Source organism: Bombina bombina, chromosome 3 (genome assembly GCF_027579735.1).
Source record: "Bombina bombina isolate aBomBom1 chromosome 3, aBomBom1.pri, whole genome shotgun sequence".
NCBI lineage: Eukaryota > Metazoa > Chordata > Amphibia > Anura > Bombinatoridae > Bombina > Bombina bombina.
In genome coordinates, this window is record NC_069501.1 from 293,869,814 (window position 1) to 294,013,992 (window position 144,179).

A 144,179-nucleotide genomic window follows, 5' to 3' on the forward strand; every position below is an offset into this window, starting at 1 on the left:
AAACAAATTTCCTACTTTCGTCACGGACGATAAAACATTTATTGAACAGTGGAACAATCACCTAACACAATGCTCACTCAAATTGATGAAACTAATCTGTGAATATAAATTAAAAACAATTGAAGACCTAGCTGTTAAAATAAAAGAACTACAAGACGAATTGAATAAAAGGAGTGAGGAACCTAACTTTCTAAAATTTGACACCACCCTACAAAAGGTATTGGCAGAAGCAAAGACACTACTATTGGAGACAAAGCGCACAAAATATCTAAGAGACTTACAAGATTATAATTTAAACAGAGTATATATCTGGAACAGACGGAATCGTTTTGCCCTGAGGAAAGAACAAAATAAATCTGTCCCTTTTTACAACAGAAGAAGGGGTGGCAACAGATTTAGAGGCAATAGAGGCAGACGTGTGAGTTTTCAGGAGAGTGAAGGGGAATCTTGGGGTTCGTCCTCTGGAGGTGAGGAATTTGGGGCTCACAAAACTACAGTGAGACCAAAAGAATGACCAAATAGGTTACCCCCAATTCTGAAGAACAGAGATCCCGATACTCTACCTTCCACGTCACATTACAGAGAAGAGACCTCCCAGGGAGGAGGGGCACTTAGATATACAGGAGAGTCCGAAAAATCTCAATTAGAACAGGTTTTTCAGGTACCCCCAAGAGCACCAGAAGGGGGGGGGGAAGAGGAAACCCAGAACAACAGCAGCAACCGAGAGAACAGAGAAGATACCCACAAAGGAGAGGCCAGAGGAGGGGCCATTACAGGGACTGAATGTTTTGAACTTATCAAGCCACACTTAAAACAAATCTGAACTTGAGGTGCTAAGTTTGGGACTTACATTTGTTCCGTCTACAGATTTCAACTTATTCAAGACCTTGTTAGACGTCAACAGAATGATTCGAAAACTGACGCTCAGGAAATTCTTCAGGACCCAAGATTCAAGTAGAAATGATGAGAGTCCACAATCTGTTGATGGCTCCGAATTAGAGCCTAATTACATCACTGATCTAAATTTCCAGGAATTGTGTGATGTGAGAGTTCTGGAATCTCTCCAAGGAGAGGAAGAATTGTCAGATGGAAGAAGCATTAAAACACCATCACTTAAGAACAATTCTCTCTTTTATCCCATTCAAAGTAGGGGTCCTCTTTTGGAGAAATTCCAGAAACGTGTGGAGAATGATTTGATCAAACTTCAGTACACTACACAGAGGGGTCTTAACTCAAATATCACAAGAAAACAGAAAACAGCTTTGGAAAATTTAAGGAATAATAAAAACCTTGTAATTAGAACTGCTGATAAGGGCGGAGCTATAGTGGTCCTAGATAGGGAGGATTTCATTAAAGAGGCCCTTAGGCAATTAAGTATAGAACAGGATTACATAATATTGTCACAAGATCCTACACGCCAATTCCAGCGACAATTGGTCTCCCTTGTGGACGATGGGGTAGAGATGGGTTATATGGATCAGGAAACTAAGAATTATCTTCTGATACAAAATCCTAGCATTCCTGTGTTTAATCACCTACCCAAGATTCACAAGTCTATAGAGAATGTCCAAGGGAGACCAATTGTAAGCGGAATTGGTTCTCTCCTAGAGCACTTGTCAGAATGGCTGGATGGTATCCTACAACCCATGGTAAGCACCCTTTGGAGTTACCTGTCAGATACGAAGCATGTACTAAACTTACTCTCAGAAATCACTTGGCAGAGTAACTTCAAATGGTTGACAGTGGATGTGAGATCCCTGTACTCTACCATACCCCATGAGAAAGGCCTTGAGGCCCTGGAATTTTTTCTATCTAGAAAATATACACATGATCAGGACTTTATAGATTACTTACTGAGGGTAACCAAATTCCTCCTGACTCACAATTATTTCCTGTTTGAGGGGAAATTCTTTCTCCAGAGGCGTGGGACGGCAATGGGGGCCAAGTTTGCCCCCTCCTATGCCAACCTCTTTATGGGGTGGTGGGAGCTCTCCCACATCTTTGGAGAGGGGAATCCCTTCAGGCAGGGGATAGTGTGGTACAGGCGCTTTATAGATGACCTTCTTTTCATCTGGCAAGGTCCCCTTCAGGATTTGGAGGAATTTGTGAAGGGATTAAATAACAATACTGTGGGAATCAGCTTTACCTCGGAGATTCAACAACACAAGGTAAATTTTCTAGATATTACGCTCAAAGGAGTAGCAGGCCACAAGATAATTACAGAGACCTATCGAAAACCAATCACAGGGAACTCTCTATTGCATGCCTCAAGTTGCCACCCCAGGAGAGTGTTCAGGGGTGTAGCAAGAGGGCAGTTCATCCGCTTAAAAAGAAATTGTACGAGTTACAGTACATATGAGCAACAAGCGGATGAACTGTCGGACAGACTGTTAGAAAGAGGATACCCCAGGTCAATTATTTCGAAAGAGAGGAATTCTGTCACCAAGATCAGTAGAACTGACCTTCTAAAACAGAATAGGAAAGAGACCGAAAGGAAAATTGAGAAGAAAATCACATTCTCGACGGATTACTCTCAGCAGTATACTCAGATATGCCAGATCATTAAGAACAATTATCAGCTATTGCTAGCTGATGATGCTCTTAAGGAAACTGTGTCAGAGGGTATCAGATGCACCTACAGAAGAAACAAGACTATAGGCAACATGGTTGCACCTATGAGATTAAAACAAGAACAGACGGATGGGTCTTCTTGGTTAAGACTCAATGGCACCTTTAGGTGCAACCATCTTACCTGCAAGGCCTGTGAAAGGGTTATTACAGGGGATACTTTTTGTTCCCTGGTCACAGCTGAGTATTTTCAAAAGAAGCTATGCCTGAATTGCAGGTCAACCTTCGTGGTGTATCTGATCTCATGTACACATTGTGCGCTCCAATATGTAGGACTCACAACGAGGGAAGCTAGAGTCAGGATTAAAGAACACTTGCTGGATATAAAAGAAGGTGTTCTCACTACTCCATTAATCAATCACTTTTCGAATGTTCACAATAAAGATAAGAGATTCTTTACGTGGACAATCATAGAGAGAGTACCTATCCAGACCAAAGGGGGAGATAGGACTCGTAAATTGGGTGAAAGAGAGGCCTTCTGGATATTTCGTTTAAAAACGAGAGTTCCAGAAGGCCTCAACTCAGAATTTGATTTAATTAATTTTTGGTAACCTAGGCTAGTTCACACCACACAAAGCAATTCAATAAATGCCATACCTGGTATCTTTTGATTTCCCTAGTTTAATTGTTCCTTTTTAGCATCATTCCTTAATTGAACCACTGCACAATGCAGTTTATTCTTCCATTTTATATTCAAATTAGAATTTAGGTCTAATATCTTTATTTGGTAACTATCTTTCCTTGAATAATAGGCTCACTGAATGGGGGCCACTCACTACACTACAAGCTAGATATTACACTATAAGCTATTTACAATATACCAGTAAGATTCATTATATGGATCAATATCCCCCTAAACTGGCAGCATTATCTTGTATTAGGAATCTGTAGATCCGAGACTTTGTTCTCTATCTATTCATTGTTTGTGACAGACTCTAAAATTTTTATTATAGGCTTAGGTTTTCATGATAGTAATCTGTATACAATAGTTTCCCTATTTTCCTAAATATTTTCACCCCATTAAACTTATTTTTCAATATGGAACGAAAGGCTAATTACAGATTTTACCTACAGTCGGTTGCTAACAACATGCATATGTCACGAATAGGAGGACACTGCAAGCGTAGGGACCCAATAGAATTCAGTGTTTCTCCGTTCCAGACTTGTGCAGTGAGACTTGCAGGGTGATTGGCCAAATCTTACGATTTTCAACCTATCGGAATGTTTTGAACAATGACATGGGCGGCCACCTTTTGCAAGCCACACAGCAGTGAGCGGACATTACTAAGCGAGGCTAAATGCTTAAATTTTAAGGTAAACTTTAAAAAATCTATTATTCACTAATGCATATTATACGGACTAAAGTGTCCCTCCTAAATGAATAAAATATTAAGTATTTTCACACACAGCCGGAGCGATCGGCAAGTTTAGCAACTACTTGAACACAGGTATACGTTATAGCATGCACACAATCACAGCATGTATAAATTCATATTCAGACACAACATCAGAACAAAGATCAACATTATTAGAAACTCTAAGAGTGTTAAGGTGCATTTGTTTGGTTTTGTATATTTGCATGCTTTTTTTCAGAACTATGTACCGTAGAGATTCAGGTGTCATTTAATGATTATTTAATTGAATGAAGCTGAAAATTTTGGGGCGTGTGCCCCTGAACCAATGGTAACTCAGATGAGGGTTTTTAAGGCAGTAACTGTCAATCTGTTTTAAGCAGGCTAGGAGTAAGGCAACAGCCGAAACCGGTCAGCCATTGTTCATCTGTTTGTTACTTTTTTCCTTTTTTTTGTGTGTTCTTACCCGGGGTATATACCCTTTTGCATTTAATAAAATTTATATTTTTATCACTTCACCTGGTGCTCCTGTTACACATTTTTTCTGCAGTTCTCAAAAAGGCCAGACAGTGAGCACAGGTAAGGATAAATACTGTGAGAGGTCAGCTAGAAGCTTGCTGCTTTAGACTGCAACATTAAAGGGACAGCTGGGAAACCACGGATGCTGTAAAGAAGAAATACTTCATATGTCCAGCTAAAGCATTTTGCTATATCATTGCTAAAAGCCGGAGGCGAGCAGAATAGGACGGACATCCCCAACATAGGGGATACAGCATCAAAGAACAAGGCTGCCCCTTTTCTAAGGAGGCAGTGAGTGGTGAGTCACCTTCATTACAAAATTTTATCTACAGTGGATTGTTACTGCCTCATTGGAATCTGAATGGTGGGAGGTGTTTGGGGGGAAACACCGCCATCCTAGTGTATGTACATATATACACCTTATACAGTCTATTTGCACAGCAGCTTTTAAACAACATACTATTGAACTGAATCTTCTGTCCTTACAGATTTTTTCATCTATTTAGATAATACACACACCCTACCTATTTCCCCCCACTCTTTTCATGTTAATCTTAAACTTTACACTCCTTCTAAAAAGCTTAGTGGCTTAATTATAGGCCCCTATGAAATAATTAAAATAGTGAACAAAAATGTTGTTACTCTTCGTCTTCCAGCCTCTTTCCGTATGTATCCCACATTTCATGTTTCTCTATTTAAACCTTATAGAAACCTCAGAAACCCCCTGTAAGCACTCCTCCACTAACTATAGATACCGAACAGGAATATGAAGTTTAAGACATACTGGAATCTACAAGACTTCATGGCACTTTTCAGTACCTCGTTCATTGAAAAGGCTACCCTCATGACGAGGACTCTTGGGAACCCGCAACTAATTTGTCTGCCCCTTGCCTTTTCTCACTTTTCCATAGAAGACATCTTGACAGGCCTAGTCCTTGAACCCATGGGGCGTTCCTTTGGGAGGGGGTTTCAATACTGAATAGTTGAAAGAGAGCTTAAACAGATATGGTACTGCAGTAACATATGAGGTTATGGAAACACATGTGCAGAGGAAAGATCTGAGCGGAATTAATCGCTACACACTGTACAGATATGAGACTAAAACATTTGTTTAAAGGTACAGTCTAGGCCAAAAAAAACTTTCATGATTCAGATAGAGCATGTAATTTTAAACAATTTTCCAATTTACTTTTATCACCAATTTTGCTTTGTTCTCTTGGTATTCTTTGTTGAAAGCTTAACCTAGGAGGTTCATATGCTAATTTCTTAGACCTTGAAGGCCACCTTTTTTCAGAATGCATTTTAACAGTTTCTCACCACTAGAGGGTGTTAGTTCATGTATTTCAAATAGATAACACTGTGCTTGTGCACGTGAAGTTATCTGGGAGCAGGCACTGATTGGCTAAACTGCAAGTCTGTGAAAAGTTTGCAGAGGCTTAGATACAAGGTAATCACAGAGGTTAAAAGTATATTAATATAACTGTGTTGGTTATGCAAAACTGGGGAATGGGTAATAAAGGGATTATCTATCTTTTTAAAATAATAAAAATTCTGGTGTAGACTGTCCCTTTAAGTGAAGAAGTTGTAAATGTTAAGCTTAAAATACTAACAAGATGTGAGTTGCAGGAACGAACGTATCTGGTTTGACAGCGTAGTGGGAAGTCACAGGAGAAGGTTTGACTGCGAAGACTGAACACTGAGGAGGCGGTCTAATTTCTGTTATGCAGTAGCCAAAGTAACGGCTGGTTGTTGTGGTTCAGAAGCACAGGGCAAAAGGAGCCAGAATACAGGTTCACAGCTGTGAACTTAGGATATCCGAATTGTAGAATCCTAAGGAAGGCTTGGCAATGCATAACGTCCTAAGAGGAAGGTACTATCATAAATGAACAAGCAATGAATGGTTGTAAGAAAGGTGGATATAAAGGAGATAAAGCCAACCCCTAATTAAAGGGATAGTTACAGACAGGACCAAAACATGACAGGTCCCCCCACCAAGAAAAACCTCCAGGTTTTCAAGGAGAGGGCCTGTCGGGATGGCGTCGAAGGAATATGGAGACCAAACGTGGAGCTGATAGGATGGAAGCTGGCTCCCAGGAATCTTCATCATGGGAAAAACCTTTCCAGTGAACCAGGTACTGAAGATTACTCCTGAAATATCTAGAATCCAGTATGTTAGAAACCTTGTATTCCTGATCTGACTGTGGACGAAGAGGAGGTACTTGAGTTATAAGTGGAGAACCAGTAGATTTATAAGGTATTAGTAAGGACACATGAAAAGTGGAGTGGATACGGTAGGTATCAGGAAGTTGAATAGCAACAGCGTTGAGGTTATTGACTTTAGTAATCGGGAAGGGTCCTTTGAACATTTGAGAGAATTTACGACATGGTGTGTGTAATTTCAAATTGGGGGTAGAAAGCCAGACCATGTCCCCCACCTTATAATTCAGAGAGGGTCTGCAACGAAGGTTATAAAAATATTTCTGTCGGTTTTGTGTAATGTTATCTTGCAATGTCTTAAAATGTTGGGAAAGTGTATTCACAATATCATTGACCAAGGTACAGGGAGTCTGTATGTTAGGGAGGAGGTGCAAATCAGGGTGGAAGCCATAATTTGCAAAAAACGGGGAAGTTTGCGTGGAATTATTGTTAGAATTGTTATAGGCAGACTCCGCAGTAGCTAGATAATCGGCCCATTTATCCTATTGTGAGCAGTAAATTCTTAAATACTGTTTGAGACATTAATTTGTCCTTTCACATTGGCCGTTTGTCTGTGGGTGATATGATGTAGTAAGTTTTCTGTCGATGTTCAATCTATTACAGAGAGAAGACCAAAATTTTGAGGTGAACTGACTACCTCTGTCAGTGAGAATAGAGGATGGTAATCCAGGCAACTTGACGATATTAGCTAGAAAAAGTTCTGCAGTTTGAGAAGCAGTGGGAAAAGTTTGAGTAGGCAAAAAATGGGCCATCTTAGTGAATAAGTCTATTACAACTAATATAGTAGTAAAAGAGAAGGACTTACGCAGATCTACTATGAAGTCAATTGCAATTTCCTACCATGAACGATTCGGCACAGGTAATGACATCAGAAAACCATATGGCTTTTGGTGATCTTTCTTCATTTGGATATAAGTGGTTCAAGCTTGGATGTAGGTTTTAACTGAGTCTAACATCCTTGGCCACCAGAAGGATCTTTTGAGAAGGTTTAGAGTGTTATGTATCCCTGGATGTCCGTTTAGTAAAAAAAATCATGTGTGATACAGAGAATCATATGGTGAACTGGAGGTGGTATATACAATAAATTTCCCTAATAGTAGAGGCCATACTGATGTTTCTTTAGGTTATAATTTGGTAAAGTAGAGTCTTGTTCTTAAAGGGACACTGTACTCAAAAAAATTATTTCGTGATTCACATAGAGCATGCATTTTTAAGCAACTTTCTAATTTACTCCTATTATCAAATTTTCTTCATTCTCTTGGTATGTTTATTTGAAAAGCAAGAATGTAAGTTTAGATGCTGGCCCATTTGTTGTGAACAACCTGGGTTGTCCTTGCTGATTGGTCAGCACCAATAAACAAGTGCTGTCCATGGTCCTGAAGCAAACATTTGCTGGCTCCTTAGCTAAGATGCTTTATTTTTCAAATAAAGATAGCAAGAGAACGAATTAAAATTGATAATAGAAGTAAATTAGAAAGTTGCTTAAAATTGTATGCTCTATCTGAATCATGAAAGAAAAAATTTGGATTCAGTGTCCCTTTAAGCCTGTTGAATAACTTGGAGTAAATTTGTTGTAAGAGCAATAAAATGGTCAGGCAAAATGACTGTAGAAAAAGTTTTAGTGATAGTGGTAGGAATTTCTTTTCTTGATAAAGCATCCACTTTACCATTTTTTGAACCAGGGCTATATAGAATGTGGAAGTGGAACCTAGAAAAATATAGGCTGACTTGTCTGGCAGATAAGGTTCGGTTGGTTTGCAAATATTCCAAGTTCTTGTGGTCCATGTAGATGAGGATGGGAGATGTAATACCTTCGAGCAAATGCCTCCAGTGTTCAAGAGATGATTTGATTGATAGGAGTTCCTTTTCTCCAATTGGATAGTTTAACCCAGAAACAGACAAGGAACGTGAATAATAGGCGACTGGGTGGACTTGATCTGTCAATGATTTGTGTTGTGATAAAATAGCTCCAATGGCGAAGTCGGATGCGTTGACTTCCAAAATGTATTTGAGAGCAGGGTCGGGAAAGCGTAGTATAGGAGCTGATGTGAACATGTTCTTCAGTAGATCAAAAGCACGTTGAGCCTCGGGGGTCCATTTGAAATGTGTATTTTTTCCTTTGAGGCTAGTGAGAGGTTTTACAATAGCTGAAAAATTCCTAATAAACTTTCGATAAAAGTTAGAGAAGCCCAAAAAACTTTGGCGTTGCTTCTTATCATTTGGCAGAGGCCAATTAATGATGGCAGAGACTTTGTTATTGTCCTTGTGTACTCCTTCAGGGGTAATTCTGTAACCCAGAGGGTACAGGTAAATGACATATATATATATATATATATATATATATATATATATATATATATATATATATATATATATGTCAATAGGACAGGGGAATGTATTTATGTATGAAACCATATTTTTTATCAGATATTACTGAAATTGGTTTGAAACTCTGATGTCAGGATTTGATTCAAAACCCCCATGGTTTGAATACACATCTCAAGACTAAATTGCAGACAGGATGTCTCCAGAAACTTTAACACTAAAACATTTGCTCTTTAATTGGAAGTGCAAAATTCAGAGCACTCTTTGCCCCATGCAGTGAGTGAAGACGAGGTGTCTGGAATATCCTTTTGAGGCCTGATGAGATGGAGATTAGAATGCTGGAATCTCAAAGGTACATACCCATATATGGGCTTCCTGCCTGCTGGAGAGTTTCTGCCTGGGCAAGGGGTCTGAGAACACAGGCATATTAAGGAAATTATGGCTTTTGACAGCTGCCTACTAAGTGACCCCTGTGAACTAAAGACACATGTTAAGATGTAACTTTGAAATACAGCAAATAAACATATTTGAATATACCTCAGAATGTATTGAATATAGAAATTTGGGAGATTGTCTAATTTTCAAATATTACATGAGTATGTGCTAAGCTTGATAAGTGACTATTTTAGTCGGTCTAAAATGTTTAACTGTGTCAGATTAACAACCTCTGTATTGTTTTTATTTTTCAGACATATAATTTCAGATCTGCATAGACAGGATTCATACATCCAGGATTTATTAGAAACATGAAATATGGTATATTCATGTTGGAATACAATGCAGGACTGAATATAAAATAGGCTGTTATTTGTATATAAATGCCAGGATACTGATAAAATTGTAATGGATTTTAAGCTAATAATTAGCAGTATAATTATTTTAATGTAAAGTAATATTAAAAAGAATTTGATGTTTCATATTAAAATAATCAGGAAAATTATGTGATACTACCCCATCTACAATTAATATTGTAATTTATTAATAAAATAAATTACAATATGTTTCATAGGGAGAATTTAATTAACAGTGTACTTATTTTAATATAATATAATGGTGTTTGGTATAGAAATAATCAGAATTCGGATTGTAAACTGACTGAAACTGTTGCGTGGCATACAGTCAAACTATGAGCAAAGTGGGCCATAATTTCTCTGATCAATTGCTATTACACTTATTGTTATATGAGGTGGGACAAGTTTTGAAGCTGAATATCATCTGATAAAGTATTGAAATTACGTGTGATGTTTTAAAATAGTATATAGGCATAGACAATACAGTTAAATTACAGTTGATAGATTTAAAGAACAGTTTATATTTTAGTTTATATTCAGTCTGTATATTATTAAACATATATCCTTAATGCTAAGTTGTTTTTATCTGTGCAAATATAGAGTTATAACTCAGAGTTTGATTGTGGGCACAAATAATATATATAACTTTTAGTGTATAGACTGTCCTATTGTTTAAATAAGCATTGTTAGAATTGTATTGCTTGAATGTTTAGCAGTTAAAGATCTTGGAATCTTATTGTGTTAATTGAATGATAGGCTGCTGTGAATAAGACTATTTTTATGAATAGACTTTTATAAAGTTTGTATAGCATATTTGAATAGTTTTAAACGTGTATAATATTGACTCATATTTTGATTCTTACAAATATATATATATATATATATATATATATATATATATATATATATCAATGTGTTCATAGATATTTACTAATAATAAAGAATTCAGATATTTATATTAATTTTATTGTCTTAGTTTATGCATATTTGATGGTGGGTTTAGTTTAAAGAAAGATAGTTAGATATATTCAGTTATAACCCTGCCATATACTCACATATTATTTGGAGAGTACTGCTAAGATTCTTATAAATATACTGACATATTATATGGAGGCATTGCGTGAGATATTATAAATATTTATCATACTGACATAGTATATTTGTAGTAAATAGAAATTATTATAAAAGAGAGAGAGGAATTTCATATTTTGAATTGATATTTTGAAAATATAGAAGTTTTTTTTTGAAAATTGAAATATTGATTTTCATGTTCAAGATTAATATTAATATTTTGAAATGTTATTAAAAATAAATTTTTGAAAAATTAGTAAAAATATTGAATATTCATATTTCAAAATTCATAAAAATATACATTTTTCATATTTCAAAATTAATAAAAAATAATTTTTTTCATATTTCAAGATTCATAAAAATATAGATTTTTCATATTTCAAAATTAATAAAAATATTAATTTTGTCATATTTCAAAATCGATATTGATATTTTGAAAATATAATTTTTTTTCCCCTCTCTATTAGTGGTCAAAATTGTATTAGCGTTTTTTTCTTGTTTTTTCTTATTAAGTACAACACTAAAATAACGATGTCTTCAGCCAAAAGTAATGCTAGCGTTTCTGTACAAGATGAAATTGTGCCATCCTCTGTCCATGTAGTGGTTCAGGAAAAAACTCTCAAATTAGAAGCCATGAACCACATCATGTCTAGACTTGATATTGGGGACAATATCTCCATGTATATTAAGGTGTGTAAAGCTAAGGCCAAAGATTTAGTTAGAGATATGTGGTTTGAAGATGGGGAATTATACCAAATGTTACTGCAACTTAATGAATGCACAGAATTTAGAGGGCGTTATGAATTAATTTTCAAAACTTGGCCGATACTAATGTATTTGAGCTGTGAAATGTCTAACCAAATGGCAGGACAGGACAGACAATTAGGACGGCTAAGGGTTGAAAATAATTCATTAAAAGAGTTTGAAGAAGCTTTTATTCAAGCAAAGGTAGAGGTTTTTGAAGCTAGCCAAAATGTTTCTGACTTAAATAAATATAATCAGGAATTAGTGGCTGATTTTAAAGCTTTTGAAGAAGAATATAAAAAATGCCAAGATGAAAATAAAACTTTAAGAGCTAGATATTGTGAGGCTGAAAAAGGGTATGAACAGGAAATAGATAAATTAAAGAGACAAATTAGCAGTAATAAGGACTGGGACAGAAATGAGTTTCAAGATACCAGGTGGGAGGATAGACAAAGATACCCAAACTATAGCCCTAATTCAGGCCCAGAGGTAACTTTTCCCCTAGGCAATTACCTAACTCTGGGGCACCAGAAGATTATTACGCCGCAGATGAAAGGCACCCTAACTCAAACAATAAGTCCCCAATGAGAACCAGTAATGTACCAAATAAGCTGTATGACACCCCCACAATAATTAAATTCCTAAAGAATGCAGTACGCCCATTTTCCAAAGGCGGGTCCACTTCCATAATTGACCACTTAGAGGCTTTTGAAAATGCTTTATCTATAATGAGTGTTACAAGTGAGCAGTTAAAAATTGAATTTCTACCCTGGGTATTTGAAAGTAAACATCACAAATTCTTTGCTTCACTAAAGGATATGAATATTCATTCCTGGAGTGAAACTAAACGACAGTGCAAAAAGGAATTCGGGCAACATTGCACTAAAACGGCAGCAAGAATAGCTGTATATGGTTTAAAATGTAGTGCGAATCAAAGTCCCATAGAGTTCCTTTCTATATTGAAAAATGCGTACAGTATGGCTGAAGATGATCCCATATTTGAAGGCTCAGAGTTTGTGAATCTATTTTTTGAAGCACTGCCCGCACCCATCAAAATTAACTTAGCTAGAGATTTTGGTGAGAACTGTTCATTTGAATGGCTGATCAAAGAGAGTACAAAGTTATACTCTATTCAGCAGTCCAGTGAACAGGGGGATAAAAGGGAGAAAAAGGCCAGTCCTAAAATAGTGGCTGAAACTAGGGTGTCACCTAGCCCCCTAAATTTGGAGTCTAAGAAGAAAACCTACGCAGAAGTGGCTAGAGAAAACAGGCCATCTCCACAGATGTTTAACTCTACCCCTCCCCCAACAGGGCTGAGGTGCAGAGAGACTATAGCCAAAGCGGGGGACATACTCAGGCGAATAATTACGCCCAAAGAGAATACCCACAGAATAATTGGTACCCATGCAAAGGTAGATACAATAGATGGCGAAGATATTCTCAGGATTACCAGACACCCCAAGTAAATAATGCTCCCCAAAATAATAATGCTGAACAAATTGAACCCCAGGGGCAACCACGCCAGGATAGAAATAGCGGCTCTGATTCTGAGGGGAACCAATGGTCCAGGAATCATTATTATGGGGCATCAAGGGATAGGCCCAGGATTAGGGGTAACTTGTACAATCAAGTAGATCAGCTTAGTACCCAGCTAACTCGGTTGAGCGAACAAGTCGCTAATATGAGTCAAAAACTTACGGCTCAGCAACCGAACAATACTTTTTTAGGGGTACAGCCAGTGGCCAGCAGTGGGCCACAGCCACAGTCATAGACACTGCAGTATCACGTGAAAGGGAGGGGAGAGATATACAAAATAAAATGATAACTGTCAAAAATGGTACTAATCATGTTCTCCCCCCACAGACCGGAAATGGTCGATTTAGCTGTGATGACGAGCAACCTCAGCCGGGAAAAAAAGAACCAATTTCTTCCATTGCAGCGTTCTCTTAACCTTATTTCCACAGATGCAATACACAAGAATCCAGCCGACCCTATCATAGAGGGAATCGGTAGGTATGAAGTTTCTTCTGCATCGGAAAACATGGCGGATTCAGGTAACACGTGGCGAAGTCCACAAGTGTGCAATCACGCCAATTTTATGTGTGAAATGGTAGAAACTGCAGGGAGATATTATGTATTAGCTGAGCTGCAAGATTCAGTCTCCAACCCTATCATGGGATTAATTGATACTGGATCTCAGGCAACTATTTTATCCCACAGGTACTACACACAGCTAAATGAGCTAACACCCCACAAACCTAAAATAAAATAATTTGATGGTTCTCTAATAGGAGTTGGGGTGACTCCCTAAAAGTTTACGGTACTGCATGGTTAAAATTTAAATTGGGGAACAGGGTCATAAGACACCCTGTCATTATAGTGGATCTGCCAACTAATCGTTTAATTATTGGTAGTGATCTCCTGAAGCCACTAAGCACCATAATTGATTGCATAAATAATGTAATTTGGTCACAAGTTAAAAGGCCTATCAGTTATGAGAAATCTGGTATATCTCGCCCCCGACATAACTGTCACGTGGTGGAAGAGAAACCAGATGCTGTGGAGATTCATTTCAGGAATAACTCTATACTTGAAATCACTATTTTACAAATAGATGATCAGAATCCTTTAAGTGGCTCTGATGGTAATACTTTTAAGATTTCGCCTGGAAAGATAGCGAATATTTCCTTAGACGGCGATGTATTAACCATATCTCTCCACAAGGGGGATCATAAAATCCCTAAGGGGGGAGGCCACGCTCAATACCTCACAGGGATTGAGAGAGTTAAAGAGGATCTATTTATCCCTATACAAGAGCATGACCTTGGTAAAACCAAGTTTGCTAAATTAAACTTAAAACAGGAAACTAGCTATATAAGCGAAGGCTTATTAGCGCAGATAGCTGAACCTAAAGTGATTAAATATCTTTCTCCCCAAGACCACTGTGTCAACGGCCTGGATGACAGGTTTGAAAGCTATAACATCACAGCTAAGTGCTTATTATCTGTCTCTATAGGTAATAAGTCAGTGAAGCACCTGTTTTTAGTTTTAAATATTCCCCATAATCAAATTTACATTGGCAATGATATATTACATAGATATGCCATACAAATAGATTTGATTAACTCTTGCCTCTGGAGCAGGTTAAAGGGGGACCCTGAAGTATTTCAGGATGAAAATGCAGCCCTGAAATTACACCAGCAATTGCCATATGCTGTGAATATGCAGGTGTCTAGCGATGTTATAATTCCTGCTGGGGCTGATAAATTTCTTTTACCATTACAGGTAAAGAGAGGCCAGAAATTAAAAACTTCTGAAACACTAATTTGCCTCTCCCATGGAATACAAAATCTGGGTGTCACAATGGCCCACACTCCTTTGGAAAATATTGGAACTATTCCAATACATGTTATTGTGCATAACATGACCCCACAGGATATAAACTTATCCAAGGGGACTACCATAGGATATGCGCTGGAATCAAGTTATTACACTTTTGGATTCCAGAATAATGTAATTGGGCTAATACCTGAAGGATACTTAACTGAAGAACAATTAATAGAACAATCCTTTACATCTATGCCAGAGGGTCTATTTAATATTCAGTCTATTTATCCCTTCAGCTCAGAGGAAGGCATCTGTAAAATTGAAGAAGCCTCTCTAGTGTTTGATCAGCCGATCAAACAGCAAGATTACCCCAATACCCAGAGTCATGGGGGCAATGTAAATTATAATCAAGGGGATCTCACCTCTAGGGCTGAAAGAAGCCTATGAAATAGGACAGCCTGAAATCTTTCCAGGATTTCAGCAAATAGTCGAAGAGCAAATATCCTTAGCTAATGGCTGTTCCAGCGATGATGAACGCCAACTGCTGCGAGAACTCCTGATGGAGTACAAGGATATTTTTGCTAGGGATTCTTATGACTGTGGTATTACAGACTTGCACATTGCAAGAATACAAACAGATCCCAATGCACCACCTGTATTTGTTAAACAATACAGACGTCCTTTAGCCTCATATGATTCTCTTGCAGAAATCATAAGGAACTTGGAAGAAAGAGGTATTATCAGACAGGTGTACAGTTCTTACAACAATCCTATTCTAGGTGTTCTTAAGCCCAATGGACAATGGCATTTGTGTGCTGACTTAAGGCAGCTAAACAAACGAGTGTACATGTCTGGCTGGCCTGTACCCTACATTGACCAATGCCTAGCACAGATGCATGGATCCAAAATATTCACTGCCATTGATTGCGCACAGGGATATTGGACCATCAAGGTACATGAGGAGGACCAGTATAAGCTGGCATTCTCCTTCCAAAATGTCCAGTATGCATTTCAGAGACTTCCTTTTGGATACATAAATTCTGGACATGAATTTGCTGTATTCATGCATAAGGCTATGCCTGACGCACTGGAAAGGGGGACCTTATCTTATGTTGATGATGTTTTAATCAAAAGCACAGACTTTGAAAAACACATCGCAGAGCTTAAACACGTCCTCAGTCAACTTAAAAGGGCAAGTGTCAAATTATCCCTACAAAAAGCTCAATGGTGCCGCACTCGTGTAAACTTCTTAGGACATGAAGTTACTTCTGAAGGGCTAAATCCTCAGAAGAAAAAGGTGGAAGCTATAGTAAATTCTAAAAACCCAACTAACTTAAAGGCATTGAGATCCTTCCTGGGTATGACAAATTATTCTCGCAAATTCATTGATAATTATGCAGAGTTAGCTAAACCACTACTACTTCTTCTAAAGAAGGATGTGAAATGGCACTGGAATGAGTCTCAAGAGACAGCCATCAAAGAGCTGAAGAGAAAACTCACTCAAGCACCTTGCTTAGCGTACCCTGAAGGTGGAAAACCTTTCTTCTTAGAGACAGGTTACACAAATGTAAGCATGAGCGCTGTTTTATACCAAAAGCATGATAATTTAAGCAAAGCCATTGCTTATGCGAGCAAAACTCTATCCCCAGTAGAAATAAAATTTAGCAATTGCGAAAAAGCCCTCTTATCTACTGTATGGGCTCTACAAAATTTCCGCAGCTATATACAGGGCGAGAAAATTATTGTAGAAACGGCCCACCAACCTGTGCTATATTTGCAAAGTGAGAGAATAAGAGATGGGAATTTGTCAAATAGCCGCATAACAGCGTGGACTCTTTCCTTACAAGGCTGGCCCTTAGAAATTCGCTATAAGCAGAATAAAAAGAATCCAGTCGCACAGGGGCTCGCTGAGCTCCACAACTGTACCGCTAAGGTTACTGGGGAAGAATTATCAGAAGATGATTTCCTGGAGGAACAATTGCTTTCCCCATATAAAATGTACAATGAGGACCATTGTCAAACATTACCTTGGGTATATGTTGATGGTTGTTCTTACCATGCCACTATTGATAATGAGTGCAGACTAGTCGCTGGCATTGGTATAACTTGGGCAAATGGATTCTCAAATATATCTATAGGTTTTAACATTGGACCAAGATCCAGTCAAGTTGCAGAACTCACTGCTATTCTAAAAACCATTGAAATGGCTATTGAACATGGTATTCATGAATTTGTAATCATAACTGACTCAAATTATGTGCGTGACAGTTTTGTTGAATACCTGCCAACTTGGAAAAGAAATGGCATGCAGAAAAGCAATAAAAAACCAGTCAAGCATGGCAAGTTGTTCTGCGAGATTGATAATCTGGTGGTATCCAATTATTTAACCATACACTGGAAAAAGACCAAGGGTCATTCCAGGGTTCTAGGTCCTGATAAGGAAGGCAATTACCTTGCGGATTCATTAGCCAAACAAGGAGCCATAACTGGAGAACTCCTAAATATTGACCACTTAATGGGTGCAATTCAGGTAGAAGCCATTACCAGAAACCAGGCAAAACAGAGTGAGCCTAACTTGGTACAATGGAGTCAGAATTCTCCTAGTGAGGACCTGAACACTAGTCAAAAAGAAGACCCCATTGTAGGCATCTTCTATAAACATATAGAAGATCCTGAGAGCAACCCCATCTCAAAAGATGATTGTATTGGCAAAGAAGATCTTAGAATCTTAACGAAGTCCAGATCACAATTCAAGTTACAGGATGGTTTGTTAATTAGAACCTCCAAAACTGGCATCCAGCAGTGGGTAGTACCCACTAAATTCAGAGGTCTAATGCTTCAACATGCCCATGATGCTCCCACATCTGGTCATCGTGGTGCCAAACTCACGTATGAAATATTGCGTGATTATGCTTTTTGGCCACACATGTTGAAAGATGTTCAAACCTACTGTCAAGTGTGTTTAATCTGTCCACAGTTCCAACCCACTGCGCCAACGCATAGAGCACCATTGCAGAAAAGGGGGATGGTAATGCCATGGTCAGATATACAAATTGATTTTATTGGTCCAGTAACTAGGTCATCAAGAGGTAACAAATACATGTTAACAGTGACATGCCTGTTCACTAAATGGGTAGAGTGCATCAGTGCACCTAACAATAGTGCTGAAACATGTGCAGCATTGCTCATCAACCACGTGTTTTCCAGATTTGGTTTACCCCAAAGAATCGAATCCGATCAGGGAACCCACTTCACTAGCGAAGTGATGACCAAAATGTGGAAAATACTAAGGGTCAAAAGAAAGCTCCATATTGCTTATAGAGCTGCCTCTAGTGGTGGTGTAGAGCGTTACAACCAGTCCATTGTGAAAATCCTCAAAAGTTTGTGAATGAAACGGGTAAAGACTGGGATGTAAAATTACCTCTAGTACTAAAGGCATTAAGATCAACTCCAAGTAGTGCTACTAAGATGAAGATGGATCCGGAAGAAAGAAGATTGAAGATGCCGCTTGATAGAAGACTTCAGCCGGATGATGGATCTCTTCAGCCCCCACTTGGATCAAGACTTCAGCCAGATGATGGATCTCTTCAGCGCCCGCTTGGATCAAGACTTCAGCCCGATGATGGACCTCTTCAGCCCCCGCTTGGGCTTGGATGAAGATTTTGGAGCCTCTTCTGGACGGATTTTTTTATTTTGGGGGGCTTTGTTATTTTATTAGGGGGCTTAGAGTAGGTGTAATTAGCTTAAAATTGTTGTAATATTTTTATAATGTTTGTAAATTATTTTTTTATTTTTTGTAACTTAGTTCTTTTTTTATTTTTTGTACTTTAGTTAGTTTATTTAATTGTATTTATTTGTAGGTATTTGTATGTATTTAATTTATTTATTGATAGTGTAGTGTTAGGTTTAATTGTAACTTAGGTTAGGATTTATTTTACAGGTAATGTTGTAATTATTTTAACTAGGTAACTATTAAATAGTTATTAACTATTTAATAGCTATTGTACCTGGTTAAAATAAATACAAAGTTGCCTGTAAAATAAATATTAATCCTAAAATAGCTACAATATAATTATAATTTATATTGTAGCTATATTAGGGTTTATTTTACAGGTAAGTATTTAGCTTTAAATAGGAATACTTTATTTAATAAGAGTTAATTTATTTCGTTAGAATAAAATTATATTTAACTTAGGGGGGTGTTAGGGTTAGACTTAGCTTTAGGGGTTAATAAATGTAATAGAGTAGCGGTGAGGTCCGGTCGGCAGATTAAGGGTTAATAATTGTAGGTAGGTGGCGGCGACGTTGGGAGCGGCAGATTAGGGGTTAATAAATATAATATAGGGGTCGGCGGTGTTAGGGGCAGCAGATTAGGGGTACATAGGGATAATGTAGGTTGCGGCGGTGTACGGAGCGGCAGATTAGGGGTTAATAATAATATGCAGGGGTCAGCGATAGCGGGGGCAGCAGATTAGGGGTTAATAAGTGTAAGGTTAGGGGTGTTTAGACTCGGGGTACATGTTAGGGTGTTAGGTGCAGACTTAGGAAGTGTTTCCTCATAGGAAACAATCGGGCTGCGTTAGGAGCTGAACGCTGCTTTTTTGCAGGTGTTAGGTTTTTTGTCAGCTCAAACTGCCCCATTGTTTCCTATCGGGGAATCGTGCACGAGCACGTCTTTTAAGCTGGCCGCGTCCGTAAGCACCGCTGGTATTTAGAGTTTCAGTGGCGGTAAATTATGCTCTACGCTCCCTTTTTGGAGCCTAACGCAGCCTTTCTGTCAACTCTAAATACCAGTGGTATTTAAAAGGTGCGGGGAAAAAAAGCATGCGTAGCTAACGCACCCCTTTGGCCGCAGAACTCTAAATATAGCGGATACTTTATACCTCTATGATTATATTATATCTAAACCTCTGAAGACTGCCCCCTTATTTCAGTTCTTTTGACAGACTTGCATTTTAGCCAATCAGTGCTGACTCATTAATAACGTCACAGGAGTGAGCACAATGTTGTCTATATGGCACACATGAACTGGTGCTAATTGTGAAAAACTGTCAAAATGCACTGAGATAAGAGGCGGACTTCAAGAGTGTAGAAATTAGCATATGAGTCTACCCAGGTTTTGATTTAAACAAAAAATACCAAGAAAACATAGCAAATTTGATTGTAAAAGTAAATTGGAAAGTTGTGTAAAATTGCATTCCCTATCTGAATCAGGAAAGTTTAATTGACTAGACTGTTCTTTTAACATTATATGTTCAGTCTGAATCATAAACCAAAAGATATGTGTTTTATGTCCCTTTAAATGTTAAAGGATAATATAGTAATTTCAAGTATATAGTATAAATAATCTTATACTATATACTTGAAATATTAATTTGATCATATTTTAAAACAGTTTGAACTATCATACGTTTTTATTAAAAGTGCTGCTTCAATGTATATTGATTTTAAAACTAAAGTATTGGATTATTTATTTATTTTTCCATATATGTTTCTGAACTCATACCATGTTCTGTTGCCCTGTTTCTGTTTATCCTATGTAAGGCTTTGTTTTTGGTACCACAAAGACCAGATCTGTGACACTTGTGTATACTTTTGATACCTTTTGATACCTATTAATCACTACTTTGATGTGTCACCTTTTTAATTTTGCTAATTGTCAATGATCTTTAGAAATGTCAGCCATTACAAAACAACTAAATCTTTCATGGAGGCCACAAGCAGAAATGCCTCTGTTTAAAGTCTTTGTGTTCTTTCAAGCATTTGCCTGCCAGATCAATATGGCAGTGTTTCTCAACTCCAGTCCTTTAAGTACCCTTAACAGGCCAGATTTTCATGATATCTTCACTAGAGCACAGGTGAAATAATTTGCTGATGATTAAGAGCAGGTTAATAACCATGGTTACTGAGCAACTGATTATTTCAAATGTGTTCTAGCTCAGATATCATGAAAATCTGGCCTGTTAGGGGTACTTGAGGACTGGATTTGTGACTCACCGGGAGCTCTGGTCTCGGCAAACACAGAGAGTAACCACTTTCATCTCAGCGACCCACGTGGAGAGACACCAAGACTCAAATCCTCCTGCTACTGCCTGCAGCTTCCCCAAGGTGCACACATCTGCAAGCTGCCAGGATTTAAAGGGACCGTGTCCTAATTACCGGAACTACCACCTGGAGGATTTAGGTGTGGGAGTTCCTATAAAAGCTCACTCTGACCTTCACTCTTATTGCCTTTCAACCAGTAATCCCCTTGAGAAAAATTGTGGCTTTTGCATTCTACTGACTTAATGGAAAATAGGGTTGGTCTTCAATTTTTTCCAGGGATCCCCTCCAGCCATGATCTGTTCTTGAAAATACTGATCTTGAACCTCGATAACTGGGTCCTGAATGAAACATATGCCAGATAAGTGCATTCTATCCCATTCTACTCTGTAGTGAAGAAAACCACAGACTGAGACACTTGACTTCAAGTCTATTGCAACTATGTTGGTTATTTCAACCGGCCAAATGCAGGGAACTGTTCCACTTGCAATAACCTACTGGTGGAAACCAGTTGATCAGCCTTCTACATCTGTTACTGAAAATACATTTTAAAACCAACATGTCCAGAGGACTGGTCCTTCAACTGCAACCTATTATGGGAAAATATTGAACAGTCTTCTGCTCTTTTTCTTAATGATAGATGTTATCTGTCCTAGCAAACAACCAATGACGTCTCAAGCTATGTATAGTTGGTTATAAGTAGGTTGCAGTGTCCATTAATCTAATCTGTGGATTTAGTTGAAAATATAAAAGTAGCACAATGTCTCCACTTGTATCATAATTTTGACATTTACCTATTTATTAACATACTAGTCCTAAAGCCCGTGTACACGGGCCATTTTTTGCAGTACAGCGGTTCCACCCCTTGCTCTCTCTCTATCCCACCTCTATTTTGCTCTCTCTGTCCCCTCTCTTTTGCTCTCTCTCTCCCCCCTCTCTTTTGCTCTCTCCCCCTCTTTTTTTCTCCCTCTCTTTTGCTCTCACCCCCTCTCTTTTGCTCTCTCCCCCTCTCTTTTGCTCTCTCTAACCCCCCTCTTTTACTCTCTTTCCCCCGTTTTTTGGCTCTCTTCCCCTTCTCTTTTGCTGTCTCTCCCCCTCTCTTTTGCTCTCTCTATCCCTCCTCTCTTTTGCTCTCTCTCTCTCCCTCTCTTTTGCTCTCTCTCTCTCCTCTCTTTTGTTCTCTCTATCCCCATCTTTTGCTCTCTCTATCCCCCCATCTTTTGCTCTCTCTCTCCCCCTCTTTTTCTCTCTCTATCCCCCCTCTTTTGCTCTCTCTATCGCCCCTCTTTTGCTCTCTCTCTCCCCCCTTTCTTTTGCTCTCTCCCCCTCTCTTTTGCCGTCTCTCCCCCTCTTTTGCTCTCTCTATCCCCCCTCTTTTGCTCTCTCTCTCCCCTTTATTTTGCTGTTTCTCTCCCTCTCTTTTGCTGTCTCTCTCCTGCTCTCTTTTGCTCTCTCTAACCCCCCTCTTTTACTCTCTCTCTCACCTTTTTTTGCTCTCTCCCCTTTATTTTGTTGTCTCTCTCCCTCTCTTTTGCTCTCTATCCCCCTCTTTTGCTCTCTCTATCCCCCGTCTTTTGCTCTCTCTCTATCCCCCCTCTTTGAGCTCTCTCTTTCCTGGCCACATGGCCCCGCCCACATCACACCCGCCCCCGCCCTGTCATGCCTGGTCCCGCCCCCTGCCATGCCCGGTCGGCCCCAGATGCCAGGAGGTTAGTCTGTTGAAGGACAGGTGTGTTTGTCCTCTCGCAGTCTGTACTGCGCATGCCAGCTTCGGACAAACACACTTGGCCTTTTTATATTATAGGACTAGTCCTAAAGCCGGTTCACATGGGCCATTCCCCCCCCCCCTCTTTTGCTCTCTCTCTCTCCCCCTCTCTTTTGTTCCTTTCTCTCTATCCCCCATCTTTTGCTCTCTCTATCCCCCATCTTTTGCTCTCTCTCCCCCCTCTTTTTCACTCTCTATCCCCCCTCTTTTTCTCTCTCTATCCCCCCTCTTTTGCTCGTTCTATCCCCCCTATTTAGCTTCTTCTCTCCCCCCTTTCTTTTGCTCTCTCCCCCTCTCTTTTGCCGTCTCTCTTCCTCTCTTTGGCTCTCTCTATCCCCCTCTTTTGCTCTCTCTCTCTCCCCTTTATTTTGCTATTTCTCTCCCTCTCTTTTGCTGTCTCTTTCCCCCTCTCTTTTGTTCTATCTCTCCCCCTCTCTTTTGCTCTCTAACCCCCCTCTTTTACTCTCTCTCTCCCCTCTTTTTTGCTCTCTCTCTCCCCCTCTCTTTTGCTCTCTCCCCCCTCTCTTTTGTTCTCTCTATCCCCCCTTTTTTGCTCTCTCTATCCCCCATATTTTGCTCTCTCTCTCCCCCTCTCTTTTGCTCTCTCTCCCCCTCTCTTTTGTTCTCTCTACCCCCCTTTTTTGCTCTCTCTATCCCCCATCTTTTGCTCTCTCTCAACCCCCTCTCTTTTGCTCTCTCCCCCTCTTTTGCTATCTCTCTCTCCCTTTTGCTTTCTCTCCCCCCCCTCTCTTTTGCACTCTCCCCCTCTCTTTTGCTCTCTATCTCCCCTCTTTTGCTCTCTCTCTCTCCCCTTTCATTTGCTCTCCCCCTCTCTTTCTGACTCTATCCCCCTCTTTTGCTCTCTCTATCCCCCCTCTTTTGAGCTCTCTCTTTCCTGGCCACACGTCCCCGCCTACATCACATCCGGCCCCGCCCTGTCATGCATGGCCCCGCCCCTGTCACGCCCGGTCGGCCCCAGATGCCAGGAGGTTAGTCTGTTGAAGGACAGGTGTGTTTGTCCTTGCACAGTCTGTACTGTGCATGACAGCTTCGGACAAACACATTTGGCCTTTTATATTATAGGACTAGTCCTAAAGGCCATTCACACGGGCCATTTTTTGCAGTACAGTGGTCCTACCCCTTGCTCTCTCCCCCTGTCTTTTGTGCTCTCTCCCCCTCTCTTTTGCGCTCTCTCTCGCTCCACCTCTCTTTTGCTCTCTCTCTCCCCCTCTCTTTTGCTCTCTCCCCCCCCTCTTTTGCTCTCTCCCCCCCCTCTTTTTTGCTCTCTCTCCCCCTCTCTTTTGTGCTCTCTCCCCCTCTCTTTTGTGCTCTCTCCCCCTCTCTTTTGCGCTCTCTCCCCCTCTCTTTTGCGCTCTATACCCCTCTCTTTTGCGTTCTCTCTCACTCCACCTCTCTTTTGCTCTCTCTCCCCCCTCTCTTTTGCCCCCTCTCTCCCCCTCTTTTGCTCCCTCTCTCCCCCTATCTTTTGCTTTCTCTCCCCCTCTCTTTTGCTCTCTCTCATCCTCTCTTTTGTGCTCTCCCCCTCTTTTACGCTCTCTCTCACCCCTCTCTTTTGCATTCTCTCTTTTGCGCTCTCTTCCCCCCCTCTTTTGCACGCTCTCTCTCCCCCTCTCTTTTGCGCTCTCTCTCCCCCTCTCTTTTGCGCTCTCTCTCCCCCTCTCTTTTGCGCTCTCTCTCTCCCCCCCTCTCTTTTGCGCTCTCTCCCCCCCCCTCTCTTTTGTGTTCTCTCCCCCTCTCTTGTTTTCTTCCCCCCTCTTTTTTGCTCTCTCTCCCCCTCTCTTTTGCACTCTCTTTCCCCGCTTTATTTTACGCTCTCTCTCTCCCCACTCTCTTTTGCATTATCTCTATCTTTTGCGCGCTCTCTCTCCCTCTCTCTTTTGCGTGCTCTGTCTCCCCCTCTCTTTTGCGCTCTCTCTCCCCCTCTCTTTTGCGCTCTCTCTCCCCCTCTCTTTTGCGTCTCTCTCTCCCCCCCTTTTGTTTGTGCTCTCTCTCTCCCCCCTCTCTTTTGCTCTCTCTCCTTTTTTTTGCTCTCTCTCTCCCCCTCTCTTTTGCTCTGTCTCTCTCCCCTCTCTTTTGCTCTCTCTCCATCCCTCTCTTTTGCTCTCTCTTCTCCCTCTTTATTGCTCTCTCTCCCCCCCCTCTCTTTTGCTCTCTCTCACCCCTCTCTTTTGCTCTCTCTCCCCCCTCTCTTTTTCTCTCCTCTCCCCCCCTCTCTTTTTGTCTCTCTTCCCTCTATTTTGCTCTTTCCCCTCTCTTTTGCTCATTCCCCTCTATTTTGCTTTTTCTCCCCCCTCTCTTCTGCACTTTCCCCTCTCTTCTGATCTTCCCCCTCTCTTTAGCTCTTTCCTATCTCTTTTTGTCTCTCTTTCTATTTCTCTCCCCTCTCTTGCGCCAACCGTGCCCCGTCACGCCCTGACCACGCCCGCACTCCTACCCGGCCACGCCCACTCTCCTGCCCGGCCATGCTCCCACCCGGCCACGCCTACTTTTGCCACAACAGCATGTCAGGTGAGGCCAAGTGCATTTGTCTTCATGCTGTCTCTACTGCGCATGACAGCTTCGGACAAACACACTTGGCCTTTTATATAATAGGATAGTAAGATAATTTTACATTCAGCGAAATAACTATAGAATCTGTTTACAGTAATAAAGTTGTGTGGCTTGGGAGGCATTCAATTGTTAAATTAAATATCTGTGAAATGATTGGTTGCTGCAATGTATAAATATATTGACTCTTATTTTGCAACATATTCTGTGAGTAAGCTTGAAACGTATATGAATTGATTATTTGTTTTATCCCTCTATGTGATTTATGCATTCTGCAACAAAATGTATGATTGTAAAACAAGAATGAAGGTGTTTGTTGTGTGTTGTTGTATGTCTGAAAAGCAAACACAGTGGAAGTATATAATGTTTCTAAGGAAAAAGAAGATAAAGAATTTATTTTATGTATTAATTAAAGGAACAGTAAAGTCAGAATTAAACTTTAATGATTGGGCATGTAATTTTGAACAACTTTACAATTTACAATTTGCTTTGTTCTCTTGGTATTCTTAGTTGAAAGCTAAACCTAGGTAGGCTCATATGCTAATTTCTAAGTCCTTGAAGGCCGCCTCTTATCTGAATGCATTTGACAGTTTTTTTCCAGCTAGAGGGCTTTAGTTAATGTGTGCCATATAGATAACATTGTGCTCACTCCCATGAAGTTATTTAAAGGGACAGTCTTGTCAAAATCAGACTTTCATGATTCAGATAGGGGATGCAATTTTAAACAACTTACCAATTCACTTTTATCATCAAATTTGCTTTGCTCTCTTGGTATTCTTTGTTGAAAGCTAAACCTAGCTAGGCTCATATGCTAATTTCTAAGCCCCTTTTCCATCTAAAGGAGAGGTGAGTCCATGGCTTCATTCATTACTAGTGGGAATTAAGAACCTGGCCACCAGGAGGAGGCAAAGACACCCCAGCCAAAGGCTTAAATACCTCCCCAACTCCCCTCATCCCCCAGTCATCCTTTGCCTTTTGTCACAGGAGGTGGCAGAGAGGTGCCGGAATATCGGAGGTCTCTTATGAGGAGTTCTACCCTTCGCTATGGGATAGGAGTTTAAGTAGCCCTTTAAGTTTCTCAACTTGAGGGCCTGGGTGAACGTTAGAGTCCGGAGATGCAGGGGGAGCTTCCCTTTGCGACACCATCCCGACTCATATTAACAGATCCTTTAGCAATCGGCTTTGACGAGTTTCGCAGATTGCATTCTTCTCTCAAGTCCATGTCAAGAGCGCCTGCAATGATACATTTTGCCCATAAAATACAGTGTAATGGGTAACCTTATCTAAAACTGTACCTAGGGTTGCCAGCTGGGCTCCATAAAAATACCGTACATAGCTGGGTTCACAATATGTCCCTCCAAAAGCGCAACCTTAGTCCCCACCCTTGATCCCACCACATATGTTTTTCACAACTAAACAGTTATGTTATCTCCTTGGTTGCAAGTAACACATGTACGTAGTAGTGATGTGACCCTAATGCATAAAGGCCCAGAAGGCCCTTTACATGTAGGTGACAGGGGTATTTAAGTGTCCAGTATTTTAGTACAGATTGTACTGGACAGCCTGCTAAAATACTGGACACCCTGGGCACGATCAAATATACAGAGCAGGTTTCGGCGCAAGCGTGGGAACCTGCGCCGCCCGTAATTTCACCTCGCACATCGGGGTATTACATATACCCCGCCGGCAGTTCATAAAAGTGCCGTAAGTCAGATAAACTAGCAATGTCCAGAAATTAGCGTAGTGAGTTACGGCACTTTAGAAACTGCCGGCGCCTAAGAAAAGTAAAGAAAATAACAAATCTCCCGTAAAAGTCTAACATGCCTCTCAAAAATAAGCCCGACACGTAAAACCCATATATCCGCAATCCCCCCTCTCATTACTAATATTAAATGTATTAACCCCTAGACCGACAACCCCCCACAACGCAATATGCCTATTTAAAATATTAACCCCTATATCCGCCATCAAACCCACACCGCAAGTAATAACTCAATTATTAACCCCTAAACCGCCATAGCCCACAACGCAATAAACCTATTCTAGTATTAACCCCTAAACCGCCATAGCCCACAACGCAATAAACCTATTCTAGTATTAACCCCTAAACCGCCATAGCCCACATAGCCTATTAAATGTATTAACCCCTAATCTGCCGCCGCCAACGTCGCCGCCACTATAATAAAGTTATTAACCCCTAAACCTAAGTCTAACCCTAACACCCCCCTAACTTAAATATTATTTAAATAAATCTAAATAAATTTACTATTATTAACTAAATTATTCCTATTTAAAACTAAATACTTACCTATAAAATAAACCCTAAGATAGCTACAATATAATAAATAATTACATTGTAGCTATTTTAAGATTTATTTTTATTTTACAGACAAGTTTGTATTTATTTTAACTAGGTAGAATAGTTATTAAATAGTTATTAACTATTTAATAGCTACCTAGTTAAAATAAATACAAATTTACCTGTAAAATAAATACTAACCTAAGTTACAATTACACCTAACACTACACTATCATTAAATAAATTAAATTAATTAACTACAATTACCTAAAATTAAATACGATTAAATAAAATAAAGTACAAAAACAAACACTAAATTACAGAAAATAAAAAAAATGACAAGAAGTTTATAAACTAATTACACCTAATCTAAGCCCCCTAATAAAATAAAAACAAAAACAAAATAATAAAATGCCCTACCCTATACTAAATTACAAATAGCCCTTAAAAGGGCTTTTTGCGGGGCATTGCCCCAAAGTAATCAGCTCTTTTACCTGTAAAAAAAGAAATACAACCCCCCAACATTAAAACCCACCACCCACACCCCCAACCTTACTCTAAAACCCACCCAATCCCCCCTTAAAAAAAACTAACACTAACCCCTTGAAGATCACCCTACCTTGAGCGGTCTTCACCCAGCCGGGCAGAAGTCTTCATCGAATCCGGGCAGAAGAGGTCCTCCAGACGGGCAGAAGTCTTCATCCAAGCGGCATCTTCTATCTTCTTCCATCCGACGAGGAGCGGCTCCATCTTGAAGACATCCGGCGCAGAGCATCCTCTTCTTTGGCATTTTCAGGAGTTACGGTTCTCCCATACTCAGCGCAAGGCCTGCTACGGCTGCCTTTTATGGCGAGGTAAAAATGGAGTAAGATTTCTCCATTTTGCCACGTAAGGCCTTGCGCTGGATATTGGATACCGATTTACGACGCGGTCCCATGTTAGCCTATGGGAGTAATAATTGCGAGCGATGAGTTAAATATATACGCGTGTAACTTGTATGCTACGCCGTATATGTAATACCAAAATCGGGTAAAATCTGGCGCCGGAGGATTTTGCGGGCGACACTGCATATGTAATGGAGGCCCCTATTTGTATGGTTCAGATTAACTATAATTAATATAAAATTGATACAGACATAAAAGCTTCTAAATGTGGGGAATCTACTATTAAAGAGACACTAGACACTTATACACTAGATTTGTCTTTGCAAATGTATAATTTTGCTTATTTTTAAATAACATTGCGCTGATTTTTAGACTCCTAACCAAGCCCCAAAGTTTTAGTAGTATACTGATGTATACCTCTTCCAGTCTGCTCCTGTTTGTGTAAAGGGTCTTTCTTCTACAAGATACGACGAGTCCACGGATTCATCCTTACTTGTGGGATATTATCCTCCTGCTAACATGAAGTGGCAAAGAGCACCACAGCAGAGCTGTATATATAGCTCTTCCCTTCCCTCCACCCCCAGTCATTCTCTTTGCCTATGCTAGTATTAGGAAGGGTAAAGTGAAAGAGGTGTTAAAATGATAGTTTTTAGTTTCTTCAATTAAGAAGTTTTTTATTTTAAAATGGTACTGGAGTACTATTTTTCTCAGGCAGGATATAGAAGAAGATTTCTGCTTTGAGGTTGATGATCTTAGCAAATGTCACTAAGATCCATGTTGGTTCCCACAGAGTTGCTGAGGAGTACAAGAGGAATCTTCAGTGTGGGGAACGTTTTCATGCTACAAGCAGCATTGAGGTATGTGCAGTCATTTATTTCTGAAGAGATTATGGTATATCAGAATTGGCTGACATAGTTCCCAGGTTGGGAAGGGGTAAGCAGTAGACCTATATATCAGGGTGGTACTGAAATCCTGTGTAAATTATCGTTGTTATAAATGCATCAAAGAAGATTCAGGGCTAATTGCAGCAGCATGGTTAAGACACTGGGGCAGCCTAACGTTTTTTATTATATAAAAGAGTTTTTATGGCTGGTTATGTTGCGTTGTACTGGGGGTTCACATGGCTATATTTTTAATGTTTTAAGTATATAACTCACATGGCTGGTTAAACCGCTTTCCATGCGGTTGTTGAGGCTGTTAGCACATCGTTCATGATGGGCGGGGTCTCATTTTCGTGCTTCAAATGCGCAGTTAGTTTCTGGAGAGAAAGCAGCAGCCATCAGCTCCGGTTGGGCCCAGACTTAGGGGTTATTTTCCGGAGCGATATCGGATCGTTTGTCAATTCCCTGGGGGCAGGTAGGCACCACAGCAGAGCTGTGGCGAGGTGCAGGGGCATTTTTTTAATATTTTTGTCCATAACGTTTTTGCCTTCATTTAACCTGTACTAGAGGTTTCATTTGCCCTTTTTACTTGTGGTGCAATATCTGACTGCAATATAGGATACATGCAATTTAAATTGAGCAGTTTAATAACTTATTAAGCAAATTTGGAAAAAAGTGTGCGCTTTTTTATTTCTTAAAGGCGCAGTACCCGTTTTTGCTGAAGTTGTTTTCATCAACATAATAAAGTGTTTAACAACTTGTGTGGTTATTACTAGCCTGTTCAACATGTTTGACATTGAAGAAAGTCAGTGTTCTATGTGTTTAGCAGCCATTGTGGAACCCCCCTCTTACATTGTGTCCTTCTTGTACTGAAAGGGCCTTACACTGTAAAGAACATATTTTAGGGTGTCTAAGGATGATTCTCAGTCTGAAGAGAATCAGGATATGCCATCCAATTCTCCCCAAGTGTCAAAACCTTTAACGCCCACTCAAGCGACGCCAAGTACTTTTAGTGCATCTAATTCTTTTATTCTGCAAGATATGGCTGCAGTTATGTCAACTACCCTTACAGAGGTATTATCTAAACTGCCAGTTTTGCAGGGTAAACGCAGTAGGCCAGGTATTAATGTAAATACTGAATCCTCTGATGCCTTATTGGCCATTTCCGATGTGCCCTCTCAGTGCTCTGATTTGGGGGTTAAGGAATTGCTGTCTGAGGGAGAACTTTCAGAATCAGGAAATGTGTTGCCTCAGACAGATTCGGACGTCACGTCATTTAAATTTAAACTTGAACACCTCCGTCTGTTGCTCAGGGAGGTTTTAGCGATGCTGGATGATTGTGACCCTATTACAATTCCTTCAGAAAAATTGTGTAATATGGACAAATATCTAGAGGTGCCTACTTACACTGATGTTTTTCCGGTTACTAAAAGAATTTTGGAAATTGTTAAAAAGGAATGGGATAGGCCAGGTATACCGTTTTCTCCCCCTCCTAACTTTAAGAGAATGTTTCCTATATCAGACACCATGCGGGACTCTTGGCAAATGATCCCTAAGGTGGAGGGAGCAATATCTACTCTAGCTAAGCGTACAACTATACGTATTGAGGACAGTTGTGCTTTCATAGACCCTATGGATAAAAAATTAGAAGGCTTTCTAAAGAAGTTATTTGTTCACCAGGGTTTTTTTTACAGCCTACAGCCTGCATTGTTCCAGTAACTACTGCAGCTGCTTTCTGGTTTGACGCCCTGGAAGAGTCTCTGAAGGTCGAGACGCCTTTAGAGGACATTTTAGATAGAATTAACCCCTTAAGGACCAGCGACGTACCCTGTATGTCACTGGCCTTTTTTTGGGACTCGATTGTTTTATAGCGCGGTCTTGCCACCAGCGTTGAGACTGCTCTATTCCACAAAGCCTGCTGGAGGGAGGGCATTAATAGCATGTTTTTGCTAGACTTGTGGTATTATTTCCTGAAAAAACCCTTAACGACCAGTGACATACAGAGTACATTGTGGTCATTAAGGGGTTAAGGCTCTTAAGCTAGCCAATTCCTTTATCACAGATGCTGCTTTTCAAATTGCTAAATTAGCGGCGAAAAACGCAGGCTTTGCCATTCTGGCGCGCAGAGCGTTATGGCTGAAATCGTGGTCTGCTGATGGTGTCATCTAAATCTTGGCTTTTAGCTATTCCTTTCAAGGGTAAGACCCTATTCGAGCCTGAATTGAAGGAAATCATTTCTGACATTACTGGAGGTAAGGGTCACGCCCTACCCCAGGACAAGTCTCTTAAGATGAGGGGTAAACTAAATAATTTTCGTTCCTTTCGAAATTTTAAGGGAGTACCCTCTGCTTCCTCTTCCTCCACTTAGCAGGAAGGGAATTTTGCTCAATCCAAGTCTGTCTGGAGACCTAACCAGGCCTGGAATAAAGGTAAACAAGCCAAGAAGCCCGCTGCTGCTAACAAGACAGCATGAAGGGGCAGCCCCGGATCCGGGACCAGATTTAGTAGGGGGAAGACTTTCTCTCTTTGCTCAGGCTTGGGCAAGAGATGTTCAGGATCCCTGGGAATTGGAAATTGTGACCCAAGGGTATCAGCTGGAATTCAGGGATTTTCTCCCACGAGGGAGATTTCATCTTTCACGTTTGTCTGTAGACCAGACAAAAAAGAGAGGCGTTCTTATGCTGTGTAAAAGACCTCTATACCATGGGAGTAATTTGCCCAGTTCCAAAACAGGAACGGGGCAGGGGTTTTAATCAAATCTGTTCGTGGTTCCCAAGAAAGAGGGAACTTTCAGACCAATCTTAGATCTCAAATGTCTAAACAAACTTCTCAGAGTCCCATTGTTCAAGATGGTGACTATACCAACAATTTTACCAATGATCCAGGAGGGTCAATACATGACCACCGTGGACCTGAAGGATGCATACCTTCACATTCCTATCCACAAGGATCATCATCAGTTTCTAAGGTTTGCCTTTCTGGACAAACATTATCAGTTTGTGTCTCTTCCCTTCGGGTTGGCCACAGCTCCCAGAATCTTCACAAAGGTGCTAGGGTTCCTTCTAGTGGTTCTCAGACCGCGGGGCATAGCAGTGGCGCCCTATCTGGACGATATTTTGATCCAGGCGTCAACTTATCATCTGACCAGATCTCACACGGACATCGTGTTGTCATTCCTAAGAACTCACGGTTGGAAAGTGAATATAGAAAAGAGTTCACTAGTTCCACAAACAAGAGTTCCATTCTTGGGAACTCCGATAGACTCGGTAGAAATGAAAATTTTTCTGACGGAGGTCAGAAAATCAAAAATTCTAAATACTTGCCGAGCACTTCAGTCCATTCCTCGGCCATCAGTGGCTGAGTGTATGGAGGTCATTGGATTAATGGTAGCGGCAATGGACATCATTCCGTTTGCTCGCTTTCATCTCAGACCACTGCAGCTGTGCATGCTCAGACAGTGGAATGGGGATTATGCAAATTTATCTCCTTAGATAAATCTGGATTAAGGGACCAGAGACTCTGTTCTTTGGTGGTTGTCACAGGATCATCTGTCCCAGGGAATGTGCTTCCACAGGCCATCATGGGTAATAGTGACAACGGACGCCAGCCTCGTGGGCTGGGGTGCAGTCTGGAATTCCCTGAAGGCTCAGGGTGTTTGGACTCAGGTGGAGTCTCTACTTCCAATCAATATTCTGGAACTGAGAGCAATATTCAATGAGCTTCAGGCGTGGCCTCAGTTGGCTTTGGCCAAATTCATAAGATTCCAGTCGGACATTATCAATCAGCATATATCAATCATCAAGGGGGAACAAGGAGTTCTCTAGCAATGATAGAGGTTTGAAAGATAATCCGATGGGCGGAGGCTCACTCTTGCCATCTATCAGCAATCCATATCCCAGGAGTAGAGAACTGGGAGGCGGATTTACTAAGTCGTCAGACTTTTCATCCGGGGGAATGGGAACTCCATCCGGAGGTGTTTGCATCATTGATTCATCAATGGGGCAGACCGGAATTGGATCTGATGGCATCTCGACAGAATGCCAAGCTTCCACGTTACGGGTCCAGGTCAAGGGATCCCCAGGCTGTACTGATAGATGCTCTAGCAGTGCCTTGGTCGTTCAAACTGGCTTATGTGTTTCCACCATTTTCCCTCCTGCCTCATGTGATTGCAAGAATCAGACAGGAGATAGCTTCAGTGATACTAATAGCGCCTATGTGGCCACGCAGGACTTGGTATGCGGATTTAGTGGACATGTCCTCTCTGCCACCGTGGAAACTTCCATTGATACAGGACCTTCTCATTCAAGGTCCGTTCCAACATCCAAATCTAAATTCTCTGCAGCTGACTGCCTGGAGATTGAACACTTGATTTTATCTAAGCGGGGATTCTCTGAGTCGGTCATTGATACTTTGATTCAGGCACGCAAGCCTGTCACTAGAAAGATTTACCATAAGATATGGCGTAAATATCTTTATTGGTGCGAATCCAAGGGTTACTCATGGAGTAGGGTTAAGATTCCTAGAATTTTGTCCTTTCTCCAAGAAGGATTGGAGAAGGGATTGCCAGCTAGTTCCTTAAAGGGACAAATCTCGGCTTTGTCTATTTTACTACACAAGCGTCTGGCGGATGTTCCAGACGTTCAGTCTTTTTATCAGGCTTTAATCAGAATCAAGCCTGTGTTTAAACCTATTGCTCCGCCATGGAGTTTGAATTTAGTTCTCAATGTTCTTCAAGGGGTTCCGTTTGAACCCATGCATTCCATAGATATTAAGCTGTTATCTTGGAAAGTTTTGTTTTTGGTTGCTATCTCTTCTGCTCGAAGAATTTCTGAGCTTTCTGCGTTACAATGTGATTCACCTTATCTTATATTCCATTCTGATAAGGTGGTTTTGCGTACTAAACCTGGATTCCTTCCTAAGGTTGTTTCAAATAAGAATATTAATCAGGAAATTGTTGTTCCTTCCTTGTGTCCTAATCCTTCTTCTAAGAAGGAACGTCTGTTACACAACTTGGACGTGGTTCGTGCCTTGAAATTTTACTTACAAGCGACCAAGGATTACCGTCAAACATCTTCTCTATTTATTCTTTATTCTGGAAAGCGTAGGGATCAAAAAGCTACGGCTACCTCTCTTTCTTTTTGGCTGAAAAGCATCATCCGCCTAGCATATGAGACTGCTGGACAGCAGCATCCTGAAAAAATTACGGCTCATTCTACTAGAGCTGTGGCTTCCACATGGGCTTTTCAAAATGATGCTTCTGTTGAACAGATTTGTAAGGCTGCGACTTGATCCTCCCTTCATACTTTTTCCAAATTTGATACTTTTGCTTCTTCTGAGGCTATTTTTGGGAGAAAGGTTCTTCAAGCAGTGGTGCCTTCTGTTTAGGTATCTGTCTTGTCCCTCCCGTTCATCCATGTCCTGTTGCTTTGGTATTGTATCCCACAAGTAAGGATGAATCCGTGGACTCGTCGTATCTTGTAGAAGAAAAGGAAATTTATGCTTACCTGATAAATTGTTTTCTTATACGATACGACGAGTCCACGGCCCGCCCTGTTCTTTTTAAGAAAGAATTTATTTTATTTTTCAAAACTTCAGTCACCTTTGCACCTTTTAGCTTTTCCTTTCTCTTCCTATACCTTCGGTCGAATGACTGGGGGTGGAGGGAAGGGAGGAGCTATATATATACAGCTCTGCTGTGGTGCTCTTTGCCACTTCCTGTTAGCAGGAGGATAGTATCCCACAAGTAAGGATGAATCCATGGACTCGTCGTATCGTAGAAGAAATCATTTTATCAGGTAAGCATAAATTTCCTTTTTCATATGCAGAGGAAGGGGGAGTGTCTGCTCTTTTTCCTATAGAGCCACTTTCAGTGGGTGTTCCAACTAACCTTTTCAACAGAGCTAAACTGGGAGCTTCTAAGTAAGTTTTTAACCCCTTAACGACCAAGGACGTACGCCACACGTCCTCAAAAAAAAGACAGTTAATGACCGAGGATGTGTGGCGTACGTCCTTGGTCTGGAAAGCAGCTGGAGGCGATCCTGCTCGCTTCCAGCTGCTTTCCGGTTATTGCAGTGATGCCTCGATATGGAGGCATCCTGCAATAACCCCCCTTGGCCATCCGATGCAGAGAGAGCCACTCTGTGGCCCTCTCTGCACCGGACATCGGTGGCCGGTATCGTTGGTGGGTGGGAGCTTACGTGGGAGGCGGGTGGGCGGCCATCGGTGCTCAGTGTGGAGTGGAGGGGGGCGGGATCGGGGGCGGGAGCTACGGGAGCGCGCGCGTGCACGGGGGGTGGTGGGCGGGCGCGTGCACGGGGCGGGAGCGGGTGGGAACCGCTACACTACAGAAAAAAAAGGTTAAAAATTAAAAACACAATTACTGTAAAATATCATCTAAGGGACCTGGAAGGGGTTGGGGGTTGGTCTCGGTGGGGGGGGGAAGCTACACTACAGAAAAGGGATTTTTTTTTAAAAAAAAGGCACATTTTGTTACAAAACTGGGTACTGGCAGACAGCTGCCAGTACCCAAGATGGCGCCCATTATTGCAGAGGGGAAGGGTTAGAGAGCAGTTTGGTGGGGGATCAGTGAGGTTGGGGTCTAAGGGGGGATCCTACACATCAGCATATGTAAATATGCTTTTTTTTTTTTAAAAAAAAAGGGCCAAATACCTTTTATTTTAGTACTGGCAGAGTTTCTGCCAGTACTTAAGATGGCGGGGACAATTGTGGGGTGGGGGAGGGAAGAGAGCTGTTTGGGAGGGATCAGGGGGTCTGATGTTTCAGGTGGGAGGCTGAGCTCTACACTAAAGCTAAAATTAACCCTGCAAGCTCCCTACAAGCTACATAATTAACCCCTTCACTGCTAGCCATAATACACGTGTGATGCGCAGCGGCATTTAGAGGCCTTCTAATTACCAAAAAGCAATGCCAAAGCCATATATGTCTGCTATTTCTGAACAAAGTGGATCCCAGAGAAGCATTTACAACCATTTGTGCCATAATTGCAGAAGCTGTTTGTAAATAATTTCAGTGAGAAACCTAAAATTGAGAAAAAATTAACGTTTTTTTTAATTTGATCGCATTTGGCGGTGAAATGGTGGCATGAAATATACCAAAATTGGCCTAGATCAATACTTTGGGATGTCTACTAAAAAAAAATATATACATGTCAATGGATATTCAGAGATTCCTGAAAGATATCAGTGCTCTAATGTAACTATCGCCCCCCCTTCACTGCTGGGCATAATACACGTGTGGTGCGCAGTGGCATTTAGCGGCCTTCTAATGACCAAAAAGCAACACCAAAGTCATATATGTCTGCTATTTCTGAACAAAGGGGATCCCAGAGAAGAATTTACAACCATTTATGCCATAATTGCACAAGCTGTTTGTAAATAATTTAAGTTAGAAACCAAAAGTTTGTGAAAAAATTTGTGAAAAGTGAACGATTTTTTTGTATTTGATTGCATTTGACGGTGAAATGGTGGCATGAAATATACCAAAACGGGCCTAGATCAATACTTTGGGATGTCTACTAAAAAAAAATATATACATGTCAATGGATATTCAGAGATTCCTGAAAGATATCAGTGCTCTAATGTAACTATCGCTAATTTTGAAAAGAAATGGTTTGGAAATAGCAAAGTGCTACTTGTATTTATGGCCCTATAGTTTACAAAAAAAGCAAAGAACTTGTAAACATTGGGTATTTCTAAACTCAGGACAAAATTTAGAAACTATTTAGCATGGGTGTTTTTTGGTGGTTGTAGATGTGTAACAGATTTTGGGGGTCAAAGTTAGAAAAAGTGTGTTTTTTTCTATTTTTTCCTCATATTTTATAAATTGTTTTATAGTAAATTATAAGATATGATGAAAATAATGGTATCTTTAGAAAGTCCATTTAATGGCGAGAAAAACGATATATAATATGTGTGGGTACAGTAAATGAGTAAGAGGAAAATTACAGCTAAACACAAACACTGCAGAAATGTAAAAATAGCCTTGGTCCCAAACGGACAGAAAATGGAAAAGTGCTGTGGTCATTAAGGGGTTAAACAATTTTATACTGGATTTTTATATCAGTATCCGTGCATATTATTCTGTATAGTAGTGTCTACTACATGCAGTTTTATGAAAATTGGTGTATACTGTCCCTTTAAATAATGACAGACCTAGCACCTGTATTTTCCTAGCTACACTGCACAATTACATATGCTAATTAGTATGGCTGGTAACCCTCAAAGTAATCACATGACATGATCCTGAGGCTTAGCCATAGCTCTGTAGATATTACCAGACCAAAATAGTTCATGTCATTTTAATAATCTATTCCTAACATATAAGTAATTACAAGACATTTCTAATACCGTCCTCCAGAATAACATATCAGCCAAGTCACTTCGGCCATGTTTTCCTGGACACTTATGAGTTATAGATGCTGCAGGGTGTGCAGGGAGGAACATGAATTTCAACCCTGGGCAGGACACAAATAGTGACACTGAACATCACTATTCATGTTCCTCTCTGCACACCCTGCAGCATGTATAATTCATAAGTTTTCAGGAAAACATGGCTGAGGTGGCAACCCTAAACCCTAGCCAAGTGTAAACATTTGTTTAACAAAATAAAATTATGTTTACTGCAATTGGTTTTGAATAGAAAAACCGCACCCAACACTCACCTTATTTGGAGGAGCCAAATATATTTGAGTAGGCAGACAACAAGAATAAACATTGCCAGTAAGTTAGTATAAAGTGAATTGTTTTGCAGTTGTTATTTATTTATGCCAATTAGGAAAATATTTGATGCAGAGTTAGCTCTGAAAAGTCAGCAGGATGCAGTTCCAACTCAATATACAATTTTCAGAGCTAAATTGCATGAAAAGGGGCAAAATAAATAATAGAATTTGACCTTGTATTCTATTGGCTGATCCAATCAGCCAATCGGATTGAACTTCAATCTGATTGGCTGATTAAATCAACCAATCAGATTTTTCCTACCTTAAACATTGAATTCGAGGGACGCCATCTTGGATGATGTCATTTAAAGGAAGCGTCATTCATCGTAAGTCCGTCGGCCAGGAAGGATGCTCCGCGCCGGAGGTCTTGAAGATGGAGCCGCTCCTCGTCAGATGGATGAAGATAGAAGATGCCACTTGGATGAAGATGTCTGCCGGTCCGGATGTCCTCTTCTGCCCAGATAGGATGAAGACTTCTGCCGGTCTAGATGTCCTCTTCTGCCCCATCGGATGAAGACTTTGGCCCGGCTGGGTGAAGACGGCTCAAGGTAGGGTGATCTTCAATGGGGTAGTGTTAGTTTTTTTTAAGGGGTGACCGGGTGGGTTTTAGAGTAGGGGTGTGTGGGTGGTGGGTTGTAATGTTGGGGGGGATTGTTCTTTTTTTTTTACAGGTAAAAGAGCTGATTACTTTGGGGCAATGCCCCGCAAAAGGCCCTTTTAAGGGCTATTTGTAATTTAGTATAGGGTAGGGCATTTTATTATTTTGGGGGCTTTTTTATTTTATTAGGGGGCTTAGATTAGGTGTAATTAGTTTTATTTATTTTTTGAAATTTAGTGGGGTGTTTTGTACTATAGTTTATTTAATTTAATTGTATTTTATTTTAGCTAATTGTAGTTAATTAATTTAATTTATTTATTGATAGTGTAGTGTTAGGTGTATTTGTAACTTAGGTTAGGTTTTATTTTACAGGTAATTTTGTAATTATTTTAACTAGGTAGCTATTAAATAGTTAATAACTATTGTCTGTAAAATAAAAATAAGTTGTCTGTAAAATAAAAATAAATCCTAAAATAGCTACAATGTAATTATTAATTATATTGTAGATATCTTAGGGTTCATTTTATAGGTATTTAGTTTTAAATAGGAATAATTTAGTTAATAATAGTTATTTTATTTAGATTTATTTAAATAATAATTAAGTTAGGGGGGTGTTAGGGTTAGACTTAGGTTTAGGGGTTAATAAATTTAATGTAGGTGGCGGCGGTGTAGGGGGGTCAGATTAGGGGTTAATAAATTTAATGTAGGTGGCGGCGGGGTCCGGGAGCGGCGGTTTAGGGGTTAATACTAGGATAGGTTTATTGCGGTGTGGGCTATGGCGGTTTAGGGGTTAATACATTTATTATTAGGAGTGAGAGGGGGGATTGCGGATATAGGGGTATACGTATCGGACTTATTTTTGAGAGGCAGGTTAGACAGAGATTTAAAAAATATTTTAACTTTTCTTAGGCGCCGGCAGTTTCTAAAGTGCCGTAAGTCACTAGCGACTCCAGAAATTTGTTGTTACGCTTATTTCTGGACATCGCTAGTTTATCTGACTTACGGCACTTTTGGAACTGCCGTGTAAATATTAGTTATCATACACCTACATTATGAGTTTTGCGCTAAATAGGGTGCAAAAATAATGGCAGCAAATTTGCGTTATTGCACTTTCCATAGCGCTGCCATTACAAGTTACTGAAAAGTCTCCTTGTGCTGTGCGGTATGGTGCGTTAAGCTCCATACCGCACAAAACCTAAGGGCTGAGTTTATGTGCTCATGCACGCTTTCCCCATAGACATCAATGGGGAGAGAGTGTTAGAAAAAAACTAACACCTGCGATCGCGGAATGGCGATCGGCGTAACGCAACCCCATTGATGTCTATGGGGAAAAGAAAGTCTAAACACCCCTAATCCACCACCCCCCGACATCGCCGACACTAATAAAAGTTAACCCTTAAACTAATGCTCCCTGACACTTAATATAATTATTAACCCCTAATCCGCCACCACGACATCGCTGACACCTAAATAAAGTTATTAACCCCTAAACCACCGCTCCCCGACACTAAATAAACTAAACCTATTAACTCCTAAACCTCCAGCCCCCACATTGTAACTACTAAACCGCCGCCCCCCACATCAAAAAACACTAAATTAAACTATTAACCCCTAAACCTAACACCCCCTAACTTTAAATTAAAAATTACAATATAACTAACTTTAAATAAATAAAAATTTACCTGTGAAATAAAAAAACTAAGATTAAACTATAGATTAACCTAACATAACTATTCTAATAAAATAAAAAACCTATCAATTAAAAGATCTAAATTGCAAATTTAAAAAAACCTAATACTACGAAAAAAATGAAAAAAATCTAAGATTACAAAAAATAATAAACACTAAAATTACGAAAAATAAAAAACTAAATGATCAAAAATAAAAACAATTACACCTAATCTAACAGTCCTATAAAAATAAAAAGCCCCCCCAAAATAAAAATACCCCCTAACCTACAATAAACTATAAATAGCCCCTAAAAGGGCCTTTTGTAGGGCATTGCCCTAAGTTTAACAGCTCTTTTACCTTGAAAAAAAGACATAGTCCCCCAACAGTAAATATCACCACCCAACCAACCCCCCAAAATAAAAAACCTAGATCTAATAAAATCCTAAAATACCCATTGGGCGGTATAAAAGAGCTGAATGCCCTTTTAAGGCCAATGCCCATACAAATGCCCCTTTAGGAGCAATGGGTATCATAGGATTTTTTTAGGCTTAGGTTTTTTTTTATTTTGGGCTATTGGATTAGATGTAATTGTTTTTATTTTTTATAATTTAGTTTATTATTTTTTGTAATCTTAGAGTTTTTTATTTTTCTTAATTTTAGTCTTTATTATTTTTTTAATCTTATATTTTTTTCATAGTATTAGCTTTTTTAAATTTGTAATTTCGATTTTTTATTTGGTAGTTTTTTTATATTTTATTAGAATAGTTATCTTAGGTTAATTTATAGTTTAATGTCAATTTTTTTTTATTTCACAGGTAAGTTTTTTATTTATTTAAAGATAGTTATATTGTAATTTTAATGTAAAGTAAGGGAGTTGTTAGGTTTAGGGGTTAATAGTTTAATTTTGTGTTTTGCAATGTGGGGGGCTGGCAGTTTAGGTGTTAATAGGTTTATTTACTGTTGGTGATGTGGGTGGGCGGCGGATTAAGGGTTAATAGGTTTATTTAATAGTCGCGATGTGGGTGGGCGGCAGATTAGAGGTTAATAAGTTTAATATAGTGTTTGCGATGTGGGAGTGTGTCGGTTTAGGGGTTAATAGGTAGTTTATAAGTGTTAGTGTACTTTGTAACATTTTAGTTATGATTTTTGTAAAACATTTTTGTTTTACAAAATCCATAACTACTGGTCTCAGGTGGCGGTATGGGTCATGTCGGTATAGTCTGTAACACAAGCATTTTACCCGGACCGCACAACCTGTAATACAGCGCTATGGAAAATCCCACACTCAAACGTCATGAGTGCGGAATGGACGTTGCGTTACAGGCTAAAATGCCACGACTTGTAATATGCGTTACTGGCCATTCCAGCGTAATGACCAATTTGTCAGCGTTAACAGCTGTACCGTAACACTTGTAATCTAGCCGTAATATCTTTATTTCACAGCTAGCACATTACAGTACAACCACAACCCTCCTACCCCCACCTCACAAAATTATAAAGTATGCCATTCACTATATAGCCAAACAAAAACTATGTCCAAATTCCTATTCCTTATGTTACTTGCCCTTGCAAATGATGTAGAGTCTAACCCTGGTCCCCCAGCAAATTCCATTCCTAGCCTTCCAACTAAAAAAGGCCTCTCCTTTGTGCACTGTAATATCCGCAGCTTACTACCAAAAATTGATGCACTGCAAGCTTGGTGTTTACAATACAAGCCAAAAATCATTGTGATCTCTGAATCATGGCTAACTGCAAAAATACCTGACTCTGCCATTGCAATACATGGGTATTCATGCCATAGAATTGACAGAGTAAAGAGAGGAGGCGGTATTGTCATTTATGTTGACAATTCCACAAAGTTCACCCCCATACAAAAATCTAGCTCTCCTGCCACCTTTGATTTCCTTTTTGGCAAAATTGAGTTCCATTGCAGTAAATCAATCATTGTTGCAGGAATCTATCGCCGACCTAGATCCCCTGTGCATTCCATTTCGGACATAGCACAGCCCCTTAGTGAATCCATAGCTCAAAACCCAAAAAGTGAAATTTTGTTTTTTGGAGATTTTAACATTGATTGGCTGAATCCAAAAAAATAACAGTTGTCGCTCGCTGTTTAAATCTTTACAGCTAACACAATTAATCTCCTCCCCATCTCGCATAAACATCAAAAGCCATAATCATACCCTGCTCGACTGGATTCTCTCCACTTCTCCCAACCGAATCCAGGAGGCAGGTGTTCTCCCTAACAATTTCAGTGACCACTGCTTAGTGTACTGCGTGCGCAAAATAAAAGCTACTAAATCCTCTCCCAAGGTTAAAATCACCAGGTCCTTCAAAAAATTTAATATTCAATCATTTCTAAATGACATCAAGAACCTCCCCTGGCACAGATTAAACCTAATCCCAGAACTAGACTCTGCAGTTGAATTCTTTCAGTCTGAACTCCTACAAGTTTGGAATTTACATGCCCCGCTGCGAAAGGTGAGAGTAAAAGGAGCACACTTGAATTGGATCACAGCTGACCTCATTCAAATGTACCAATATCGGGATTCATTGTGGTCAAAGTTCAAGCATGCTGGCTCTATGAATGATCACTGTGTATATAGACAATGGCGAAATATATGCACTAAACAAACAAAATTGGCTAAGGCCCAATATTTCTGTGAAAATCTGAACAATAACATATCTAACCCTAGAAAGTTTTGGAAACTCATAAATAACTTACAAAATCCACCAATCCACTCCCAACCCTCCACTGTCAATGTGGATAACCAAAACCTGCAACTCCCCTTAGAAGTAGCAAATGCCCTTTAACAATTATTTTGTCGGATGCTCCACCACCCTGATTGACAAACTAATAAATGGCATGCATCCTGAAGCTACAAATGTGGATCAGGCCCCACTTAAACAGCAAAGATCCAGTATAGAGAAGTTCAATTTTAGACCTGTACCCATCAATGTCGTTAAGAAACACCTTAATGATCTAAAAATGAAAAACCAGTCTGGACCTGATCAAATCCCAGCAATGCTGTTGAAGCTCAGTGCGCTGGCAATTGCTAAGCCTGTCACAACCCTAATTAACGAATCCTTGGTGTCTGGATACATACCCAAACTCTGGAAAACTGCAAGAGTAGTGCCTATTCATAAAAGTGGGGAGTTAACCTTGGTTTCTAACTATCGCCCTATATCATTGCTCCCAGTATTGTCAAAAATCTTAGAAAAATGAGCCCATACACAACTATGCGAGTATTACCAACTTTCTAACTATCTGACCCCTGATCAATCAGGTTTTTGACCGAATCACTCCACTACAACTGCCCTCCTAAAAGTTTGCAACAACATCCAAACTGGCATGGAACAAGGAGACCTAACTGGAGCTATTTTCCTTGATTTTACTAAGGCTTTTGACGCAGTGGACCACGACATACTACTGCTCAAACTAAAAAACTCTGGTATTGCTGAACGTCCGTTAACCTGGTTTAGATCATATGTATCGGATCGATCACACAATATGTCTATGTTTCTAACAGTGACTCCCTCCCTCTCCCTGTCATGTGTGGTGTTCCCCAAGGTTCCATTCTCGGCCCCCTACTATTCACATTATTTATAAATGATTTGCCTTATGTCTGCAAATCCTCAACAGTACACATGTACGCAGACGACATGCTAATCTATGCAAACAAATCTGATCTGCCGCAGCTTGAAGTAGTGCTCCAAGACCAGTTCACAGAGGTAGAAAAGTGGATCTCAAAAAACAAACTCTTCCTAAACACTGACAAAACTGTCACAATGATCTTTGGAACTGGGCCTAAATTACACAAATTACAAAATTCCCATCTACGCATCAAAACAAAATCCAATTGCACGCTTACCGCAGTCCACTCTTTCAAATACTTAGGTATGTTCTTAGACCCTAATCTATCTTTTGGCCTCCACATAGAAAAACTTGCATCTAAACTTTATCCAAAATTAGGTGCCCTGTACAGAAACAAATCTTGCCTCAGCCCTACTGTAAAGGAAAAAATTGTACAGCAAATGCTGATGCCTATCATGGATTATGGGGACGTAGTATACGCACCTGCACCGCAAACTCACCTTAATAAACTTAATACATTGTATAACTCGTTCTGCCGCTTTGTGCTACAATGTAACTACAAGACCCACCATTGTGACATGCTAAAAGAACTAAACTGGCTGAAGCTGGAATCCAGACGCACCCTCCATCTTTCCTGCCTTGTGTTTAAGTGCCTTTCTGGAAAGCTCCCACCCTACCTGAGCAGAATGCTCTCCCCGGCTATTCCCACCTCCTATAACCTCCGATCTAGTACCAGCATATTATTTAGCTTGCCTCAATACAAAAAGAAAGCAGCTCGATCCTCCTTTTCCTACCGAGCGCCACAGTTATGGAATAACCTCCCGCACACTTTCAAACCTTCCCCAAGCCTAATATCCTTTAAGAGATCCCTCTCTACATATCTCAAAACAGAATGCACCTGTCATGGTTGATTATATATTTCTTACCTGTTCTATGTAAAAAATTTGCATCTATTGTGTATTATTATTGTTTTTTAATTTTTATTGTACCCTATTGTATCAGTGCAATGTTTTGTGGACCCAGGACATACTTGAAAACGACAGAAATCTCAATGTATCCTTCCTTGTAAAATATTTTATAAATAAATAAATATAATCTTCACATCTTTATTTAAAAATACATATAATTTAATAAATATTTACATTTTTCACATCTTTAATTAAAAATACATATAATTTAATAAATATTTTAATTTTTAAAATAATTATTTTAAATATAGCATTATAAGTATTATAGCCATAACTGTAGGAAACACCAATGCCTTTCTGTGCTTCCTCTACATACCTTTATAAGACTTGCAGCTGGCAATAAAGGCTTGAAACCAGCTTTAAGGATGGTAAGAATTACTGCATCATTAGTCTGCAAATGCGCTAAAGCAAGGACATCTAGTAAAGGTCTAGAATATAAACCCCACAGCATTGGGTCTGCAATTTATACGCTACAAACTCACTGGTGCTGGGACCCTCATTAAACACTGTACTGTAAGGTGCAGCATCTGATGCAGATGTTTGTTCTGCTTGACCCAGATGAAGAAAAGACAACTGGCGAACTGAAATAAATTCAAATCAGACTGATGCGCATCTGGCCAGCAGCATATGTGCTGATGGCAGATGTCCTCACGCTGCAAACTCACTGGTGCTGGAACCCGCATTAAACACTCTACTGTAAGGTGCAGCATCTGATGCAGCTGTCTGTTCTGCTTGACCCGGATACAGATAAGACTGGCAAACTGAAATAAATTTAGATCAGACTGATGCACATCTGGCCTGCAGTATATGCGCTGATGGCAAATATCCTTCAAGGATTTTTATATTGCTAAACTGTAAGTATCTAAGGTACAATTTTCAGAGATTAACAAGTTTGTAAGCTCATTGAGCAAGACATCCATTACCACACTAGATTGAAAATACAGATCCTGCTCCAAGAGCCTACAGACATGTGCAGTGAGATCAGATCATTTCTCACATTTCTGTTATGATTTTCCTTTACTTTGCCATTTGATAAAAATCTTTAGCTTTAATTTGGTTCTGTATGCTTAAAGCTTTCTGTACTTGTCAATGCTTATTGATATAAGATATACAAATCATCTCTGTGAGACCAGAACTTGAATCGTAACACCAACAATAAAGCATAATTACACTTACACTGCTATAACTTTAATAAACTGATATTAAATCAAATTGAATGGCTTAAATCAACTCTGACTGCACATATCTGTATAATGTAATAATGTTAATGATCTTGGCGAAGAGAATACAATGATATAATTAATATGTTTGCATTTATATCCTAAATGCAATGCCTTGAGGTAGGGACACCTATAATACTACTAGGTTATAAGCACCTTGCAGCTGATTTATCTGAGAACTGCAGCACCCTGGTACAAGGACTACCATGTCTATGACACTAAACTTGAATGTCTACAGTCACCGTGGGGCAAGTACTACTGTCCTAGTGAAGCACAAGATTTGATATGTCATGGGATGGTCCTGCATTTTATACCTCAGATTAGAAACTGAAAAAAATACTGCATTATATGGCACAGTGTGTCATGCACCTATCTTCTTGCATTAGATGAAAAATCTTTACAAAATGTGCATAGACTGATTCATATCTGGCAAGCAGTATAACAAAGACTGGAATACTCTAGGGCAGTGGCAGGAAGATTGAAAATGTCAGAGGGACTAGTGTTAATGTAACTTGCTGAGTGCAGTATTACATCACAAATGTATTTTATTTCTCTACACTGTAAGTAGCTAGAGGTAAGTTCTCCTTAAATACAAGATTGTAAGCTCTTTGAGCTTAGAGTGAGATAAACCCTCCATTTAATTTAGCAAGGAATAAATATACAATGGATAGAATATACAAATTATCCCACAGAGTGTATTACAAATTCAAAATGCATTTTTAATATGGCATCCCTTATGCTCCTGTCAGTTTAAACCAGTAGTGTAACAAGCTGTGAAATACATGAGTCTTAAATAACACAGCATCAACCATAGGCAGCCAGTTTTGCTACTTTGGGACCTTTCTCACTCAAGTCATTATGGTTGATGCTGATGTTTTTCGAGCATTCCACCCTTTGCTATAGGGCTGCCCATTATATTTAAATGGATCTTATTATTATTATCGGTTATTTGTAGAGCGCCAACAGATTCCGCAGCGCTATAAACAAAGGGGGAGTACAACAAAACAATTATATGGTAGAGGGCCCTGCCAAGAGTTGCACTGTTGTAGTCAGCTCTTAAGAAGGTGATCCACAAACAGCTGGACTATTAGGCTTACATGCTAAGAGGGTTCAGGGGATTGCAGTGGAGGAGAGGAACTGGTATTAGGAAAGGTTAGCGTAGGTTGTATGCGTCCCTGAACAGTAGAGTCTTTAGGGAGCACTTGAAGCTTTTAAAACTAGAAGAGAGTCTTATGGAGCGAGGCAGAGAGTTCCACAAGATGGGAGCCAGTCTGGAGAAGTCCTGTAAACGGGAGTGTGATGAGGTGACAAGAGAGGAGGAGAGTAGGAGGTCATGAGCAGAGCGAAGGGGACGGGAGGGAGAGTATCTGGAGACAAGGTCTGAGATGTAGGGGGGAGCAGTGCAGTTGAGGGCTTTGTATGTCAGAGTGAGGGTTTTGTGTTTGATCCTAGAGGCAAGAGGAAGCCAGTGAAGGGATTGGCAGAGAGGCGCAGCAGATGAAGTGCGACGTGTAAGGAAGATGAGTCTGGCAGAGGCATTCATAAAGATTGTAAAGGAGCTAGGCGGCAGGTGGGGAGACCAGAGAGGACAGAGTTCAGTAATCAAGGCGGGAAAGAATGAGAGAGTGGATTAAGATCTTAGTTGTGTCTTGTGTAAGGAAGTGTCTAATTTTAGAGATGTTTTTAAGGTGAAAGCGGCAATGACTGAATGTGAGGAGTGAAGGAAAGATCTGAGTCGAATGTGACCCCGAGACACCGGGCGTGCGGGGTAGGGGTAATGATGGAGTTGTCGACAGTTATAGAGATATTGGGGGTGGAGATTTTGGAAGAAGGGGGGAAAATGAGGAGCTCAGTTTTGGAGAGATTTAGCTTGAGGTAGTGAGAGGACATCCAGGAAGAGATGTGAGAAAGACAGTTAGTGACACGGGTTAGCAAGGAAGGAGATAGTTCTGATGCAGAGAAGTAGATTTGGGTGTCATCGGCATACAAATGATATTGGAAACCGTGGGACTTAATTAGGGAACCTAGGGATGACGTATAGATTGAGAAGAGAAGGGGACCGAGGACAGAGCCTTGCGGTACTCCGACAGAAAGTGGTGACGGGGCAGAGGAGGCACCAGAGAAGGCTACACTGAAGGTACGGTTTGACAGATAGGAAGAGAGCCACGAAAGGGCTGTGTCACAGATGCCGAAGGATTGGAGGGTTTGGAGCAGAAGAGGGTGGTCGACAGTGTCAAAGGCTGCGGACAGATCAAGGAGGATAAGCAGAGAGAAGTGGCCTTTTGATTTAGCTGTAAGTAGGTCGTTGGTGACCTTAACAATAGCTGTCTCTGTGGAGTGATAGGGACGAAATCCAGATTGCAGCGGGTCAAGAAGGGAGTTTAACGTAAGGAAATGGGATAGGCGTGCATATACTAATTTTTCGAGAAGCTTTGAAGCAAGAGGGAGGAGGGAAATTGGGCAATAGTTGGATGGGGAGGTAGGATCAAGGGAAGGTTTTTTGAGGATAGGTGTGACCAGCGCATGTTTCACTGATGAGGGAAATGTACCAGTGCTCAGGGAGAGGTTGAAAATGTGTGTTAGTATAGGGGTAAGGGTAGCAGAGAGAGAGGGGAGTAGCTGTGAGGGGATAGGGTCAAGGGGACAGGTAGTGAGGTGAGAGCGCAGTATAAGTGCTGAAACTTCATCCTCAGTAACAGGGGAGAATGAACTAAGTTTCAGGTTATGAGGGTTGTGGTTGGGTGAGAGTATTTGAGGGGGGGAGAGAATGGAATTGTGTTGAGAGCTGATTTCATGTCTGATGGAGTCGATTTTGTTAATGAAGTGACTGGCAAAGTCTTGGGCTGACAGAGAAGTTGTATTAGGAAGTGGGGGAGGGCGGAGGAGAGTATTGAAAGTGGAGAACAGACATTTTGGGTTTGAAGAAAGATTAGAGATAAGGGTAGAGAAGTAGTGTTGCTTGTGGAGATTAAGGGCAGAGTAGTAGGAGTTCAAGATGAATTTGTAATGAAGAAAATCAGCAGAACTCCGTGATTTTCTCCAGTGCCGTTCAGCAGTACGGGAACATCTGCGAAGGTACCGTGTCAGAGGAGTATGCCAGGGCTGGGGATGAGTGTGTGATTTCCTAGCAGTGGTAAGAGGGGCGAGATTGTCAAGGACGAATATAAGGGTGGAATTATAGTGGCAGATAGATTGTTCAGGGCAGGAAAAGGTGGAGAAGGATGAGAGGAGTGGTTGAAGGGAATTAGCAAGCTGTTGCTGATCTAAAGACCTAATGCTTCTGTGAAGTTTGGTGTGAGGAGTAGAAGGTGGGAGAGTTGTAGGAAGGGATGAAATGTTGCAGGTAAGGAGATGGTGGTCAGACAGAGGAAAAGGGGAGTTTGAGAAGTTTGAGAGAGTGCATCGATAGCTAAAGATCAGGTCAAGGGAGTGACCGTCTTTGTGAGTGGGAGAATCAGTCCATTGTGACAGACCGAAGGAGGAAGTGAGTTGCAGAAGTTGTTTAGCAGATGAGGCAGTGGGATTGTTAAGGGGGATGTTGAAGTCACCAAGAATGAGGGCAGGGGTGTCAGAGGAAAGGAAGTAGGGTAGCCAGGCATCTTGAATTATAAGTGTTGCAATTTTGCACAGATACGTATATTTGTTTTTTGCTAAGATTAATACAATGGAGGGATGAGTCCCAAATGGGCAAAACAGGCTGTCTATGGTTTGTGCTGATTTTCTGCTCAAGCATTCATTTCACGCTTTGTAAGTGTGGTTATAACAATCAATGTAATCATCAGTAAAGCTGGCATATAGCCGTAAACCTAAACTCAATGCTTGAGTCCAATAACATAGCACCTACATCATACTGAAGAGCCCCAACGAGAGCGAAACAATCTGCCTATAGTGAAAAAACACGTTAAATTTGTAGTATTACAATATATCATTCCCCTGCAAGACACCACTCTTGTTGTACTGTGTTTGTATGTTAGCAGAACTACTATAAAATAATGCTTCCATATATCATACAATCTGAGATTGTGCCTGATTTCCAAGTGCCCTTGACATATTAAAAGGGTTCCTACCTAAAACTATTAAATGGTCAGATGTGCTGCACATATCTGCAATAAATATGTTTGTATATTTATATATGAGGACACAAAGAATATCTGTTAATGATAGCAGCAACTGGATCACCTGAAAACCCCTAGCAGTTATGTCCATGTTTATTTCAGTGCAGGCCTCCATTTTCCAAGTTGCCTACTTGCCTCATTTGTCAGTGCCATAATGGTCTAGCTATCTGTAATATGACCTTTACTCTAATAAACAGACAAGCCTCCTTAAGAAAATGTAACCCACACTGCATAAATGTAAACTTCTAAATCCTCACATTTTCATATATGACGTAAAAAAACAAGCTCATCATACTGTAACACTCATAGTAAAGAAGGCTTATTTACAGTATACTGAGAACTTGAAAAACAGCCCTATTAATACTTAGAAATCAGCTATTTAGATATTTTAAATTGCACTTTTGGTATGAATATTTGCACATATCTTGTAAATTTTTTATGCCTTGATAAAAAATATAATGTTCTAATTCTTGAGAGCATTTATTGTTAAATGTTTGCAGTACACTACAGGTTACATACTATGGGACCTACTAAAAGGCATATGAAACCCATTTTTGTTCTTTCAGGATTCAGATATAAATAGAACATATTCTGCTATGCACAAAACATTAGATTATGAAAGATGCAATATTATCTTCTTATGTTACGCTTTTAAATAACCGTGATTGTGTTTGTGCGACTTTTGGGTGTTAGGTATTTTTTGAAGTTTTTCAGCTCAATTGAAGTCTATGGGGGAATGCGATTTTGCATTCGCAACTTTTCAAATTCTATTTTTTACAGTGACGTTAAGAACATGAAAGAGCAAACTTTTTACTTTCAACTTATAAGGTAAATCTACGAGAGCAAAAATTACTTATAGCAGTTTTAACATGAGTGCAACCTACTGCTCCACTCATAATCTAGCCCATAGCTGGTATTTGCATGTAGGGTTGCCAGCTGTGTTTCATAAAAATACCGGATGACCTATAGGTGATTGGATACGGGACATAGCTGGTTTCACACAATGTCTCCACAAAAGCTCAACCTTAGGCCCCACCTTTGATCCCACCACATATATTTTTCACAATTAAGCAGTCATTTTATCCCCTAGGTTGCCAGTAACACATGTACAGAGCAGTGATGTGACCCCCTTGGCTGCTAGAGGTACACAGCCAGCAATGATTGAACAACCCCTTGGTTGCCTGTAACACATAATAGAAAATGCAGTGTAACTTTTTTATGAGCCATATTTCTAATGCTTATATGGACATTATACACTAGATTTTTCTTTGCATAAATGTTTTGTAGCCTATACAGCTTTTTTAATTAATTTAAAAAAAGGATAGTTTTGCTTATTTTTAAATAACATTGTGCTGATTTTCAGACTCCTAAGGGTGCCGGCGAAGCAGCAGCAGCCAGGGCAATACTTAAATACATTTTTGAAACAGCTATAGCTTTTATTAGAAGCATTACACATGTATATTACAAAAATGTTTATTCAAAACTGAAAAGCATCCACGTGGATTCCAATTTAGGCTGGAATATCCCTTTAATGTGTGTTATGTTCTTGCCACTTGTTAAAGTGAAGATCAATTTAGATGAATCGGTGCCCAGTTTTTAATAATCCTGTTAAAAACAAGGGCACTTTAATTCATCAAAATTGACATTTCACTTGTTTTCTTCAAATACTTACCTTTTAATCCTGACAGCCGCTGCAGTGCTTCCTCCGCCTGTCACAAGCCCTCTTCGCGGGTCCAAAATAACGAATCCGGCTTCCTCCAATCACGGTGTTGCCTCAGGCGAAGGTTCCCCCGGGGGAAGCCGTGATTGGAGGAAGATGGATTCCTCATTTTTGACATATGAAGAGGCTTCCGACAGCCGGGGGAATCTCTAGAGTGGCTGTGAAGATTAGTGAAGGTAAGTATTTGACGAAAACGAGTGACATGTTTTTTTTTTTGACAAATATAAAGATAACAAAAACTGCACCATCAGATGTTACATAGGGAGTTCGTCAAACGAAAAAGACAAAATGCATATAATTATAAGGCAGATGTGAGGTTGTTAGAGGAGAAGAAGAATAGATAGCTCTACTCACGTGAGGGGAGACAAGATATAGGATGATGCCAAAAAAAGGGTCTCTTTTATGTGGGTGATTTAGAGAGGAAACGTATCAAGTAGTTATATCTACTGTTAGTGATGTTTAATTGGTTGTATCCGAGGGTGAATGGTATGAGGAGAGACGGAATACTTGCTGGGGGGATAGTAAAGAAAAAGGGGAAGGATGAGAGGAGAGAGATCTAAGCAGGAGGTTTGGGGTTTGTGTCCCTGTTTAGGAATTTCGAGAGCCAAGGGAACCAGATCTCATGGAAGGCATCAACCCTATCCAGAAATCTATAAGAGTACTGTTCCATTTGTCCAATATAGTGCACAGTGGAGATTACTTGAGAGAGAGGGGGTGGTCTCTCTTCTTTCCAAGCTCTTGCGAGAGCAAGTTTTGTGGCCATGAGGACGTATATTATAAGGGCTTCATTGGATGGAGTAAGATTGGGCATCTGCATATGCAAGAGGGATACTTCTGGGGTAAAGGGAGGAGTAAGTCCGATTGATTGGAGGAGTGCATATACTTTCCTCCATAACGGCTGACATGTCAATTTTGATTAATTAAAGTGCCCTTGTTTTTATTAGGATTATTAAATGGTCAATTTTAGAAATCTATTCTAATTTTTGTTTAATAGCCATAAATGTATGTGCCACCCAATATTGAACAGCGTCGTGTTCTTGCTAAATAAAACAAGTCCACTTGCAGCACATTGTTATTTCTAGTGATATACTGTATGTTAGAATGGTCAGTTATCCAGGGCAATATACTATAGAGCAGACTGCGAAACAAAAGTACAAATAAATCATGTCATATGGGTTTGTGAGCCAGTGTAAATGCGATTTAATCGTATGGGGCCTTTAAAAAGATGCACAATGGATTTGCTCTTAAAGCATGTTTGTCTCTTTAATAAAGCCGCTCTTGGGACACATAACTTAGCTTGACATTTTGTTTTATTGTTATGGGCAAGGTAGGAACGATTTAACCCACTGTTTGCCAAAGACTGCAGCACATTTTCGTTACTTACATTGTGCTTTGAATTTTAGGAAGCACGGGTGTTAAACTGTGGTCCCTCCCCATTCACCGCCTCCCATATTATCCCGGCGAATTATCCCTCCTCCTGCCAACCACTGATAGATTGTTATACAGAGTGCAGTACGTGTCTCTCGTATAGCACTACCGTAAGTCCTGATGATGGAGGCCCAGGCTCGGTGTATGTTTTGGTGCTTTGCTTTATCGCTCTGCCTGCTACTGCAGATATCGTCTGTGACAGTCCAGGCCTCAGAGGATAAGGAACAGCATCAGTCTCGGACCAGCCGATCTAGCCAAGACGGGGAATGCCACTTCTACGCGGGTGGGCAGGTTTACCCAGGCGAGGCCACCCGAGTACCCGTGTCCGACCATTCCCTGCACCTTAGCAAGGCTAAAAGTAGGTGACCCAAAGTTTAGCTATTACCCCCGAGCGCACAGCCTCTGGTAGCGCTTTGCTGTGTTGTCCTTTTCTCATTGGTGCAAATGCTGCCTTTCAAGTTCACATGCAAGATCGCATCTGCTTGTACCTCCACATGTGCTGCTGTGTCTATGTACTTGAATGGGAGTAAAAACTGGAAAATATGTAAAAATCTAGGATTTTATTTACTTCCTCTTTTTTTCAGAAGTGATTGTGATTTCTTAGACTGCTGCGTTAATTCTTTGGACACATAATGCTGAGTCGTAAAGACTGCAAAATAATAGCCAAATTAAGCCAACTTTTTTATTTTTATTTTTTAAATGCACCTCTATTTAAATAAATATTTGTTAATTTTAATATCTTGCAATACTTATATGAAAGTGTGAAGGCTAAGACGGGATAGGCAAACTTAGACAAAAGGATTTAGAGGGCCCCTCTCCATTGAAAGATAACCAGCTAAACTGTAGTTGAAGACACTAAGTGAGAAGTCTGCAAAAATGACCTCCTATACTATGTAAACATATTTTACCACGTTGTCATTTTTAGTTAGGTTGTAAAAGACTGACCTGCATTTATTTCCCCACCATTTTGTTATGGTTGTTAATCATCTCACCTGTGAGTTTCTGTGCATTTGCTTTTGTCTCCACACTTGCACAGTTTGCTAATGAGTTTATTTGCAGTCCTATTTTTTTTCTCTTTCTTTCATTATTCAGGTGGAGCATACATTTTTAAGCAACTTTCTATTGTACAACTATTGTACATTTTTCTTCATTCTTTTGGTATCTTTATTTGAAAAGGCAAGGATGTAAGCTTAGGAGCCAGACAATTTTTGGGTCAGCACTGAATAGTGCTTGCTGATTGGCTATATTTAGCCACCAATTAGCAAGTGCTACCCAGGTGCTGAACCAAAAATGGTCCGGCTCCTAAGCTTACATTCTTGCTTATCAAATAAAGATACCAAGAGAATGAAGAAAAACATTAAAAGGAGTAAATTAGAAAGTTGCTTAAAATTTTATGCACTATCTGAATCGTGGGGATAACATGTGGGTTTAGTGTCCCATTAGTACCCTATGGCTCATGCATAGGTTAGTTATGTATATGGTAACTACAACTAAAATGTGGTAGAATTTGAGATGGCAGCTAGAAATTACACTGAACTAGCACAAAACAATAGTCTTTAAAAGAGACACGATAGTCAAACTTTCATGGTTCACACAAAGGATGCAATTATCATATTTACTTTTTCCTTTTGTTATCCTTTGTGTAAAAACATACCTAGGTAGGCTCGTAAGTAGCAATGCATGGTAGATGCACATATGTCTCTTTTGATTGTCTCTCCAGATGTGTTCAACTAGGTCCCAGTAGGGCATAGCTGCTCTAGAGGTGACTTTAATTATGTGTTTAACCCACATTTTTAGAATGTTATGTCCATTCAATTATAAAATGGCTGTATATAACTTCTAAATGTAAAATTCAAAATGTGAGCTTATAAATTAAAAGTTAAAAAAAAATGTTGAACACTTCTATCTATGTAGTATGTGAATGTGTGCACGTATTGCAGGCTCCAATGCATATGAATGCACACATACCACAGCATAGGGATTACATTTTAGAGTATAATTTCCATGCTTTATTCGTTTTCCTAAATTTATTTTTCAGTATCCCTTATTTTTTTTTTTTTTTTTGCATTAACTTTTTTCAGTTTGTAGAGGTGTGTGTGTGTCCCCTAAAGATTTCTTTTGATTATGGATGTTTGCTTAGCTTGGGATCTAGTTTTTTTCTCACTAATGACACGTAAGGCAAGGCACGTTTGACCTGGCTGTGTATTCTTGCACCTGCTACAAAATGTATCTACGTTTCCTTTTTTCAATATTTATTTTTGCTTTATTTTTGTTAGGCTTGGCTTATTAACCTCTTTAGTGCCAAACCATTTCACACCACTGTGCTATAGTTGTTTAGTTTGCACAAATACCATAATATAAGAAAATGTGCAAAAAAATTTCTATGGTATACATGGTTAAAAGTAGTAGGATTAATTATTTCCTAAATAATTTAAACACAAATTTTAAAGTCCCCCATTTTAGTGTTGGTTGACTTTCCGAAACCCCCCATATCCAGGATATTATACCTGTATTGTTCAATAAAGATAAAACTTATTTCTGGCTCTTTGTACCATCTTGCAATTTATGCAGAAAATGAGTAGGTATAAAATATCTTTCTTTACAAATACAAGACTTTTTTTTTGTTTTTCTTGTTATCCTTTGTTAAAGAGAATATATAGGTAGGATGAACAGCCTTTGCACTTCTTGGAGCTAACTGATGATTGGTGGTTGCACATATATGCGTCTTGTCTTTGACTTATTCCTATTCTATCAGTGAGCTCTGCACCTTTTGTATCTTCCTGTTTGTGTGCTTGTCACTTAGGAGTATTTGCAATCTCTAAATCATGGCCCACAAGTAAATAGTGACGGTACCACAGAATAAAATCCCTTTTATTCAAGGGACATACCCCATAGTAAAATGCAGCAATGTTTCTGACCTACATGGATGGCCCTTAGCTGTGTAGGTTAGAAACATTGCTGCATTTTATTATTGGGCTTGTCAATTAGATAAAATATATTTCTTGTCATTGGCACTCCTATTTTAATGTCCTAATTGTATGAGTTGGGTACCCTTCCTTGTTTGTTTTTTCCATGCTAACTTTATATATTTCTTAATTAAAGGGACAGGAAATCCCAGAAATGTAACTCATGATTTGGATACAACGTGCAATTTTCAAATTGTACTTTTTATGATCAAATATCATTCATGCTTCATTCTCTTATTGTTTTCTGAAGGAACCAAATTGCTCTACTGGCAGCTAGCTGAAAACATCTAGTTAGCCAATCACAAGAGACAAATGTATGCAGGCACCAATCACCCGCTAGTTCCCACTAGTAGGCTATGTGTGTGTTCATTTTCAACAATGGATACCAAGAGAACAAAGCACATTTGAAAATAGAAGCAGTTTTTAAAAATGTCTTACAATTAAATGCTCAATCTGATTCTTGCAAGTTTAATTTTGACTTTGATATCTCTTTTTTTTTTATACTGAAAACTTTTTTCTTGTTATAGTTTCAAAGACTGCCCCATACTTTGAAGGAACAGCTGTGATAAACGGCGAATTCAAAGAACTCAAGTTAACTGATTACAAAGGAAAATACTTGGTGTTTTTCTTTTATCCTTTGGACTTGTAAGTACATATAATTTTTTTTTTTTTAAATTACTCAGTTCCTGTTTTTTTTTCATAAAGCTCTATATGTGATTCATGGCAATACAGAAATACATTATTTGGCCAAAAATATGTGGACACCCTTACTAACTCTTGAGTTCAGGTGTTTAAGCCATAATCCTTTCTCACAGGTGCATAAAATCCAGCACATAGCCATTAAATCTCAATAGACATATGTGGGCAGTACAATGCATCATTCTGAAGAGCACAGTGACTTTAAGGATGCCATCTTTGCCACAGGACAGTTTCTGAAATTTCTGCCCTACGAGACCTGCCCCGGTTAACTATCTGCTGCTATTGTGAAGTGGAAGCATCTTGGAGCCCGACCATGAAGTGGTAGACTACACAAACTTACAGAGCGAGGATGAAAGGTCATCTTAATGCTACAGGATACAAATACATTTTATTTAATTGTTTGGGGAAGGACTTTTCCTGTCCCAGAATGACTGTGCACAAACAAGGTCCAACAGGCAATGGTTTGAGTTTACATGGAGGAACTTGAGTGGCCTGCACAGAGCCCTGACCTCAACCCCACTGAACATCTTTGGGATTTCTTGTGATTTCTTGGCCAACATTAGTGCCTTTACCTCACAAATGCTCTCTTGGATAAATGGGCACAGAAACACTCCAAAATCTTGGTCAAAGCATCTCTATATTAATGCCCGTGGATTTGTAATGGGATCTCCAACAAGATCATATAGTTTTGATCTTCAAGTGTCCACATACTTTTGAAAATATACTGTATATCAGGGCTTGCCGTATCTTCCCTCCCCCCCCCCCAAAAAAAAAAAATCTAGTTGTGTGACATGTCCCTCTCCAATCAATATATGTAGTATGGGGTTGTCCTTCTCAGCCAGTGATCAATATGTCTAAAAATATGAGTTAGACATTCCTATTGTATGTATCTTCAGTTAAAGGGACATTAAAAGTGCAAAAAAGAAAATGCTCTGTATTTCGGCATTTTATTATTACTTTTATGGTTTCTGACTTGCTCCAAAACATATTGCATATATGGAAATATCATATTATTATGTTTTTGTTTTGTGTGTTCACAATGACATTTACTGGTGATATTTAGCAAAACATGAAACTGCTGTTCACAACTACATTGTCATGCTATGCTTTTATCTCCTGCCTACACCACACTTCAGCCATTTTATATATTTAATGTTGCCAGAGGCTGAAGCTTCACCTCTTCATGCTGGGCAACGTCATTTTGGAGCAATTATCTTCATCACACTATGGCAGTACACCATAAATATTGTCTGCACCATATCTGACACAAAGCAACTCCTACTGAGAGGGAATATTCATCCATTTCATTTTAAACTTTTATAGATTACCCTATATGGTAACTTTACTTTATCACATTTTTGTTCTTATGCTTCTTATTGTCCAGTAATGACTGGAGTGTCGCTTTATGTAGTATACATTCACTAATCACTAGACACAGCTTTATTAAAGTTATTTACCCTCATAATGTAGTGAATTATTATTTTTCTGCACTGCTTCTTATAGAACATTTAGGCAGTAAACAAAGGATCACTGTTACAGCAGCACAAAGCTCCTCGTGTAGCAGCATTTAGTATTGTTTAGCTTAGCTTGGTAGCGTCTTATGGAGACCAAGAGCTACCTCCAGTGATAATGATATATCAAACATTCACAATAAACATTGTAATCCTTACCTGTCTCTTTAAGCTCACTAACTAGACTCTGTTCTTAGACTATGGCCGCCCGCAGACTGCCTCTTGAGTTCCCTTGAATGGCCAGAGGGATATAGCAAATATATTCAACTCTATGAGGATGTAGATAGTGAAGAGGACTGGTCATACTTTCTGGCGTGTACCTGTGAGCTGCGACTAGAAAAATAAAGAATATGCTTCCCCGTAATGTATTCTCCCCCCCCCCCCGCACCAGATCACCCCTTCTGGGCTGGTGTAGAAAATGCAGATTACTTGAACTTTCCCGCCACATACGTATGACTCACATTAAAATTCCCTGTGGTGTTTATTTCCTGATGCTCTTGCACCTTACCTCTCCTTTTGAAAACCTGGAGTTCTGGCACTTGTAGTTCTTCACTGCTGTATACAGAGGCTTTCCCTGTGCCGCGCCCCCCCCCGGTCCAGTCCACCCCTACTTCTCATGACCCACTACCTGTGGATTAAAGAACCCTGCGCTCTATTATTCATGAGGGCTGTTTTATATATTTTATATATAATTTATGTAACTTTTTAAGAAACAGAAATGTAAAGCTTTGTTTCATGCACATCAACACAGAGAAGAAAATACAGCTGTCTAACAGCCAGCAACATCATTACTATGAGAATGCACACCCATTATGTCACGGGACGCTTTAAGATGGCAGCACCCATCTCGGCATCTGGCCCCTTTTAAGGAGTTAAAACAGGACAATGGCTTTGAAGGTAGATGTGGGCACAGGGGGGATAACAATATCATGGTGACTAGTAACTATTCCATTGTAGTTGTGCTCAGCAGTTTAATGTGCTTTCAAGTGGATCAACTTTGTTGTGTGTGTTATCTACTGGTTATTGTTGTGAATTGGATCAAAAAACAGATTTTCAACGTAAAAAAGAGAAGCTGTGTTGGTGAATACTTATGGTGCTCATGCTTGATTGACAGGCACATTTTTCCTAATCCTTTTATGGAAATTAAAAGGTTATAAAGCACAAAATTTGTATTTCATGATTTAGACAGAACATTCAATTTTCACTTTGGCTTCATTCTCTTGGAATCCTCTGAAGGAGCAGCAATGCACTGGGAGCTAGCTGAAGGTGAGCCAATGGCAAGAGGCATATATGTGCAGCCACTAATTAGCAGCTAGCTCCCAGTAGTGCACAGGTTTTCCTGAGCCTACCTAGGTATGCTTTTTCAACAAAGTGTACCAAGAAAACAAAGCAAATTAGATAATAAAAGTAAATTGTCAAATTGCATGCCCTATATGAATCTTGAAATAAATTTAATTTGGGTTTTAAGTCTCTTAAATTTAAATGAATCCATGTTCTTTTATTTCAAGTATTTTAAAATGTTACTGAAACCTATTCAAGAATCGGCAACATATGCTTAATCAAAATGGTAAAGGGTGGTTAAATACAGAATTTTTTATTTGAATTAGAAACTGTACTTCTAATTTTTTTTTTTCCCCTACCCATTTTTAGCACATTTGTATGTCCGACGGAAATAATTGCTTTTGGCGACCGGATTGAAGAATTTAGATCTATAAACACTGAAGTTGTAGCCTGCTCTGTGGATTCACAGTTTACACATCTGGCATGGTATGTATTGTATTTTTAGCTTCGTATTTTCCAGCACATCAAATTGTAATTTTTTTTTTAATTTTTTTTTTTATTGACCTGTATTATTCCTCCCAGCCCCTGTGCATATATATGGACTTATAAATGCTGGTATATAAATGGATCAGGTAAAAACCTAAATTGAAACTGATACTCTCTCTCTCTATCCCATTGTAGATATTTACATTAAAAATAAATGACGACAAATTATCTTAAATTAAAGATTGTCTGTGTCACTGTTTATAAATTATATAGTTTATTTTAAATAGTGCATTTTTTTCTCTTGTAGAAACTTTTATTTGTATCTAATTGTTACATTTTTTATTTAGATGTTGGTTAGAACATAACCAGTATAATTTTATTTATTTTGTAAAGGATAAATACACCCCGAAAACAAGGAGGGCTTGGACCAATGAAAATTCCTTTACTATCTGATTTGACACATCAAATTTCAAAAGATTATGGTGTATATTTAGAGGATCAAGGCCACACTCTCAGGTCTGAGAATATATTATTCATTTGCTGCTTTTGTTGTGTGTTTTTTTGTTTGTTTGTTTTATTTGTCTCTATTTATTAATTTGCCTTGGTTTGTACCATACATTTTTAGATGGCTAAGCAATGTAGTTGCTTGACACCTATTGGTTTTTGTTCAGTGTGTGTGTGTGTGTGTGTGTGTATATGTATGTACAGTGGATATAAAAAGTCTACACACCCCTGTTAAAATGTCAGGTTTCTGTGATGTAAAAAAATGAGACAAAGATAAATAATTTCAGAACTTTTTCCACCTTTCATGTGACCTATAAACTGTACAACTCAATTGAAAAACAAACTGAAATCTTTTAGGTAAAGGGAAATAAAAATAAAATAATATGGTTGCATAAGTGTGAACACCCTTTTATAACTGGGGATGTAGCTGTGTTCAGAATTAAGCAATCACATTCAAGATCATGTTAAATAGGAGTCAGTACACACCTATCATCATTAAGTGCCTCTGATTAACCCCAAATAAAGTTCAGCTGTTCTAGTAGGTCTTTCCTGACATTTTGTTAGTCGCATCCTACAGCAAAAGCCAAGGTCCGCAGAGAGCTTCTAAAGCATCAGAGGGATCTCATTGTTAAAAGGTATCAGTCAGCACACAGGGGGGCGGAGCGTGCGGGCGTGCTAAATGGTCGCACTTTGTTAGAGCTCCTGAAACGGCGGCGGTGGAGCTTCCTCACAGATGAGTACTTACAGCCAGGAGAGATCTGATTTCTACCGTGGCATGAGGGTGAAGCACACAGGGACCTCCGGATTGATTTTCTGAGCCGTGATTACGGCAGAACAGCTGTTTGGGCTCCCGACCCGTAAAGGAGGCCGCATCTGAAGCCTGCTCATGCGTTCTGGAGACGAACGCTGGAAGAAGCCTTTCCTCAGAGGACTGCAGGATTATCATGGTGACAGGGTAAGCAGCGCCACGTTGGGATAATGGAGTGCAAAAACTAATGAATAACAGCATAATGCCAAATACCAAAATGCTTTAAAGTTATTGAAGGCCCAAAAAACGCCCCCAGCTTCCAACAAAGAGATAATTTAATGCACTCCAGGGGCAAGAGGTGTTGTATACACTAGCTACCATAAAGACTATATTTTGACTTAATGCCATATAGCGAGATATACTTCAATCCCAGTGGCATCTAAAAGATAGACTTGCAACATTATACATCAGGAAAGTTCAATTATATTGTAAAGAGCAAAGGCCTGTATCTGTTTTGTCAGCATGGCGGTACGCAGAAACGCCAAGAACGATAAGACACTAAAGACCACTTTGATTTCTGGAACAGTGAATACCTTCTTTAAAAGCTCAGATCACAAAAAGAAAAAACCTGAGATATCTCAAGCTTGCAGTGAGGAGGAGGATTTATCTGACAATCCGGATACAGTTCAATCAGCAGCATCCCCCCCTCACACTCAGCACCATAGTGAAGATGGCCCAGTCACACTTAAAGTTATGGAGGCCCTCATTAACCAGGTTAAATCCTGTATTAAAACAGAATGTGCTGCTCTAAAGAAAGATATAAATGATCTAGGGTGTAGAGTCGAATCCCTTGAGGATCATAATGAAGAGATCACTAGAGATGTTTCTGAGATGTCACGCACTATAGAAAGTCAGCAGCAGCAGATTTCGGACCTAGAGAATAAAATAGACGATATTGAAAATAGAACAAGGAGAAACAATCTTCGGATTCGAGGAATCCCTGAATCTGTGAAAAATGAAGATATATCTGAACACCTACAAAATCTTTTCCAGTCTCTAGCCATCTCTAACCAGAGAGTGATTGATGTTATACCTATCGAGAGGGCACACAGGTCTCTTAGGCCTAAACCAAATGATAATCAGCCCCCAAGGGATATAATAGTGTGCTTTTCGAGCTACAGGGATAGAGAGAAGATATTTCAAATGGCAAGATCACAACCTACATTTTCTTTTCAAGGCGCGAAAATTCAAATTTTTCAAGATTTGTCGACCAGAACGCTGTTATTGATAAAAGAATTTGCACTTTTCACTGCCCATCTGCGCTCACTAAAAATCCCTTATAGGTGGGGATTCCCAATATCACTACAAATAATCAAGAATGGCAAAAGATTTGAATGCACCTCCACAGAGGATATTAATGATTTCTGCCAACTTTTGGATATACCGGCTCCTGAGGCTGCAGCCCCTGGACCCTCCAAAGCTTCAACTCCTTTGCCAAGGCCACAGCGGAGACTTTGGTCTGAAGTCATTGGTAAACAACAGCGTAAGAAGATTTGCACAGCTACTACAGCTCAGATGGACTCTGCTGTAGCTGTCACTACGTGACCCGATACCCAAGAGTTTGTGAGTATATGGCCGTACACACACCCTACAGGGTGATACCTTGTTCTATTTCACTTTGACTTTTTACGAAACTGACTATGCATAACCTCGCACCACAACCTATTCTGAGCGCGCTTATGCTGTTTGAACTTATTGAGACTTTTGACTTGCAAAAATCAAGTTATTTCCCACAAAAGCTTACAAATGTTGGCTTATTCTCATGTCACAATGGTTTGATATACAATGCTCAATGTTCTATTGTTTTATTGCTTGTATGTCATGCATAAGGTTTGATGTTTCACTGTTCAAATTATGTTTGGTTTTTTCTTTTTATTGTCTTTGGTCTCGAACATGCACTTGATAATACCAGGTCTGTTGGGGCAGCTCCACCGGGCCGTACCTTCCCCCATTTCCCTCTCTTTCTCAGCTTCTCACTAGCTGTCTGTTCCCCCTACCTCTTTTCCCTCGTACCCCCAGCCCCCGCTGGCAGAAGACTACAGATACCGTACCACTTTCACCCTACATCAATCTTACTCTCTCCCCCCCCCCCCCCCCCCCCCCCATCCTTCCTTTCCCTGTTCCCCTTCCTTCTCCCCCCCTCTCCCTCTAGTTACTGTATTACTTCAGTGTATCCTTGGACATAGTTATTACAAATTGTTCTGTTCCTTTGTTTAAGGGTTATATATTTTGGTTTTATATATTTGTACTCTCTGATATCAAAACCTCCATACACACGACACACGTGACCAGTACACCTTGGTTTCCCTTTATTTATAAGTTCCCGACAACCTACACATGTCAATATCAAAACAACCTAGTCAGTTTAGGCTAGCTACGCAAAATGTTAAAGGTTTTCTCTCACCACAAAAGCGCTCAATAGCCTTCCACTATTTCTATAAAAGAGTGGACATTATCATGATACAAGAGACGCACTTTAAAAAATCGAATGAACCCGTCCTTTCGAAGCTCCATTATGACCAGCATTTTTTGTGCTCAGGCCCGACTAGACATAACGGGGTTTGTATATCTTTTAGAAAGGGTACGTCTTTTGAACTACTTACCAAATATCTTGATAAAGAGGGTCGTTTTCTTGTTTTAGTGGGGCTATACTTTGGTAGACCCATAACTCTAGCTAACATTTATGCCCCGAACTGCCCTAAACCTCCCTTCTTCCATAGGGTGATAAACCAGATACTTGATATTTCAAAGGGACCCATCTTCTTAGGGGGCAACTTAAACTTCCCTATTAATCCCGCATTAGACACGTCCTCAGGTAGGTCATATATCAGGAATACTCAGATAAAAGCCAACTGGCGAGCACTTTGCTCTATTCCCCTCTTTGACTCTTGGAGAACTACCCACCCATCCACTAAAGATTTCTCCTTTTTTTCAAACCCACAACACACTTACACACGTATCGATTATATCTTCTGTGAACAAAGTATGCTTCCCTCCCTTGTTGACTCTAGACTATACCATACTGCATGGTCTGACCATAGCATGGTCTGTTCCACCTTTATTTGGACCTCTAAGCCAGGCTTCCAACAACGTTGGAAACTAAATGATCAGATTTTTTTAGACCCCTTAATAGTCACCAATGTAGCAGAGAAAACCAGAGTATTTCTCTTTCAACAATCACCTAGACACATCTGCAATAACTAACTGGGAGGCATATAAGTGTTTTATAAGGGGGGTGATTATGGGTCACACGCATAGACAATGCAAACAGCGTGCTCAATTTGATTCTCTGACCTCAGAGTTTAATAACTGCGAAAAAGAGCTGAAAAGAAACCCCCAGTCACAACCATTACTAGCGAGATCACAACTAGCCAGGGAAGCTTTAAACCAATACTTAATACAAAATGCACATATGAGAGCTATCACATCCGAGTCCAAGTTTTTCATTGAAAATAATAAGGCCGGGCGCTTGCTGGCGAGATCCTTACGTAAAAAGCGATATAAAACATATATCACTAAGATTACAGACTCCTCGGGCGTTGCCCATTCTGATAACACTGAAATCGCTAATCAGTTTGCGCAGTACTACACCTCCCTGTATAACATTCCCTCCTTAAGTCCAGAAGATAAACAGCAGCGAATAAATTTGTATCTTGATCAGACCCAGCTTTCTAATACCGATATAGAAAATCTGGACAAACAGTTTACTTTACAGGAGTTATTACTAGCCATTAAAGATTTGCCACAGGGAAAAGCACCCGGCCCAGACGGGTTCACACCTAAATTTTATCACCTCTTCAAACCCCTTCTTAGCCCCCATCTGTTAGAGATGTACACCTCTATCGACTAGATCAATCAACTTCCGACAACATTACTAGAAGCCACAATCTCGGTGATACCCAAACCGGGCAAGCCACCAGAGAAAGTAACTAATTACCGCCCCATATCGTTAATAAATATCGATATCAAACTATATGCCAAATTGTTAGCCACGAGAATTAGTAAATTCCTTCCCTTTCTGGTGCACCCCGACCAGGTCGGTTTCATCCCAGGAAGGGAAGCTAAAGAGAATACCATTAGAGTCCTGCATACCCTCTCAAGCACTTCTGCCTCCAAGACACCCTTGATACTTCTCTCTATAGATGCCGAGAAGGCCTTTGACAGGGTGGACTGGGATTTTCTGTGGTCCATCCTGTCAAAGTTTGGGTTTTCATGCACAACGATATCACGTATACAAGCTCTCTATAGTAACCCAACAGCTTTTGTCATGATCAATGGCACACTCTCCCAAAGAATCCCCATAAACAACGGCACACGGCAGGGGTTGCCCTCTCTCGCCCCTGCTATTTGCCTTAGCTGTAGAATACGGTGTAATCATAATATACAGGGCGTCCCCTTTGGTGAACTATTACAAAAATGTCTCCTATACGCAGATGATGTTATATTCACCCTGCGCTCACCCCTCACCTCAGTCCCGGCCCTATTGGGAGAGCTGGAGGAGTATGGATCGGTTCCTAATTTTTCAGTCAATATGAACAAGTCAATGATCCTATCACTATATCTCAATGATGAAGAAACACACTTTATCACAACATACACCTCTTTCCAGCTAGCCAAGAAAATAAGGTATCTAGGCATCGACATATCAGCAACACAAACAGAACTATTCTCCCTTAATTATACCCCTTTACAAGACGAAACCAATAAATTGTTGGAATCCTGGCACAAACAGGGTCGGCTTTCTTGGATGGGACGTATAAATGCAATAAAAATGAGTATTATCCCTAAATTTTTTTTATACCTTTTTCAAGTACTCCCAATAGACATCCCTACACAATTTCTTACACGACAGCAAAAAAAATTTGACCAGTTTATCTGGTCGCACAAAAGATCTAGAGTGGCCAGAGAAACGCTATTCCTAGATAGAGAAGATGGTGGACTGGGAGCACCTAACTTGATAAACTATTATAGAGCGACACACCTGGCACGCATTGTAGCCTGGAAACATTCTCCCTCTGAAAAACCCTGGGTGCAAATGGAAACCTACCTGGCAGGTGGAATTAACCTGGGTGATCAGTGTTGGACTCCACCAAAGTTGAGACCCTTAGAGATTTGGAATAACTATTTTATAGCAACCACTATTCGCACATGGGATAAACTACTGACTAGAGATAGCCTGATATCCCCCCCCTCACCCCTCTACTAAATAACTCCCTTTTCTTAAAATCCCAGACTATCCAAACACCTTTGATTGCAGGTTCCCCTTCTAATATACCAGCACATATTCTCCTTCATGGCGGGTTGATACGTACACAAGCAGAGATAGGTCAATTGTTAGGCCCACCGTTCCATATGTGGTTCCCCTATTTCCAAGTCAGACATGCCATATTCAATAGCCCACACAAAACAACCCTTACCAGACCCCTAACCCCCTTTGAGTCACTGTGTACGTCCCCTTCTATTAAAAGCTCCCATATCTCAATAATTTACAAATTACTTAGGGGATCTTTTCCCTCTAAAAAACCTGCGTTTATTGGTAAATGGGAAAGAGAGATTGGCATAAACCTACCTGATACTCATTGGAGTCGTATTTTCAGGGAAAATAAAAAGGCTTCCCTTTCACTAACTTTAATAGAAATGAACTTCAAGCTAATGTCAAGATGGTATTTAACACCTCGCCGTCTTCACAGCATTTACCCTAACTCATCCCCCTATTGCTGGAGGCATTGCGGCGAGATTGGCACTCTTTCCCATACTTGGTGGTCCTGCCCACTCTTACAGACATACTGGAAGGCTGTTGGCGATAAACTCACGAAAACTATAGGAAACGCTATCAAACTTACAATTACTATGGTCCTTTTGGGCGATATACCAAAAATCCCATGTCTATATAGGAAGAAACTTTTGCAGATTATGCTTAATTGTGCTAGACGTCTGATACCCAGGTTTTGGAAAAAAGATATAGTTCCATCATATGAGATGTGGATGAGAGAAGTTAATCATATTTTAGAATTGGAGAAAATCCATTACACTTATGTTGGTTAAAAGGACTTCATTGCAGATGTGATATTTCTTTGGGAACAAGATCTATGCTAATTACACTAAGCTGAGTCGTGCTAAGGTGCTGGTTGTGTTAACTGATTGTGCCAGAATGTACTGTGATCATACGCTCCTGTTTTCTATTTGTACTAATGTTCTTATTTGTGTTAGTTGTTGAGTTATAATTGTAAAAGAAATTTCTTTTTGCTAACTGATTATGTAACTGTAATATTTGCGATTTCAATAAAAAGATTTGTTGTAAAAAAAAAAAAAAGGTATCAGTCAGGAGAAGGGTACAAAAGAATTTCCAAGGCATTGGATATACCATGGAACACAGTGAAGACGGTCATCCTCAAGTGAAGAAAATATGGTGCAACAGTGACATTACCAAGAACTGGATGTCCCTCCAAAATTGATGAAAAGACAAGAAGAAAACTGGTCTGGGAGGCTGCCAAGAGGCCTACAACAACATTAAAGGAGCTGCAGGAATATCTGGCAAGTACTGGCTGTGTGGTACATGTGACAACAATCGCCCGTATTCTTCATATGTTTGGCTATGGGTTAGAGTGGCAAGATGGAAGCCTTTTCTTACAAAAAAAAAACATCCAAGCCCGGCTAAATTTTGCAAAAACACATCTGACGTTTCCCAAAAGCATGTTGCAAAAGGTGTTCTGTTCTGATGAAACCAAAGTTGAACTTTTTGGCCATAATTCCAAAAGATATGTTTGGCACAAAAACAACACTGCATATCACCAAAAATACACCATACCCACAGTGAAGCATGGTAGTGTCAGCATTATGCTTTGGGGATGATTTTCTTCAGCTGGTAAAGGTAGAGGGAATAATGAACAGTTCCAAATACCAGATAATATTGGCACAAAACCTTCAGGCTTCTGCTAGAAAGCTGAACATGAAGAGGAACTTCATCTTTAAGCATGACCATGACCCAAAGCATACATCCAAATCAACAAAGGAATGGCTTCACCAGAAGAAGATTAAAGGATTACTTTCTGTTATAATTTTTAAGCTAAACAACTAACATAAAAGTTATATCTTTTATTCGCCGATGATGTCACGTTATCCTGCCCACTATTTTCAGCACTGCATGTTCAAAATAATTAAACCAATAACGTTGTGTTTAAAGCGCCATTTTGAAACCTAGGTATTGTAAACGGATTGGTACAGAGCAAAGGATACCCACGGAGTGGGTTTGGAAAACAATTAAATTTGCAGACAAGATTTCTGATATACGGTAGAGATATGTTAATGAAATGCTATTGATAAAAAGCGTATTTGGGGTAGTTAGTTAGTAACAGGCATAGAAAATATTTACTTACAGTGGCCCTTTAAAGTTTTGGGATGGCCCAGTCAGAGGCCAGACCTGAATCCAATTCAAAATCTGTGGGGTGATCTGAAGAGGGCTGTGCACAGGTGATGCCCTCACATTCTGACAGATTCAGAGTGTTTTTGCAAAGAAGAGTGGGCAAATCTTGCCAAGTCAAGATGTGCCATGCTGAAAAACTCATACCGAGTGCTGTAATAAAATCAAAAGGTGCTTCAATAAAGTATTATATTAAGGGTGTTCACACTTATGCAACCATATTATTTTAGTTTTTTATTTCCCTTTACCTAAAAGATTTCAGTTTGTTTTTCAATTGAGTTGTACAGTTTATAGGTCACATTAAAGGTGGAAAAAGTTCTGAAATTATTTATCTTTGTCTCATATTTTTTTTACATCACAGAAACCTGACATTTTAACAGGGGTGTGTAGACTTTTTATATCCACTGTATGTGTGTATGCATAATCCTATGCAACATAAATCTCATAGGTCACGTGACCTAGCAGCCATATTGCTTTTTGCGACAAAATTTGACAAACGCTTGAAAATCTTCTTTTCCGTAACCGCTTATGTTAAAGTTGTGAAACTTGCTGTGTGTACTGCTCTACTGACCTAGAATAAAGTTTGTCCAATAGAAGTTATTTAGCCACATGATAAAGCTGCCTTTTTGAAATTTGTGAAAATCTTTAAAAATCTTCTCTGAAACCTCTAAGTGCAATGAAGCGCAATTTTGCACATGTGCTCTTTGCAAGGTCATCTACCAAGATTGTTTAAACTGCAAATTTTCCATAATCCACATGGCTTCTATGAGCCATTCGCCTTTTTATTGTTGTTTTATTGCATACATTTGCACTTTATGCATTGTTTCCACTATTTAACTATATTACAGTGTAGCAGACACATGATTACACATAAATAAAAAGAGAGAAGCTCTCAACCTGGGAACGAACAATAGCATAATAGCTTGTTCTATGGCTAGTTACCACCCAAGAAGCAGCCTCTTTTTTTTTTTTTTTTTTTTTTTTTTGCTCAATATGTGCCTTTCACAGAGAAGAACTTTCCTGTAGCATATCAGTCTGATCCTGACTTCACAGTACAGTCCAGCCCCGAAATACCAGGCAATCCCTCTCTGAATGAGAGAAATGGCAAAATCCCAGACGTACGTTTCGGCCTATTGTGGGCCTCGTCAGCGAACAATAGCATAGAGAGGGATTGCCTGGTATTTCGGGGCTGGACTGTACTGTGAAGTCAGGATCAGACTGATATGCTACAGGAAAGTTCTTCTCTGTGAAAGGCACATATTGAGCAAAAAGAGGCTGCTTCTAGTGTGGTAACTAGCCATAGAACAAGCTATTATGCTATTGTTCGTTCCCAGGTTGAGCGCTTCTCTTTTTATTTATATATGATTACACATAGTCATGGCCCCTAAAGGCAATATTGCAGTCAAAATTCGCACTGTGCAGTCTCCTTCGGGAAATAAAACATTTGTCAATTTTCATGAAACTTCTGCAAATTGTAGAGGTCTGTAGTGAGTATTAGTATATGCAATTTGAAAGCCATACATTGCATAGTTTGGCGGCCATTTTGCTTCGTATGCGCTGTTTTTATATTTTGTTTATAGAGTTATCTTATGACTAACATTCAGATTTGTTCAAGAGAAGTTGATGGGTCATGTGGTTTGGCAGCCATTTTGAATTGTTCAAAAATGCTTAACTATATTTCTTTCATGTAATTGGCAAGAGTCCATGAGCTAGTGACGTATGGGATATACATTCCTACCAGGAGGGGGCAAAGTTTCCCAAACCTCAAAATGCCTATAAATACACCTCCCACCACACTCATACCTTAGTTTTACAAACTTTGCGTCATATGGAGGTGGTGAAGCACGTTGTGCTTGATTTCTTCTATGAAAGGCGCTTCTAAACATTTTGAAGCCCAATTCCTCTACAGAGTTTGTCAGAGGGATCTGAAGGACGTATTTCCTGTTGATTTAGTGGTTTCACCCATGGCAAATCCTTTCAAAGGCTCTCTGTAATCGGTCGCAGGGATTCATCCTCTGCCTCCCTTTTCAGATCAACGTTTATATTCCTATACCATTACCTCTGCTAATATTTTTCAGTACTGGTTTGGCTGTCTGCTATATGTGGATGGGCGTCTTCTGGTAAGTATGTATCATTTTTAAGACACTCTCAGCTATGTTTGGCACTTTATGTTATTATGTTTTAAATATATGTATTTGCTTATATTTGCCACGAGTCAGGTCTATGTTTATTTCCCATTTGTAGTCTAACAGTTTCAGTATGGAATTTATGTTTTGGGGAGTTTAAGTAAATATTTTTCTTACCTCAGTTTTTCATATTTGACTTTGTTTTTCAAAATTTTCGCTGGCGAACTAGGCTCGCGAGGACGCAAAATGCTGTTTTTTATTGTGTCGTTTCTTGCGTCTTTGACGCAAATTTTTTTTGAGCGAAGTCGCGCCCATTATGACGCGAGTTGCTTCATTTCATTGTGTTAGCTTTGGCACCAAAAGGTGTGTGTGTGTGTGTTTTTTTTTTTTTTTTGTTTGTTTTTTTTTTTCTCTGCATTTGCGTCATATTTGCCTCATTTTTGGCGCCTACATTTGTTATATTAAGTCTCTCCCTCTTTGACTCACTGCTTTCATTTTATTATAGAGGGCTATGATGCTTGCTTTTGATTTTATTTTTCTATAAAAATTCTATCATGAATTTTTCCTATTTTCTGAAACTGTTACATTGTGGAAATTGGGTATTTTTGTCTAAATGTTTTGCTTTTTTGTTACATTTTGCGAGATGTCTCAAACCTGCCTTTGATGTTACTGTAGAAACTAAGATGCCTGAACACAATTCTACCAGTAGCTAAGTATATTATATTATTGTCAAGCTGATTTTATTCCCTCAGCTTAATTATGGACACTTTTATCATATTATATGCTGATAATGTTTAAATGTGTACAATTACATTTTACTGAATTTACTTTCTCAGTTTAATGTACCCAAAAGTTCTGCAGATATAAAAATGTTACTGCTGCAGCCATAAGAAGGCTATGACTGCTATTGCGCCTTCAAATAAATGTAAAGGTCTTTATAAACTTGTTATAGATTTTATCAATTTTGTACTGACCGACAGTATACTTAAGTATTTGGTGCTGATGAGGGCTCCTTTCTCTCAGAGGATCTTCGATCAGAGATCGTAATTGCCTAATATTTTTTCAAATTGAACATTTTCGTTCTCTTTTAAGAAAGTTTTGTTAACCTTACGTATTGAGGAGTCTAGTTCTCCTAATATCTATGTTGATGATCATTTTAAATTCTGTGTTTAAAGATTTCTAAGGTTGTTCCTGATATATAGATAGTACTTTATTTTTTCAGGATCCTTTAAGGAAGCTTGAATCTTACCTTAGAAGAGCATATTTACATACTGTTATAATCTAAGGATGATGATGTTGCTGCTTCAACTTTCGGGTTGGACAGTCAGCGTAGCAGTTATATGCTGACGTATATAACATTTGATTAAATATATTAATCATTTTATTTATGAATCTGTATTTGATGTCATTTAAGATTAATGTAAAATCTGTTTTTAGCTATTCTATTTAGAAGAGCTTTATGGTTTGAATCTTGAAATTCTGACATGGTGCCTAAAATATAATTTCTCCTGTTAAGTGTAGTCAGTCCACGGGTCATCCATTACTTATGGGATATTAACTCCTCCCCAACAGGAAGTGCAAGAGGATCACCCAAGCAGAGCTGCTATATAGCTCCTCCCCTCTACGTCATACTCAGTCATTCTCTTGCACCCAACTAATAGATAGGATGTGTGAGAGGACTGTGGTTGTTAAACTTAGTTTTTATTTCTTCAATCAAAAGTTTGTTATTTTAAACGGCACCGGAGTGTGTTGTTTTTTCTCAGGCAGCATTAGAAGAAGAATCTACCTGAGTTTTGTGTATGATCTTAGCGGACGTAACTAAGATCCATTTGCTGTTCTCTGCCATTCTGAGGAGCGAGGTAACTTCAGAACAGGGGACAGCGGGCAGGTTCACCTGCAAAGAGGTATGTTGCAGTATATTATTTTCTAAGGAATGGAATTGACTGAGAAAATACTGCTAATACCGATGTAATGTAAGTACAGCCTTAAATGCAGTAGTAGCAACTGGTATCAGGCTGATATGTATGTATGTTTACACTTAAGTATTTCTGGGGAATGGCACTTCACTGGAAAAATACTGTATACATATAACTTTTAGCCTAATCTGCAGTGTGAGCGACTAGCAGCAGGCTTTTTAATGACATTTCATAAATTATATTTTAAACGTTTGCTGGCATGTTAATCGTTTATTTATCTGAGGTACTTGGTGAAAAATAGTTTTGGGCGTTATTTTTGCACATGGCTGTTGTTTGTTTTGAATTAAAACAGTTTACTGAGCTTCCCTCACTGTTGTATTGTGAGTGGGAGGGGCCTATTTTGGCGCTTTTACTGCGCATTAGAAATTCAGTCACAGTCTGCCTTCTTCTCCCTGCATGATCCAGGACGTCTCTACAGAGCTCAGGGGTCTTCAAAACTAGTTTTGAGGGAGGTAATCACTCACAGCAGACCTGTGAGACTGTGCTTTGACTGTGATAAAAACGCTTATATTTTCAATTGTTATCCGTTTTTCTGATATTAAGGGGTTAATCATCCATTGCTAGTGAGTGCAATCCTTTGCTAACTTAATGCATTTACTGTGAAAATTTGGTTTCTATAACTAATCCGGTTCATTGTTATTTCAACTGTGTGACAGTTTTTGTGTGCTTCTTAAAGGCACAGTAACGTTTTTTATATTGCTTGCAAATTTATTTGAAAAGTATTTTCCAAGCTTGCTAGGCTAATTGCTAGTTTGTTTTAACATGTCTGACACAGAGGAATCTCTTTGTGCAATATGTTCAAAAGCCAATGTGGAGCCCAATAGAAATTTGTGTACTAATTGCATTGATGCTACTTTAAATAAAAGCCAATCTGTACATTTTAAGAAAATTTCACCAGACAACGAGGGGAAAGTTATGCCGACTAACTCTCCTCACGTGTCAGTACCTGCATCTCCCGCTCAGGAGGTACGTGATATTGCGACGCCAAGTACATCAGGGCGGCCATTACAAATCACTTTACAAGACATGGCTAATGTTATGACTGAAGTTTTATCTAAATTACCAGAACTTAGAGGTAAACGCGACCACTCTGGGGTGAGAACAGAGTACGCTGATAATGTTAGAGCCATGTCTGATACTGCGTCACAAATGGCAGAACATGAAGATGGAGAGCTTCATTCTGTGGGTGACGGATCTGATCCAAATAGACTGGACTCAGACATTTCAAATTTTAAATTTAAGCTTGAGAACCTCCGTGTATTATTAGGGGAGGTATTAGCGGCTCTGAATGATTGTAACACGGTTGCAATCCCAGAGATATTATGTAGGCTGGATAGATACTATGCGGTACCGGCGTGTACTGACGTTTTTCCTATACCTAAGAGGCTTACAGAAATTATTACCAAGGAGTGGGATAGGCCCGGTGTGCCCTTTTTCCCCCCCTCCTATATTTAGAAAAATGTTTCCAATAGACGCCACCACACGGGACTTATGGCAGACGGTCCCTAAGGTGGAAGGAGCAGTTTCTACTCTGGCTAAGCGTACCACTATCCCGGTGGAGGATAGCTGTGCCTTTTCAGACCCAATGGACAAAAAATTAGAGGGTTACCTTAAGAAAATGTTTACTCAACAAGGTTTTATATTACAACCCCTCGCATGCATTGCGCCTGTCACGGCTGCGGCGGCATTTTGGTTTGAGTCTCTAGAGGAGACCATTAGCTCAGTTCCATTGGATGAAATTATAGACAAGCTTAGAGTCCTTAAGCTAGCTAATTCATTTATTTCTGATGCCGTAGTACATTTAACTAAGCTTACGGCTAAGAATTCCGGATTCGCCATCCAGGCGCGCAGAGCGCTGTGGCTAAAATCCTGGTCAGCCGATGTGACTTCTAAATCTAAATTGCTTAACATACCTTTCAAAGGGCAGACATTATTTGGGCCCGGTTTGAAAGAAATTGTCGCTGACATTACTGGAGGTAAGGGACATGCCCTGCCTCAAGACAGAGCCAAACCAAGGGCTAGACGGTCTAATTTTCGTGCCTTTCGTAACTTCAAGGCAGGAGCAGCATCAACTTCCTCCGCTCCAAAACAGGAAGGAACTGTTGCTCGTTACAGACAGGGCTGGAAACCTAACCAGACCTGGAACAAGGGCAAGCAGGCCAGAAAACCTGCTGCCGCCCCTAAGACAGCATGAAGTGAGGGCCCCCGATCCGGAAACGGATCTAGTAGGGGGCAGACTTTCTCTCTTCGCCCAGGCTTGGGCAAGAGATGTCCAGGATCCCTGGGCGTTAGAGATCATATCCCAGGGATATCTTCTGGACTTCAAAGCTTCTCCTCCCAAAGGGAGATTTCATCTTTCAAGGTTGTCAACAAACCAGACAAAGAAAGAGGCGTTTCTACGCTGTGTTCAAGATTTTTTGATAATGGGAGTGATCCACCCGGTTCCGCGGTCGGAACACGGACAAGGGTTTTACTCAAATCTGTTTGTGGTTCCCAAGAAAGAGGGAACCTTCAGACCAATCTTGGATTTAAAGATCCTAAACAAATTCCTAAGAGTTCCATCGTTCAAAATGGAAAATATTCGGACAATCTTACCCATGATCCAAAAGGGTCAGTACATGACCACAGTGGATCTAAAGGATGCGTACCTTCACATACCGATTCACAAGGATCATTACCGGTACCTAAGGTTTGCCTTCCTAGACAGGCGTTATCAGTTTGTAGCTCTTCCCTTCGGGTTAGCTACGGCTCCAAGAATCTTTACAAAGGTCCTGGGCTCTCTTCTGGCGGTACTAAGACCGCGAGGAATAGCGGTAGCTCCGTACCTAGACGACATTCTGATACAAGCGTCAAATTTCCAAACTGCCAAGTCTCATACAGAGTTAGTTCTGGCATTTCTAAGGTCGCATGGGTGGAAGGTGAACGTAGAAAAGAGTTCTCTATTGCCACTCACAAGAGTTCCCTTCTTGGGGACTCTTATAGATTCTGTAGAAATGAAAATTTACCTGACAGAGGACAGGTTAACAAAACTTCTAAATGCTTGCCGTGTCCTTCATTCCATTCAACACCCGTCAGTGGCTCAATGCATGGAGGTAATCGGCTTAATGGTAGCAGCAATGGACATAGTACCTTTTGCACGCCTGCATCTCAGACCGCTGCAATTGTTTATGCTAAGTCAGTGGAATGGGGATTACTCAGATTTGTCCCCTATGCTGAATCTGGATCAAGAGACCAGAGATTCTCTTCTATGGTGGCTTTCTCGGCCACATCTGTCCAGGGGGATGACCTTCAGCAGGCCAGACTGGACAATTGTAACAACAGACGCCAGCCTACTAGGTTGGGGCGCTGTCTGGAATTCCCTGAAGGCTCAGGGATCATGGACTCAGGAGGAGAGTCTCCTTCCAATAAACATCCTGGAATTGAGAGCAGTTCTCAATGCCCTTCTGACTTGGCCTCAGTTAGCAACTCTGAGGTTCATCAGGTTTCAGTCGGACAACATCACGACTGTGGCTTACATCAACCATCAGGGAGGGACAAGGAGTTCCCTAGCGATGATGGAAGTATCAAGGATAATTCGCTGGGCAGAGTCTCACTCTTGCCACCTGTCAGCGATCCACATCCCAGGCGTGGAGAACTGGGAGGCGGATTTCCTAAGTCGCCAGACTTTTCATCCGGGGGAGTGGGAACTTCATCCGGAGGTCTTTGCCCAAATACTTCAACGTTGGGGCAAACCAGATATGGATCTCATGGCGTCTCGCCAGAACGCCAAGCTTCCTTGTTACGGGTCCAGATCCAGGGACCCGGGAGCGGTCCTGATAGATGCTCTGACAGCACCTTGGACCTTCAAGATGGCTTATGTGTTTCCACCATTCCCGATGCTTCCTCGATTGATTGCCAGGATCAAACAGGAGAAAGCATTGGTGATTCTAATAGCGCCTGCGTGGCCACGCAGGACCTGGTATGCAGATCTAGTGGACATGTCATCCTGTCCACCTTGGTCGCTGCCTCTGAGACAGGACCTTCTAATTCAGGGTCCTTTCAAACATCAAAATCTAATTTCTCTGAAGCTGACTGCATGGAGATTGAACGCTTGATTTTATCAAAGCGTGGATTTTCGGAGTCAGTAATTGATACCTTAATACAGGCTAGGAAACCTGTTACCAGGAAAATTTACCATAAGATATGGCGTAAATATTTACACTGGTGCGAATCCAGGAGTTACTCATGGAGTAAGGTTAGGATTCCTAGGATATTGTCTTTTCTACAAGAAGGTTTAGAAAAGGGTTTATCTGCAAGTTCTTTAAAGGGAAAGATCTCAGTTCTGTCCATCCTTTTACACAAACGTCTGTCAGAAGTTCCAGACGTTCAGGCTTTTTGTCAGGCTTTGGCCAGGATTAAGCCTGTGTTTAAGACTGTTGCTCCACCGTGGAGCTTAAACTTAGTTCTTAACGTTTTACAGGGTGTTCCGTTTGAACCCCTTCATTCCATTGATATCAAGCTGTTATCTTGGAAAGTTCTGTTTTTAATGGCTATTTCCTCGGCTCGTAGAGTCTCTGAGTTATCGGCCTTACATTGTGATTCTCCTTATCTGATTTTTCATTCAGACAAGGTAGTTCTGCATACTAAACCTGGGTTCTTACCTAAGGTAGTCACTAACAAGAATATCAATCAAGAGATTGTTGTTCCATCATTGTGCCCTAACCCTTCTTCAAAGAAGGAACGACTTCTGCACAATCTAGACGTAGTCCGTGCCCTGAAATTTTATTTTCAGGCAACTAAAGATTTTCGCCAAACTTCTTCCCTGTTTGTAGTTTGTTCTGGACAGAGGAGAGGTCAAAAAGCATCTGCTACCTCTCTCTCTTTTTGGCTTCGTAGCATAATACGTTTAGCCTATGAGACTGCTGGACAGCAGCCTCCTGAAAGAATTACAGCTCATTCTACGAGAGCTGTGGCTTCCACGTGGGCCTTTAAGAATGAGGCCTCTGTTGAACAGATTTGCAAGCCTGCAACTTGGTCTTCTCTTCATACTTTTTCCAAATTTTACAAATTTTACACTTTTGCTTCTTCTGAGGCTGTTTTTGGGAGAAAGGTTCTTCAGGCAGTGGTTCCTTCCGTGTAAAGATCCTGCCTGTCCCTCCCGTCATCCGTGTACTTTAGCTTTGGTATTGGTATCCCATAAGTAATGGATGACCCGTGGACTGACTACACTTAACAGGAGAAAACATAATTTATGCTTACCTGATAAATTCCTTTCTCCTGTAGTGTAGTCAGTCCACGGCCCGCCCTGTTTTTTATGGCAGGTCTAAAATTTAAATTAAACTCCAGTCACCACTGCACCCTATAGTTTCTCCTTTCTCGTTTGGTTTCGGTCGAATGACTGGGTATGACGTAGAGGGGAGGAGCTATATAGCAGCTCTGCTTGGGTGATCCTCTTGCACTTCCTGTTGGGGAGGAGTTAATATCCCATAAGTAATGGATGACCCGTGGACTGACTACACTACAGGAGAAAGGAATTTATCAGGTAAGCATAAATTATGTTTTATCTCTCTTTTCAGGGTAATAATTTGTTTGGTTCTCAATTGGATTGTATTATCTCCATTATATCTGGGGATAAGGTTTTTTTTTCTGCCCTTAGATAAATAATTTAAGGGTAAATTTAAAGCTCCCATTTGTTTTAGTTACTTTTGTCAGGGAAATGAGAGGTTCTGTTCTCTATTCTAAGGCTTCTGGCTCTAATTAGAGACTATCTCCAAATTGCAATAATTCCAGGCCTTTTAAGTAACCAAATTTAGCCTTTGAGTCTGCATGTAGGTGTGGTCCTCAAACCAGTTCTTCTGGTGTGGAGGGGGGGCAGATTAAATTATTTAAAGACATTTGGACAGGTAAAGTCCAAAATCAATAGAATATTGTTTCTCAAGGGTTTCAAATAGATTTTAGAATGAGACCTTCCTTGGGAAGATTCTTTCTTACTCATGTTGCAACAAACCCTGTAAAGGCTCAGGCTTTTCTGAAATGTGTTTCAGAACCAGCTTTCAGGAGTGATTGTACCATTTCATCAGCAGGAACAGGGATTGGATTTCTTTTTTCAATCTATTCATTGTCCCTAAGAGGGAAGATTTTTTTTATCTTTTTTCAGATCCAATCCTGGATCTGAAAACTTTAAATCGTTTTGTAGGAGTCCCAACTTTCAAGATGGTGACTATAAGGGCTATTCTACCTTTTTGTTTAGCAAGGCTATTTCATGTCCACTATAGACTTGCAGGTCGCTTATTTTCACTTTTCAATTTATCCAGACCACTATTGTTTTCTGAGATTCTTTTTTTTTTCTAGATAAGTATTGCCAATTTGTTGCTTTGCCATTTGACCTAGCAACAGCACCAAGATTTTTCTAGAATGTTCTTGGTGTTCTTTCGGTAATCAGAGGGTAAGGTATTTTAGTGTGTTTGGACGATGTCTTGGTACTAGTTCAGTTTTTTTCTTTTAGCTGAATCTCACCCGAAACAACTAATGTTTCTTCAAGTATATGGTTGGAGGATCGATTTACCCAAGAGTTTCTTGATTCTTCAGACAAGGTCACCTTCTTAGGTTTCCAAGATAGAGTCAGACACTGAATCTTTCTCTAACAGACAAGAGACAAATGAAATTGGTCTTAGCTTGTCTAAACCTTCAGTCTCTATAATTCTCTTCAGTGATTATGTGCATGAAAGTTTTAGGTCTTATGATCGCTGCATCAGACGCTGCTCATTTTCATATGAAACCTCTACAGCTTTTGCATGTTGTACCAGTGGTGCAGGGATTATACTCGGTTATCACAGTTGATATACTTTAATCCCAACACTCCGCTTTCTCTGACTTGGTGGTTTAACCATCACCTTATTGTTTAAAGGGGCCTCATTTGTTTGTCCTTCCTGGATTGTGATCACAACAGATGCAAGTCTTTCAGGTTGGGGAGCTGTATGGGGATCTCTGACAGCACAAGGGGTTTGGAATCCTCAAGAGTCGAGGTTTCCAATCATCAATATTTAGAGCTCTTCAGGCTTGGCCTCTATTTGAAGAGAGAACTTTACTTTTTGTTTTCAATCAGACAATGTCACAGACAGTGGCATATGTCAATCATCAAGGGGGACTTGCAGTCCTTTAGCGATTGAAAAAAGTATTTTTGATATTTATTTGGGCAGAATCCAACTCTTGTCAAGACTCTGCGATTCATATATCGGGTGTAGACAATTGGGAAGCGGATTATTTCATCCATCATTTTATTCATCCGGGGGAGTGGTTTCTCCATCCAGATGTGTTTGGTTTTTTTCAACTTGTACAGTTGTGGGGTCTTCTAGAATTAGATCTGTTGGCCTCTCGCCTGAACAGGAATCTTCAGATACCTTTTGCAGGTTTGGTGATTTTCAGGCAGAAATGATGAATGCTTTAGCAGTTCTCTGTTTAATCAACCTGCTTTCTTTTTTCGTCTCTGGTTCTGCTTCCAAAGGGTTATCTCCAAGATCATAATGGAACAATCTTATGTGTTTCTGATAGCACCAACATGGCCTTTCAGGTTTAGGTATGCAGACTTTGGGCTCGATTTATCAAAGCCCTACGGCTGCAAGTTCTCACAAGAACTTGCTCGCCGTAATTTAACAAGTAGCGGTCACCAGAGGGCGGATCAAGTGGGTTTTAGATGGGTGTGTGGAGAGGAAGTGTGACAATTGTAAATAAGTCAGCCAGTCTTGAAATCTATGGCCACAACAGGTGATAATTTTCGATTTGTGGTTTCAGCTTCCCGGCTGAGAAAAAAACATAGGCAGGGAGAGATTCTCTTATACCTGGTGATTGTGTCTCACTCATCTTAATATTTAATGGGCAGGAAGTGTTTCCTACAAGTGGAGTTAATGGGGAGCATGCTGTAGAAATATGTGTTTGTTTCTTTATAGCCTTGTCCCAAAGTCTTTAGGTTTTCTCGAGTTGCTGAGGAAGTTGTAGTCGGGAGTGGCCTTTGGTTGGGAGGGAGCCAGCATTGTCCTCTTAAATTAATGTCATTAGCTAAATGGTGTTCCAGCAGGACCCAGTCTTTGCTGGTACCGTGTTTACACCAATCTACTATCCTAGTCATAAAGGTCGCCAGTCTGTAATGTTGTAAATTTGGTGCACCAACACCTCCTAGTTCTTTAAAACGGTATAGCGTGGCTGTAGCGATTCGTGGGCGTTTGTGTGCCCATATAAAAGAGGTCAACATTTTCTGTAGTTGATAAATTATCTGTTCAGGGAGGGAGATGGGTAAGGTCTGCATAAGGTATAACATTTTAGGTAGTATAATCATTTTGACTGCATGGAGTCTACCGAGCCAAGAAAGGAATTTAGTATTCCCAATTCTCAGCAGCTAGGCTACTTGTATTTTAAGGTTCTTGTAATTTAATGATAATGTATCCTGTGTGCTGGGCGATATATAAACTCCTAGATATATAATTGCTTTTGCCTGGGTTCTAAATTGAAACTGTTGTTAAAGGCTATTTAAAGTTGTAGGTGATAGATTAACATTTAGTAATTCAGATTTTGCTATGTTTATGCTAAAATTTGAGTAAAGTCCATATGTTTGTAGGGAGAGGGGACAGATGTATCGGGATTTGTAAGGGTCATGAATATATCATCCGCGTAAAGTGTTATTTTTCTGTTCTGGTGGACCTATTTTATGGCCAGTAATGTTTACGTTATCCCTTATGTTTGAGGCTAAAATTTCCATGGACAGAACAAAAAGCAATGGTGAGAGGGGGCAACCTTGCCTGGTTCCATTGGTGATTTGGAACGGGTCTGAAATTGAATCATTTAGTTTAACTTTCGCTTGAGGTTTATTGTAAACTGCAAAGATCTTCTCTATAAGGTCTTGATCAAAGCCAAATCTAGACAAGGCATGCTTTAAAAAAAGACCAAGCCTATCAAAGGCTTTTTCCGCGTCCATTGATATGAATGCGGAAGGTATGTGACGCCGATGTGCATGTTCCATGAGAGCTAGGATTTTGGTGGTGTTGTCCATATTCTCACGTGTAGGCGTGAAAAAGGCTTGGTTAGTATGAATGATGGAAGGAAGGACTGTATTAATACGGGTTGCAAAGATTTTAGCATTTAGCTTAATGTCCACATTGAGTAGGGAAATCGGGTGAAAATTTGCTGGTGTAGTTGGTGGCTTACCTGGTTTAGGAATTACCGAGACTTGTGCCTCTAGCATAGAAGGCAGGAATGTGTTTTTTTTTTTTCCCTTTAACTTCATTAAAGAGAAGGGCAAGGTGGGGGATTAGGACTGAAGAAAAGGCTTTGTAATATTTAGATGATGTGCCATCTGGGCCTGGACTCTTCCTATTAGGTAAAGTGGTTATGGCATGCTGAATTTCTTGTATGGAAATTGGCCTTTTTAAATCCTGTAATTGGTCTTGTGTGATTTTGGGGACTTGGCAGTTTGTGATGTAGGATGAGAGAATTAAGAGGTGTTCTGAGGGGGAAATCTTAGTTATGTTATAGAGTTCTGTATAGTATTCCTGGAAAGTGCAAAGAATTTATTTTGTTGTGTTAAGGGGATTCTTATGTTGCGGGTGGCAAATCTCATATATATAAATGATTTAAACCGTTTTTTTTTTTTTTTTTAGTGCAAGGGCTAATAGTTTGCCTGCTCTATTGCTCTCATAGTAAAACATACTATTTGTTTTTTTATGTAAGGTTTGATATTCTATATCTAAGAAATTATCTAAGGCTGTGCGGGCAGTCTGATATTCTTGTTCCGTAGCTGAGTCGTTTGGGTTTTGTTTTAGTGCAAGGTCTAATCGAGAGAACTTGTCAGTTAGATCTTTATATTGTTGGCGCAAGTTATGTTGGCATTGGGCTTTTAGTTTTATTAGCTCACCGCAGATTACACATTTGTGTGCTTCCCAGATCATATAAGTATATTTTATGGAATTGTCATTATGTTTAAAGTATTCTGTGATAAGTGCTGATAGCTTGGTCAGAAAATCTGGGTTATTTAAAAGAGTTTCGTCTAATTTCCAGATAAATGGTTCTGAGTGCACTTCTGGCCATGAGAATTTTAACTTCACAGCTGAGTGATCAGACCATGATGTAGGTGATATGTTATAGGGGAGGCCTTTCTGGTTAGTAAATATATAATCTAATCTACTATAGGTTTTGTTAGGGTGCAAGAAAAAAGTGTAATCTCTGGTGTCTGGATGTAGAAGGGGCCATATGTCATATAGATTTAGGTCTTTCAGGCTTTTCCACAAAGACGTGGTGTGTGGTGGTTTTTTTTTTTTTTTTTTTTTTTTTTTTTGATACTGAGATTTTGCGGTTAGAACTGTCTCTTCTTCTACAAGATACGACGAGTCCACGGATTTCATCCTTGTGGGATATTATCCTCCTGCTAACAGGAAGTGGCAAAAAGCACCACAGCAGAGCTGTATATATAGCTCCTCCCTTCCCCTCCACCTCCAGTCATTCTCTTTGCCTGTGTTATACTAGGAATAGGTAAAGTGATGTGTTGGTGTTAGTTTCTTCAATCAAGAAGTTTTTTATTTTAAAATGGTACCGGTGAGTACTGTTTCCCTCAGGGGGGTTTGGAAGAAGAATTCTGCCCTGAGGTTGATGATCTTAGCAGCTGTAACTAAGATCCATGTTGGTTACCACAGATCTGAAGGTAATACAGGAGACATCCTCAGTGTGGAGACCGTGTCATGCTGTCTGCAGCATTTGAGGTATGTGCAGCCTTTTATTCTGAAGAGACTTAGTATGTCAGAAGATGGCTGAATATGTATTTCCTTTTAGGGAAGAGGTAAGCAGTGGACCTTTTTTCAATGAGGGTGTTACTGAAACCTGTTCATTTTTATTTTCCGTTGACTTTTGGGCAAGGTTTATAATGAGGGCTATTTGCTGCATTTTTCATTATAAGACACTGGGGTTTTATATGTTTATGGTTGTTAACATTCTTGACCGTTACTTGGGTTTTTTATTCCACATGGCTAAGTTTGGTAAACTGCTCCCCATGCTTTGTTTTGGACCTACTCAGTCATCGGTCCTGATGGGCGGGGCTTATGTTCGCTCGCTTAGACGCGCTCTGTATTCTGACTAGAAGGCAGCTGGCTTTAGCTCTGGTGGTGCTTAAACAGAGTTCTTCCTCTCCGGATTACTGTAGAGTCATTTCTAAGTACCCTGGGGGCAGGTAGGCGCCACAGCAGTGCTGTGGTGAGGTGCAGAGAGTATTTTTGGGCTGACTTATTTTATATGACTATAAATACTGTTTAGCAGTTTATTCTTCCCTCAATAATTAGGGTGTAAATTTTGGAAGCATTATTTAGGATAGTGTTAATTTTGGAGTCAAATAAGCATTTTTGAAAAAATTGTTAATTTTTTTTTTTTTTTTTTTTTTTTTTTTTTTGCAAACGGTTTAAAGCATTTATTAAGGTGTTTAAACAACTTATTGGTCTGTTCAGCTTGTCTGACATTGACAGTGTTCTATGTGTTTAGATGCCATTGTGGAACCCCCTCTTACATTGTGTGCCTCTTGTACTGAAAGGGCCTTATATTGTAAAGACCGTATTTTAAGTAAAGATAGTATGTCTAAGGATGATTCTCAGTTTGAAGAAAATCAGGATATGCCATCCAATTCTCCCCAAGTGTCACAACCTTTAACGCCCACGCAAGTGACGCCAAGTACATCTAGTGCGTCTACTTCCTTTACTCTGCAGGAGATGGCTGCAGTTATGTCAACCACCCTTACAGAGGTATTATCTAAATTACCAGTGTTACCGGGTAAACGCAGTAGGTCAGGTATTAATCTAAATACTGAATCCTCTTATGCTTTATTAGCTATTTCCAATGTACCCTCACAGTGTTCTGAGTTGAGGGTCAGGGAATTGCTGTCTGAGGGAGAAATTTCAGACTCAGTGTCCGAATCTGTCTGAGGCAATACATTCCCTATGTCCCTTTAAATTTAAGCTTGAACACCTCCGCCTATTACTTCGGGAGGTTTTAGCGACTCTGGATGATTGTGACCCCATTGTGATACCACCAGAGAAATTTCTGTAAAATGGATAAATATCTAGAAGTACCTACTTACACTGATGTTTTTCCGGTTCCTAAGAGAATTTCGGAAATTATTAAAAAGGAATGGGATAGACCAGGTATACCGTTTTCTCCCCCTCCTACTTTTAAGAAAATGTTTCCCATATCAGACGCCATTCGGGACTCGTGACAAACGGTCCCTAAGGTAGAGGGAGCAATATCTACCCTGGCTAAGCGTACAACTATACCCATTGAGGATAGTTGTGCTTTCAAAGACCCTATGGATAAAAAATTAGAGGGTCTTCTAAAGAAATTATTTATTAATCGGGTTTCTTTAACAACCTACGGCTTGCTCCAGTAACTACTGCAGCAGCTTTTTGGTTTGAGGCTCTAGTAGAGTCTCTTAAGGTGGAGACCCAGTTAGATGACATTTTGGATAGAATTAAGCTCTCAAGCTAGCTAAATCTTTTATTACTGATGCCGCTTTTCAAAATGCTAAATGAGCGGCGAAAAATGCAGGTTTTGCTATTCTGGCACGTAGAGCGTTGTGGCTCAAATCTTGGTCTGCTGATATGTCATCAAAAACTAAGCTTTTGGCTATTCCTTTTAAAGGTAAGACCCTTTTTGGGCCTGATTTGAAGGAGATTATTTCTAACATTACAGGAGGTAAAGGCCATGCCCTACCTCAGGATAAGTCTGTCAAAATGAGGGGTAAACAAAATAATTTTCGTTCCTTTCGGAACTTTAAAGGAGGAAGGGAACGTTACCCAATCTAAGTCAGTCTGAAGACCCAACCAGAACTGGAATAAGGGTAAACAATCTAAAAAGCCCGCTGCTGCTACCAAGACAGCATGAACAGGCGGCCCCCGATCCGGGACCGGATTTAGTAGGGGGCAGACTCTCGTTCTTTGCCCAGGCTTGGGCAAGAGATGTTCAGGACCCCTGGGCACTAGAAATAGTGACCCACGGTTATCAATTGGAATTCAAGGATTTTCTTCTAAGAGGGAGATTTCATCTTTCAAGATTATCTGCAAACCAGATAAAAAGAGAGGCGTTCTTATGCTGTGTAAAAGACATTTTTACCATGGGAGTAATTTGTCCGGTTCCAGAATTGGGACAGGGGTTTTACTCAAATCTATTCGTGGTTACCAAAAAAGAGGGAACTTTCCGACCCATATTAGACCTCAAGGGTCTAAACAAGTTTCTCAGAGTCCCATCATTCAAGATGGAGACTATTTGAACAATTTTACCAATGATCCAGAAGGGTCAATATGACTACTGTGGACTTAAAGGGCCACTGTAAGTAAATATTTTCTATGCCTGTTACTAACTAACTACCCCAAATACGCTTTTTATCAATAGCATTTCATTAACATATCTCTACCGTATATCAGAAATCTTGTCTGCAAATTTAATTGTTTTCCAAACCCACTCCGTGGGTATCCTTTGCTCTTTACCAATCCGTTTACAATACCTAGGTTTCAAAATGGAGCTTTAAACACAAAGTTATTGGTTTAAGTATTTTGAACTCGCAGTGCTGAAAATAGTGGGCAGGATAACGTGACATCATCGGCGAATAAAAGATATAACTTTTAGAACGTTATGAAACTTCGTTTTGGAGAAAATATAGGTCAGTAGGTTTTAATTAATGTTTATTAACGTTAATATGTTAGTTGTTTAGCTTAAAAATTATAACAGAAAGTAATCCTTGAAAGGATGCTTACCTTCATATTCCTATCCACAAGGATCATCATCAGTTTCTAAGGTTTGCCTTTCTGGACAAACATTATCAGTTTGTGGCTTTTCCCTTCGGGTTGGCCACAGCACCCAGAATCTTCACAAAGGTTCTAGGGTCTCTTTTGGCGGTTCTCAGACCGCAAGGCATAGCAGTGGCGCCTTATCAGGACGATATTCTGATCCAGGCGTTAACATACAACACTGTGTCCGTGTGAGATTTTGTCAGTTGGTCTTTTCTGTGAACTCACGGATGGAAGGTGAACATAGAGAAAAGTTCACTTGTTCCAAAGACAAGGGTTCCTTTCTTGGGGACTCTGATAGACTCGGTAGCCATGAAAATATTTCTGACGGAGGTCAGAAAATCAAAGATTCTAAACACTTGCCGAGCACTTCAGTCCATTCCTCGGCCATCATTGGCTCAGTGTATGGAAGTAATTGGATTAATGGTTGCGGCAATGGACATCATCCCGTTTGCTCGCTTTCATCTCAGACCACTGCAGCTGTGCATGCTCGGACAGTGGAATGGGGACTATGCGAATTTATCTCCTCAGATAAATCTGGATCAAGAGACCAGAGACTCTCTTCTTTGGTGGTTGTTGCCGGATCATCTGTCCCAGGGGACTTGTTTCCGCAGACCCACGTGGGTAATAGTGACAACGGACGCCAGCCTTCTGGGGTGCAGTCTGGAATTCCCTGAAAGCTCAGGGAATCAATATTCTGGAACTGAGGGCAATATTCAATGCGCTTCAGGCGTGGCCTCAGTTGGCTTCGGCCAAATTTATCAGATTCCAGTTGGCCAACATCACGACTGTGGCTTATATCAATCATCAAGGGGGAACAAGGAGTTCCTTAGCGATGAGAGAAGTATCCAAGATAATTCGTTGGGCGGAGGCCCACTCTTGTCATCTGTCAGCAATCTACATCCCAGGAGTAGAGAACTGGGAAGCGGATTTTCTAAGTCGACAGACTTTTCATCCGGGGGAGTGGGAACTTCACCCGGAGGTATTTGCCTAATTGATTCTCCGATGGGGCAGGCCGAAATTAGATCTGATGGCATCTCGACAGAATGCCAAGCTTCCGAGATACGGATCCAGGTCAAGGGATACTCAGGCCGAACTGATAGACGCCTTGGCTGTTCAGCCTAGCTTATGTGTTTACTCTCCTTCCACGCGTTATTGCTTGAATCAAACAGGAGAGCGCTTCAGTAATCCTGATATTGCCTGCGTGGCCACGCAGTACTTGGTATGCGGATCTAGTGGACATGTCCTCTCTGCCACCGTTGAAACTTCCTTTGAGACAGGACCTTCTATTCAAGGCCTTTTCCAACATCCAAATCTAATTTCTCTGCAGCTAACTGCGTTGGAGATTGAACGCTTAATTTTATCAAAGCAAAGATTCACTGATTCGGTTATTAGTACTTTGATACAGGCTAGAAACCCTGTCACTAGAAAAATTTACCATAAGATATGGCGTAAATATCTTTATTGGTGTGAATCCAAGGGTTACTCATGGAGTAAAGTTAGGATTCTGTCTTTTCTCCAAGAAGGATTGGAGAAGGGGTTATCAGCAAGTTTCCTTAAAGGGACAAATTTTTGCTTTGTCAATTTTGTTTCACAAATGTTTGGCAGATGTGCCGGATGTTCAGTCTTTTTGTCAGGCTCTATCTAGAATTAAGCCTGTATTTAGACCAATTCTCCCTGGAGTTTAAATTTAGTTCTTCGAGTTCTTCAAGGGGTTCCGTTTGAACCTATGCATTTCATAGATATAAAATTGTTATCTTGGAAAGTTCTGTTTTTGGTTGCTATTTCTTCTGCTCGAAGAGTTTCTGAGCTCTCAGCGTTACAGTGTGATTTGCCTTATCTCATATTTCATTCTGATAAGGTGGTCTTACGTACCAAACCTGGATTTCTTCCTAAGGTTGTTTCCAATAAGAATATTAATCAGGAAATTGTTGTTCCTTCCTTGTGTCCTAATCCTTCTAAGAAGGAGCGTCTGTTGCATAATCTGGACGTGGTCCGTGCCTTGAAGTTCTACTTGCAGGCAACTAAGGATTTCTGTCAATCATCTTCATTATTAATTGTTTATTCTGGAAAACGTAGGGGTCAGAAAGCTACGGCTACCTCTCTTTCTTTTTGGCTGAGGAGTATCATCCGCCTGGCATATGAGACTGCTGGACAGCAGCCTCCTGAAAGAAATACGGCTCATTCTACTAGGGCTGTGGCTTCCACATAGGCCTTTAAAAACGATGCATCTGTTGAACAGGTTTGTAAGGCTGCAACTTTGTTGTCCCTTCACACTTTTTTTAAAATTTTTTACAAATTTGATACTTTTGCTTCTTCTGGGGCTGTTTTTGGGAGGAAAGTTCTTCAAGCAGTGGTGCCTTCGGTTTAGGTCTCTGTCTTGTCCCTCCCTTTCATCCGTGTCCTGTTGCTTTGGTATTGTATCCCACAAGTAAGGATGAAATCCGTGGACTCGTCGTATCGTAGAAGAAATCAATTTATCAGGTAAGCATAAATTTCCTTTTTCGGGTTGTAAAGGGAAATTCATGTCACCTGCAAGGAATACAGGGCCTACAGCAAGATCAAGTATTTTTCTGAACATATTTTGGAAAAAAGTGGTCTGTTTAGTGTTTGGGGCATAAACGTTCACCAGCGTTATGGGCCTACCATACAAAAGTCCTGTCAATCCCAGGAATCTGCCCTCTTTATCTCTACTAATGAGTTGATGTAAATGGAAGGTCTTTTTTAATTAAGATGCTGACTCCGGCCTTTTTGTTAGGTCCAGAGCTATGGAAGTGCGTGGTGTATGTTTTCCCTAAATATTTGGGTTCTTTTTGGTGTTGAAAGTGGGTCTCCTGTAGGAATAGGATGTCTACTTGTCTTTTCGACAGGTCTGATAGTGCTTTGGAGCGTTTATGGGGTGAGTTTAAACCTTTAGCGTTTTGTGTCAGTATGGTCAAGTGGTGTGTAGGTTTACCTGCAAGTAGTGACATTTGTACCTGTGTAATGTGGAATGATTGTTGGGAATGCAGTATATTACTTGGTACTGAGTCTGAAAACAGTAATGTTGGAAACGCATTTTCCTGCAAGATAAAATATTAACAATGCAAACAGTGCAATCAGTAAGTGCAAACAAATAACTAACAGGTAGGTATATTATAAAACTTATATATAAACTTAAATACAAATCTCTCCTCCTAATATAGGGCATAATGAGTGTTTATAGGGGAATTTTGTATTGCAAGCCCTAAAGTTATATCTAATAGTAGATAATCTATTCTGGTAAATAGGTATTATGAACTATAAACATATGCCCTAAGCAGCATAGGGAAATTGAAGGAAAGTTGTTGTCATTAAGGCGTGTGCGATGTTTGAACAACATTAGTCATGGCCCTTATACAAACTTTTTAGACTTCAGATTCGCAAGGTGATGTTGTGGAATTGGCAGGGCTAGGAATGTCAATTCTTGGCAGTGAGGAAGTAATTGTAATTGCCAAAAAAAGGCAAGGCTGTGTGCCAGGATGATGACCTTCCGCTTGATCTCTTAGTAGAAGGCTCTGTGGAGCCAGCTGTAGATTCATTATCTACAGGGTCAATGCCTAGAGATGAGCAAAATGAAGGAATGTCTTCCTGTGTCTTACATATTAAGCGGGTGTTGTTTCTGAGGACCCATATTTGTGCCGGGAAGCCCCACCTATAAGGAATCTCTTTATTCCGGAGTGATGTTGTTAGGGGCGCAAATTCTTTTCTTTTTTTGCAATGTTTCATACGATGATAAAACTGAAGAACAGTTCCTCTGAAGCGTATTGGTTGGTTCTTGTGCGTTTTGATTCAGTATCATTTCCTTCTCCAGAAAGTTTTTGAATCTGATAACTATGTCTCTGGGTGGAGCTGTATCAGGGGGTTTAGGACGGAGTGATCGGTGTGCCCTAACCCATTGAATGTCTGTTGTATGTGAAGTTTCCTTTATGTGCTGGAACAAAGCTTGCAAGTAGACCGGGAAGTCATGGGGCTAAACATCCTCAGGTACCCCTCGAATTCTAATATTCTTCCGCCTACTGCTGTTTTCCAAGTCCTCCAATTTTTCTTGGAGGCCATGGATAACTTCTAGTTGGGATGAGACTTGTTCAGATAGAGTGTGGACTTCTTTAAGTTGGTCTTGGTTGCTTTCTATAGATTCTATTTGGAATCCTAGAGTATGTATGTCTTGTGTGACATGCTTGCTAATTCCTCCCTGATGCATGTGCGGACTATGTCCGCTATATCTTGCTTGGAGGGCAGATTATAAAGCAACGATGCTGGGAGTTGTGACTAAGGAGGTAGTGACTTTGTGTTGGAACTTAGCTGAGAATTCGAAGTAGGAGATTTTTCCCCTTGGCTTATATCAGCATGTGGGGCCTCCAAAGGGTCTGAGACATGTAAAAAAGAGGACATAGTGAGAGTTTTCATAGTGGTTGATTTAGCTGGTTTGTCAGTTTTGACTGTGCGTCTGGATGCCATCAGCGTAGTTAGAGTCCAAGGAGACGTCCAATGTCAGAGGTGTATGAGTTTCACTGGGTTTTATCAAGTTGGCTTAATTGATATATCTTCAGGCGTACTTTGGTGTGGCAATAGGCTATAGCTGTAATTATGATGACCAGAACAACTTTTTTATGGTGTTGCTATTCACAGTATTTTCAAGGCAAATCATATATTATGTCCGTTTGGCTGTTTGTAGTTAATACAGCTGTACAATCCCTTCTCAATGTTTTAGGTCTGATCCCCAGCCCTATCCGTCAGTATGTGGTGCTAGTCCTCAATAATCTGAGGCTTCGTGTATTGATAAGTGGTTTACTCGGTCTCTTGAAGGGGGTGCTTTTCATACTGTTGGTATGTGTGTCAGACAGGGCTGAGTAGCGCTTTTTGCAGATGGGACTTGGCGCTCTTTGCAGGTGAAAGGCTTAGAATCTTACCGTTCTATCCTGCTGCTCTTACTTGTCCAGAATGGGGTGTCGGTTTCCTGTGTGATGTCAGAGTATGGTTTCCTCTGTGCTGGCTGTAGTGTTGCGGCTGACACGGCCACCCACTCAATGTGGAAAGTTGTCAATGGCGATCAGGCTTCACTTCCGGTGCAGGGTATGGTGAAGCAACATGAAGGGCCCGGTGTTAAGCATGATATTTACCGAGTTGCTGGCCTCAACACTGTGAGAAGGAGCTCATTTTAGTCAGCAGAGCTTCAGGGTTCTCTTACTTATCACCAGAATAGATCTGTATTTACTGGGCTTTTTGCACGGAACTCCGGTATTACACTGCTCTCATGGCAGCATCCGGCTCTGCCCCCAGCTATGGTCTCTTCTTATAAGACCAGACCTTTTTTTGTCTCAAGGCCCAGTTTTTCATAGGATCTCAAATTTCTAAATTTGAAGGCATAGAAATTTAAAAAACACTTAGTTTTTGTTCATAGACGTTTTTATGACTGTTATAGATTTGTTTTCTCTATGATACAGGTTTCTAAATCTGTTTCAAGAAAATTTTAATTTAGGGATTGAAAATCCTATATTTCAGGGTGTTCCACTCCATGATTATTTCTAGGATTTTACAGTTTCTTCAGGATGATCTGAATTCAGATTTCTCCAACATAGGTGTGTCCGGTCCACGGCGTCATCCTTACTTGTGGGATATTCTCTTCCCCAACAGGAAATGGCAAAGAGCCCAGCAAAGCTGGTCACATGATCCCTCCTAGGCTCCGCCTACCCCAGTCATTCTCTTTGCCGTTGTACAGGCAACATCTCCACGGAGATGGCTTAGAGTTTTTTAGTGTTTAACTGTAGTTTTTATTATTCAATCAAGAGTTTGTTATTTTAAAATAGTGCTGGTATGTACTATTTACTCTGAAACAGAAAAGAGATGAAGATTTCTGTTTGTAAGAGGAAAATGATTTTAGCAACCGTTACTAAAATCCATGGCTGTTCCACACAGGACTGTTGAGAGGAATTAACTTCAGTTGGGGGAACAGTGAGCAGTCTTTTGCTGCTTGAGGTATGACACATTCTAACAAGACGATGTAATGCTGGAAGCTGTCATTTTCCCTATGGGATCCGGTAAGCCATTTTTATTCAGACAGTAAATAAGGGCTTCACAAGGGCTTATTAAGACTGTAGACATTTTCTGGGCTAAATCGATTCATATATTACACATATTTAGCCTTGAGGAATCATTTAATCTGGGTATTTTTGTTAAATAATATCGGCAGGCACTGTTTTAGACACCTTATTCTCTAGGGGCTTTCCCTAATCATAGGCAGAGCCTCATTTTCGCGCCGGTATTGCGCACTTGTTTTTGAGAAGCATGACATGCAGTCGCATGTGTGAGGAGCTCTGATACATAGAAAAGACTTTCTGAAGGCGTCATTTGGTATCGTATTCCCCTTTGGGCTTGGTTGGGTCTCAGCAAAGCAGATACCAGGGACTGTAAAGGGGTTAAAGTTAAAAACGGCTCCGGTTCCGTTATTTTAAGGGTTAAAGCTTCCAAATTTGGTGTGCAATACTTTTAAGGCTTTAAGACACTGTGGTGAAATTTTGGTGAATTTTGAACAATTCCTTCATACTTTTTCGCAATTGCAGTAATAAAGTGTGTTCAGTTTAAAATTTAAAGTGACAGTAACGGTTTTATTTTAAAACGTTTTTTGTACTTTGTTATCAAGTTTATGCCTGTTTAACATGTCTGAACTACCAGATAGACTGTGTTCTGAATGTGGGGAAGCCAAGGTTCCTTCTCATTTAAATAAATGTGATTTATGTGACACTGAAAATGATGCCCAAGATGATTCCTCAAGTGAGGGGAGTAAGCATGGTACTGCATCATTCCCTCCTTCGTCTACACGAGTCTTGCCCACTCAGGAGGCCCCTAGTACATCTAGCGCGCCAATACTCCTTACTATGCAACAATTAACGGCTGTAATGGATAATTCTATCAAAAACATTTTAGCCAAAATGCCCACTTATCAGCGTAAGCGCGACTGCTCTGTTTTAGATACTGAAGAGCATGAGGACGCTGATGATAATGGTTCTGAAATGCCCCTACACCAGTCTGAGGGGGCCAGGGAGGTTTTGTCTGAGGGAGAAATTTCAGATTCAGGGAAAATTTCTCAACAAGCTGAACCCGATGTGATTACATTTAAATTTAAGTTGGAACATCTCCGCGCTCTGCTTAAGGAGGTATTATCCACTCTGGATGATTGTGAGAATTTGATCATCCCAGAGAAACTATGTAAAATGGACAAGTTCCTAGAGGTCCCGGGGCTCCCAGAAGCTTTTCCTATACCCAAGCGGGTGGCGGACATTGTAAATAAAGAATGGGAAAGGCCCGGTATACCTTTCGTCCCTCCCCCCATATTTAAAAAATTGTTTCCTATGGTCGACCCTAGAAAGGACTTATGGCAGACTGTCCCCAAGGTCGAGGGAGCGGTTTCTAATCTAAACAAACGCACCACTATACCCATAGAAGATAGTTGTGCTTTCAAAGATCCTATGGATAAAAAATTAGAAGGTTTGCTTAAAAAGATGTTTGTTCAGCAAGGTTACCTTCTACAACCAATTTCATGCATTGTCCCTGTCACTACAGCCGCGTGTTTCTGGTTCGATGAGCTAGTAAAGGCGATCGATAGTGATTCTCCTCCTTATGAGGAGATTATGGACAGAATCCGTGCTCTCAAATTGGCTAATTCTTTCACCCTAGACGCCACTTTGCAATTGGCTAGGTTAGCGGCGAAGAATTCTGGGTTTGCTATTGTGGCGCGTAGAGCGCTTTGGTTGAAATCTTGGTCAGCGGATGCGTCTTCCAAGAACAAACTCCTTAACATTCCTTTCAAGGGGAAAACGCTGTTTGGCCCTGACTTGAAAGAGATTATCTCTGATATCACTGGGGGTAAGGGCCACGCCCTTCCTCAGGATAGGTCTTTCAAGGCCAAAAATAAACCTAATTTTCGTCCCTTTCGTAGAAACGGACCAGCCCCAAGTGCTACGTCCTCTAAGCAAGAGGGTAATACTTCTCAAGCCAAGCCAGCCTGGAGACCAATGCAAGGCTGGAACAAGGGAAAGCAGGCCAAGAAACCTGCTACCAAGACAGCATGAAATGTTGGCCCCCGATCCGGGACCGGATCTGGTGGGGGCAGACTCTCTCTCTTCGCTCAGGCTTGGGCAAGAGATGTTCTGGATCCTTGGGCACTAGAAATAGTCTCCCAAGGTTATCTTCTGGAATTCAAGGGGCTTCCCCCAAGGGGGAGGTTCCACAGGTCTCAATTGTCTTCAGACCACATAAAGAGACAGGCATTCTTACATTGTGTAGAAGACCTGTTAAAAATGGGAGTGATTCATCCTGTTCCATTAGGAGAACAAGGGATGGGGTTCTACTCCAATCTGTTCATAGTTCCCAAAAAAGAGGGAACGTTCAGACCAATCTTAGATCTCAAGATCTTAAACAAGTTTCTCAAGGTTCCATCGTTCAAAATGGAAACCATTCGAACAATTCTTCCTTCCATCCAGGAAGGTCAATTCATGACCACGGTGGATTTAAAGGATGCGTATCTACATATTCCTATCCACAAGGAACATCATCGGTTCCTAAGGTTCGCATTCCTGGACAAGCATTACCAGTTCGTGGCGCTTCCTTTCGGATTAGCCACTGCTCCAAGGATTTTCACAAAGGTACTAGGGTCCCTTCTAGCGGTGCTAAGACCAAGGGGCATTGCAGTAGTACCTTACTTGGACGACATTCTGATTCAAGCGTCGTCCCTTCCTCAAGCAAAGGCTCACACGGACATAGTCCTGGCCTTTCTCAGATCTCACGGATGGAAAGTGAACGTGGAAAAGAGTTCTCTATCTCCGTCGACAAGGGTCCCCTTCTTGGGAACAATAATAGACTCCTTAGAAATGAGGATTTTTCTGACAGAGGCCAGAAAAACAAAACTTCTAAACTCTTGTCAAACACTTCATTCCGTTCCTCTTCCTTCCATAGCGCAGTGCATGGAAGTAATAGGTTTGATGGTAGCGGCAATGGACATAGTTCCTTTTGCGCGCATTCATCTAAGACCATTACAACTGTGCATGCTCAGTCAGTGGAATGGGGACTATACAGACTTGTCTCCGAAGATACAAGTAAATCAGAGGACCAGAGACTCACTCCGTTGGTGGCTGTCCCTGGACAACCTGTCACAAGGGATGACCTTCCGCAGACCAGAGTGGGTCATTGTCACGACTGACGCCAGTCTGATGGGCTGGGGCGCGGTCTGGGGATCCCTGAAAGCTCAGGGTCTTTGGTCTCGGGAAGAATCTCTTCTACCGATAAATATTCTGGAACTGAGAGCGATATTCAATGCTCTCAAGGCTTGGCCTCAGCTAGCAAAGGCCAAGTTCATACGGTTTCAATCAGACAACATGACGACTGTTGCGTACATCAACCATCAGGGGGGAACAAGGAGTTCCCTGGCGATGGAAGAAGTGACCAAAATCATTCAATGGGCGGAGACTCACTCCTGCCACCTGTCTGCAATCCACATCCCAGGAGTGGAAAATTGGGAAGCGGATTTTCTGAGTCGTCAGACATTACATCCGGGGGAGTGGGAACTCCATCCGGAAATCTTTGCCCAAATTACTCAACTGTGGGGCATTCCAGACATGGATCTGATGGCCTCTCGTCAGAACTTCAAGGTTCCTTGCTACGGGTCCAGATCCAGGGATCCCAAGGCGACTCTAGTAGATGCACTAGTAGCACCTTGGACCTTCAAACTAGCTTATGTATTCCCGCCGTTTCCTCTCATCCCCAGGCTGGTAGCCAGGATCAATCAGGAGAGGGCGTCGGTGATCTTGATAGCTCCTGCGTGGCCACGCAGGACTTGGTATGCAGATCTGGTGAATATGTCATCGGCTCCACCATGGAAGCTACCTTTGAGACGAGACCTTCTTGTTCAAGGTCCGTTCGAACATCCGAATCTGGTCTCACTCCAGCTGACTGCTTGGAGATTGAACGCTTGATCTTATCAAAACGAGGGTTCTCAGATTCTGTTATTGATACTCTTGTTCAGGCCAGAAAGCCTGTAACTAGAAAAATTTACCACAAAATATGGAAAAAATATATCTGTTGGTGTGAATCTAAAGGATTCCCTTGGGACAAGGTAAAGATTCCTAAGATTCTATCCTTTCTTCAAGAAGGATTGGAGAAAGGATTATCTGCAAGTTCCTTGAAGGGACAGATTTCTGCCTTGTCTGTGTTACTTCACAAAAAACTGGCAGCTGTGCCAGATGTTCAAGCCTTTGTTCAGGCTCTGGTTAGAATCAAGCCTGTTTACAAACCTTTGACTCCTCCTTGGAGTCTCAACTTAGTTCTTTCAGTTCTTCAGGGGGTTCCGTTTGAACCCTTACATTCCGTTGATATTAAGTTATTATCTTGGAAAGTTTTGTTTTTGGTTGCAATTTCTTCTGCTAGAAGAGTTTCAGAATTATCTGCTCTGCAGTGTTCTCCTCCTTATCTGGTGTTCCATGCAGATAAGGTGGTTTTACGTACTAAACCTGGTTTTCTTCCAAAAGTTGTTTCTAACAAAAACATTAACCAGGAGATAGTCGTGCCTTCTTTGTGTCCGAAACCAGTTTCGAAGAAGGAACGTTTGTTGCACAATTTGGATGTTGTTCGCGCTCTAAAATTCTATTTAGATGCTACAAAGGATTTTAGACAAACATCTTCCTTGTTTGTTGTTTATTCTGGTAAAAGGAGAGGTCAAAAAGCAACTTCTACCTCTCTCTCTTTTTGGATTAAAAGCATCATCAGATTGGCTTACGAGACTGCCGGACGGCAGCCTCCTGAAAGAATCACAGCTCATTCCACTAGGGCTGTGGCTTCCACATGGGCCTTCAAGAACGAGGCTTCTGTTGATCAGATATGTAGGGCAGCGACTTGGTCTTCACTGCACACTTTTACCAAATTTTACAAGTTTGATACTTTTGCTTCTTCTGAGGCTATTTTTGGGAGAAAGGTTTTGCAAGCCGTGGTGCCTTCCATTTAGGTGACCTGATTTGCTCCCTCCCTTCATCCGTGTCCTAAAGCTTTGGTATTGGTTCCCACAAGTAAGGATGACGCCGTGGACCGGACACACCTATGTTGGAGAAAACAGAATTTATGTTTACCTGATAAATTACTTTCTCCAACGGTGTGTCCGGTCCACGGCCCGCCCTGGTTTTTTAATCAGGTCTGATAATTTATTTTCTTTAACTAGTCACCACGGTATCATATGGTTTCTCCTATGCAAATATTCCTCCTTAACGTCGGTCGAATGACTGGGGTAGGCGGAGCCTAGGAGGGATCATGTGACCAGCTTTGCTGGGCTCTTTGCCATTTCCTGTTGGGGAAGAGAATATCCCACAAGTAAGGATGACGCCGTGGACCGGACACACCGTTGGAGAAAGTAATTTATCAGGTAAACATAAATTCTGTTTTTTGTATGTAATATCCTTTTGAAAGGACAAAATCTCTGCTTTTTTTTTCCTTTTTTTTTTTTTGTCTTATTTCATAAACAGATTGTTCAGCTTCCAGATTTTCACTGTTTGGTTCAGGTTTTGTTTCGTATCAAGACTGTTATTGTATCAATTTCTCCTCATTGGAATATCAAATTGTTTTTTTAAGTTTTTGCAGGTTTTTCCTTTGAAGTCTCTGCATTTTTTGGTTATTTATCCACTTTCTTGGAAAGTGTTATTTCTTTGTCTGTTCTCTCTTGATTTCCATCAAGATAAGCGATTTTGCGTTTTTGCATTAGGTTGTGAACTTTTAACAATATTAATGGAGAGATTGTTTCTTCTTTGTCTTATCCCTAGGAATACTCCTAAGGGGTCTTTACATTCTTTGAATGTGGTAAGAATTTTGCAATATTATGTTGAAACTACTTAGGTTTCAGTAAGACTTCTAGTCTATTTGTTTTTTTCTGGTTGCAGAAAGTCTGAAAGCTTCTGCCATTTCCTTGGTATCTTGGTCGGAGCTTTTGATTTTCAAAGCTTATTTGGAGGAGGAGCAGTATTTCCCTCAGCGTATTACAGCTCATTCTACTAGATCAGTCGCTATATATATGGTTTTCAAGAATGAAGCTTCAGTTGATCAAATTGGCATAGCAGCAGCTTGATCTTCTTTGTATATTTTTAATAAAATGTTACCTTGTTGATGTGTTTGCTTCTTCTGAAGCAGTCTTTGGTACAAAGGTTCTTCAGGCAGCTGTCTCAGTTTGATTCTAGTGCCTATGATTTGAGTTTTTTATAGTTTTTATGAAAAACTTAATATTTGGATTTAATTTCTCAGCGAAAATAGCTGTTTTTATTTTATCCCTCACTCTCTTGTGACTCTGTGGACTTCCACATCTTTGGTATTATATCCCATACGTCACTAGCTCATGGACTCTTGCCACTTACATGAAAGAAAACATAATTTATGTAAGAACTTACCTGATTAATTTCTTTCATAGTGGCAAGAGTCCACGAGACCCACCCTATTTTTTGGTGGTTGATTTTTATTTTTTTATATTAAAGAACATTATTTTTTCTAGTTGCTTTTTTTATTTTTTATTTTTTTTACACCTCACTATTTGGCTATGTGTATTTAAAGGCATTTTGAGGTTTGGGAAACATTGCCCCCGCCTGGTAGGAATGTATATCCAATACGTCACTAGCTCATGGACTCTTGCCACTATGAAATAAATGAATTTATTAGATAAGTTCTTAAATTATGTTTTTTAAATTGATGATAAAACAAAAACCGCTTTACAAAAATGCTTTATTTTTGCCATGTTCATTGACATCTATGGTGAGAACTATTGTGCATAATATGGAGGCTGTACATCATATGATCTGGCAGCCATTTTGTTTTATGCTGTATAACCTTATATTGTGATCTAGGGTCACAGTTGTTCATGTTGAAGGAATTGGTCACAAGCTGTGGCAGCCATATTGGTTTACGTGAAAATTTCGAAAATGTGTTTTCTTTGCAACCACTTATGTTTAAAATTGTAAAATTTGCTGTATAACCATATATTGTGAACTAGAGTTACATCTGTTTGTGTTGAAAATATTAGTCCTATGGTGTGGCAGCCATCTTAAAAAATGCAAACATATTTTTTTTTTTTTTTTTTTTTTTTTTAATATTTTATATTGAACATTTTTCTTTTCAGTGGTGAGACATGTATGTATGTCACTAGATCACTTTATTTTGTATGTCAAATATGTTTGTAATTTTATCTGCAGAGGTCTCTTTATTATTGATGACAAGGGAGTCCTTCGTCAGATTACAATGAATGATCTTCCTGTCGGACGATCTGTAGATGAGACTCTGCGGCTTGTTCAAGCATTCCAGTACACAGACAAACATGGCGAAGGTAAGCAAGAGAACATTTAAACAGCCTGAAAAAGGGAAGCATACTGAGCAGATGTATAGCCTAAATACTAATGTCTCACTATTGAACTTCCAGTACTGTACTATAATAGCTTTTATTTCTGTTTGGTCATTTCTTTATGTAATGGATGGATCATATGAATCAGATATAAAATGAAAATAACAGGTTTTTCATTTTATATTTTTCTTCTTCCTCAGTTTGCCCTGCTGGTTGGAAACCTGGTAGTGAAACAGTAAGTATTTATTATTATTATTATTATTATTATTTTTCATGTATTTGTCATACACTGTTAGTTGTATTTACAAATGGCATTAGGATCTGTGTGCAAGCCTGGAAATGAGGAAGTTATATTCTAGAGAGAGGTTTTACTATATACTTTTGATTAATAATCATACGTGAAATATATTTTCTTTCAATGTACTGTCTAAAAGGTTGGCCAACTCCCCTGCACATAAATCTCTTTGCACACATCTTCAATTATTTTGACTAAAACTTTGAGACAATAAGTATGTCCAAAGTGATTGAATTTTTCTGATTAAATTAGATCAGACCTGAAGATGCCATGAAAGCCTGGTGGCCAAAGGTAGAACTATAGGTAAATAACAAAACACATTTGTTAATTTCTATTTAATCTCAAACCCACATTTGAAGTTGAAAGATTTGCATTATCATTTTTTTTTTATGGATCCAGTCATAATTACCACAATGTTTTGATTTTCTTTATTTTTGAGTATGCAGGTGATGGGTGGGTGTGAACATAATGTTTATATTTGTGCATTCATAAATATATTCCTATTTTGCATGAGCAATGTAAATTCATGTTACATACATTTTGTGCACTATTACTCTGGTCCTTTATGTCCCAGAAAATTTGCAATTTAAAAAAAAAAAAATGTATTTTGTTTTAAATGTGTTTGTGCTGTGATACATAAACTGCACTAACAAGCAGACTTGGCATTTAAAAATAACTTTACATTTGTTTAGAAAAAACATTGATTCAATATATATATTTATTGGTGAAATAAGTGCAAAAACATTGTGCTTTGCAAATACCAATGAAGTAGAATGCAAACAATAGGAGAGAGACAGAACTCTTTAACCCCTTAACGACCAACGACGTATGGGGTACGTCCTGCAAAAAAATGCAGTTAATGACCAAGGACGTACCCCATACAAGCAGTGGAAGCGATCCTGATAGCTTCCAGCTGCTTTCATGTTATTGCAGTGATGCCTCAATATTGAGGCATCCTGCAATAACTGTTTTTAGCTATCCGATGCAGAGAGAGCCACTCTGTGGCCCTCTCTGCATCGGCTATCGATGGCCGTTATCGTTGGTGGGTGGGAGCTCATCCAGGGAGGCGGGTGGGCAGTCATTGGTGGAGGAGGGGGGAGGGATCTAGTGCGGGTGCACGTGAGGTCTATGAAAACAGCATCAATATGCTGTAGATCTGGAGGGTGGGATTTTAAAATCAAGGCATCTGGGAGAGGGTGGGGGGTTGGATGTTGAGGGGGGGGCAGCTACAGTACAGAAATAAATAAAATATTTAATAAAATAAAAAAAATAAAATACATTATTATTTTTCAAACTGGGTACTGGCAGACAGCTGCCAGTACCCAATATGGTGCCCAATAAAGGCAGAGGGGGGGGGGGGTTAAAGAGCTGTTTGGGGGGGGGATCAGGGAGGTTGGGGGCTAAGGGGGGTCCTACACAGCAGAAGAATTTAAAAAAAACAAAACAAAAAAAAAAACCTAACCCCCCCCCCCCCCAAAACGTTTATTTCTCCAACATAGGTGTGTCCGGTCCACGGCGTCATCCTTACTTGTGGGATATTCTCCACCCCAACAGGAAATGGCAAAGAGCCCAGCAAAGCTGGTCACATGATCCCTCCTAGGCTCCGCCTTCCCCAGTCATTCTCTTTGCCGTTGCACAGGCAACATCTCCACGGAGATGGCTTAGAGTTTTTTGGTGTTTAAATGTAGTTTTATTCTTCAATCAAGAGTTTATTTTAAAATAGTGCTGGTATGTACTATTTACTCTGAAACAGAAAAGAGATGAAGATTTCTGTTTGTAAGAGGAAGATGATTTTAGCAACCGTTACTAAAATCGATGGCTGTTTCCACACAGGACTGTTGAGATGAAGTAACTTCAGTTGGGGGAAACAGTGGGCAGACTTTGCTGCTTGAGGTATGACACATTTCTAACAAGACTTGGTAATGCTGGAAGCTGTCATTTTCCCTATGGGATCCGGTAAGCCATTTTCTTAGTTTTAAATATAAGAATAAAGGGCTTCACAAGGGCTTTAAAGACTGGTAGACATTTTTCTGGGCTAAAACGATTACTTTATAAGCATATTTAATGGTTTATAACTTTGAAGAGTTATTTTAATCTTGGGAATTGTGTTAAAAAAACGGCAGGCACTGTATTGGACACCTTTTTCACTGGGGGCCTTTTCTAGTCATAGGCAGAGCCTCATTTTCGCGCCACTAATGCGCAGTTGTTTTTGAGAAGCAAGGCATGCAGATGCATGTGTGAGGAGCTCAGATCCACTGAAAAAGCTTATTGAAGGCGTCATTTGGTATCGTATTCCCCTCTGGGCTTGGTTGGGTCTCAGCAAAGCAGATACCAGGGACTGTATAGGGGTTCAATGTAAAAACGGCTCCGGTTCCGTTATTTTAAGAGTTAAAGCTTTCAAATTTGGTGTGCAATACTTTTAAGGCTTTAAGACACTGTGGTGAAATTTTGGTGAATTTTGAACAATTCCTTCATACTTTTTCACATATTCAGTAATAAAGTGTGTTCAGTTTAAAATTTAAAGTGACAGTAACGGTTTTATTTTAAAACGTTTTTTGTGCTTTGTTATCAAGTTTATGCCTATTAACATGTCTGAACCATCAGATAGACAATGTTCTGTATGTTCGGAAGCCAAGGTTCCTCTCCATTTAAATATATGTGATGAATGTGACAAACAAAGTAGGGACAATGATGCCACTGATAATAATGTTGCCCAAAATGATTCCTTAAGTGAGGGGAGTAAGCATGGTACTGCATCATCTCCTTCTATGTCTACACCAGTCTTGCCCACTCAGGAGGTCCCTAGTTCATCTAGTGCGCCAATCCTCCTTACTATGCAACAATTAACGGCTGTAATGGATAATTCTATTAAAAACATTTTAGCCAAAATGCCCACTTATCAGCGAAAGCGCGACTGCTCTGTTTTAGATACTGAAGAGCATGAGGACGCTGATGATAATGGTTCTGACATGCCCTTACACCAGTCTGAAGGGGCCAGGGAGGTTTTGTCTGAGGGAGAAATTTCAGATTCAGGAAACATTTCTCAACAAGCTGAACCTGACGTTATTACATTCAAATTTAAATTGGAACATCTCCGCGCTCTGCTTAAGGAGGTGTTATCTACTCTGGATGATTGTGACAATTTGGTCATTCCAGAGAAATTATGTATTAGAGGGTTTGCTTAAAAAGATGTTTGTTCAGCAAGGTTACCTTCTACAACCAATTTCATGCATTGTTCCTGTCACTACAGCAGCGTGTTTCTGGTTCGAAGAACTAGAAAAGTCGCTCAATAAAGAATCTTCTTATGAGGAGGTTATGGACAGAGTTCAAGCACTTAAATTGGCTAACTCTTTTACCTTAGACGCCACTTTGCAATTAGCTAGATTAGCGGCGAAAAATTCAGGTTTTGCTATTGTGGCGCGCAGAGCGCTTTGGCTAAAGTCTTGGTCAGCGGATGTGTCCTCCAAGAACAAATTGCTTAACATCCCTTTCAAGGGGAAAACGCTGTTTGGCCCTGACTTGAAAGAGATTATTTCAGACATCACTGGGGGAAAGGGCCACGCCCTTCCTCAGGATAGGTCTTTTAAGGCTAAAAATAAACCAAATTTTCGTCCCTTTCGCAGAAACGGACCAGCCTCAAATTCTACATCCTCTAAGCAAGAGGGTAATTCTTCTCAAACCAAGCCAGCCTGGAGACCGATGCAAGGCTGGAACAAAGGTAAGCAGGCCAAGAAGCCTGCTACCGCTACTAAGACAGCATGAGATGTTGGCCCCCGATCCGGGACCGGATCTGGTGGGGGGCAGACTCTCTCTCTTCGCTCAGGCTTGGGCAAGAGATGTTCAGGATCCTTGGGCGCTAGAAATAGTTTCTCAAGGTTATCTCCTGGAATTCAAGGAACTACCCCCAAGGGGAAGGTTCCACAGGTCTCAATTGTCTTCAGACCAAATAAAAAGACAGGCATTCTTACATTGTGTAGAAGACCTGTTAAAAATGGGAGTGATTCATCCTGTTCCATTAGGAGAACAAGGGATGGGGTTTTACTCCAATCTGTTCATAGTTCCCAAAAAAGAGGGAACATTCAGGCCAATTTTAGATCTCAAGATCCTAAACAAATTTCTCAGGGTTCCATCGTTCAAAATGGAAACCATTCGGACAATTCTTCCTACCATCCAGGAAGGTCAATTCATGACCACGGTGGATTTAAAGGATGCGTATCTACATATTCCTATCCACAAGGAACATCATCGGTTCCTAAGGTTCGCCTTTCTGGACAAGCATTACCAGTTTGTGGCACTTCCATTCGGATTAGCCACTGCTCCAAGAATTTTCACAAAGGTACTAGGGTCCCTTCTAGCGGTGCTAAGGCCAAGGGGCATTGCAGTAGTACCTTACTTGGACGACATACTGATTCAAGCGTCGTCTCTGCCACAAGCAAAGGCTCATACGGACATTGTCCTAGCCTTTCTCAGATCTCACGGGTGGAAAGTGAACGTAGAAAAAAGTTCTCTATTCCCGTCAACAAGAGTTCCCTTCTTGGGAACAATAATAGACTCCTTAGAAATGAAGATTTTTCTGACAGAGGCCAGAAAATCAAAACTTCTAAGCTCTTGTCAAGTACTTCATTCTGTTCTTCTTCCTTCCATAGCGCAGTGCATGGAAGTAATAGGTTTGATGGTTGCGGCAATGGACATAGTTCCTTTTGCGCGAATTCATCTAAGACCATTACAACTGTGCATGCTCAGACAGTGGAATGGGGATTATACAGACTTGTCTCCGACGATCCAAGTAGATCAGAGGACCAGAGATTCACTCCGTTGGTGGCTGACCCTGTACAACCTGTCACAAGGGATGAGCTTCCGCAGACCAGAGTGGGTCATTGTCACGACCGACGCCAGTCTGGTGGGCTGGGGCGCGGTCTGGGAACCCCTGAAAGCTCAGGGTCTATGGTCTCGGGAAGAATCTCTTCTCCCGATAAACATTCTGGAACTGAGAGCGATATTCAATGCTCTCAAGGCTTGGCCTCAACTAGCAAAGGCCAAATTCATAAGGTTTCAATCAGACAACATGACGACTGTTGCATATATCAACCATCAGGGGGGAACAAGGAGTTCCCTGGCGATGGAAGAAGTGACCAAAATAATTCAATGGGCGGAGATTCACTCCTGCCACTTGTCTGCAATCCACATACCAGGAGTGGAAAATTGGGAAGCGGATTTTCTGAGTCGTCAGACATTTCATCCGGGGGAGTGGGAACTCCATCCGGAAATCTTTGCCCAAATAACTCAATTATGGGGCATTCCAGACATGGATCTGATGGCGTCTCGTCAGAACTTCAAGGTTCCTTGCTACGGGTCCAGATCCAGGGATCCCAAGGCGACTCTAGTAGATGCACTAGTAGCGCCCTGGACCTTCAACCTAGCTTATGTATTCCCACCGTTTCCTCTCATTCCCAGGCTGGTAGCCAGGATCAATCAGGAGAGGGCTTCGGTGATCTTGATAGCTCCTGCGTGGCCACGCAGAACTTGGTATGCAGACCTGGTGAATATGTCATCGGCTCTACCATGGAAGCTACCTTTGAGACGGGACCTTCTTGTTCAAGGTCCGTTCGAACATCCGAATCTGGCCTCACTCCAACTGACTGCTTGGAGATTGAACGCTTGATTTTATCAAAGCGTGGGTTCTCAGATTCTGTCATTGATACTCTTATTCAGGCTAGAAAGCCTGTAACTAGAAAAATTTACCATAAAATATGGAAAAAATATATCTGTTGGTGCGAATCTAAAGGATTCCCATGGAACAAGATAAAAATTCCTAAGATTCTATCCTTTCTACAAGAGGGTTTGGAGAAAGGATTATCTGCAAGTTCTTTGAAGGGACAGATTTCTGCTTTATCTGTTTTACTTCACAAAAAGCTGGCGGCTGTGCCAGATGTTCAAGCTTTTGTTCAGGCTCTGGTTAGAATCAAGCCTGTTTACAAACCTTTGACTCCTCCTTGGAGTCTCAATTTAGTTCTTTCAGTTCTTCAAGGGGTTCCGTTTGAACCCTTACATTCCGTAGATATTAAGTTATTATCTTGGAAAGTTTTGTTTTTGGTTGCAATTTCTTCTGCTAGAAGAGTTTCAGAGTTATCTGCTCTGCAGTGTTCTCCTCCTTATCTGGTGTTCCATGCAGATAAGGTGGTTTTGCGTACTAAACCTGGTTTTCTTCCGAAAGTTGTTTCTAACAAAAATATTAACCAGGAGATAGTTGTGCCTTCTTTGTGTCCGAATCCAGTTTCAAAGAAGGAACGTTTGTTGCACAATTTGGATGTAGTTCGTGCTCTAAAATTCTATTTAGAGGCTACAAAGGATTTCAGACAAACATCTTCCTTGTTTGTTGTTTATTCTGGTAAAAGGAGAGGTCAAAAAGCAACTTCTACCTCTCTCTCTCTTTTTGGCTTAAAAGCATCATCCGATTGGCTTATGAGACTGCCGGACGGCAGCCTCCTGAAAGAATCACAGCTCACTCCACTAGGGCTGTGGCTTCCACATGGGCCTTCAAGAACGAGGCTTCTGTTGATCAGATATGTAAGGCAGCGACTTGGTCTTCACTGCACACTTTTACCAAATTTTACAAATTTGATACTTTTGCTTCTTCGGAGGCTATTTTTGGGAGAAAGGTTTTGCAAGCCGTGGTGCCTTCCATCTAGGTGACCTGATTTGCTCCCTCCCATCATCCGTGTCCTAAAGCTTTGGTATTGGTTCCCACAAGTAAGGATGACGCCGTGGACCGGACACACCTATGTTGGAGAAAACAGAATTTATGTTTACCTGATAAATTACTTTCTCCAACGGTGTGTCCGGTCCACGGCCCGCCCTGGTTTTTTAATCAGGTCTGATGAATTATTTTCTCTAACTACAGTCACCACGGTATCATATGATTTCTCCTATGCATATAACTCCTTTACGTCGGTCGAATGACTGGGGAAGGCGGAGCCTAGGAGGGATCATGTGACCAGCTTTGCTGGGCTCTTTGCCATTTCCTGTTGGGGAGGAGAATATCCCACAAGTAAGGATGACGCCGTGGACCGGACACACCGTTGGAGAAAGTAATTTATCAGGTAAGCATAAATTCTGTTTTTAGTACTGGCAGACTTTCTGCCAGTACTTAAGATGGCGGGGACAATTGTGGTGTGGGGGAGGGAAGGGAGCTGTTTGGGAGGGATCAGGCGGTGGGATGTGTCAGGTGGGAGGCTGATCTCTACACTAAAGCTAAAATTAACCCTGCAAACTCCCTACAAGCTACCTAATTAACTCCTTCACTGCTAGACATAATATACGTGTGATGCGCAGCGGCATTTAGCGACCTTCTAACTACCAAAAAGCAACGCCAAAGCCATATATGTCTGCTATTTCTGAACAAAGGGGATCCCAGAGAAGCATTTACAACAATTTGTGCCATAATAGCACAAGCTGTTTGTAAATAATTTCAGTGAGAAACCTAAAATTCAGAAATATTTAAAGTTTTTTTTTAATTTGATCGCATTTGGCGGTGAAATGGTGGCATGAAATATACCAAAATGGGCCTAGATCAATACTTGGGGTTGTTTACTACACTAAAGCTAAAATTAACCCTACAAGCTCCCTACATGCTCCCTAATTAACCCCTTCACTGCTGCGCATAATACACGTGTGGTGCGCAGTGGCATTTAGCGGCCTTCTAATTACCAAAAATCAACGTAAAAGCCATATATGTCTGCTATTTCTGAACAAAGGGGATCCCAGAGAAGCATTTAAAACCATTTGTGCCATAATTGCACAAGCTGTTTGTAAATAATTTCAGTGAGAAACCTAAAGTTTGTGAACATTTTTTTTTTATTTGATCGCATTTGGCGGTGAAATGGTGGCATGAAATATACCAAAATGGGCCTAGATCAATACTTTGGGATGTCTTCTAAAAATATATATATACATGTTAAAGGATATTCAGGGATTCCTGAAAGATATTAGTGTTCCAATGTAACTAGCGCTAAATTTGAAAAAAAAACAGAATTTATGCTTACCTAATAAATTACTTTCTCCAACGGTGTGTCCGGTCCACGGCGTCATCCTTACTTGTGGGATATTCTCTTCCCCAACAGGAAATGGCAAAGAGCCCAGCAAAGCTGGTCACATGATCCCTCCTAGGCTCCGCCTACCCCAGTCATTCGACCGACGTACAGGAGGAAATATGCATAGGAGAAACCATATACCGTGGTGACTGTAGTTAGAGAAAAAATTCATCAGACCTGATTAAAAAAACCAGGGCGGGCCGTGGACCGGACACACCGTTGGAGAAAGTAATTTATCAGGTAAGCATAAATTCTGTTTTCTCCAACATAGGTGTGTCCGGTCCACGGCGTCATCCTTACTTGTGGGAACCAATACCAAAGCTTTAGGACACGGATGAAGGGAGGGAGCAAATCAGGTCACCTAAATGGAAGGCACCACGGCTTGCAAAACCTTTCTCCCAAAAATAGCCTCCGAAGAAGCAAAAGTATCAAATTTGTAATATTTGGCAAAAGTGTGCAGTGAAGACCAAGTCGCTGCCTTACATATCTGGTCAACAGAAGCCTCGTTCTTGAAGGCCCATGTGGAAGCCACAGCCCTAGTGGAATGAGCTGTGATTCTTTCAGGAGGCTGCCGTCCGGCAGTCTCATAAGCCAATCGGATAATGCTTTTAAGCCAAAAAGAGAGAGAGGTAGAAGTTGCCTTTTGACCTCTCCTTTTACCAGAATAAACAACAAACAAAGAAGATGTTTGTCTGAAATCTTTAGTGGCCTCTAAATAGAATTTTAGGGCACGGACTACGTCCAAATTGTGTAACAAACGTTCCTTCCTTGAAACTGGATTCGGACACAAAGAAGGTACAACTATCTCCTTGTTAATATTCTTGTTGGAAACAACTCTCGGAAGAAAATCAGGCTTAGTACGCAAAACCACCTTATCTGCATGGAACACCAGATAGGGCGGAGAACACTGCAGAGCAGATAACTCAGAAACTCTTCTAGCAGAAGAAATTGCAACTAAAAACAAAACTTTCCAAGATAATAACTTAATATCTACGGAATGTAAGGGTTCAAACGGAACCCCTTGAAGAACTGAAAGAACTAGATTAAGACTCCAGGGAGGAGTCAAAGGTCTGTAAACAGGCTTGATTCTAACCAGAGCCTGAACAAACGCTTGAACGTCTGGCACAGCTGCCAGCCTTTTGTGAAGTAAAACAGATAACGCAGGGATCTGTCCCTTCAGAGAACTTGCAGATAATCCTTTCTCCAAACCTTCTTGTAGAAAGGATAGAATCTTAGGAATTTTTATCTTGTTCCAGGGGAATCCTTTAGATTCACACCAACAGATATATTTTTTCCATATCTTATGGTAAATTTTTCTAGTTACAGGCTTTCTAGCCTGAATCAGAGTATCTATTACAGAATCTGAAAACCCACGCTTTGATAAAATCAAGCGTTCAATCTCCAAGCAGTCAGTTGGAGGGAAACCAGATTCGGATGTTCGAATGGACCTTGAACAAGAAGGTCCTGTCTCAAAGGTAGCTTCCATGGTGGAGCCGATGACATATTCACCAGGTCTGCATACCAAGTCCTGCGTGGCCACGCAGGAGCTATCAAGATCACCGAAGCCCTCTCCTGATTGATCCTGGCTACCAGCCTGGGAATGAGAGGAAACGGTGGGAATACATAAGCTAGGTTGAAGGTCCAAGGTGCTACTAGTGCATCTACTAGAGTCACCTTGGGATCCCTGGATCTGGACCCGTAACAAGGAACCTTGAAGTTCTGACGAGAGGCCATCAGATCCATGTCTGGAATGCCCCATAATAGAGTTATTTGGGCAAAGATTTCCGGATGGAGTTCCCACTCCCCCGGATGGAATGTCTGACGACTCAGAAAATCCGCTTCCCAATTTTCCACTCCTGGGATGTGGATTGCAGACAAGTGGCAGGAGTGATCCTCCGCCCATTGAATTATCTTGGTTACTTCCTCCATCGCCAGGGAACTCCTTGTTCCCCCCTGATGGTTGATATATGCAACTGTCGTCATGTTGTCTGATTGAAACCTTATGAATTTGGCCTTTGCTAGATGAGGCCAAGCTTTGAGAGCATTGAATATCGCTCTCAGTTCCAGAATGTTTATCGGGAGAAGAGATTCTTCCCGAGACCATAGACCCTGAGCTTTCAGGGGTTCCCAGACCGCGCCCCAGCCCACCAGACTGGCGTCGGTCGTGACAATGACCCACTCTGGTCTGCGGAAGCTCATTCCCTGTGACAGGTTGTCCAGGATCAGCCACCAACGGAGTGAATCTCTGGTCCTTTGATCTACTTGAATCGTCGGAGACAAGTCTGTATAATCCCCATTCCACTGTCTGAGCATGCACAGTTGTAATGGTCTTAGATGAATTCGTGCAAAAGGAACTATGTCCATTGCTGCAACCATCAATCCTATTACTTCCATGCACTGCGCTATGGAAAGACGAAGAACAGAATGAGGAACTTGACAAGAGCTTAGAAGTTTTGATTTTCTGACCTCTGTCAGAAAAATCCTCATTTCTAAGGAGTCTATTATTGTTCCCAAGAAGGGAACTCTTGTTGACGGGGAAAGAGAACTTTTTTCTATGTTCACTTTCCATCCGTGAGATCTGAGAAAGGCTAGGACGATGTCCGTATGAGCCTTTGCTTTTGACAGAGACGACGCTTGAATCAGGATGTCGTCCAAGTACGGTACTACTGCAATGCCCCTTGGTCTTAGAACCGCTAGAAGGGACCCTAGTACCTTTGTGAAAATTCTCGGAGCAGTGGCTAATCCGAATGGAAGTGCCACAAACTGGTAATGCTTGTCCAGAAAAGCGAACCTTAGGAACTGATGATGTTCCTTGTGGATAGGAATATGTAGGTACGCATCCTTTAAATCCACCGTGGTCATAAATTGACCTTTCTGGATGGTAGGAAGGATCGTTCGAATGGTTTCCATTTTGAACGATGGAACCCTGAGAAATTTGTTTAGGATCTTGAGATCTAAAATTGGTCTGAATGTTCCCTCTTTTTTGGGAACTATGAACAGGTTGGAGTAAAACCCCATCCCTTGTTCTCCTATTGGAACTGGATGAATTACTCCCATCTTTAACAGGTCTTCTACACAATGTAAGAATGCCTGTCTTTTTATTTGGTTTGAAGATAATTGAGACCTGTGGAACCTTCCCCTTGGGGGTAGTTCCTTGAATTCCAGGAGATAACCTTGAGAAACTATTTCTAGTGCCCAAGGATCCTGAACATCTCTTGCCCAGGCCTGAGCAAAGAGAGAAAGTCTGCCCCCCACCAGATCCGGTCCCGGATCGGGGGCCATCCCTTCATGCTGTTTTGGTAGCAGTGGCAGGCTTCTTGGCCTGCTTACCCTTGTTCCAGCCTTGCATCGGTCTCCAGGCTGGTTTGGGTTGAGAAGTATTACCCTCTTGCTTAGAGGATGTAGAAGTAGGGGCTGGTCCGTTTCTGCGAAAGGGACGAAAATTAGGCTTATTTCTAGCCTTAAAAGACCTATCCTGAGGAAGGGCGTGGCCCTTTCCCCCGGTGATGTCTGAAATAATCTCTTTCAAATCAGGACCAAACAGTGTTTTGCCCTTGAAAGGGATGTTAAGCAATTTTGTCTTGGAAGACACATCCGCTGACCAAGACTTTAGCCAAAGCGCTCTGCGCGCCACAATAGCAAACCCTGAATTTTTTGCCGCTAATCTAGCTAATTGCAAAGCGGCATCTAGAATAAAAGAGTTAGCCAATTTAAGTGCTTGAACTCTGTCCATAACCTCCTCATACGAAGATTCTTTATTGAGCGACTTTTCTAGTTCTTCGAACCAGAAACACGCTGCCGTAGTGACAGGAACAATGCATGAAATTGGTTGTAGAAGGTAACCTTGCTGAACAAACATCTTTTTAAGCAAACCCTCTAATTTTTAATCCATAGGATCTTTGAAAGCACAACTGTCTTCTATGGGAATAGTAGTGCGTTTGTTTAGAGTAGAGACCGCCCCCTCGACCTTAGGGACTGTCTGCCATAAGTCCTTTCTGGGGTCGACTATAGGAAATAATTTCTTAAATATAGGGGGAGGAACAAAAGGTATGCCGGGCCTTTCCCATTCCTTATTTACTATGTCCGCCACTCGCTTGGGTATAGGAAAAACATCGGGGGGCACCGGAACCTCTAGGAACTTGTCCATTTTACATAATTTCTCTGGAATGACCAAATTGTCACAATCATCCAGAGTAGATAATACCTCCTTAAGCAGTGCGCGGAGATGTTCTAATTTAAATTTAAATGTTACAACATCAGGTTCAGCTTGATGAGAAATTTTTCCTGAATCTGAAATTTCTCACTCAGACAAAACCTCCCTCCTGGCCCCTTCAGATTGGTGTGAGGGTATGTCAGAAACGTCCTCTTGCTCTTCAGTGTTTTAAAACAGAGCAATCGCGCTTTCTCTGATAAGTAGGCATTTTAGATAAAATATTTGCAATAGAATTATCCATAACAGCCGTTAATTGTTGCATGGTAATAAGTATTGGCGCACTAGATGTACTAGGGGCCTCTTGTGTGGGCAAAACTGGTGTAGACACAGAAGGGGATGATGGGGATGATGCAGTACCATGCTTACTCCCCTCATCTGAAGAATCATCTTGGGCACTATTATTATCTGTGGCATCATTGTCCCTACTTTGTTTGGACACTAAGTCACAATTATCACATATATTTAAATGGGGAGGCACATTGGCTTTCATACATATAGAACATCGCTTATCTGATGGTTCAGACATGTTAAACAGGCTTAAACTTGTCAACAAAGCACAAAAAACGTTTTAAAATAAAACCGTTACTGTCACTTTAAATTTTAAACAGAACACACTTTATTACTGAATATGCGAAAAAGCATGAAGCAATTGTTCAAAATTCACCAAAATTTCACCACAGTGTCTTAAAGCCTTAAAAGTATTGCACACCAAATTTGAAAGCTTTAACCCTTAAAATAACTGAACCGGAGCCGTTTTTACATTTAACCCCTATACAGTCCCAGGTATCTGCTTTGCTGAGACCCAACCAAGCCCAGAGGGGAATACGATACCAAATGACGCCTTCTATAAGCTTTTTCAGTGGTTCTTAGCTCCTCACACATGCATCTGCATGCCTTGCTTTCCAAAAACAACTGCGCATTAGTGGCGCGAAAATGAGGCTCTGCCTATGACTAGAGAAGGCCCCCATCTGAAAAAGGTGTCCATACAGTGCCTGCCGTTTTTTAACAACAATCCCCAAGAATAATAAAAACTATAAGAGTTATAATCTGCCAAATATGCTTAGCAAAGTAATCGTTTTAGCCCAGAAAAATGTCTACCAGTTTTTTAAGCCCTTATAAAGCCCTTTATTCTTTTACTTAATCTAAGAAAATGGCTTACCGGTCCCCATAGGGAAAATGACAGCCTTCCAGCATTACAAAGTCTTGTTAGAAATGTGGCCAGTCATACCTCAGGCAGAAAAGTCTGCCAACTGCTTCCCCCAACTGAAGTTACTTCATCTCAACAGTCCTGTGTGGAAACGGCAATCGATTTTAGTAACGTTTGCTAAAATCATCTTCCTCTTACAAACAGAAATCTTCTTCTCTTTTCTGTTTCAGAGTAAATAGTACATACCAGCACTATTTTAAAATAACAAACACTTGATTGAAGAATAAAAACTACATTTAAACACCAAAAAACTCTTAGCCATCTCCGTGGAGATGTTGCCTGTGCAACGGCAAAGAGAATGACTGGGGTAGGCGGAGCCTAGGAGGGATCATGTGACCAGCTTTGCTGGGCTCTTTGCCATTTCCTGTTGGGGAAGAGAATATCCCACAAGTAAGGATGACGCCGTGGACCGGACACACCTATGTTGGAGAAAGTGGTTTGCTACTTGTATTTATGGCCCTATAACTTGCAAAAAAAAAAACAAAGAACATGTAAACATTGGGTATTTCTAAACTCAGGACAAAATTTAGAAACTATTTAGCATGGGTGTTTTTTGGTGATTGTAGATGTGCAACAGATTTTGGGGGTCAAAGTTTGAAAAAATTGTTGGTTTTTTTTTTCATTTTTTCCTCATATTTTATAATTTTTTTTTATAGTAAATTATAAGATATGATGAAAATAATGGTATCTTTAGAAAGTCCATTTAATGGCGAGAAAAACGGTATATAATATGTGTGGGTACAGTAAACGAGTAAGAGGAAAATTACAGCTAAACACAAACACTGCAGAAATGTAAAAATAGCCTTGGTCCCAAACGGTCAACAAATGGAAAAGTGCTCTGGTCACTAAGGGGTTAAAATGGAGAGAAACAAATGGGTGGAAAAAAATTACGATCATTATAGGTAAAATGATTTGTGATTTCAGCAAAGGGTAATTCATTACCTATCCAGAACGCTGTATTTAAATGTATGAAACCTACAAATAAAGTAACTTGTGTTAGTGTAATGGTCTTTAAAGCCATTCTGTATATCCTTGTGGTTTGTCATTAGTCTTAAAGGGACATTAAACCCAAATATTTTTCTTTCATGATTCAGATAGAGAATACAATTTTTAAAAAGTTTCCAATTTACTTCTATAATCAAATGTATTTCATTCTCATGTTATCCTTTGTTGAAGAGATACCTAGGTAGGTAGCGTGCACATGCTTGAAGCACTACAGGACAGGAAATGGCGCTCCTGCTAATGTAGAACATTGTGACAAAACTGCTGCCATATAGTGCTGCAGACACGTGCACACTCTTGAGCTTACATTTCTGCTTTTCAAATAAGGATAACAAGGAAACTAAGAAAATATGATATTAAATGATAGTAAAGTTGTTTAAAATGTATTGTATCTAAATCATGAATGCAAAAAATTGGATTTTATGTCCCTTTTAATGACTGTAAATTATTTTCTGCTGTGGATGGGGTAATAAGCTTATGTAATTGAGAGTACATTTACTACAACGTTAGGCAGTAGCTGTTTCATTATATGAAATGATTGGTTATGTCTCAGACAGAGGGTATTGTAGGTTTGCCCTGCTTAGCCACAAACCTTTGCTTCCTCTCTATCCCTAGCATAAAACAATATAATTAAGACACAATTTTAAACAATATTTGGTTTGATGCCTTTTTATTCCCTTTCCCTGTCATATTTTTATGTCACTGAATATATCCATTTAATCATTAAATATATATATTTTTTTTCTCTCTCTCTTTTTAGATAATCCCTGACCCAGCTGGGAAACTGAAATATTTTGATAAGCAACACTGATGTTGGTGTTAATTGATCAGTACTTGTTTAACTGGTTTATTGATTACATTAAAATTCTATGAATTTTGTTATTCTTATGTGTGTTTGCATATATTTATTTTAATTTAAATTACATCAAATGTATTTATTTTATCAGTTTTGCTAACAATATTAAGGAAAAAGCCTCATTTTTGACTAGAGCAGTTGCATAATAATCTCTTTATTAGTATACGCTGCATCCTTGTTTCTTTTCTGCACATTAAGTACACATAAAACTACCATTGGTAGTAGCTCTATGAATAAATATATCTGGATTTTTACATCCCTTGATGATGGTATTCTCTAGACTTTCATAGCTGTGTTTCAGAGGTTCATACATTAGATGGCTAATCTTCAGAGTAATATCCATCAGGACTGTTTTTTTTAGTAGTTAGTGCAAGTTGAGCAAATAAAAATAGTTTCAACGGATACCAACAAAAAGAGAATAGAAACTGGAAAGCTATTTCTTTTAATTGCATGTGCTATCTGAATCATAACATTTTAATGTCGACTTCCATGTTCCTTTTAAATAGGGCATGTAATTTTAAACAACTTTCCAATTTACTTTTATTACCAATTTTGCTTTGTTCTTTTGGTATTCTTAGTTGAAAGCTTAACCTAGAAGGTTCATATGCTAATTTCTTAGTCCTTGAAGGCCGCCTCTAATCTGAAAGCATTTTGACAGTTTTTGTTCACCACTAGAGGGCGTTAGCTCATCTGTTTCATATAGATAACATTAAGCTCAGGCACGTGAAGCTCCTAGGAGTGAGCACTCGGCTAAAAATGTAAGTCTGTCAAAAGAACTGAAATAAGGGGGCAGTTTGCAGAGGCATAGATACAAGGTAATTACAGAGGTAAAACGTGTATTATAACTGTTTTGGTTATGCAAAACTGGGGAATGGCTAATAAAGGGATTATCTACCTCTTTAAACAACAAAAATTCTCATGTTGACTGTCCCTTAAAGTCAGGCATGAGCAAGAGGTAGATTGCGGTCTACCAGTGGACCACGAGGGATTTTTGAGCTGACCGCCTAGAAGATTTCAAAAGTCTGCATAATAGGAGAAACATTTCACACACATCTAGGCTGAGATACTGCTCGGTATCCCTGAGATTGGAAGTTCCAGGTCCTGCACTGTCTAATATTCTGCTGCTACTTTCTAGTTCTGTCCTCCGTTACTTCTCACCAGGCTCTGCTGGGTGAATGGTCTGGTGTTGTTTTTATTCCCAGGGTCTGTTACTCCCACTCAGGTTCTTTTACCTACTCTGTACCAGACTTTGATGCTGCTCTCTGATAATTTCTCTGACACATTAATATTGGCTATACTTTGTGCTAGAGTAGTTTCTGCATCTTTCTGTCCCCAGAATTTGGTGTCACCAAATTGTTCATGTCAGTGCTGTTGCTGCTATACCAGTCTCTCGTTGCTGTGTAGCGCGGAACAGAGCCTGCATGTCCTGCCATTGTCACTGTCCCAACTATTTGCAGTAGTCTTCAGCTAGTAGCGGACGGACGGAGAGCAGGACCTGCCCCCTAATCAACCTGACATGGCGTCCAGACAATAAAATTACTTTGTAGAATGAGTCTGTCTATGATTGGCTGAGAATAGTTAATTGTCATTGTTGTAACTGAGCTGTGGGTTTCCCATGTGTTCCAGGCTTGACTATGCCACTAGTCCTAGACTCGAGCCATCTTGATTGTGAGACTACTAATCCATACGCAGGTGCGGTACACAGATAGGGATGTTAAAGAAGTGGAGAGCGCCACTAAAAATATATACAAAATATGACAACATGTGTAATAAGCAGCTGTTATAGAAAAGGAAAACATTTATTACAAATGGTAACAACAACAAAAAATGTGCAAACTGCTCTTTAGTAATATTGTTATTTATTTTAAGTGTAAAAACCACAATTTTAAATTCTCAAATATATGCAACATATGCAGACATTGTTACAACCTCCTATGCAGAGTAGACAATCCCAGCTTTAATTAAACTAGATGGTAATTACTTATACACTTTAAGATGTGTTGCAAAATAATTGTATCTTAATACATCGATGCCTACAAACAATAAAGTACAATAGAAATATTTCACAATGATATCAATAAGAACATACATACATACATACATACATACACAAATAAAAATATATTGATTAAAATAATAAATTGAGTAAAAGTTAACAGCAAGTCGCAACCTACTGGTCTGGCCAGACAACTCAAACAATATACCCACTAAACACTACGCGTTTCTGGGTCACGCACCTTCATCAGGTGTATGGTGCGACTAGCTTCTAAATGCCCAAATTACATCCTCTTTCGCGTAACCAATAGGTTGTCTCCGGGTATTTTTAACTGACAAAAATGCTCTAAAATAGCCATCTTTAAAATGGGCATAATATGATCAATTCCCTATTCGTCAACATATACTTATCCCAGGCAATAATACTAAGATCTCTACGTATATATTAATCTTTAAGCTGACTAGAAACTCTAAAATAAATACATTCCTAATTTAGCTAAACCGATATACTAACTACAGATATTTTGACTGACAGATTGTTGGAAAATAAATCTGTCATCCAAACGTTATATAACCATCTTGAAAACGGGCATTATATGAATAGATGACTGTTAATAAATTACTGGTATAAAATTAATATTTGTGCACTCTAAGACAGTTGTAATAAAATCTCAATGTACTTGTCGCTATTCACTTAACTATTAAGCAATTCTGAAAATGACAACAGTGGTTATAGCAAAATTTGCTCATATCAGAGGGGGAGAGGATTGATTTTAAATTACGTCCTCTTTTACAGATCATATGGTTTCTATCAGGCAAACTTGGTCTTAAAATTGGATCCTTTTTAAGTAGATGCCAATGTTTATTTACTGTATATTCTATCTTTTTTCTTATCTTGACTGTAAGTAGTTAACATCCTATTACAAGAATTACCATCATAATTGCTGTTCGTGATGGTATTACCATCTATCGTCTTTATATAATATTTTTTTCTTTTTACTTACCTCTGGTTTACCTTCTAGCCGTTTTTCCCGATCCAACCTGGTTATTTCATCTATATTCTTTTCCAGTAATGAAGATTCAAAACCTTTTTAGATAAATCTCTCTTAGCATTTTATAGGTATATTGGTACAGTTTTTCCTTATACAGGCAAATTGGCCCTTAAGTATATTTTGAAGCCATTTCTTATCATGGCAACTATTAGAATTAAGGTAAGTATTCTGATCTACTGTTTTGAAATAGGTCTTAGTTGTTGTTTTATTACCTTCACTATTGATTTCTAAATCTAGAAATTCACATCGGTTACTATCGATTTTGTAGTAAAAAATTAGACCCAAATTGTTTTTGAGGTGTTCTAAAAAAACATTTAAAGAGTCTATATTGCCCTTCCAGATTAGGATCACATCATTGATGTACCTTTTTATATACTATCAAATTGTCTGGAAAAAGGAATATGTTTGAACTCGGACCCATTTTTCAATGTGCTAAAACAAGGTTCACATAGCTAGGGGCACATTTAGTCCCCATAGCTGTGCCTTGTATTTGTTGGTAAAATTTGCCATTGAAGGAAAAATAGTTGTTGAGTATAAACTTAATACCTTTTGGTCAAAAAGTCTTGCTGGATAATTGAAGGAAAATTGAAGTCTAAAAAGATCTTTTTTATTCTATCTACCCCTTCCTCATTATTTATAACTCTGTAGAGTGATCTAATGTTGGCAGTTACAAATAATCAAGAGGGATTCCACACTAAATCTTTCAGAATTGTAAGTATTTCAGTACTATCTTTCAAGCAAGATGTGGGCTTTGGAACTAAAACCTGTAAAAACAGGTCTACATATATTGATAAATTAGAGGATATACTACAAATACCCAAAATTATCGGTCTCCCAGGTGGATTCACAACATTTTTGTGATTCTTAGGGAGTTGATATAGGATTGGTATCCTTGGTTCTCTTATTAGGAGAAAATAAAATTCTTCTTTACAAATGGCTTTAGTTAGTAACCCTGATTTTAATAACTTTTCAAGTTCCCCAATTAATACTTTAGTTAGATCATATCTGATCAGTTTATAGCTTTGTGTATCAGACAACACACGGAGGGCCTCATTCCTATAGGTGTCAGTGTCTTGTATAACCACCCCTCCTGCTTTGTCTACTTGCCTGATCACAATGCCATCATTATTTTTCAATTCCTTCAGAGCTTTTCTTTCATATATATTAAGATTATAGTACATATTGTCATTATTTCCCCTTTTACTTTCAGATTATTCTAAACTTCTTAAATCCTGTGTGGTTAAAATATGGAATGATTCTAAAAAGCCACCTCTTAAGTATAGGATTAAATCTAGACGTGGTCTTAAGTTGGTGTACAAAATAATTTCTTTGTCAGAATTCTGTTTTTCTTGATTTAATTGTTCCAACGTATAGATATAGGAGCAACAGGAAGTTTTTTTTCTTTTGTATTTCGAAATGTCTGTCTATCGATTGATTTTCAGAAATTTATAAAAAAAAAAAATAATCTAGGTGTCTATTTTTAGAATATGCTGTCGGAGCAAAGTTTTAAACCTTTTTTGAGTAACTTAATTTGACTAACAGTAAGACAGAGGAAAGGTTAAAGATACCTACATTTTTAAGTTCATTATTTATTTCTTTACTTCTAATTGATTCCCTTCTTCCTCCCTGCTTACCTCGGACTCTGTTGCTTCCTCTATGGTGAATTTTCCCTTGTTTTTTAGGTATGTTACTTCTGTTCTTTTTCTTTTTTGCCTGTCCCATATTCCCAAGCCAGTTTTTTGACACATTTGAAACGTGTTCCTCAATGTTCACACTTGGAATAGCCATAGTATTTTCTAGCTCTAAAATAATAAAGTTATTGGGAGATAAATCCTCTAGAATTTTATATTGGTTACTTTGTGTTTTATCCTTAAATTCAAGTAAATGTGATTTCTTCCTGATCTTTCATTTTAGGTTCAATATTGGTCTGAATAATTGATGTCATAGGGTTATTTTTAGTTTCCTTATGATAAACTAATTCCTATCGACTATCAGACTACATTGGTGGAGTAAGTTCTCTGGCTAAGATATTTGCCAGTAAGTGGGGGTAATCTTTGTGTTTTTGTTCAGTATTCTCCTTAGTGCATTCTTTGACTACTGTTCTAGGATTAAATGGGTTCATGGAATAATTTATTCCAGATCCTACTCGCTGTGATGCATTTATTCTAGTATTGTTTTTCTTTTACCTTTTCTTTAGTTTTATCACCTCTTGTATATGAAGAACCATAGTAAAACTTTTACTTTTATTCATGTTAGCATTGCTATATTGCTGTTGGTATCTTTGCTTTGATGGATTATTGTAATGATCTTTTTTCCAATTTTTCTTTCTACTTATATATATCTATATTAGATATGCACATATCACTTCACATATTATATATCTTTTTATATATTTCTTTAGAATTGCTGTAAAAGTATTTTTTAGAATATTGTGAATTGTTTAAAAATATTGTGAATTGTTCAAAAAATATTTTTTTTCAATTTTAAAAGATTTTGTTGAAATGAATTATTTTTCCCGGAGAAAAGCTTACAGGGTCAAATACATTAACAAAGTAATTGGAGAAGCAGATTGTCATGAGAATGAAAATCAGCCTAAATAAATAGACATTCCCTCAAAAGTAAATGACCTAAAGGATTTATTCAGAGAATATTAAAATATTAAAAATAAAGAGATAAGAATATCCTGGGATATTAACGTGTTGGAGCGTTATTTAAAAAATAAAATAATACCCAGAGGTTTAAGATTATTCAAACAACCAACATACGGGCTTGATGATGATATTTTTGTGAAAGAATGGGATGACTGTTCCCTTAAACTAGTTGAAATTCTCATTAAAAAGAGAAAAATTTACTTAACGGAAGTTGAAACTAAATTAGATATTTTAGTAAAACTCCTAGAACAATATCAAGGTACTGAACAGTTTGAAGCCTATTTTAATGAGCTAAAAGAAAAGTTAGATGCTGTTTTTTTTTTTTTTTTTTTTTTAAATAATTTTTTATTGAGGTTATATGACAGGCAAAAATAAAATTGCACAGAAAAACATCATGGCAACATGCCCATTTGACAGACATCAGGACTTACATGACGGATTAAACAAGCATGACTTCATATCTGTAAAATCTAAGTATACCTTTACGCAAAGGTACATTTTCTAGCCATGTATATTACCTCATTTTATCTAAGTGCATTTTCAAAAGGACAAATAACATAGAGCAAAACAACTAACTTAGTCTAAGCCTAACTTCAATAAACAATTTGCAACATATGCAGGCTTGTACTTGTCCATGACATATTCAAAAGGTGAAAAAGGAATATATAGGTGATGGGTAGAGAATGGAAAGAATGTTAATAGGGCCACACTTTGACCCAATGCTGTAATAATGTTATCTCTACCTTAAACATTTGGGGGGGAATCATTATGTGGCACCTGATATACAATAGACCCTTACTTTAAAAAAAAAGCCAACAGATTGCTCTATAGGGTTCAGCACATTGTAATGAACGACATGTCTAGTACAGCCTAAACTTTGGATATGGCTCAATAATAAATACATGAAACTACATGCCTTCAAACACACAGGTCCGCACAGTTGAAGAACCTAGCATACCAAGCAGCACATTTTTACCCTAATATAATATTTAGACCCTGAGTGTTGAAAAGGAATTAGAGATACCTGTAGGGGATTATAGCTTCAGGGGTCCTCTAAGGCCCTATTAAAATATAAAGAAGTACTCTCTTGTACTATATGTAAGGCGTTTGGGTATTGTATTCTTAGAGACATGCTATGCCATAGGGAATCTAAAGGGGTGTGGAATAATATTTTACAGCAGAAATCTTGAGCAGCCCCTACAACCATTAACTAGCACGTAGTATATATCCCACTCCTATATCAAGATTATACCAGCAGGGTATTCTATGGGATTTTGCATACAGTATTGAACAGCATGTGTAGAAATATGAGACCTTGTTCATTAAATATACACATATATAAACCTGCATACATACATACACATCCTCACAATTAAGTGACCCAGCATTAAGAACAGCCAGTAGAAGACGAAAGATTTTTATACAGCTAAAATCATGAGCAAACTAAAACGTCCCATTTTATGTCACCTAGCTGGGCTAGCGATCCTAATATAGTTAATACTATTTGTGGAGCTGAATGAAGGGTAGCATAACATCAAAGTACCCATTATGGGAAAACAGCACACTCATACTACATTTAGATCTTTAATCCTAAACACTAATCAGTCATCTGCCTTATATAAAGGAGACCTATATGTGCATGCTCACACAAGCATAAAGTTATAGATATATGATTGTATGGTTATACAAAGCATTACCCCAAACATATAAATTTGCAGCCAAATCAGTACAGAGAATGGGAGTCCAACTAAAGAACTTATAGCGTCCTGGGCCTGAACATCGGACCTCATGATCCTCATCAATGTTCCCAAGTCGAAAATAAAGTCCGGATCTTACATCCAGCCCTCCAGTCTGGGGTTTCCACTGTACTCGGAATGTCACCCGATTCCGACTATCACAGGGGTATTAAGAAGGAGACAGGCTACAGTAGGAACCAGCCGCAAATCCTCCAGCATGCGTCGGCAGAGGTACCTGACTGAAAATGTGTAGGCAGCTGTACAGCCACAACCCGTCTGCCGCTTTTGTTTTTGAACACCCGCAGGGCCGCAAGCAAGGGAGCCGGCCGCTCTCCCCACCCCGACCCTACCAGTCACCTCAGTTTGGCTGTCACTAGCGAGGTAGGTAACGTCCGGTTCTACCTCAGGCCATGCGTTGATGGGGGACTCTTTGCCAGCTTCCATGCAGGACCCCATTGTCAGCGCGTCCCGGGCCTGCGGGACCAGTGATCCACGCGCTTCCTCCAGATTGACATCAGCGGCCCCAGCCTTTTGTTGCTGCAAAGTAGGTAGGTCAGAGCGGATAAGTACCACTTCAGCGCTGGGCATAGCCTCCCTCTCCACTTCTGCGCCCAGTATTGTCATGAGGCGATCAAATCTTTTGCTAAACAGCTTTTCTGACTCCGCAAATAGGGCTTGCAATTTAGTGTATAGGTCCTCTTCCATGATCAAAGTTATGTTTTCTGCAGGGTTATTAGACTGGTTATTGTACAGATGTAGTTAATCTGCTCTGCTACCCCGGTTCCCCGGGGGGGGGGGTGCTGAGATCTCTCGCCACGAGAGCCGCCAACAGACCTCAGCAGTCCGGTCTAAGAAGCTCAGTTCTGTTCAAAAAGTAGATACTCCAGCTCGGCACATTAGTTGAAATATATTTAGGTATAATTCAGCGCCAGATGGTTGATAAATATCAAAGTTACAAGGCGGATTGTAAACTAACTTTAAAGAGCTCTCAGTTTGTCAACCATCTTGGGTCTTGGCCCGGACACGCCCCAAGTTAGATGCTTTTGAAGATGAAATTATGGTTAAAAAGAAATCTAAATTTGAAAGAGATGTTAATAATTTTTTAGAAAGAAAAATTGGAAAAAAGATCATGACAATAATCCATCAAAGCAAAGATACCAACAGCAATATAGAAATACTAACATGAATAAAAGTAAAAAATAAAGTTTTTTTATGGTTCTTCGTATACAAGAGGTGATAAAACTAAAGAAAAGGTAAAAGAAAAACAATACTAGAATAAATGCATCACAGCGAGTAGGATCTGGAATAAATTATTCCATGAACCCATTTAATCCTAAAACAGTAGTCAAAGAATGCACTAAGGAGAATACTGAACAAAAACACAAAGATTACTCCCATTTGCTGGCAAATATCTTAGCCAGAGAACTTACTCCACCGATGTAGAGTCTGATAGTGAATGGGAATTAGTTTATCAGAAGAAAAATAAAAAATGGGATAACCCTATGACATAAATAAATCAGACAAATCTTGAACCTAAAATGAAAGATCAGGAAGAATCACATTAACTTGAATTTAAGGATACAAAACAAAGTAACCAATATAAAATTCTAGAGGATTTATCTCCCAATAACTTTATTATTTTAGAGTTAGAAAATACTATGGCTACTCCAAGTGTGAACATTGAGGAACACGATTCCAATGTGTCAAAAAACTGTCTTGGGAATATGGGACAGACGAAAAGAAAAAGAACAGAAGTAACATACCTAAAAAACAAGGGAAAATTCACCATAGCGGAAGCAACAGAGTCCGAGGTAAGCAGGGCGGAAGAAGGGAATCAATTAGAAGTTTAAACAGAATGATTAGAGAACTAAATAATGAAGAACTTAAAAATTTAGATATCTTTAACCTTTCCTCTATCTCTCTTACTGTCAGTCAAATGAATTTATTTAAAAAATAGAAAAGAAAAACTTCCTGTTGCTCAGTTAAAGATAGATATTTTAGACATCTATACGTTAGAACAATTAAATAAAGAAAATCAGAATTCTGACGAAGAAATTCTTATGTACACCAATTTAAGACCGCCATCTAGATTTAATCCTATACATAATAGAGGTGTTTGTTTTTTTAGAATCATTCAATATTTTAACCACACAGGATTTAAGAAGTTAAGATAAATCTTAAAGTAAACGGGGAAATAATGACAAAATGTACTATAATGACACTGACACCTATAGGAATGAGGCCTTCCGTCTTTTGTCTGATACACAAAGCTATAAACTGATCAGATATGAACCAACTAAAGTATTAATTGGGGAACTTGAAAAGGTAAAACTGTACAAATATACCTGATTTTCATTAAGTATAAAGAAAAAATATTATATAAAGACGATGGATGGTAATACCATCACGAACAGCAATTATGATTGTCATTTTCTCCAACATTGGTGTGTCCGGTCCACGGCGTCATCCTTACTTGTGGGAATATCTCTTCCCCAACAGGAAATGGCAAAGAGTCCCAGCAAAGCTGTCCATATAGTCCCTCCTAGGCTCCGCCCACCCCAGTCATTCTCTTTGCCGTTGCACAGGCAACATCTCCACGGAGATGGTTAAGAGTATGTGGTGTTTAGTTGTAGTTTTTTAATTCTACTATCAAGAGTTTGTTATTTTAAAATAGTGCTGGTATGTACTATTTACTCTGAAACAGAAAAAGATGAAGAGTTCTGTTTGTGAGAGGAAGATGATTTTAGCAGACAGTAACTAAAATCGTTTGCTGTTTCCACATAGGACTGTTGAGATGAAGTAACTTCAGTTGGGGGAAACAGTTAGCAGACTTTTCTGCTTAAGGTATGACTAGCCATATTTCTAACAAGACTGTGTAATGCTGGAAGGCTGTCATTTCCCCTCATGGGGACCGGTAAGCCATTTTCTTAGTCTCAAACAGAATAAAGGGCTTAATATGGGCTATAAAACTGGTAGACACTTTTATGGGAAAAATCGATTGCTTTATTTGGGCATTTTATACATGTTTATGCTTGTAATTCACACTTATAAGCTTGGGGAACGTTTTTTAACGTCAGGCAGTTTCTACTTTAAACAAGCGCACTACTATTCCTATCGAGGATAATTGTGCTTTCAAAGATCCTATGGATAAAAAATTGGAGGGTTTGCTTAAAAAAGATTTTTGTACAGCAAGGTTACCTCCTGCAACCCATTTCGTGCATTGTTCCTGTCACTACAGCAGCGTGGTTCTGGTTCGAGGAACTAGAAAAGTCGCTCAGTAGAGAGACTCCGTATGAGGAGGTTATGGACAGAGTTCACGCACTCAAGTTGGCTAATTCTTTTATTTTAGATGCCACTTTGCAACTAGCTAGATTAGCGGTGAAAAATTCAGGGTTTGCAATTGTGGCGCGCAGAGCGCTTTGGCTAAAGTCTTGGTCAGCGGATGTATCTTCCAAGACAAAATTACTTAATATCCCCTTCAAGGGTAAGACTCTCTTTGGGCCAGAATTGAAAGAGATTATTTCAGACATCACTGGGGGAAAGGGCCATGCCCTCCCACAAGATAGGCCTTTCAAAGCCAAGAATAAGTCTAATTTTCGTTCCTTTCGCAATTTCAGGAACGGACCGGCCTCTAACTCTGCATCCTCTAAACAAGAGGGTAATGCCTCTCAATCCAAACCAGCCTGGAAACCGACGCAAGGCTGGAACAAGGGTAAGCAGGCCAAGAAGCCTGCTGCTGCTAACAAAACAGCATGAAGGAGTAGCCCCCGATCCGGGACCGAATCTAGTAGGGGGCAGACTCTCTCTCTTTGCTCAGGCTTGGGCAAGAGATGTTCAGGATCCCTGGACACTAGAAATAGTTTCTCAGGGTTATCTTCTGGAATTCAAGGAACTACCCCCAAGGGGGGAAGGTTCCACATGTCTCACTTATCCTCAAACCAAATAAAGAGACAGGCATTCTTACATTGTGTAGAAGACCTGTTAAAGATGGGAGTGATACACCCAGTTCCAACGGCGGAACAAGGAATGGGATTTTACTCAAATCTGTTTGTAGTTCCCAAAAAAGAGGGAACTTTCAGACCAATTCTGGATTTAAAGATCCTAAACAAATTTCTCAGAGTACCATCGTTCAAAATGGAAACCATTCGAACGATTCTACCCACCATCCAGGAAGGTCAATTTATGACTACCGTGGATCTAAAGGATGCGTATCCACAAAGAACATCATCAGTCCCTAAGGTTTGCCTTTCTGGACAACCATTACCAGTTTGTGGCCCTCCCATTCGGGTTAGCCACTGCTCCAAGGATTTTCACAAAGGTACTCGGATCCCTTCTAGCGGTTCTAAGACCAAGGGGCATTGCAGTAGTACCGTACTTGGACGACATTCTAATACAAGCGTCGTTTCTTTCAAAGGCAAAGGCTCACACAGACATCGTTCTGGCCTTTCTCAGATCTCACGGATGGAAGGTGAACATAGAAAAAAGTTCCCTGTCTCCGTCGACAAGAGTTCCCTTCTTGGGAACAATAATAGATTCTTTAGAAATGAGGATTTTCCTGACAGAAGTCATAAAGTCAAAACTTCTAAACGCTTGTCAAGTTCTTCATTCTATTCCTCGTCCTTCCGTAGCTCAGTGCATGGAAGTAGTAGGATTGATGGTTGCAGCAACGGACATAGTTCCTTTTGCGCGAATTCATCTAAGACCATTACAACTGTGCATGCTGAAACAGTGGAATGGGGACTATACAGACTTGTCTCCAGTGATTCAAGTAGATCAGAAGACCAGAGACTCACTCCGTTGGTGGCTAACCCTGGACCACCTGTCCCAGGGAATGAGCTTCCGCAGACCAGAGTGGGTCATCGTCACGACTGACGCCAGTCTAGTGGGCTGGGGCGCGGTCTGGAAATCCCTGAAGGCTCAGGGACTATGGTCTCGGGAAGAGTCTCTTCTCCCGATAAACATTCTGGAACTGAGAGCGATATTCAATGCTCTCAGGGCTTGGCCTCAACTAGCAAAGGCCAGATTCATAAGATTCCAATCAGACAGCATGACGACTGTTGCTTATATCAATCATCAGGGGGGAACAAGGAGTTCCCTGGCGATGAAAGAAGTGACCAAAATAATAAAATGGGCAGAGGATCACTCCTGCCACCTATCTGCGATCCACATCCCAGGTGTGGAAAACTGGGAGGCGGATTATCTGAGTCGTCAGACATTCCATCCGGGGGAGTGGGAACTCCACCCGGAGATCTTTGCCCAGTTCACTCAATTATGGGGCATTCCAGATATGGATCTGATGGCGTCTCGTCAGAACTTCAAGGTTCCTTGCTACGGGTCCAGATCCAGGGATCCCAAGGCGACTCTAGTGGATGCACTAGTAGCGCCTTGGACCTTCAACCTAGCCTATGTGTTTCCACCGTTTCCTCTCATTCCCAGGCTGGTAGCCAGGATCAAGCAGGAGAGGGCCTCGGTGATCTTGATAGCTCCTGCGTGGCCATGCAGGACTTGGTATGCAGACCTGGTGAATATGTCATCGGCTCCACCATGGAAGCTACCTTTGAGACAGGATCTTCTAGTACAAGGTCCATTCGAACATCCAAATCTAGTTTCCCTCCAGCTGACGGCTTGGAAATTGAACGCTTGATTCTATCAAAGCGTGGGTTTTCAGATTCTGTGATAGATACTCTAGTTCAAGCCAGAAAACCGGTAACTAGAAAAATTTACCATAAAATATGGAAAAGATATATCTGCTGGTGTGAATCCAAGGGATTCTTATGGAATAAGATCAAAATCCCTAAGATCCTTTCCTTTCTACAAGAGGGTTTGGATAAAGGATTATCAGCGAGTTCTCTAAAGGGACAGATTTCTGCTTTATCTGTCTTATTACACAAACGACTGGCAGCTGTGCCAGATGTTCAAGCATTTGTTCACACTCTGGTTAGGATCAAGCCTGTTTACAGACCTTTGACTCCTCCCTGGAGTTTAAATCTAGTTCTTTCAGTTCTTCAAGGGGTTCCGTTTGAACCTCTACATTCCATAGATATTAAGTTGTTATCTTGGAAAGTTTTGTTTTTGGTTGCTATTTCTTCTGCTAGAAGAGTTTCTGAGTTATCTGCTCTGCAGTGTTCTCCACCCTATCTGGTGTTCCATGCAGATAAGGTTGTTTTGCGTACTAAGCCTGGTTATCTTCCAAAGGTTGTTTCTAACAAAAATATTAACCCGGAGATAGTTGTTCCTACTTTGTGTCCGAATCCAGTTTCAAAGAAGGAACGTTTGTTTCACAATTTAGACGTAGTCCGTGCTCTAAAATTCTATTTAGAAGCTACAAAAGAGTTCAGACAAACTTCTTCTCAGTTTGTCGTCTATTCTGGTAAAAGGAGAGGTCAAAAAGCGACTTCTACCTCTCTTTCTTTTTGGCTTAAAAGCATCATCCAATTGGCTTACGAGACTGCCGGACGGCAACCTCCAGAAAGAATCACAGCTCACTCCACTAGGGCTGTGGCTTCCACATGGGCCTTCAAGAACGAGGCTTCTGTTGATCATATATGTAAGGCAGCGACTTGGTCTTCACTGCACACTTTTGCCAAATTTTACAAATTTGATACTTTTGCTTCTTCAGAGGCTATTTTTGGGAGAAAGGTTTTGCAAGCCGTGGTGCCTTCTGTTTAGGTAACCTGATTTGCTCCCTTCCTTCATCCGTGTCCTAAAGCTTTGGTATTGGTTCCCACAAGTAAGGATGACGCCGTGGACTGGACACACCAATGTTGGAGAAAACAGAATTTATGCTTACCTGATAAATTACTTTCTCCAACGGTGTGTCCGGTCCACGGCCCGCCCTGGTTTTTTAATCAGGTTTGATGAATTATTTTCTCTAACTACAGTCACCACGGCACCCTATAGTTTCTCCTGTTTTTTTCCTCCTGTCCGTCGGTCGAATGACTGGGGTGGGCGGAGCCTAGGAGGGACTATATGGACAGCTTTGCTGGGACTCTTTGCCATTTCCTGTTGGGGAAGAGATATTCCCACAAGTAAGGATGACGCCGTGGACCGGACACACCGTTGGAGAAAGTAATTTATCAGGTAAGCATAAATTCTGTTTTTGCAATAGGATGTTAACTACTTACAGCCAAGATAAGAAAAAGATAGAATATACAGTAAATAAACATTGGCATCTACTTAAAAAGGATCCAATTTTAGGACCAAGTTTGCCTGATAGAAACCCAATGATCTGTAAAAGAGGACGTAATTTAAAATCAATCCTCTCCCCCTCTGATATGAGCCAAAAATTCATCAGATGGCAAAAACATAAACAAAATATTGATATTAAGACTGCAATAAATGAGAATGCAACTGCCCTGGCCCTAACTTCAGTTCCAACAAAAGGTTGGCATAGATGTGGTAGGTGTGATTACTGTAAATATTCCCCAAAGAAAATATTAACATACAAATTTGAGAATATTCAATTAAAAATTGTATTAACTGCGACTCCACTTTTGTAATATATATCTTAAAATGTAGCTGTAATTTGTTTTACGTAGGATGTATGATATGCCCTCTATGTAAAAGAATATATGAACACCTTTACAACATTGAAACTGGTTTTCTTCAACATTCTGTCTTTCGGCACTTTAAACAGGTACACCGGAGTAATAAACAAGACCTTATGTTTTTTGGAATTGACCATATTTCCATCGACAGACGTAGAGGTGATTGTGAAAGAATTTTGAACGAACACGAAACTTACTGGATACTTAAATTGAATACATTACAACCAATAGGCTTGAATGAAAACTATGATCTTGTATCTTTTTTGTAAAAGGTTTTTTTTGTAAAGGGTTCCCCCCCCAACTATTTGATATTTTATTTATTGTCAACGTTTTAACAATAACAGGGAGGGGCACGCAGGCCCCATATTCACACATAAATTACCATCGTAGTGAGTCGGACCATAGGTCCCGATAAATAATAATAAAGTAAAAGAAAGCATGAAACAGGATGGTCACCACTTGTAAAAATGAACACTAGTGCAAACAGGAGACCATAGAGTGACCAATACATCACCACACTCATCTTGAAGCCAGAATATGACCATGAAGGGGAGGGGGTGGCATGAGTGTGGAGGGGGGTAAAGAAGGTGGGGTGTAAGCTGTATAATGATGGATGGGCAAGAGGTTTTGGGTCGTGACAGGTGGACTCCAGGAGGTGTAATATGTATCTTTCCAGGCAGCCCATACTAATTCGAACAAGTCTGATTTGTTTAAGTCAAAGTATATGGTCTTTTCCATGTTGTAAAGAAAGGCCATGGTTTTCACTATTTCATTCCATGAGGGAGGGGAGTCTTTTTTTCCAGGACCTAGCTAAATTAGTTTTAATAGATGCTAGCAGGTAAATACAGAAGATACTCTGGTGTTTGGGTAAGTCATGTATGCCTAGGTGTAATAGTGCAGTGGCCGGGCCAGATGGAACTCTGATTCCAAAGTCAGTGAGGGTGCGGAACCCTTGAGCCCATAGAAGGTGTATTTTAGGGCAATCCCACCAGGTGTGGAGCATAGTGCCCTGTAGACCGCAATTCCTCCAACAGAGAGGAGAGAATCCTGGGTACATCTTAGACAGCCGGGAGGGGACCAGGTACCAGTGAGAGACTACTTTGTAGTAAGTTTCAAACATCATAATACAGTGGAGGGTTTTATTTGTCAAAAGAATAGCCCTTTGCCAAGAATCTACAGAGATTTGGGAGTGCAACAAAGAGTCCCATCTCAACAGATGTGGGGCAACTTCGGGCAGAACCGAGCCGTCAAGTAATCTATAATGAGTCGATAGAGGTCTGACTAGCCTGCGTCCCGCCTTCCAGATTGACTCCCATGGGGTGAGTTGTCGAGAGGCGGTGGGGTGATAACCCCAGCTTCTCAAGAAGCTTTTAATCCTGATGACCTCGAAGGAGAGGAACGAGGGGATACCTGTGGGTGGATCCAGAAGTGCTAGATCTATGAAACCATCAGGCTGCGAGACAGACCAGAAGTCCAAGACCTGCTTGATCCCCAATCTAGCCCAGATATTCGGGTGAGTTTCTGCCAACCCTGTGAAGAGGCCAGCTGTCAAAGTGATAGGGGAGGGATGAGGTGCGATCAATTGGCGGTGCCAAATTCTATCCCAGACCTGAAGGCACTCCGTAACGACCAGGTTGTTAATGCCCAGATTCCTGCGGCTGTGTGGTGGAGTCCAGATTACATCCTTCAAAAGGATATTGTGGGGCAGTGAGGCCTGTTCAATCTCACGCCATTTGTCGCAAGACTGCAGGATTCCCCATTGGGAAATATATATCATGGTATTGCACCACTGAGGGGGATGCTAGGCCACCTAAGTGAATAGGAAATTTCAAGGTTCTTTGGGCAATTCGAGGAGTCTTCCCCTGCCAAATGAACTTTGATATATCGCTCTGGAACTGTAGTAAGAGTTGCATGGGGACTCTAATTGGGAGACATAGGAAAAGGTAGGTAAGCTTAGGAAGAAAGGACATTTTAATAGAGGCAATACGCCCCATCCATGAGATGGACTTATGGTCCCAAGTGTTTTTTAAAGATCTCAGCTCTGATAGCAGGGGGGCGTAATTATCTTTAACCATTTGTGAAGCGCTATGGGATATTTTCACACCCAGATTAGTGACCTGCTCATGCGACCATTTGAAATTAAAGCTTTCCTTTAGATTTTGGATATAATTGTGAGAGTAACCCCACCAGTATATTTCTGTCTTTTGGACATTCAATTTATAGAATGAGAGGTCCCCAAAGGTCTTTAAGACATCCTATAATCTAGGGACAGCTCTACCCGGGTCCGCAGTAAAAATTGTAATGTCGTCCGCGAATAGTGCAATTTTTTGCAAGGTGCCTGAAAGCCTTATTCCCGGTATGGATGTGTCTTCGTGAATATGGGCAGCCAGGGGTTCGACCGCTAGGGCAAATAGCAACGGGGACAAGGGGCACCCTTGCCTAGTGCCGTTCGAAATGTGAAAAGAGTTTGACTGGAAGCAAAGGCTCCGAACAATAGCCGACGGGCGGAATATAGTGCCTGAATAGCTTTACAAATTGAGAGGGGGAATTTAAAGGCTTTGAGGGTTTCCCACAAGTAGGACTAGCGAACCCGGTTGAAGGCCTTCTCGGCATCCAAGGAGAGAACTGAGTAAGGCCTCTGCATTCTAGTAGACTCGCAGACAATATTAATAAGCCGCCTGGTATTGTCGGGCCCCTCACGTTTATGGATGAACCCTACTTGTTCAGGGCCTATGAGACACGGAAGAAGCTTACCAATACGGTCAGCAAGAATTTTAGAATAGATTTTCACATCCACATTGATCAGAGAGATTGGTCTATAACTTGCACAGGAAGAAGGATCTTTATCCGGTTTAGGCAGGGTAATTATATCTGCCTTCAAGAATTCATCTCTCAAGGAACCCTCTTGCGAGAGCAAAAAACCTCTGTAAATAGGGAGATAATTCGTGATTATACACCTTGTAAAACTGGGCAGAGAAGCCATCTGGTCATGGGGCCTTAAAGGGTTTACGGTTTTTTATTGTTTGTTTATTTTCTACCAAGGATAGAGGGGCTGTAAGTGAATCTTGTTGCTCAGTTGTAAGTGTGGGAAGTTAAGCTGAAGATAAGAAGTTTCTAATGTCTTGCCTAGTATTAGGGGTCAGATTCTCTGAGTTTTTAATATTGTATAGTTTAGAATAAAAATCAGCAAAGCTCTCTCCAATTAGGGAGGGCTTCCTATGAGTTTTACCATTGTAATTGATCTGAGATATGCGGGAAGTGCTATATTTATGTCTGAACCTATTTGCAAGCATAGTGTCCGGTCTGTTGCCTTTATAGTAGTATAGCTGTTTTAATTTGCTAAGGTTGGTTTGTGTACGGCGTAGCTCTAGATGATTAATATGTTCCTTAATTGTAGAAATTTGGGAGGTTAAGTCTAAGCTGATGGAAGAGCGGTTAAGGGCTTCTAAATATCTGAGTTTCGTGTGTGCCTGTGCAAGAGTAAGGCCTGCTAACTTTCTCAAGTGGCCTTGTTTACGAATGATAAGGCCCCTGGCTATTGCCTTAATCGCGCCCCAGAGAATGTCATCTGAGGTCTGGCCATTGTCATTCCGACCCAGCAGCTCAACCAAGTCCCGTCTCAATTCTTCCCTGAATGGGATGTCAGCCAATAAGTGTCTGGGAAGGCACCAGCTAGATTTAGATGATGATTTGTCCGAAGGGAATAAATCCGCCCTGACTAGATCGTGATCCGACCAGGAGCTGAGTGAGATACTGGATCGGGAGACCGAGTCCAGGGATCCTACCTGGCAGAAAATGTAGTCCAAGCTGGAATAGGTTTTGTGTGGGTGAGAGTAGTGGGTGTAATCCCTGTCGTTGGAGTGTAGGCTTCTCCAAATGTCAAAGTACCCATATTGTGTCATTATGGACCGAAATTGGGCTGAGGAGTGCATTTCTTGTGAACAGCTACTACTTGTATTGGGCAGTTTGCGGTCGAGTTTTGGGTCCCAAGTCATGTTAAAGTCGCCTGCAATCAAGACCCTCCCTTGCTTAAATTTGTCAAGTATCTGAAGGATATTGCGGAGACACGCAGGCTGCCGGGCATTGGGTAGATAAATAGATACCAGTGTATGGAGAACATGGACCAGTTTACAAACTAGGATTGTATATCTGGCTTGGGGGTCTATAAATGCCTGGATTTGCTAATAGGCGACCCTGTTATGTAGTAGAATTGCCGTGCCTCTAGCCTTCTTAGAGAAGGGGGAGTGTTCTAATACCTTGTAGGAGTGGGAGTAGAAATATTGAGGGGCACCTAACTGCCAGTGGGTCTCCTGCAGGAAGACAACGTCTGGGTTGTGAAATTTGAGTTCCTGGGCCAGAAGACTCCTTTTAAATGGAGAATTAAGGCCCCTTACATTATGAGTAAGCACTTTTAGACTGTGTGCCATCTTAAGGGTCAGGCTCGGGAAAGGGGAGCAGGTTGAGAGAGAGGTAGGGGGAGGGTGGGGGTTAGGGCTAGGAAAAAGAACAATTCCTTGGTGTTGTATTGGTAGATGAGGTGAAAATAGTTCACCTAAGTGGAACCCTGGCGTGGGCTACCTATATGGGGGGGGGGGGAGCTAGGAGAGAAGTTACCAAAGAGAAGGCCGAGATCATCAGCCCCTCTCCATGCACGAAGGAAGAAATGCATGTAAATGTATAAATCAGATAAAGAACCTGAGAGAACTTTAGTAAATATGTGTGGACAGCAACAAAAAACATACTTAAGGTGCAACATACCCAACTAAACAGAAATACCAAGAATCATAACTTAACATGGTAAAACAGTGCATCTACCATCTAGTGAATAACGGTATCATCACGCCTGCCTAAATAGAAGTCAATGACCTGCGCTGGGGTAGCCTCATAGAGTTTTGAACAAACGAGTATGGATTCTGATAATTCAAACATGAGCATACGTTAGTATAATAAAAGACAATAGCATTAACAGTATTAATAGTCCCAACGGGGACCTCTTAGGGCCCAGCACAAGGTGGATGCTTTTTTGACTGTAGGGCCACCCTTTAGGGACGGACGCTATGATGAGGCGTGATGGCAGGGAAATGTTGGCCAGAGGTGCCACCCTTTTAAGATGAGGGGTCTTGGGGGCCCTGAGAGTCCTGTGCCTGCTGAGTTTTTTGTCTCTTGATGCGCTGGTCCTTAGTGGGCCATTCAGGCGCCGTGGCTCTCAACTTCGCTTTACTGGGCGTGGGTTCCACCGTGTCACCTTTGATGAGACCCCACTGTGCTAGTAATGTAGTGCCCTGGGCCAGAGAGGAGATTATGTGAGTGTGATTGTCCTTTGAGATCAGCAACTTGGCTTGGTAACCCCATCTGTACCGAATGCCAGCTCTTCTGAGGGCCAGTGTGACTGGCTGGTATTGTCTTCTGTATTGTAGGGTGTGGGCCGACAAATCTGGAAGAAGTTGAATAGCTTGAAATTTTTCTGCCAATTGAGGTTTGCGGAAAGTGGCCTGCATCAGCTTGTCTTTAAAGAGGAAGCTGTGAAAGCAGACTATAACGTCTCTTGGTTTTTCTTGTGAAACAGTCCTTGGGCGTAATGCTCTGTGTGCTCTTTCCATAGTAGTGGTTAGGCCCTCCGTAGGACCAAGCAGGCTGTCAAAAAGCTCCAACAGAAAACCTTGCAGGTCTGTTGATGTGATATCTTCCGGTATACCCCTGAATATGTTGTTTCTTCGGGCCCGAAATTCGACATCTGCCAGATTAAACTCCAATTGACTCAGTTGGTCAGACAGAGATTCGAAATATGACAATAGGTTTGATTGATCTGTGGTAATATCATCTTGCCGCCTTTCCAGGGAATCCACCCGTTCACCTATTTCCGAAATATCCTTTTAAGCTCAGCATGGCTTTTTTGAATTTCGTGATGAACTGTGTCTGACTAGCAAGCATCCTCTTTAGAGTGTCTTCCTTAATGAAGTGCTGAGACCTTGGGTTTAGCATAGCTTCATGTTGGGAGCTTTCTCCCAAAGATTCTGAGCCACTCAGGCCATCATTGGAGTCTTCTTCTAGCTCCTTATGTTGCAAGGAGAAATGATCTAGGACTGTTTTCTTTACCGATCCGGGGGGTTCTTGTATGCTGTCTGGCTGTATGAGGCATTTTGGAGAGAGCAGCCCAGAGAAAATAGGTGGCGCAAATGGCGGCACAGGACAAGTCAGGGTATAGAAGCACCAATGTTTAGACTCACAGGTAGTTACAAAAATAGAAACATGAATAAGAAGTCACAAAAATTAGCACATGAAGAGAGGCCCAGAGGGCCTCCCCGACCTCTACCCCTCCATGACGGCCACCCTGCTAGAGATTAAAATTTCCTCGAGCACAGTTTAAAGTGGAGAAAGCCGCCACTGAGGAGCAAAGGCCAGCGAGGCCTCCCCAAGAGACAGGTCAGTGGCAGAACCACACCCAACCCAATGACAGAGACTTATTTAGACTTTGAGGTAAGTCCTCTTCTGGCCCGGGAGCAGGGGATACGACCTTACGGAAGTGGAAAAGGGAAGAGGAAGTGACCAAGGGGTGCTGAAATAGGTCTTGCTGGGAAAATCACTCGCTGCTCCTTCTGGCTGTTATAAGAACTTAGTGCAGCAATATCAATGTATGCCCTTTGTAACTTTTGCAATCCCAAGTGTTAACCCTGAGGAGATTTAGAAAATAGGGCTGAGGGGGTGCTTGCCCCTGTACTTAGTGGTCCACAATGTCTCCTCTCCCCAGGGGATTAGAACTAGACCCAATTAATGAGGAAAAGGATAAGGTCTCTTACCGGGATATGTCCTCTCACTAATGTGCTGGCCGGAAGGGGACCTGCATACCTATAGCTCTGCTACTGAACAAACCAGCTCCTCTCATGTTGCCTAGTGCCACAACTGCCGAGGGCCCGCCGCGTGGGACAGCTATAGTGATGTGCCTGAGCCCAGCAGCAAAGATGGCGGCCGTTTGCGCCGCTTCCTCCTCCGTGCACTAATTCGGGCCCAGGCGCCGCATGGAGACGCGCCGGTCTCCTCTTCAGACTCGGGGAGGATCAGCAGCATGTTGGGATGTCCCGGAGCTCCCACTGGGTTTACTTGTACTGCGCTCCGGAGCGGAGCCCCGGCCCTCCGGACCTGCGCAGTGGTAGTTAGTAGATGCAGGGGGTGGCGGGCGAGGTCTTCGGTCTCCTTCTGCCGAATTTGAACACCTGCAGTCTCCCTGGGAGGGGATCTCGCCAACGTAGGTATCCGGCAGTCTGTTTAGGAAGCTGGTCTGTGTTATCTAGCCTCCGGAGCGGAGCCCCGACCCACCGGATGGCTTAGCCCTGCGCGGGCCTGGCAGTTGAACCCCGGGCCTCACCAAATGCAGCTTCGAGGTGAAACGAGGAGAAGCTGTCAAGGTTTCTCTTGAAATAGTGTCCTATGTAGGCAGGATGTCTTGTATACCTAATGGGGACACTTTTAGATTGTTGCAGCTTGAATTATACCGATTTTAATACTTTTATGGAACGGAGCTCTCCTGTATTGCTTCCTCACAGCATGGCGGTTAGCTCTGCCCCCCTTTTGTAAAGGTTTTATTTTGTATAAGTTTTCCTAGTGGTTTCTATTAAGTTCACAATACACTTATAAAAAATATATAAATACATTTTTATAGTATAGATAATATTTGTTTAAACACATATGGCAATAGATGTCTATCTGGACTTTCCTTTTCCCATCTGTAGGGGTCATCTGGTAGTCCAAGCCGGCTGGACTAACAGATTCCCCTCAATAAATAATCCCCCCCCACTTCCCTTCCCATCCCACCCCCAAGTCCAGTCACATCATCAAGGATTAATTTTATAATTTTATAGTTTATTTGTGCCACTGATGCAATGTTATGAACCATTTGTGTTATATCAATTGCATAATATGATCAGAACATTAATCCGTTAACATTGTGTCAATAATGCTTTAAGGATATCTGTGAGCATTATTAAATAATATATATATATATATATATATATATATATATATATATATATATATATATATATATATATATATAATTTATACATGATAAGACCACCGGGTTCATTATATATAAAACTGGTTACATCAGTTTTATTTACTATGAATTAGTTCTCTCTGCCAAATGGTTTTGGCTGGGTAAAACAACTCCCTTTCTCCTGATTCTGAGAACAAAGGAATTGCTTTCAAAGATTTCCTGCCTAAGGTGTGAAGTTAAAGTTCCTATCAGATTGCCACTGACCCCCTCGCTGCTCAAGACATCCATGTGAGAGCAAAAGGGAAAAACATTTAGCTGAATTGGTGAGAACAGGGAAGGAGCCTAAATGTCTGTGTGGACCTTTTTGAACCTCACTAAGGCCCAGGAATATAGTAATTAGCACAGACCTGTTAATTGCCCCTAAACCTCAGATAAACATCTGTGCTGGCTAACATAGACACATGTTTTGCATATTAACTGAAATTCATTTTTAAAAGTACAACTTGTATAATTTTCAATCTTGTATAAAAATGTATATGTCCATGGATCTGAGAAATGTATTTCAGGTTTGTAATACATTTAATGGATAACATATTCTCTTATATATATATATACATATATATATATATATACATATATATATATTTCAGGCATCTAATAAGTACATATATAATTGGTGCTTTAAATAATATCATATGTTTTATACACTCAGCAAGAGATATACAGATATTAAATATTTATATGCGATAGTAATAAATATGAAACTACATCTGATTGCTGATCTCAAGGTATGTATATGATATTAAGATAACTGAGAAAGTAATTGAGTCCATGATAAAGGTATTATAATCATTTTAAATCTTTTCATGGAAAATATGTTTTTAAATGCATTTTTAAGATATTATAATTGAAATATATTCATGCCTAGTCTTGAAATAATCAGAAAAAATGGCAATATATGGTCCCATCTATATTAAAATTGTAAGTGATTGATACTGGAAATTAAAGTATTTGATAAACATTTTTTTTAGATAGTTAAACTGCAGCAATATTTGATGGTAAAACTGCATTTCTGGGAGTCTGATGCCACCTATAGATCAGAGATGGTATTGCAGCCAAACGATAAATGGCTACTCAAGGAAGCGTCTCCCAAATAACCAAGAGATGTTCAGCTCAAGGGGCCTATCACAAGACAAGCTTCCGTGGCACGTTTCCAATTATTGGACAAAAAACAAGGAGAAAACCTGCACCAAAATTAAACTGTTACACACACTCCAACTGGTTAATAAAGATCTCTCAAATCCTTAACAAAAACGATACAAAATAAAAAGCCAGGGAGCACTAAAGAAAGCTAAAATGTAACTGTATTGGATAGATATATTAAGCTAATATGTCAAAAATAATTCAAAAATAATTAGGCAAACGCAGAAGATTAACCACAATTGCCAAAGAGATATTTTAAAATTATTAAATGTAGCTCACATATATATAGAAAAATATATCAGAAGGTGCTGAAAAACACAAAATGAATATGTAGCATTAAATAATTAGCAAAAAAATAATAAGGATTAAATTTAATGCAATAAATTATATATAAGGTCGACCTTATAACAAACAATCTATACAAAATAATTCATACAATAAAATATAAACATAAAATATACAATGTAAGCAGTGTCAGTAAAATTGCTGAACAGAGACAAAGAGTCAATGATAAAAAGTCAGTGATAAAAAGCACAGCCATTTAGACAGCCGTTATATTCAATTGGTTGTGCAGATCATAAGTTTTACACACAGGTAGGGTGTTCCTTGTTGTTTCTTTCGTATCGATACTTGGTATTTAATCCTCCTATGGAAAAGGAAAGTTCCTCTAAGGGCAATATCACAAGATGTTAGTGGGACAAACACTCTGTACTCACAGTGGAAAACTGCTGCATTTGGCGTAATGTTAAAACGCTGATAGATCTCTCTCTCAGTCAGCTGTATAGTAACTCTCCAGAGTATATAAAGTCAAAGATTGTATAAAAAGAATGTAACTCCAATGGTAATATGTGACTTGATGGCTGCAAATAAACACACACTGAACGGTCTGGTCTTACACAACAAACCAGAACCGACAGACGTGCCGTAGCACAAGTTCAGAAGCACCACAGAAACAAGTCCACTAGCCAAGTTACAATTCACAGGTGTGCTCCGATGTGGAGTCACGTGAGCAACGCGTTTCAAATTATATTTTTCAAGCTCTTACCGGGGCACTCTCTGCGGTGACTATTTGAACCCATCCTATAATCCTGACTGGATATTGATTAAACCAATCGCATAGTTGCAAATTTGTACATTCTATTAAGACTTATTTACACTTAGCAAATTCTATTAGCAATCAACAATTTTATTTGTTTTAAATAAAGTATTTAATCCTTTTATCCTTACTCTGGACCTTGGAATTCTTTATACCCCCGAGTGTGAGAAATCCGCCTGGTTGGATTCATACTTTTTGGGACTTTTGTGCTTGTAAGAAGCTGGTCGGCGTCACGCATTGGGAGTCGTCACTGGAAGCAGCTGCTGTCAGGAGCCTCGTTTTGGTCACAGCGTTCACTGCCCTTGCGAGTCAGCCGAACGGCTCTGAAGCTTCGGCTTGTCCAATATTGCACTGAATGTGCAACGTCTTTTGTGAGTATATTACCACCATAGTTCTGTCAACCAAATGTTTGTCTAGGACATACCACACCAAGAGTGCCTCTCACTTTTTTGTCTTTCAGAACTTGTTCATTTCTACTATCATATTGGAGAGAGCTGCCTTTTTACGCCACACGTCTGACCATATGTGTATGGAATAATTTATATATGGACAATTGCAATTCTTGATTCATTTTTTGTATATGCATATTGCTTGATATGTATATGATTGTTTAGGTATTATTACCATCATAGTAATAGTAACATATCAAAATATAGATTTGTTTGTGTATGTTAACATATAGTTTACAATATTTAATACATCACCTAATAACGAGATAGTGGATAGGTTCACACCATTTTTTCATATTACCCTTTTTTTTTTGGCGCACCTCCTTATTAGACACTGCTACTTGGTAAAGTTTGGTGTCTATTTTGTTTTTTTGAATAAATTAGAAAGTTGCTTAAAATGCCATGCGCTATCTGAATCACGAAAGAAAAAATTTGGGTACAGTGTCCCTTTAAGTATATATAATATTTAAATCAAAGGCATTCTAAGGAAATAGTTAGATTACAGCTGGTAAATTTGAAAGAGCATAATTGGTATTTTAAGCCTGTGTAGTTTAACTAGTCATTATTGCTAAATAATTTATTTGCTAGACAGGGTTTTACACTCAAGATTTATAAGTCAGTCATTATAGTGAACTCTTTCAGAACTGTACTTAAACTGGTTATTGTGATTAAATTCCTGGTAGTTATTAATTAAGCATAGTAAGTTGGTAATCCATATTGGGCACTGCACTAGAATTATTGGTTAATAACAGAAGATTATAATATTTTTTTTAATTTTTTTTTAAAGGCTTTATTGATGTGAAATATCAATATACAAACAGAGGGTAAAAAGACAATAAAAACAAAAACAAACAAGCATTTTCCATTAAATTTTGCAAACAAGTCTTCCACCATCAAAGTCAGTTATGTATATCATATCTTCAGTAGGAGTGCCCAGCCTTCGGAAAAAGACCAAAGCTGGGAACCAAGTGTCCATTTTTCATTTAAATTTTTTTTTTTTGTCTACATTTTTCAAATTGTGAGCACAAGATTTTAAGCAAACAGACAGAGTGTAGTGTGAATATAATAGTTACAAAAGATGTGTCAAGAAAAGAGGGAGGGGGAGGGGAGAGAAGGGTCAATAATGTGAAGGAGGGGGAGAAAAAAAAAAGATTATAATATTTTATTGTGGTATTTTAATGCGCTTATTGTGAATAAGGTAAATTGTAAAGGTATATTTTTATGATCTTTGTATAGAATATTATAACAGCATAAGTGATATCATTTGATTCATAATCTGGTTTCTATAAATATAATTCAATGTGTTTATAACTTTATGTTGAAATATTTTTTATTTGTTTATATCATGGATAAAACTTAAACAATAACAATCTCAATAACCTTTTTGTACAAATGGTTTCAAGTATAGGTTGTCACAAAACAAAAAAAACATATCAAGATTACTGGTTACATAAATCTCACGTCATTTTGCCCTTATACATCTAGAAGCCTTCGCGTAACCTTCACCACCTTGTACTTTTAATTGCAAACAAATATTAACTTTCCTTACTACCCCACCCTCCCCACTAATACCCTCCCCCCCATACCAGGAGATGCCATTATTACTCCTCCAAATCTAAGGGATTTTTTGCGGTAACAATGTCTAAATATCTCCCCTACTCCCTCTTATAAAGGTAACTCTCTTATCGGAGCCGTAGATTTCTCCATTTTGTCAGATATGTTGCTATCACCTTTCCTTCCCTCTTAGTTAGTACCCAGACCTCAGTATCCAATAGAACCAAATCCCATGGAACTGCTCTGGCTGCCCCTGTGACCATGCAGCTAATTCTGACAGAGTATATGTCTCTGTAATTTTCCCCACCACTTCTTGCCATGAGGGCGCTCCCACTTTCCAGTGTCTGGCTATGCAGATTCTCAAGCATGTGCATAATATTCTAATAAGTTTGTTAATTGCCAAGTTAAATGGTTTCACCCTTTCGTGTAGTAAAGCTTGGGTCATTGTGAGGTTCACTCTCTCATCTAACAACTTGCTTATTAATTCTGATAATTTCCCCCATAATGGTTGGACCTCCAGACACTCCCACCACATGTGTTTATATGTTCCCCTTTCTGGGCAGCCTCTGTAGCAGTGTCCATTAAGCCCTATGGTGAAGTGAAACAAATGTGACCGTAGCCACTAGAGGGCGCTAAAACAACCAATATGATATGACAAGAGGTAGAGCCCTCCTTATGTACATATACACTATGGTGACTGTCCTTACCGGGGTCAAATACCATCTAAACATTACCTTAATACAATTTTCTTTCATATCTGCACTAATCAAACCTTTGTAAGAGTTCAACATCAGCTCATTCCAATCATCTGCCTCCCACGTCTCTGTTGTATCTCT

The 144,179-nt window shown here is 40.2% G+C and overlaps 1 protein-coding gene across 1 annotated transcript; it reads left to right on the forward strand.

Annotated features, from left to right (window-relative positions):
- The first annotated feature begins 53,485 nt into the window (after window positions 1-53,485).
- PRDX4 (peroxiredoxin 4) lies at window positions 53,486-116,102 on the forward strand. Its single transcript, XM_053706369.1, has 7 exons — window positions 53,486-53,823; window positions 56,959-57,076; window positions 60,292-60,408; window positions 60,802-60,924; window positions 100,262-100,392; window positions 100,608-100,642; window positions 115,975-116,102. The coding sequence occupies exons 1-7, from the start codon at window positions 53,586-53,588 to the stop codon at window positions 116,023-116,025; spliced, it is 813 nt and encodes a 270-aa protein (XP_053562344.1). The 5' UTR covers window positions 53,486-53,585; the 3' UTR covers window positions 116,026-116,102.
- Window positions 116,103-144,179: the final 28,077 nt, after the last annotated feature.

Bases quoted from the DNA above. Each gene is read 5' to 3' on its own strand.
- PRDX4 (XM_053706369.1), top strand. From the start codon at position 53,586: ATGATGGAGGCCCAGGCTCGGTGTATGTTTTGGTGCTTTGCTTTATCG. The intron at 57,077-60,291 runs GTAAGTACATAT...ACCCATTTTTAG, and splicing joins TTCTTTTATCCTTTGGACTT to CACATTTGTATGTCCGACGG. The intron at 60,409-60,801 runs GTATGTATTGTA...TATTTTGTAAAG, and splicing joins CAGTTTACACATCTGGCATG to GATAAATACACCCCGAAAAC.